The 112495-nt window shown below is 65.5% G+C and overlaps 5 protein-coding genes across 5 annotated transcripts; 2 read left to right on the top strand and 3 right to left on the bottom strand.

The window, feature by feature from the left end:
• Window positions 1-56682: 56682 nt before the first annotated feature.
• DIRAS1 (DIRAS family GTPase 1) lies at window positions 56683-57327 on the bottom strand. The gene has a single exon (XM_009903096.2). The coding sequence runs from the start codon at window positions 57322-57324 to the stop codon at window positions 56728-56730; it is 597 nt and encodes a 198-aa protein (XP_009901398.2). The 5' UTR covers window positions 57325-57327; the 3' UTR covers window positions 56683-56727.
• Window positions 57328-67753: 10426 nt separating this feature from the next.
• On the bottom strand, window positions 67754-70308 carry SLC39A3 (solute carrier family 39 member 3). Its single transcript, XM_054175453.1, is given in 3 exon segments — window positions 67754-67886; window positions 67888-68453; window positions 70054-70308. Coding segments are annotated over 3 exon segments (906 nt in total). The 5' UTR covers window positions 70261-70308.
• Window positions 70309-76569: 6261 nt separating this feature from the next.
• Window positions 76570-85801, bottom strand: SGTA (small glutamine rich tetratricopeptide repeat co-chaperone alpha). The gene is made up of 11 exons (XM_009899207.2): window positions 85632-85801; window positions 84410-84513; window positions 83725-83809; window positions 82657-82756; window positions 81581-81685; window positions 80745-80883; window positions 79865-79927; window positions 79488-79525; window positions 78902-78991; window positions 77889-78012; window positions 76570-76760 (listed from the first exon to the last, which is right to left on the bottom strand). The coding sequence occupies exons 1-10, from the start codon at window positions 85729-85731 to the stop codon at window positions 77898-77900; spliced, it is 939 nt and encodes a 312-aa protein (XP_009897509.2). The 5' UTR covers window positions 85732-85801; the 3' UTR covers window positions 76570-76760; window positions 77889-77897.
• Window positions 85802-87463: 1662 nt separating this feature from the next.
• Window positions 87464-100891, top strand: THOP1 (thimet oligopeptidase 1). The gene is made up of 13 exons (XM_054175332.1): window positions 87464-87614; window positions 88240-88443; window positions 91428-91576; window positions 92462-92569; window positions 93241-93343; window positions 93508-93668; window positions 93807-93942; window positions 94035-94401; window positions 95522-95723; window positions 95828-96014; window positions 97041-97169; window positions 98932-99068; window positions 100252-100891. Exons 1-13 carry the CDS (start codon window positions 87518-87520, stop codon window positions 100408-100410), a joined length of 2139 nt encoding a protein of 712 aa, XP_054031307.1. The 5' UTR covers window positions 87464-87517; the 3' UTR covers window positions 100411-100891.
• A 5946-nt stretch (window positions 100892-106837) lies between these two features.
• ADAMTSL5 (ADAMTS like 5) lies at window positions 106838-112185 on the top strand. The gene is made up of 11 exons (XM_054175452.1): window positions 106838-106984; window positions 108331-108476; window positions 108830-108890; window positions 109082-109190; window positions 109301-109428; window positions 109508-109631; window positions 110212-110295; window positions 110934-111097; window positions 111177-111420; window positions 111705-111776; window positions 111864-112185. Exons 1-11 carry the CDS (start codon window positions 106838-106840, stop codon window positions 112169-112171), a joined length of 1587 nt encoding a protein of 528 aa, XP_054031427.1. The 3' UTR covers window positions 112172-112185.
• Window positions 112186-112495: the final 310 nt, after the last annotated feature.

Below are 112495 nucleotides of genomic sequence, written 5' to 3'. Positions count from 1 at the left end.
CGCTGGCACCAGGCAAGAGAAGGCAGAAGAAGGCAGGAGGAGGCAGGAACAGGTAGGAGCAGGTAGGAGGCAGAATCAGGCAGGAACAGGCAGGAGGAGGCAGGAGGAGGCAGGAGGAGGCAGGAGGAGGCAGGAGGCAGGAGCAGGCAGGAGGAGGCAGGAGGCAGGAGCAGGCAGGAGCAGGCAGGAGCAGGCAGGAGGCAGGAGCAGGCAGGAGGAGGCAGGAGGCAGGAGCAGGCAGGAGGCAGGAGCAGGCAGGAGCAGGCAGGAGCAGGCAGGACTCCTTCCTGGAACCCTCAGGACTTGGCCATGACCTCCTCCCAGCCCTGCCCACAGCCAGCTCCCGGCCAGCGCTGCCTTCTCCTTCCCTGCTCTCTCCTGGTGACTCAGCAGGAGGCCTTTTGCTGAGTCACTGCCACGGAGGTCATCACTCAGCACAGGTCTGCTCCCACCCAGCTCTGCCACAGCAGCTCCTGCCCTGCTGCTGCAGCCCTGCCTGCTCCTGCCTGCCACAGGTCCTGCCTGCTCCTGCCCTGCTGCTGCAGCCCTGCCTGCTCCTGCGCTGCTGCTGCAGCCCTGCCTGCTCCTGCCCTGCTGCTGCAGCCCTGCCTGCTCCTGCAGCCCTGCCTGCTCCTGTGCTGCTGCAGCCCTGCCTGCTCCTGCCCTGCTGCTGCAGCCCTGCCTGCTCCTGCCCTGCCGCTGCAGCCCTGCCTGCTCCTGCCCTGCTGCTGCAGCCCTGCCTGCTCCTGCGCTGCTGCTGCAGCCCTGCCTGCTCCTGCCCTGCTGCTGCAGCCCTGCCTGCTCCTGCCCTGCCTGCTCCTGCTCCTGCCCTGCTGCTGCAGCCCTGCCTGCTCCTGCCCTGCCTGCTCCTGCTCCTGCCCTGCCGCTGCAGCCCTGCCTGCTCCTGCCCTGTCTGCTCCTGCTCCTGCGCTGCTGCTGCAGCCCTGCCTGCTCCTGCCCTGCTGCTGCAGCCCTGCCTGCTCCTGCCCTGCTGCTGCAGCCCTGCCTGCTCCTGCCCTGCTGCTGCAGCCCTGCCTGCTCCTGCCCTGCTGCTGCAGCCCTGCCTGCTGCTGCCTGCCACAGGTCCTGCCTGCAGAGGACAGAGTGGGGTTGGGGTTGGAAGGGACCCCAAGGCTCAGCCAGCTCCAAGCCCCCTGCCATGGGCAGGGAGCCCTCCCCCCAGCCCAGGCTGCTCAGGGCCTCATCCAGCCTGGCCCTGAGCACCCCCAGGGAGGAGGCAGCCACAGCCTGTGCCAGGCTCTCCTGCTCCTGGCCCTGCCCTGGCCAGGGACACCTCTCACCAGCTGAGGTTGCCCAGGGCCACATCCAGCCTGGCCTTAAAACCCTGCAGGGGATGGCTCCCGTGGCTGTAGCTCCCCATGGGTGCTTTGAAGCTGTGCTGGAAGTGATTCCAGCAGGGTTGAAGCTCCTGAGCTCAGGGAGGTAGTGGAGGACTCATCCCTGGACACCTACCCTTGAAGCACTGATCAGATCCCACCCCTCAGGCTGCTCTCCAGGCTGAAAAGCCTCAATTCCCTCAGCCTGTCCCCACCAGAGATGCTCCAGGCCCCCTCAGCAGCTTTGCTGTCTCCTCTCCAGCCAGTCCCTGGCCTGCCCTCAGTGCCCCCCAGGGCCAGCACAAGGGGCAGGGGGCACAGAGTGGCAGCCAGGAGGTTGGAGCTGAGCAGGAGGAGAAAGTTGTTTGGTGTGAGGCTGCTGGAGGCCTGGAGCAGGCTGCCCAGAGAGGTTGTGGAGCCTCCTGGGGTGGAGAGCTTCCAACCCCCCCTGGGCACTGTGCCCCTGGGCAGGCTGCTGTGGGAGCCCTGCTGGGGCAGGGGGCTTGGGCTGGGTGAGCTGCAGGGGTCCCTTCCAGCCCCCCCTGGGCACTGTGCCCCTGGGCAGGCTGCTGTGGGAGCCCTGCTGGGGCAGGGGGCTTGGGCTGGGTGAGCTGCAGGGGTCCCTTCCAGCCCCCCCTGGGCACTGTGCCGCTGGGCAGGCTGCTGTGGGAGCCCTGCTGGGGCAGGGGGCTTGGGCTGGGTGAGCTGCAGGGGTCCCTTCCAGCCCCCCCTGGGCACTGTGCCCCTGGGCAAGGTGCTGTGGGTGCCCTGCTGGGGCAGGGGGCTTGGGCTGGGTGAGCTGCAGGGGTCCCTTCCAGCCCCCCCTGGGCACTGTGCCCCTGGGCAAGGTGCTGTGGGAGCCCTGCTGGGGCAGGGGGCTTGGAGTGGATGAGCTCCAGAGGTCCCTTCCAGCCCCCCCTGGGCACTGTGCCCCTGGGCAAGGTGCTGTGGGTGCCCTGCTGGGGCAGGGGGGGTTGGAGTGGATGAGCTCCAGAGGTCCCTTCCCACCCCAACCATTCTGTGTGATGCCTGATCCAGGGAGCCCAGAGCTGGCCAGGCACCCAGGATGGTGCTCAGCACCCTTCCTGCCTCCCAGAGCGGAGCAGCCTTGGTGCCTCCCCCCCGGGCACTGCCGCCCTGGATCACGAGGCTGAAACTGGGCAGCAGAAGGTGCTGAGAGCCTGGGCTCGCCCTGGCACGTCCCTCACCTGCCCCCAGCCAGGGGGGAGGAGGCTGTGCTGCCAAGGCTGGCACCCAAGGGAAGTGTTAATCGCTGCCTGGGCACGGGGCAGCCCCTGCTGCCAGCCCTGCAGCGTGGGAAGGGCTCGGGGCAGGGAGGGAGAAGGCAGCCTGGGAATTCCTCTCATGCCTCTCATAGCTGGGAGCTGCCACTCCCAGCTGCTGCAACACCACACACAGCAGCTGAGGAGCTGCCCAGCAGCCTGCTGCTGCAGGCCTGCAGGAGGCTCAGGGAATGGTTTGGCTGGGGAAAGCCTCCTGAGATCACCCAGGGCCAAGCAGCACCTCCGGCACCTTGCCCCCGAGGGCCCTGGCCACAGCCAGGCTGCACAGCAGGGCAGCAAAACCTCACCCAAGAAGCTCCCAAGGGGCTGTGCAGGGCCCAGCAGCACAAAACCCAGCTGGGGAGGAAAAAGCCTTCTGAGAGCATCCAGCAGCAGCAGCCCAGCCCCAGCATGGGCACCAAGCCAGGGCCCCAAGGGCCACAGGGGGCTGGGACCCCTCCAGCCCTGGGGACTCCAGCACCCCCCTGGGCAGCCTGTGCCAAGCCCTGGCCAGGATTTCATCTCCATGCTGGTGCTGGCTCAAGGGCTGGGCCTGAGCTTGGAGGTCTTTCCCTGACCACTCTGGCAGCACAGAAATTGTTCCTCAGCTCCAGCCTCAGCCTCCCCTGGCACAGGTTCAGGCCAGTTCCTCTCCTTCTATCACCTGAGCCTAGGAGCAGAGCCCAATCCCAGCTGGCTGCAGCCTCCCCTCAGGGAGCTGCAGAGAGCCAGGAGGTCTCCCTCAGCCTCCTCTCCTCCACACTGCCCACCCCCAGCTCCCTCAGCTGCTCCTCCTCAGACCCTTCCCCACCTTTGTTGCCCTTCCCTGGACCCTCTCCAGCCTCTCAATGTCCTTCTTGGAGTGAGGGACCCAAACCTGCCCCCAGGACCTGAGCTGCAGCCTCCCCAGAGCCCAGCCCAGGGGCACCAGCCCTGCCTCAAGGCTCTGAGCAGCTCCCCCCCAGCTGAAGCTGGCAAGCCCTTGGCCAAGGCCCCAGAGGTAGTGACAGGACCAGGGGCAATGGTTTGGAACTGGAGCAGGGCAGGGTTAGGTTGGAGCTCAGGAGGAAGCTCTGCACAGGGAGGGTTGGGAGAGCCTGGCACAGGGAGGTGGTTGGGGCTCCATCCCTGGAGCCTTTCAGGCCCAGCCTGGCTGTGTCCCTGTGCAGCCTGCCCTGGCTGGAGCTGTCCCTGCTGCCTGCTTGGCCAAGGATTCCAGGGTGGGAAAATAAAGAGCTGGATGCATCCCTTGGACTGGATGAGCTCTGGAGCTCCCTTCCAACCCAGGATGAGCTTAAGAGCTCCCTGCCAACCCAGGATGAGCTTAGGAGGTGCCTTCCAACCCAGGATGAGCTCTGGAGCTCCCTTCCAACCCAGGATGAGCTCTGGAGCTCCCTTCCAACCCAGGATGAGCTCTGGAGGTTCTTTCCAACCCAGGATGACCTTCAGGGGTCCCTTCCAACCCAGGCTGAGTTTTGGAGCTCCCTTCCCCCCCAGCACGACCTCCGGAGGCTCCCTCCCAACCTGCTGCCCTCTGGCTGCCTGCAGCAACCTCCCAGGCTCAGGAACACCTCCCTGGAGCCATCCAGCTCCAAGCTGGGAGCCAGGCTGGTGCCAGGAAAGGGAGGGGGGGCCACAAAGAGGGTGGAGGGTGGGTCTGGGGTGGGGGAAAGCCGGAGCCAGGTCAGGCTGTGCAGACCCAAGAGCTCTGGGAGGTGAGCTCATGCTGCTGGGGGAACAGAGGGAGGCTGTGAGGGCCAGGGCATTGCCTCCCTGTCTGGGCAGAACAAAGGAGGCTCCAAGGCTCTTTTACACTTCCTGCAGCAGGAGCTCAGCAGCTCAAAGAGCCATTGAATGGCTTTCCCCTGACTGCAGCACATTTTCCCTTCTTTGATTTACTCTTCCCCCCCCCCCCACCCCTGGGTTTCTTCTCCCTCCTCCTCCCCACCTATTTCTTTCTCTTTCCCTCCTCCTTTAAGCCCCTTCCAGGTGCTGCACTTTGGCCACACCACGCAGTCCCTCTGCTGGGGGCCTTGAGGCTGTTTGGAGGGGAAGCAGAGAACCATTCTGCTTGGAGGAGGCCTCTGAGATCCCCCAGGCCAGGCAGCAGCCCAGCCCCAGCATGGGCACCAAGCCAGGGCCCCAAGGGCCACAGGGGGCTGGGACCCCTCCAGCCATGGGGACTCCAGCACCCCCCTGGGCAGCCTGTGCCAGGCCCTGGCCAGGATTTCATCTCCATGCTGGTGCTGGCTCAAGGGCTGGGCCTGAGCTTGGAGGTCTTTCCCAACCCTTCCTGCCTGAGTGGCTCTCTGATGCCACTTGCCCTCCAGCCCCCTGCCCAGCCAAGCCTTGGGAGCTCCACAGAGCCCTTTGAAGCTCCAAGCTGCTGCCCCTGGATGAAATCAGCCTGAGGCAGCTCAGCTCCCTGCTGGGACAGAAGTCTCTCCACAGGCAGCTCCTGGGTGCCAGCTTCAGGGCCTGGCCACGGTGTAGTGGCCATGGTGGTGGTGGGTTGATGGCTTGGGCTTGATGAGCTCAGGACCTGACTGATCCCAGGGTCCAAGGAGAAGCAGGAGGCACCAAACCGTGGGCTCAGGCTGCAGCTCCTGGCTCAGCCCTCCCTGGGGTTTGCCCTTGTGGCTGGGAAGGCTCCAGAGCAGCTCCACACTCCACAGGAGAAGCTAAAGACTAAGCAGGAAGCTGAGCTGTGTCCTGGCACAGGGAGAAGCAAGTCAGAGAAGGAGATAAAAGAAGGGGAAGTTTAGCTTGGACATCCCCAAAGCTTCCTGAAGAGTTTCCCACAGCTGCCAGGAGCTGAGCTGGGAACCGCCGCAGGCAGCAGGGCCCAGGGCAGGCCACGGGGCAGGGGCAGCCCTGCCATGGCCCCAGGGGCTGGCTCCTGCCCCTGCCCAGCACACAGAAGCTCTCCCAGCTCCACCAGCAGCTCATGTGGGGCTGGCAGCTGGAGGGGTCTGGAGCACAGCCCTGGGAGGAGAGGCTGAGGGAGCTGGGGTTGCTTAGCCTGGAGGAGGCTCAGGGGAGACCTCATTGCTGTCTGCAACTCCCTGCAGGGAGGTTGGAGCCAGGTGGGGGTTGGGCTCTTCTGCCAGGCACCAGAACAAGAGGACACAGTCTCCAGCTGTGCCAGGGGAGGTTCAGGCTGGATGGTGAGGAGGAAATTCTTCCCAGCAAGAGAGGTTGGCCCTGGGAATGTGCTGCCCAGGGAGGTGGTGGAGTCCCCATCCCTGGAGGCGTTGAGGAAGGGCCTGGCTGAGGCCCTTGGTGCCATGGTTTGGTTGGTCAGATGGTGCTGGGGGAGAGCTTGGATCTGATGATCCCTGAGGTCTCTTCCAACCTGGTTCCTTCTGTTCTGTTCAGCCCCCCCCAGGTCCTTTTCCCCCAGGTCCCTTCCAGCCAAGCCTGGAGCCTTCCTGGGGTGGGTGTGAGCCAAGTGAAGCCCCAACCCCTGGGGCCATACCCCTGACCTCCTCTTTAGGCTCTCAAGAGGCTGAAGGCTCTTTCCTGAGGCTCCACTGCTCCCCCCCCAGCAGTGGGATGAGCTCAGAGCCAGCACTCCACTGGCAGCAGAACCTCTTTTGTTTGGCTCTCATGATCTCAACTCCTTCTGCTTCTCTGTCCCCCAACCCAGGACCTCCAATGCAGCAGCAGCAGCAAAGTGACCCAGGAGGAATTTCAGCCCCAAAGCCAACCCTAAAATAAGCCTTGGGGGCAGAGGCTTTGTTTAGGAGCATTGTGCCCATTATAGCCTCCTGCCCACCCCCAGCAGCCAGCAGGCCACTGGCAAGGGCCTGGGGAGCCCCCAGCCTCCCCCAGAGCTCTGCAAGGGAAAGGGCAAGGAGCTGGCTTCCAAGGAGCTGCAAGGGGAAGGAGGCTTTGGTGGCAAATGAGATCAGCAGCAGCACCAAGCCACAATGTCCCCATTGTGGGGACTGGGCTTGGCTTGCCCAACTCCTCTGCAGGAGCTGGGCAGGGAGGAGACCACTGAGGGCCATGCAGCTGGGGCCAACCCTCCCAGCACAGCAGAGAGCCCTTCCAGATCCTCTGGGCTGCAACTCCAACACCAGAGGCAGTCTGGGGGCTCCTCGCTCCAAGGAGGACACTGAGGGGTTTGGGGCAGGTCCAGGGAAGGGTCTGGAGAGGAGGGCTGGGGAGGAGCAGCTGAGGGAGCTGGGGGTGGGCAGTGTGCAGGAGAGGAGGCTGAGGGAGACCTCATTGCTCTCTGCAGCTCCCTGAGAGGCCGCAGGGAGGTTGGGGTTGGGCTCTGCTGCCTAGGGACAAGCAACAGGCCAAGAGGAAATGGCCTCAGGTTGCCCCAGGGGAGGCTCAGCTTGGCCAGGAGGAACAATTTCTGCCCCTTGAGGCTGGCCCAGGCCTGGCCCAGGCTGCCCAGAGGGCAGTGGTGGAGTCCCCAGCCCTGGAGGGGTTTCCAAGCTGTGGTGCTGAGGGCCGTGGGGTGGTGGTGCCTTGGGGCAGTGCTGCTTCAGGGCTGGACTCCACGACCTGAAAGGCCTCTTCCAGCCAAAGCCATTCCATCATTCAGCTCCTGGAAGGTTGCTCTAAGAGCAGGCTGGCCAGGGCCACATCCAGCCTGATCCTGACTGTCTCCAGGGATGGAGCCTCAGCCACAGCCTCCCTGGGCAGCCTGTGCCAGGCTCTCCCCAGCCTCACTCTCAGCAATCTCTTCCTCATCTCCACTCTCAATCTCCTCTCTCCCAGCTCAAAGCCGTTGTTGCTCATCCTGTCACTCCCAGCCCTTGTCCAGAGTCCCTCCCCAGCTCTCCTGCAGCCCCTTCAGGTCCTGGAAGGCTGCTCTGAGGTCTCCCTGGAGGAGGCTGCACAGCCCCAGCTCTCCCAGCCTGGCCCCAGAGGGGAGGCTCTGCAGCCCTCTGCTCACCCCTGTGGCCTCCTCTGGACCTGCTGCTGCAAACCCACAAAGCCTGAGGTTCTGCCCAGCCCAAAGCCAGCAACCAAGCAAACCCTGCCTGCAAAATGACCTCCCCTGTGCTCAGGGAGGGGAGGAGGAATCCTCCTCACAGGGCTCTCCTCTGAAGCCTCCCCACACCAGGAAGGAGCTTTCAAGCTGCTGCTGAGCACCCAGGAAAAGTGCTGAGTGGCTCCTGGAGGGGCACTTGGTGCAGCACCAAGCCATGAAGAAACCTCCTGCAGGGGAGAGAAGCCAAAGGCAGCTCAGCTCCTGTGGTGGGAGGGAAGAAGCTGAAGCAGGGCTGGCTCCAGCACACCTCAGCCAGCTTCCCAAGCCAGCAGATCACTCCTGGCTCTGGCTCCAGGGCTGTCAAGAGCACTGCTCTGGGGATCCACAAAGGCCTTCTGGAGCCTCCTCCCTCCCCACCAAAGCCCTTCCCCAGGCCTGGCTCCTGCTGAGTTGCCTTTGGCCCCGTGGCAGTGGCCAAGGGCTTGGTCCTGAGGGCCCAGGTGGGGTTTGCCCCAAGCCTGTGCCCAGCTGGTTTGGCTCCAGGCTGCCCCATTTCCAACCACCAGGATAACCAGGGCAGGCCTTCAGGCTGGAGAAGACCTCTCAGATCACCCAGCACTGCCAGGGCACCACCAACCCATGGCCCTCAGCACCACAGCTCCAGGGCTTTCAGACCCCTCCAGGGCTGGGACCTCCATCACTGCCCTGGGTCAAGCCTTTGGGGGCAGAAATTGTTGCTCATGGCCAAGCTGAGCCTCCCCTGGGGCAACCTGAGGCTGTTCCCTCTTGTCCTGCTGCTTGGTCCTGGGGAGCTCAACCCCAACCTCCCTGCAGCCTCCTCTCAGGGAGCTGCAGAGGGCAATGAGGTCTCCCTCAGCCTCCTCTCCTCCACACTGCCCACCCCCAGCTCCCAGCCCTGTGAGCCACAACCTTCACCTTCAGTGGTCCTGCTGCTGCTGGGGCCAGGAGCCACCAGCCCTGGCTGTGCATAGCAAGGGGAGGCTCAGCTGCAGCCCAGCACAGCTCTGAGCTGAATTCCTTGGCTGCTCTATCATCACAGCACCTCCCAGCACCCAGACAAACAACCCCTGGAGGCCCTCAAAGGCCTCAGCAGAACATTTGAGGCCATCTCAAGGAGCAGAGCTTGAATCCTTGCCTGGCTTCTTGTTTTCCACCAAGTCAGCAGCAGAGAAGAGCAGAGCAAAGCAGAGCAGAACACAGCAGAACAGAGAGAGCAGAGCAGGGCAGAGCTGAGCAGGGCAGGGCAGGGCAGAGAGAGCAGAGCAGGGCAAAGCAGAGCAAAGCAGAGTAAAGCAGAGCAGGGCAAAGCAGAACAGAGAAAGCAGGGCAGAGCAGAGCTGAGCAGAGCAGAGCAGAGCAAAGCAGTGCAGAGCAGGGCAGAGCTGAGCAAAGGAGAGCAGAGCAGGGCTGAGCTGAGCAAAGCAGAGCAGAGCAGGGCAAAGCAGAGCAGAGCAAAGCAGAGCTGACAGAGCAGGGCAGAGCAGAGCTGAGCAGAGCAGAACAGAGCTGAGCAGGGCAGAGCAAAGCAGAGCAGGGCAGGGCAGAGCTAAGCAGAGCAGAGCTGAGCAGAGCAGGGCAGAGCAGAGCAGAGCAGAGCTGAGCAGGGCAGAGCAGAGCTGACAGAGCAGGGCAGAGCAAAGCAGAGCAGGGCAGGGCAGAGCTAAGCAGAGCAGAGCAAAGCAGAGCAGGGCAGAGCTGAGCAGAGCAGGGCAAAGCAGAGCAGAGCTGAGCAGGGCAGAGCAGAGCGGAGCAGGGCAGAGCAAAGCAGAGCAGGGCAGAGCTGAGCAGAGCAGGGCAAAGCAGAGCAGAGCTGAGCAGGGCAGAGCAGAGCTGAGCAGGGCAGAGCAGAGCAGAGCAGAGCTGAGCAGGTTGCCCAGGTTCAGAGCTGAGCTCCTCAGGAGGATGTCTGAAACCTTTAATTACTGCTGAGGACCAGCCACAGGCAAACCTCTGCTCAGGCTCTGGCCACACATCTGGGTCACAGCTGCTTTGCTTTCCCCACCAGGAGCCAAAAGCTTTCTCCTCCTGAACCTTCCAAAGCCAGGGGCTGGAGGCTCCTCGCTGCTCCAACCCTCTGCAGGGTGAGGAAGCCAGCAGCAAACCAAAGCCAAGCAGAGAGCCTTGAGAAGCTCCAGTGGGGCCTGCAGGCAGCTGCAGCTGGGTGGGCAGGGAGAGCCTTGCAAGGTCCTTCCAGTGCCCGTGGAGGCCAAGCCTGAGCCACTCCTCCCTGCTTTTCCCAGGGAGTTGCAAGCCCAAGGTTGTAAACAGAGCTGGAGGGGAGCAAGGGAGAGGCTGAGGAGCCCCAGACAGCTCTCCAGACAGAATGGAGCCATCAGGGAACCAAGGCCAAGCCTTGCCCTGGGCCACACAGCAGCCAGGGCAGGGCTGCTGCTGCTGCTGCTGCTGCTGCAGAGGGCTCCAGGGTGGTGTTCCAGACCAGGCTGGCTGTGAGCAACCTGCTGTGGTGTCCCTGCCCATGGCAGGGCTTGGGACTGGCTGAGCCTCGAGCTCCCTTCCATCCCAAACCCATCCTGGGATCCCTGCCACAGGAACCCAACCCCAGCTGCAGCACAGCCTCCCTGCCTGCACTCAGCCACAACCTCCCTGCCTGCACTCAGCCACAGCCTCCCTGCCTGCAGCCAGCCACAGCCTCCCTGCCTGCAGCCAGCCACAGCCTCCCTGCCTGCAGCTGCAGCCAGCCACAGCCTCCCTGCCTGCAGCTGCAGCCAGCCACAACCTCCCTGCCTGCAGCTGCAGCCAGCCACAGCCTCCCTGCCTGCAGCTGCAGCCAGCCACAGCCTCCCTGCCTGCAGCCAGCCACAACCTCCCTGCCTGCAGCTGCAGCCAGCCACAGCCTCCCTGCCTGCATCCAGCCACAGCCTCCCTGCCTGCAACCAGCCACAGCCTCCCTGCCTGCAGCCAGCCACAGCCTCCCTGCCTGCAGCTGCAGCCAGCCACAGCCTCCCTGCCTGCAGCCAGCCACAGCCTGAGCTCTGAGCAGCCTGTCTGCTGTGAGGTGTCCCTGCCCATGGGTTGTGTTTGGAACTGGCTGAGCCTTGAGCTCCCTGCCAAGCCTGGCAGTGCTCTGAGGCTGTGCTGCACTTGTCTCAACCTTTAGCTTCCCTGCCCTGGGAGCCCAGCCTGGGGCCTGGCCCTCCCCTGGGCCTGCTGCTGTGTTCCTGCCCAGCCAGCTCCTGATGACTCCAGCATCATGTGAGGCTTTGCAAGCAGGCTGCAACTCCTACTCTGCCTGCCTGGAAGCTGCTGGGCAGCCAGGGAGAGGAAGCTGAAGGTCGTTTTGCTTTTGTCTGCCTTCCAGGAAGAGGAGTCACGTTGGGCTTGGCAGCCCTTCAGCTTCTGAGCTCAGGGCTTGGGGGGGGGGGATAGGGGAGGGGAGGGGGTGGGGGGCAGGCAGGGGTTGGGAAGGAGGCAAAAGGGAGGCTAAGAAAAGGCACAGCTTCAGGGGAAGGCTTTGGGCCAGCAGCAGGCAGTGAGGGAGCTGCCCCAGGGGGGGCAGGGGCAGCCTTGGGCATGCAGGATAGGAACAGCCCAGCAGAGACTGGGGGAGGGGGGAAGGGAGCTCAGAGCTCAGCCAGCTTCAACCCCCCCTGCCATGGGCAGGGAGCCCTCCCCCCAGCCCAGGCTGCTCAAGGCCTCATCCAGCCTGGCCCTGAGCACCTCCACAGCCTCCCTGGGCAACGTCTTCCAGGGTCTCCCCAACCCTCAGTGCACAGAATTTCCCCCAGTCCAAGCCCCTGCAGCCCCCCAGGGACATCCCCAACCAGAGCAGGTTGCTCACAGCCTCAAACAACCTGAGCTGGGGTGGTGCCAGGCAGGGGGCAGCTGCCAGCTCTCTGGGCAGCCTGGGGGTCTGTGGGAGCAGGAGGAGGGTTGGCACAGGCTGCCCAGGGAGGCTGTGGCTGTCCCAAGCCTGGAGGTGCTCAGGGCCAGGCTGGATGAGGCCCTGAGCAGCCTGGGCTGGGGGGGAAGGGTCCCTGCCCATGGCAGGGGGTTGGACCTGGCTGGGCTTTGAGGTCCTTTCCACCCCAACCCCTTCCATGACTCTCTCAATGTGTAACTGTGGAGCATCTGCAGCAGGCTCCAGAAGCTGCTGGAGGAGGAGGAGGAGGAGCAGAAGGAGAAGAAGGAGGAGGATGTGAAGCTGCTGGAGAGGCTCCAGAGGAGGCCACAGAGAGGCTGAGAGGCTGCAGAACCTCTGCTGTGGGGGCAGGCTGGGAGCTGGGGCTGTGCAGCCTGGGGGACCTCAGAGCAGCCTGCCAGGAGCTGAAGGGCTGCAGGAGGGCTGGGCAGGGACTGGGGACAAGGGCTGGGAGGGACAAAGGCTTGGAGCTGGGAGAGGGGAGAGAGAGAGTGGAGAGGAGGAAGAGATTCTTCTCAGTGAGGGTTGGGAGAGCCTGGCACAGGCTGCCCAGGGAGGCTGTGGCTGTCCCCTGCCTGGAGGTGCTCAGGACCAGGATGGATGAGGCCCTGAGCAGGCTGTGCTGGGGGAGGGCTCCCTGCCCAGGGCAGGGGCTTGGAGCTGGCTGAGCTTTGAGCTCCCTTCCCACCCAGGCCCTTCAGTGCCTCTCTGAGCCCCAGCGTGGGCCAGCTGCAGCCTGTGCAGTGCCACCCCCAAGGCCTGCCCTGCCCCCAGCCCTGCCTGCAGGCCACATCTGACTCAGCTCTGTCCTCTCCCTGCAGCGCCCAGAGCCCTCCCTGGGCTTTCTCATCTCCCTCCCCCTCCTCTCCTCCCCCTCCCCTGGCAGCCTGGGGAGCAGGAGGTGGCTGTGGGGGGTGGGATGGTGCTGGGGGAGGGGGCCCCAGGCTGCTGTGATGCTCTCCCCTCCTCCTGCAGCCCTCCCTGGGCTGCTTGGTGGCCAGGCCCCGGGGGCAGCCTGCTGGGGGGGCTGCTGCCTGCCCTGGGTGCCCCTGCTGGGGCTGGGGGTAGGTCTGGATGACCTCCAGAGGTCCCTTCCAACCCCCCCCCTTCTGTGACTGTGCTGCACAGCACCTCTGGGGGGGGAGGCCCTGGGGGTGCTGGTGGCCAAGGGGCTGAGCAGGAGCCAGCAAGGAGCCCTCCTGGCCAAGAAGGCCAAAGCTGGGGGCTCAGGACAAGGCACTTCTGTCTCCAGCCTGCTCCCAACTGCCTCTTGGTGCTTTCCTTCCCCCCCTTTCCCCCTTTCTTGGCTCTCTCAGCAGCAGAGCAGGAGGTCCTGCAAGGGACACTGCAGCAGCAGACTCCTTGCTGGGGAGCAGAAGGTCAGCACTGGGCTGCTGCTGCCTCTGCTCCTTCCCCTCCTGCCCTGCTCCCTGCCAGCTCCTCTGCTGGGGGCCTTGAGGCTGCTTGGAGGGGAAGCAGAGAACCATTCTGCTTGGAGGAGGCCTCTGAGATCCCCCAGGCCAGGCAGCAGCCCAGCCCCAGCATGGGCACCAAGCCAGGGCCACAGGGGGCTGGGACCCCTCCAGCCCTGGGGACTCCAGCACCCCCCTGGGCAGCCTGTGCCAGGCCCTGGCCAGGATTTCATCTCCATGCTGGTGCTGGCTCAAGGGCTGGGCCTGAGCTTGGAGGTCTTTCCCTGACCACCCTGGCAGCACAGACATTGTTCCTCCTCTCCAGCCTAAGCCTCCCCTGGTGCAGCTTGAGGCCAGTCCCTCTCTATCAGCTGAGCCTAGGGGCAGAGCCCAATCCCAGCTGGCTGCAGCCTCCTCTCAGGGAGCTGCAGAGAGCCAGGAGGTCTCCCTCAGCCTCCTCTCCTGCACACTGCCCACCCCCAGCTCCCTCAGCTGCTCCTCCCCAGCCCAAGCACCAACCCAGCCCCAGCATGGGCACCAAGCCAGGGCCCCAAGGGCCACAGGGGGCTGGGACCCCTCTAGCCCTGGGGACTCCAGCACCCCCCTGGGCAGCCTGTGCCAGGCCCTGGCCAGGATTTCATCTCCATGCTGGTGCTGGCTCAAGGGCTGGGCCTGAGCTTGGAGGTCTTTCCCAACCCTTCCTGCCTGAGTGGCTCTCTGATGCCACTTGCCCTCCAGCCCCCTGCCCAGCCAAGCCTTGGGAGCTCCACAGAGCCCTTTGAAGCTCCAAGCTGCTGCCCCTGGATGAAATCAGCCTGAGGCAGCTCAGCTCCCTGCTGGGACAGAAGTCTCTCCACAGGCAGCTCCTGGGTGCCAGCCTCAGGGCCTGGCTGCAGGTTCTGCTCACGTGGCTGCAAGGCAGCTTGGTTAAAATACCACAGGGCTGCATTTAGATCCCTGAGCAGCTGCAGTGTGGGGGAGAGGCAGCAGGCAGCCAGAGCCTTCCCCTCACTGCCTCCAGGGCAGCAGCCTCTGCAAAGCCTTCCCTGGGAGGGTGGGGAGAGGCTGGAGCAGGGTACCCAGGCCAGCACCTGAAGGGGCTGCAGGAGAGCTGGGCAGGGACTGGGGACAAGGGCTGGGAGGGACAGGATGGGGCACAATGGCTTGGAGCTGGGAGAGGGGAGAGGGAGAGTGGAGAGGAGGAGGAAATTGGTGAGGGTGAGGGAGGGGAGAGCCTGGCACAGGCTGCCCAGGGAGGTTTGTGGCTGCCTCCTGCCTGGAGGTGCTGAGGGCCAGGCTGGATGAGGCCCTGAGCAGCCTGGGCTGGGGGGAGGTGTCCCTGCCCATGGCTGGGGGGTTGGAGCTGGAAGATCTTTGAGGTCCCTTCCAAGCCAGCCCTTGGTTGTGTGATCCCAGAGCAGCTCCCAGCACTCTCAGGGGAAGGTTCCTCTGCCAGGCTCACCCTGGGGGCAGCTCTCCAGCAGCAGGATGGGCAGGGGGCTGCTCACACCCTGAGGGATGGCCACAGGGACAGAGTGGCTCAGGATGGAAGGGACCTCACAGCTCATCTGCTCCAAGCCCCCTGCCATGGGCAGGGACACCTCCCCCCCTCCAGCCCAGGGCCTCATCCAGCCTGGCCTTGAGCACCCCCAGGCAGGAGGCAGCCACAGCCTCCCTGGGCAGCCTGTGCCAGGCTCTCCCCAGCCTGGCACTGCAGAGCTTCTCCCTCAGCTCCAGCCTAAGCCTCCTCTCCCTCAGCTTCAAGCCACTGCCCCTTGGAAGCCTCCTCCTTGCACTGCCCACCCCCTGCAGGGGTTCCAAGGCTGCAGAGCTGTGGTGCTGAGGGCTTGGCACCAGCCTGGGCAGGGGTGGTTGGGGCTGGAAGCTCTGCAAGGCCTTTCCCTCCCCCTCCCCCAAAGCCATTCTGTGGCTCCAGGAGTTGGGAGGGGAAGCCAGAAGTGCTCAGCAGAGCCCTGTGCTGCCTCTCCTGGAGTAAACAAGCCCCAGTCAGCAGATCCCTGGCAGCTGAGGAAGCAGCTTTGGAGTCAACACCAGCCCAAAGTTCAAAGCAATAAACAGCTGCAGCTCCCTGGGAAGCCTCCTGGCTCCCACCGAGCTAAAGGCCCTGGGTTCACCCCACACAGCTCCACTCTGGGAGGGGAGGCAGAGCTTGGCAGCCCCACAGCCTCCTGCTGGGCCTTGGCTGGCTGCTGGCTCACTGCAGGCCATGAAAGCCAGCAGAGCATCCTGCTGAGGCAGCCCCAGCACCCAGCACCCAGCTCCAGCACCCAGCCCCAGCCCCCAGCAGCCAGCCCCAGCACCCAGCAGCCAGCCCCAGCCCCCAGCAGCCAGCCCCAGCCCCCAGCAGCCAGCTCCAGCACCCAGCCCCCAGCCCCCAGCAGCCAGCTCCAGCCCCCAGCAGCCAGCCCCAGCCCCCAGCAGCCAGCCCCAGCCCCCAGCAGCCAGCCCCAGCCCCCAGCAGCCAGCTCCAGCACCCAGCCCCCAGCCCCCAGCAGCCAGCCCCAGCCCCCAGCAGCCAGCTCCAGCACCCAGCCCCCAGCCCCCAGCAGCCAGCTCCAGCACCCAGCAGCCAGCCCCAGCCCCCAGCAGCCAGCCCCAGCACCCAGCACCCAGCCCCAGCCCCCAGCAGCCAGCCCCAGCACCCAGCAGCCAGCCCCAGCCCCCAGCAGCCAGCCCCAGCCCCCAGCAGCCAGCCCCAGCCCCCAGCAGCCAGCTCCAGCCCCCAGCAGCCAGCTCCAGCCCCCAGCAGCCAGCCCCAGCCCCCAGCAGCCAGCCCCAGCCCCCAGCAGCCAGCCCCAGCCCCCAGCAGCCAGCTCCAGCACCCAGCACCCAGCCCCAGCACCCAGCAGCCAGCCCCAGCACCCAGCAGCCAGCCCCAGACCCCAGCCCCAGCACTGCCTCCAGCTCTGGGCCCCCAGCACAGGAAGGACCTGGAGCTGCTGGAGAGGCTCCAGAGGAGGCCACAGAGAGGCTCAGAGGCTGCAGAACCTCTGCTGTGGGGGCAGGCTGGGAGCTGGGGCTGTGCAGCCTGGGAGAGCTCAGAGCAGCCTGCCAGGAGCTGAAGGGCTGCAGGAGAGCTGGGGAGGGACTGGGGACAAGGGCTGGGAGGGACAATGGCTTGGAGCTGGGAGAGGGGAGAGAGAGAGTGGAGAGGAGGAAGAAATTGTTGAGAGTGAGGGAGGGGAGAGCCTGGCACAGCCTCCCTGCCTGCAGCCAGCCACAGCCTCCCTGCCTGCAGCCAGCCACAGCCTCCCTGCCTGCAGCCAGCCACAACCTCCCTGCCTGCAGCTGCAGCCAGCCACAGCCTCCCTGCCTGCAGCCAGCCACAGCCTCCCTGCCTGCAGCTGCAGCCAGCCACAGCCTCCCTGCCTGCAGCCAGCCACAACCTCCCTGCCTGCAGCCAGCCACAGCCTCCCTGCCTGCAGCCAGCCACAGCCTCCCTGCCTGCAGCTGCAGCCAGCCACAACCTCCCTGCCTGCAGCTGCAGCCAGCCACAGCCTCCCTGCCTGCAGCCAGCCACAGCCTCCCTGCCTGCAGCTGCAGCCAGCCACAGCCTCCCTGCCTGCAGCCAGCCACAGCCTCCCTGCCTGCAGCCAGGGGGAGAGCTCTGGGAGCACTTCCTCCACCCTGAGCCCCTCCTCCCCTCTGCTCCCCAGGCCCCCCCTGGCCGCAGGAGCTGCAGGAGCTGCCAGGCAGCCGATCAAAGCCCAGCTGCTGGTTCCTCCCTTCCCCTCCTCCAGCCCCTGCTGCTGGCTCCGGGGATCCCAGCACTAATCCCAGCTCCTCTCCCAAGCTTTTAAGCCCTCGGGGGCTGGGGGGGGATCAAAGCTGTGGCCTCTCTTGAAGCCTGCTGCAATCTCTTGGTGGTTTCTGCTCGGGGGGGATTCTGTTTTGCAGGAGGGAAATGAAGGGCAAATGAGTTGAGGAGGAGGAGGAGGAAGATCAAAGTGCAGCCCAGGCAGCTGCAGCTCCAGGCCAGCTCCTCCCCCAGCAGATGCCTGCAGGCAAACCCCTTGCAACAGGCAGCCAGGAGTAGGACTGCACTTGCTTCACACCCCCCCCCCCCCAGTCAAAAGGCCTCTTTGAAGGCCACCTCCTCTCCTTCCCCACCCACAGAGAGCCTCCAGCTTCAACATCCCAGCACCTGGCCTGCACCTGCCCCTGGCTTCCTGCTCTGAAGCATCCTCTGGGTGCCAGGGGCTGCACTTTAGAACAGAACAGAAGAGAATAGAACAGAAGAGAACAAGATAGAACAGAACAGAACAGAAGAGAACAGAACAGAAGAGAACAGAAGAGGATAGAATAGAACAGAACAGGATAGAATAGAATAGGATAGAATAGAATAGAATAGAATAGGAGAGAAGAGAAGAGAAGAGAAGAGAAGAGAAGAGAAGAGAAGAGAAGAGAAGAGAAGAGAAGAGAAGAGAAGAGAACAGAAGAGAAGAGAAGAGAAGAGAAGAGAAGAGAAGAGACCAGACCAGACCAGACCAGGCTGGAAGAGACTTCCAAGATCATTGTGTCCAACCTATCAACCAATCCAGCACCCTCTGATCAACTAACCCATGGCACCAAGCACCCCATCCAGTCTCCTCCTGAGCCCCTCCAGGCATGGGGACTCCACTACCTCCCTGGGCAGCACATCCCCAGGGCCAATCTCTCTGGCTGGGAAGAATTTCCTCCTCACCATCCAGCCTGAACCTCCCCTGGCACAGCTGGAGACTGTGTCCTCTTGTTCTGGCGCCTGGCAGAAGAGCCCAACCCCCACCTGGCTCCAACCTCCCTGCAGGGAGTTGCAGAGAGCAAGAAGCTCTCCCTGGAGCCTTCTCCTCTGCAGGCTGCCCAAGGCCAACTCTGCCAGCCTGGAGCCTCCCAGCAGAGGGCTTCCAGTCCTGCCAGCACTGCTGTGGCCTCCTGCATCATCCCTTCTGCCCCATTTGCCAGGGATGCCCCTTGCCAGCTGCCCCTTCCCTGCTGCCCCTTTCCCAGCTACCCCTTCCCTGCTGCCCCTTCCCTGCTGCCCCTTTCCCTCCTGCCCCTTTCCCAGCTGCCCCTTTCCCTCCTGCCCCTTTCCCTGCTGCCCCTTTCCCTGCTGCCCCTTTCCCTCCCCTTTCTCTGCTGCCCCTTTCCCTCCCCTTCCCCTGCTGCCCTTCCCCTGCTGCCCCTTCCCTGCTGCTGCACAGCCCCAGCTCTCCCAGAGGTCCCTTCCAGTCCCCAGCACCCTGCTGGGGTTGTGTGAGGCCAGGGGAAGGTTGGAGGGGCAGCAGCAGCTCCATCTGGGCCATTAGCAGCCCCTCAGCACCCCCAGCTGCTGCCTCAGCCCAGGGCCCTGCTGCTGAGTCATGGGAAATGGAGAAGGCAGAAGTGGTGCAAGGCTTCAGGCTCAGCATCCAGGGCAGGATGTGGGCTGCCTGCCCTCAGCCCCCATGGTGAGCTCGAAGGAGTGCAGAGTGTGGCTGTGATCAGCACCCAAAATCTGCTGTGCCTCAGCTTGAGGCTCCAGGGAGACCTCAGAGCAGCCTCCCAGCCCCTGAGGGGCTCCAGGAGGGCTGGGGAGGGCCTGGTGACAAGGGCTGGGAGGGACAGGCTGAGGGACAATGGCTTTGAGCTGGGAGAGGAGAGACTCAGAGTGGAGATGAGGAAGAAATTGTTGGCAGTGAGGCTGGGCAGAGCCTGGCCCAGGCTGCCCAGGGAGGCTGTGGCTGCCTCCTCCCTCCTGGAGGTGCTCAGGGCCAGGCTGGATGAGGCCCTGGGCAGCCTGGGCTGGGGGGGGGAGGGGGTCCCTGCCCAGGGCAGGGGCTTGCAGCTGGCTGCTCTTGAAGCTCCCTCCCAAGCCAAAGCCTCCTGTGGCTGTGGCTGAGCTCTGCAGCTCCTTCCAGCCCCCAGCCAGGCCATGGCTCTGTCCCAGCCCAGGTGCTCTGCAGGAGCTGCTGCTGAGGAGTGCTGCAGGGGCAAAGAGGATCCCTGAGCCCTGTGCTGCTGCTGCTGCTCTGTGCTGCCCTTGGCCAGCAGGATGAAATCAGCCTGGCCCTGAGTGTCCTCAGCTCTGGGGGGGTCAGGAACAGGTCCTGCTGCTGGGGGGCAGCTGCTGGGGGGCAGCTGCAGAGCTGGGCTGAGCTCTGCCTGGGGGAGAGCTTTGAGGCTGCCTGCCCAGGCAGGCCAGGCTGGGAGCCTCTGCTGGCTGCCTCAGCTGCCAGGCAGTGCCTGAGGAGCTGCTGCTGAGCCTGCTGTCATTAAGGGCTGCTGGAGCAGCATCTCACAAAGGCTCTCAGCACATCCTGAGCTCCAATTGAGAGCTGCAGAACTGCAAGTCCTGTCCTCTGCCAGCTGCCCTTCCCCTCCAGGCAGCTCCTGAGGCAGGCACAAGTGGTTCCTGTGTGCCAGCTCCCTGCCAGCAGGGCACAAACAGCCCCAGGGCACCAAGCCTGGGAGGGAACAGGGCAGCCTGGTCCTGCCCCAAGCTTCCCCCAGCAGGATCCTGTTCCCCAGGGCACCTCCTGAGCAAAGGTTGCTCTGACTCCTGCCTTGGAGCAGCACAGCCACCCCCAGGGCCTGAGCAGAGTCACCTCCTGGTCCTGAGCACAGCCACCTCCAGGGCCTGAACACAGCCACCCCCAGGGCCTGAGCAGAGTCACCTCCTGGTCCTGAGCACAGCCACCCCCTGGTCCTGAGCACAGCCACCCCCTGGTCCTGAGCACAGCCACCCCCTGGTCCTGAGCACAGCCACCTCCTGGTCCTGAGCACAGCCACCTCCTGGTCCTGAGCACAGCCACCCCCAGGGCCTGAGCACAGTCACCTCCTGGTCCTGAGCACAGCCACCCCCTGGTCCTGAGCACAGCCACCCCCTGGTCCTGAGCAGAGTCACCTCCTGGTCCTGAGCACAGCCACCCCCTGGTCCTGAGCAGAGTCACCTCCTGGTCCTGAGCACAGCCACCCCCTGGTCCTGAGCACAGCCACCCCCTGGTCCTGAGCAGAGTCACCTCCAGGTCCTGAGCACAGCCACCCCCTGGTCCTGAGCACAGCCACCTCCTGGTCCTGAGCAGAGTCACCTCCAGCCCTGGGGCAGAGTCACCTCCAGCCCTGGGGCAGTCACCTCCAGCCCTGGGGCAGAGTCACCTCCAGCCCTGACCCCAGGGGGAAGAAGCATCAGTGGCAGCTGCCCTCAGCCTGCTGTGGAGCTGCCCAGGGAGCAGCACTCCCTGCCTGCAGTGAGGATGGAGACCCTGGGAGGTGGATCCTGGAAGTGGTTGGGTTGGGAAAGGCCTCTGAGGTGATCCAGGCCAAGCAGCAGCCCAGCCCCAGCAGGGCCCCAGGGGCCATGGGCACAGGGGGCTGGGACCCCCCCAGGCATGGGGACTCCAGCACCCCCCTGGGCAGCCTGTGCCAAGCCCTGCAGCACACAAAGTGTTGCTCAGCTCCAACCTCAGCCTCCCCTGGCACAGGTTCAGGCCAGTTCCTCTCCTTCTGAGCCCAGGAGCAGAGCCCAAGCCCCAGCTGGCTGCAGCCTCCCCTCAGGGAGCTGCAGAGAGCCAGGAGGTCTCCCTCAGCCTCCTCTGCTCCACACTGCCCACCCCCAGCTCCCTCAGCCTGCTCCTCCCCAGCCCTCTTCTCCAGCCCCTTCCCCACTGGGCACTCTCCACCCCCTCAATGTCCTTCTTGGAGCAGGGGCCCCCCAGCTGCCCCCAGAGTGGCCAGGGCTTGGCAGGGGCTGCCCAGGGGGGTGCTGGGGTCCCCATGCCTGGGGGGGGGGGTCCCAGCCCCCTGTGGCCATGGCCCTTGGGGCCCTGGGTTGGTGCCCATGCTGGGGTTGGGTTGCTGGTTGGGACTGGATGATCTCAAGAGAGCTTTTCCAGCCAGAACAACTCTCTGCTGCTATTCATCAGCTGCCCAGGGAGGTGGTGGAGTCCCCATGCCTTGCTGGGAGGCCTTTCCCAACCTGCACAAAGCCAACCCTGTGCCTGGCAGCTCCCTTGGCTGGGTTGGCTTTGGAAGGGACCTTCCCTTCCCTCCAGGTCCAACCCTAAGCCCAGCAGGGCAGGGGGGCAGGGGGGAGGGTTGGGGTAGATGACCTCTGAGGTCCCTTCCAACCCAACCCAGTCTCTGGTTCCATGCTAAAGACAAAGGCTGGAGGCTGAAGAAGCAATTTGGCCTTTCAGCTGCCACCCCCCAAGCCCCCCCCAGGACTTCATCTGCTTGCAGTCACTCTCCTTGAAGAGGACAAGGCAGCCCAGCAGGGCAGGGGCAAAGCCTCCCCTCCAGCAGCCTGGAGGACTCCTGGGGGAGGGGGAAGGTTTCAGCCCCCTGAGGAACCCTCCTGCACCCTCCTGCTCCCAGGGGCTGCTTGCAAGAGGCTGCAAAGTGGCAGCCAAGGAGCCCTGCAGTGCCCTGCCCCTGCCCCTGCCCTCCCCAGCTGCACAGAGGGCAGCAGGGCAGCTCCTCAGCCCCACAGGAGGGGCTGGGACCCTGCCAGGCCTTGAGGCTTTCCCTGCAAGAGGGAAAGGAAGAGCAGAGGAATTGCTGGCAGCTGGATCCACTCCCCCTGGCAGGGCTCTGCCTTCCCAGCAAGGCTTTAGAAGGAAATCTCTGGCTTGAAGCTTTGCTTCCTCCTCCTCCTCCTCCTCCTTCTCCTCCTCCTCCTCCAGCAGCTTCTGGAGCCTGCTGCAGATGCTCCACAGTTACACATTGAGAGAGTCATGGAAAGGGTTGGGGTGGAAAGGACCTCAAAGCCCAGCCAGGTCCAACCCCCTGCCATGGGCAGGGACCCTTCCCCCCAGCCCAGGCTGCTCAGGGCCTCATCCAGCCTGGCCCTGAGCACCTCCAGGCAGGGGACAGCCACAGCCTCCCTGGGCAGCCTGTGCCAGGCTCTCCCCACCCTCATTCCTAAGAATTTCTTCCTCCTCTCCACTCTCTCTCTCCCCTTTCCCAGCTCCAAGCCTTTGTTCCTCAGCCTGTCCCTCCCAGCCCTTGTCCCCAGTCCCTCCCCAGCCCTCCTGCAGCCCTTCAGCTCCTGGCAGGCTGCTCTGAGGTCCCCCAGGCTGCACAGCCCCAGCTCCCAGCCTGCCCCCACAGCAGAGGTTCTGCAGCCTCTCAGCCTCTCTGTGGCCTCCTCTGGAGCCTCTCCAGCAGCTCCAGGTCCTTCCTGTGCTGGGGGCCCCAGAGCTGGAGGCAGAGCTGCAGGTGGGTGCTGAGCAGGGCAGGGCAGAGGGAGATTGAATGCCCTGAGTGCCCTCTGAACACCTCCCAGCAGCTTTCCACCTCCACACTCAACCTTTGGAGCTCAGCCAGCTCCAAGCCCCTGCCCTGGGCAAGGACCCTTCCCCCCCAGCCCAGGCTGCTCAGGGACCCTTCCCCCCCAGCCCAGGCTGCTCAGGGCCTCCTCCTTGGGCACCTCCAGGCAGGGCACATCAAGGACCAGCTCCAGTGCCTCTCCCCCCTCACTGGGGAGCCCTCTGGCCAGGACCCTTTCCAAGCCTCTTCCTTCCTCTGATCCTCCTGAGGGGCAGAGAACCTGAAGGCCAAGGCAAGAAGAGCTCCTGGAGGAGCTTCTGTGTGCAGGGAGGAGGAAGCCAGAGCAGAAAGGATTCCTCCAGCCCAAGCTGCCATCAAGACTTGGGGGGGGGGAACACAAACCCAAACCACCAAGAAACTATTTGAGCTCCTCCTGAGCCAGCTGCAGCTGCCTTGACTCAGGCCAAAGGCATCTGGGGATTCCAGTTGGATTCCAGTTGGATTCCAGGGAACTCCTGCAACCAAAACCTGGCCCAGGAGCTGCTGGATCCCAGTGAGGAGGCAGAAGGCTGCCAGGGCCAGGGGGTGCCCAGACACGGGAGGCAGGGCTGGCTGGTGGCTGGGAGGGGGTCTGGAGAAGGTGCTGGGGGCTCCAAGCCCCCAGGCAAAGGAGCTGAGGGGCAGGAGGAGCTGAGGAGTGCTGCTGGCCTCGGGGCTGAGCACTGCAAAGCTCCTGCAGGCAGCAGCTGGGCTGGGAAGGAAGGCAGCTGGGGAGGTGTGGGGCTGGGGCTGCCTGGCAGCAGAGCTGCACTCAGCACAGCCAGCAGGGGATGTGCTTGGAAGGGAGCCCAGGGAGCAGCCAGCTCCAAGCCCCTGCCCTGGCCAGGGACCCTTCCCCCCAGCCCAGGCTGCTCAGGGCCTCATCCAGCCTGGCCCTGAGCACCTCCAGGCAGGGGACAGCCACAGCCTCCCTGGGCAGCCTGTGCCAGGCTCTCCCAACCCTCACTGAGAAGAATCTCTTCCTCCTCTCCACTCTCTCTCTCCCCTCTCCCAGCTCCCAGCCCTTGTCCCCAGTCCCTCCCCAGCCCTCCTGCAGCCCTTCAGCTCCTGGCAGGCTGCTCTGAGGTCCCCCAGGCTGCACAGCCCCAGCTCCCAGCCTGCCTCCACAGCAGAGGTTCTGCAGCCTCTCAGCCTCTCTGTGGCCTCCTCTGGAGCCTCTCCAGCAGCTCCAGGTCCTTCCTGTGCTGGGGGCCCCAGAGCTGGAGGCAGAGCTGCAGGTGGGCTCTGAGCAGGGCAGGGCAGAGGGAGAGTCAATGCCCTGAGTGCCCTCTGAACACCTCCCAGCAGCTTTCCACCTCCACACTCAACCTTTGGAGCTCAGCCAGCTCCAAGCCCCTGCCCTGGACAGGGACCCTTCCCCCCCCCAGCCCAGGCTGCTCAGGGACCCTTCCCCCCCCCCGCCCAGGCTGCTCAGGGACCCTTCCCCCCCCCAGCCCAGGCTGCTCAGGGACCCTTCACCCCCAGCCCAGGCTGCTCAGGGACCCTTCCCCCCCAGCCCAGGCTGCTCAGGGCCTCCTCCAGCCTGGCCTGGGACACCTCCAGGGAGGGGACAGCCACAGCCTCCCTGTTCCAGGGTCAGGTTTGGGCTGCTCTGTGGCACCCCAGGGTGCTGCTGACCTCCCTGCAGCTGGGCTGTGCCAAGCCAGGTTCCTCTGGCTGCTGAGGAGCCTCTTTGGAAGCCCAGAGCTGTCCAAGCACTGCTCTCCCCATGCCCAGAAATGCTTCCTGGGATTGGCTTTGCCCAGCTCAGCCTTCCCTGGTGGCCTTGGAAAGCTGAGGGCTGACTGGAAAGAGAGCACTTCCAGTCCTGTGGCAACTTGCAGAGCAAGGTGGGGAAATGCTCAGCTCCTGCTGTGCCCTTTGCAAGGCAAATGGCCCCAGGGAGGGCTGGAGTGGAGAATCCAGCTGTGGAGTGCCTCTGGAACTGCTTCCTGACCTGCTGCTGCTGGCAGGCTGCCTCTCCCCTCCTGCCTCCCCTTGGATGTGCCCTCTCAAGCTGCAGAGCAGACCTGCAGAGGCATTAAACAGCTTTGCAGCTGCTTGATCTCTCTCCCTGGAGGTGCTGAGGGGCAGGCTGGATGAGGCCCTGAGCAGGCTGGGCTGGTGGGAGGTGTCCCTGCCCAGGGCAGGGGGGTTGGAGCTGGCTGAGCTTGAAGGTCCCTTCCCACCCAACCCACTCTCTGCCTCCCCCCTTGCTCAGCAGTGCTGGCTCCTGGCCCCAGCAGCCCCTCAGCAGCAGCAGCTTTGCTTTGTCACCTGTGACTAACACAGCTCCTGGGCCAGCAGATGAGAGGAGAGAGCCCCTGCCAGGCTGCAGGCAGAGCTCTCCCCCAGGCAGAGCTCAGCCCAGCTCTGCAGCTGCCCCCCAGCAGCTGCCCCCCAGCAGCAGGACCTGTTCCTGACCCCCCCAGAGCTGAGGACACTCAGGGCCAGGCTGATTTCATCCTGCTGGCCAAGGGCAGCACAGAGCAGCAGCAGCAGCACAGGGCTCAGGGATGCTCTTTGCCCCTGCAGCACTCCTCAGCAGCAGCTCCTGCAGAGCACCTGGGCTGGGACAGAGCCATGGCCTGGCTGGGGGCTGGAAGGAGCTGCAGAGCTCAGCCACAGCCACAGGAGGCTTTGGCTTGGGAGGGAGCTTCAAGAGCAGCCAGCTGCAAGCCCCTGCCCTGGGCAGGGACCCCCTCCCCCCCCCAGCCCAGGCTGCCCAGGGCCTCATCCAGCCTGGCCCTGAGCACCTCCAGGAGGGAGGAGGCAGCCACAGCCTCCCTGGGCAGCCTGGGCCAGGCTCTGCCCAGCCTCACTGCACAGAATTTCATCCAGCCCAAGCCCCTGCAGCCCCCAGGGCCATCCCCAGCCAGAGCCCCAACCAGCCTGACCTGGGCTGGTGCCAGGCATGGGGCAGCTCCAACCCCCCTGGCAGCCTGGGCCAGGCTCTGCCCAGCCTCAGGGCCAAACATTTCTCCTTCTCTCCACTCTCAGTCTGCCTCTTGCAGCCCCAAACCATCCCCCCTTGGCCTGGCCCAGCAGGGCCTGCTCCAGAGTCTGGCCCCAGCTTCCTGCTCAGCCCTTGAAGCTCTGCAAGGCCACCAGGAGCTCTCCCTGGAGCCTTCTCCTCTGCAGGCTGCCCAAGGCCAACTCTGCCAGCCTGGAGCCTCCCAGCAGAGGGCTTCCAGCCCTGCCAGCACTGCTGTGGCCTCCTGCATCATCCCTTCTGCCCCATTTGCCAGGGATGCCCCTTGCCAGCTGCCCCTTCCCCTGCTGCCCCTTCCCAGCTGCCCTTTCCCTCCCTGCTGCCCCTTCCCTGCTGCCCCTTCCCAGCTGCCCCTTCCCTCCCTGCTGCCCCTTCCCTGTTGCCCCTTCCCCTGCTGCCCCTTCCCAGCTGCCCCTTCCCCTGCTGCCCCTTCCCTGCTGCCCCTTCCCTGCTGCCCCTTCCCAGCTGCCCCTTCCCCTGCTGCCCCTTCCCCTGCTGCCCCTTCCCTGGTGCTGGGCTGGGGCTGTCCTGGATGCCCTCAGTGCTGGGCTGGGGCTGTCCTGGATGCCCTCAGTGCTGGGCTGGGGCTGTCCTGGATGCTCTCAGTGCTGGGCTGGGGCTGTCCTGGATGCTCTCAGTGCTGGGCTGGGGCTGTCCTGGATGCTCTCAGAAGGCTTCCCCCAGGCAAAGCCTTCAGTGACTCCTGCTCCACATCTACTCAGGAGGAGAAGCAGCCAAGAAAGGCAGCCCAGAGGCAGCAGCCTCCTGTCTGGAAGAGCAGAGAGGTCCCCAGCAGCCTTGCTGTGGCTGTTTGGCACGAAGCAGCCTCTGCTTCAGCCAGCTCCAGAGGGGACACCCTGGCTGCAGCTCTGCAGGCTGGCTGCCTGCATCTTGCTTACCTAACAGGGGAGGAATCCTGTCTGTCTGTCTGCCTGCCTGCCTGTCTGTCTGTCAGTCTAGACTGTGGTGGTGAATCCCAGGCCCCAGGAATCTCCCTCCCAGCCAGAATCAACAAGCAGCACAGGGCTGGCTGCTGCCATCTGCTGCCAGCCAGCATGGCCTGGGCTGAGCAGGGGGCACAGGCCAGGGGCTGCCTTGGGCTGGGGAGGGCCAGCTGCAGGGCAGCTCCTGGAGGGCAGACTGAGGCTGGAGAGGAGGAAGAGATTCTTGGCAGGGAGGGTTGGGGAGGCTCTGGCACAGCTTGCCCAGGGAGGCTGGGGCTGTTGCCTTCCCTGGAGGTGCTCCAGGCCAGGCTGGAGGAGGCCCTGAGCAGCCTGGGCTGGGGGGGGAAGGGTCCCTGCCCATGGCAGGGGCTTGGAGCTGGCTGAGCTTGCAGGTCCCTTCCAGCCCAACCCCTTCAGTGGCTCTCCAGCTAGGCTCAGCTTGCTCTGAGCCCATTCCAGCTTCAGTGTGGAAGTCTCCAGGGATGGAGCTTCCATCCCCTCCCCTGGACAGCCCCTTCCAGTGCTCCACCAGCCTCAAAGGGAAGAACTTCTGCCTGATGGCCAACCTAAACCTCCCCTGCTCCAGCCTGGCCACCTCTGCTTGGGGTCAGCATGGCAGAGCTGGGCAGGACAATCCTTCCTCCTCCTCCTCCCCAGGCTTAAGCTGGCTCCTGCAGGGACAGCTGCAAGGGCTCCTGTCCCCAGCAGCCCAGGCTGGAGGTGCCCTGAAAGCCCTGGCAGGCTGCCAGGGCCTGGCTGCAGCAGCTGAGTTGCTCTGGGAAGGCAGAGGGGCAGAGCAGCAGCTTCCCAACCTCGCCGAGCCCTGCCGAGCCCTGCCCGGGCCCCGGCGGTGGCTGAACGGAGACCTCTGCGGTTCGGAGCCGCTCACTGCAGGCAGCTCCCAGCTGGGCTCTCAGCTGCCTGGGCAGACACCCAGCAGGCACAAAGCCCTGGGGCTCACCACCTCTGCTCCCCCCCCAGCCCCCTGGCACCACAGAACCACTGCCTCTGGGCTGGAGTGCTCAGCACCTGCCCCAGCTCAGCCTCCAGCCCCTGGGCCCCAGCCTCTGCTCCTTCTCTCCCTGTCCCACCTCTGCTCCTTCCTTCCCTGTCCCACCTCTGCTCCTTCTCTCCCTGTTCCACCTCTGCTCCTTCTCTCCCTGTCCCACCTCTGCTCCTTCTCTCCCTGTTCCACCTCTGCTCCTTCCCTCCCTGTCCCACCTCTGCTCCTTCTCTCCCTGTCCCACCTCTGCTCCTTCCCTCCCTGTCCCACCTCTGCTCCTTCTCTCCCTGTCCCACCTCTGCTCCTTCCTTCCCTGCCCCACCTCTGCTCCTTCCTTCCCTGCCCCACCTCTGCTCCTTCCTTCCCTGCCCCACCTCTGCTCCTTCCTTCCCTGTCCCACCTCTGCTCCTTCCTTCCCTGTCCCACCTCTGCTCCCCTCTCCCTGTCCCACCTCTGCTCCCCTCTCCCACCTCTGCTCCTTCTCTCCCTGTCCCACCTCTCCTCCACCATCCTCTGTCTCAATCTCCTCCTCCATCCTCTGTCCCTTCCCCACAGGGGAGGTTCTGCAGCCTCTGATCCTCTCTGTGGCCTCCTCTGGAGCCTCTCCAGCAGCTCCAGGTCCTTCCTGTGCTGGGGGCCCCAGAGCTGCAGGTGGGCTCTGAGCAGAGCAGAGGGGCAGAATCCCCTCCCTGTGCTGCTGCTCTCCCTGCCCTGGCTGCAGCTCAGCACTCAGCTGCCTGCTGGGCTGTCAGGGACCAGTGCTGGCTCCTGGGCAGTTTGTCACCACCTGACACCCCCCCAAGGCCTTCTCCTCCTCAGGGCAGCCTGGGTTTGTGCTGCCCAAGCTGGGAGTGGAGTTGGCTCTCTCCAGCTCCCTGGCAGGGGGAGCAGAGCCAGTCCTCCCTCTCCCCTCCCTGCAGCTGGCCAAGGGCTCCCCAGCCTGGGAGCTCAGAGAAGCTCCCTGGGAGGTTCAGCTCCAGCTTCCAAGCTCAGGCTCCCTTGCAGCTGGCATCTGGGGGTGGGGAGGGCCCAGAGGGGCAAACAGCAACCAGAGGCACAAGCTGGGCCTCAAGCTTGGAGAGCAGAAGCTGCTGAGGAGGAGTCCTGGGCTCTGAGCTTGAGCCCTGGGGGACTTGCCAGCAGCACCACTGATGCTGGGGAGCAGAGTCAGGAGGCTGTGATCACCAAGCTGCTTCATCAACTGCAGCTTACTAATGAGGGCATTGCCTTAGTCAGAGCTCCCAGGCTGTGCCTGAGTGCTGACTCTCCACCCAGGGCAGGTTGGGAGCCATGAGATCATGGCTGGGAGATGACTTGCAAGAGCAGAAGGGCCAAAAGCAGTGTGGTTGACTCAGGCTACCAGAAACCTGCAGCTTCAGAGGGACCAGAGCCTGAAAGGGGCCTTCAAGGGAGCCAGGAAGGGACTTGTGACAAGGGTTGGGAGGGACAGGCTGAGGAGCAATGGCTTGGAGCTGGGAGAGGAGAGAGGGCCCAGAGGAGGCCACAGAGATGAGCAGAGGCTGCAGAACCTCCCCTGTGGGGACAGGCTGAGAGTTGGGGCTGTGCAGCCTGGAGAAGGCTCCAGGGAGACCTCAGAGCAGCCTTCCAGGACCTGAAGGGGCTCCAGGAGAGCTGGGGAGGGACTGGTGACAAGGGCTGGGAGGGACAAGCTGAGGGACAATGGCTTTTAGCTGGGAGAGGAGAGGAGAGAGAGTCCAGAGGAAGCCACAGAGATGAGCAGAGGCTGCAGAACCTCCCCTGTGGGGACAGGCTGAGAGTTGGGGCTGTGCAGCCAGGGAGACCTCAGGGCAACCTTCCAGCACCTGAAAGGGCTCCAGGAGAGCTGGGGAGGGACTGGTGACAAGGGCTGGGAGGGACAGGATGGGGGACAATGGCTTGGAGCTGGGAGAGGAGAGAGTGAGAGTGGAGATGAGGAGGAAATTGTTGCCAGTGAGGGTTGGGGAGAGCCTGGCACAGGGAGGCTGTGGCTGGCACAGGGAGGCTGTGGCTGGCACAGGGAGGCTGTGGCTGCCTCCTCCCTGGAGGTGTTCAGGGCCAGGCTGGATGAGGCCCTGAGCAGCCTGGGCTGGGGGGAGGTGTCCCTGCCCGTGGCAGGGGCTTGGAGCTGGCTGAGCTTGCAGGTCCCTTCCAACCTCAGCCCATTGTGTGACTCTGTGACCCACAGGAAGCCAAAGAGAAGACAGCAGAGGGCTCCCCAGGGCCTTGCTGCTCACCTGCCTGCCGCGGCGCAGCGCTGCGGGGGGCACCGGCCCGGCCCGGGGGGGGCCCAGCTGGGAGTCCCTCTGCAAAGGCAAGGACAAAGAGAGAGAGAAATGAGGAGAGCTGGTCAAGAGGCCACAGGGGTCCCCACCTCTCCCCACAGGTTGGGAGAGACTGGCACAGGGAGGCTGTGGCTGTGCCCTCCCTGGAGGTGCCCCAGGCCAGGCTGGAGGAGGCCCTGAGCAGCCTGGGCTTGGGGGGGGAAGGGTCCCTGCCCATGGGTTGGAGCTGGCTGAGCTTTGAGCTCCCTTCCAAACCCTGTATGAGCCAAGTGGCCACTGGCAGTGATAGTGTCTGGGAGGCTGTGGCTGCCCCCCAGAGCTGGGCAGGGACTGGTGACAAGGCTGAGGGACAATGGCTTTGGGAGAGGGGAGATGGAGAGGGGAGAGGAGGAAGAGACTGTGGAGGGTGAGGGAGGGGAGAGCCTGGCCCAGGCTGCCCAGGGAGGTGGCTGAGGCTCCAGCCCTGCAGCCATCCAGGCCCAGCCTGGCTGTGTCCCTGTGCAGCCTGCAGCTGGAGCTCTCCCTGCTGCCTGCTTGCCCAAGGTTGACCTCTGCTGCCCTCTTCCCCCCTGCTGCCCTCTGTGGCCAATGTGAAACCCCAGCCCTGAGGGGGCCCAAGCCCTGCTCAGCTCCCTGCCTGCCTCCTGCCCCCCAGCAGGGCTCCTGCAGGGCCTCCTCCTTCCTGCTTACCAGGAAGCTGTTGCTCAACCCTGCCCTGCTCCCAGGCCTGCAGCAGGCTGCAGTCACAGCCAGGACTCAGTGCCAGGAGCCCCTGGGAGCTGCCTCCCAGCCCTGCCTGCTTGCTGCCTGACCACAAACCAGCTGAGGAGGCTGGGGCTGGGCTGGGGCTGGGCTCTGTTTCGTGTGCAAGGAGTCAAACCAACGTCATCCTCCCTCCACTGGGCTCTGGGCCATGCCTTGCCTTGCCCCTTTCACCTTCATCTTCCTCAGCTGTCAGCTGAGTGCAGGGCTGAGGGAGCAGCCCTGCTGCCAAGGCAAACAGCTGCACAGCAATGCTGCCCTTCATTGCTCTCTGCTCTGGGGGTGGGTTGTGGGGGGAGAGGTGGAGAGCAGAAGTTCTCAGCCATCCCCAACTCCACACACAGGGCAGAGGGGAAAAGCAAAACCTTGCTGGGAAAGAGAAGAGCTCCCAGGCTCAGGGCAGGAGAGCAACCAAGGGGAGTGGAGGCCAAGTGGAGATGCTGCAGAGGCAGAGCAGAAGGCACCAGGGTGGCAGCTGGCCTCTGAACCAGCTCCTGGGCACAGAACCCCCAGCATGGTGCTGGAGGTTGGGAAGGGACCCCTGGAGCTCACCCAGCCCAAGCCCTGCCCCAGCAGGTCACTCAGGAACACATCCAGGTGGGGTCTGAATGCCTCCAGGGATGGAGACTCCACCACCCCTCTGGGCAGCCTGCTCCAGGCCTCCAGCAGCCTTCACTTCCAGCTGCAGCTCTCTGCTGGGCAAGTTTGTGCCCACTGCCCCTTGCCCTGGCACTGGGCACCACTGAGAAGGGTCCCTGGCTGAGGCTGGCTGTGCCCACAGGCAGTGGCAGCAGCAGTGAGCAGATCCCTGCAGGGGGGGGAGGAGCAGGAGGGGAATTCCTTTGGCAGCTAACTGGAAGCAGCAACAGTTGGGAATGCAAAGCATCCCCTGGGGCAGGAAGGGCTGAGGGAGGAAGGGGAACCTGGCCAGGGGCAGGAAGGGCTGAGGGAGGAAGGGGAACCTGGCCAGGGGCAGGAAGGGCTGAGGGAGGCAAAGGAACCTGGCCAGGGGCAGGAAGGGCTGAGGGAGGAAGGGGAACCTGGCCAGGGGCAGGAAGGGCTGAGGGAGGCAAAGGAACCTGGCCAGGGGTAGGAAGGGCTGAGGGAGGCAAAGGAACCTGGCCAGGGGCAGGAAGGGCTGAGGGAGGAAGGGGAACCTGGCCAGGGGCAGGAAGGGCTGAGGGAGGAAGGGGAACCTGGCCAGGGGCAGGAAGGGCTGAGGGAGGAAGGGGAACCTGGCCAGGGGCAGGAAGGGCTGAGGGAGGCAGAGGAACCTGGCCAGGGGTAGGAAGGGCAGTGGGAGGCAGAGGAACCTGGCCAGGGGCAGGAAGGGCAGTGGGAGGCAGAGGAACCTGGCCAGGAGCAGCCCCTGGAGGGGGATCTCCTGCAGCCCCCCCGGTGGCTCCCCGGGCAGGCAGCTGCCGGAGCCTGGCTGCAGCTCTGCCTGGCCTCAGAGGCTCCAGCAGGGGATTGCAGAGCTGAGGAGCAGCAGATGCCAAACCTCATCCTTCCCCTAGAGGGTGGCTGCTGGCTGTGTCACTCAGCCTCAGCACAAAGCCCTTCACAGAGGGCAGCAGGCTGGGAGGGAGCTCCCCCAGGTCACCTTGGCCACCCGGCTGCGGGCAGCAGGGGCAGCTCCAGGCTGCCCAGGGCTCAGCCTGGCAGGCTCCAGGGCTGAGGCCCTCAGCCCAGCAGGAGCCAGGGAGGTCCCTTTGGGGATGGTCTCTCCCCTCCAAGCCTTTCCCTTTTGAGGGCTTCAGTCACAGCCCAGAGCAAACCCCCAAGGAGCTTCCCCCAGGCACTGCCCTGCAGCTGGGGGCAGCTGGGGGCTCAGCACAGCCCCTGGGCTGTGTGCTGGGAAGGGGCTGGGGGCAGCTGGGGGCTCAGCACAGCCCCTGGGCTGTGTGCTGGGAAGGGGCTGGGGGCAGCTGGGGGCAGCTGGGGGCAGCTGGGGGGCAGCTGGGGGCAGCTGGGGGCAGCTGGGGGCAGCTGGGGGCAGCTGGGGGGCAGCCGGGGGCAGCTGGGGGCAGCTGGGGGCAGCTGGGGGCAGCTGGGGGCTCAGCACAGCCCCTGGGCTGTGTGCTGGGAAGGGGATGGGGGCAGCTGGGGGCTGGCTGGGGGCTGGCTGGGGGCAGCTGGGAGCTCAGCACAGCTCCTGGGCTGTGTGCTGGGAAGGGGCTGGGGGCAGCTGGGGGCTGGCTGGGGGCTGGCTGGGGGCAGCTGGGAGCTCAGCACAGCTCCTGGGCTGTGTGCTGGGAAGGGGCTGGGGGCAGCTGGGGGCTGGCTGGGGGCAGCTGGGGGCAGCTGGGGGCTCAGCACAGCCCCTGGGCTGTGTGCTGGGAAGGGGCTGGGGGCAGCTGGGGGCTGGCTGGGGGCAGCTGGGGGCAGCTGGGGGCTCAGCACAGCTCCTGGGCTGTGTGCTGGGAAGGGGCTGGGGGCAGCTGGGGGGCAGCTGGGGGGCAGCTGGGGGCAGCTGGGGGCAGCTGGGGGCAGCTGGGGGCTCAGCACAGCTCCTGGGCTGTGTGCTGGGAAGGGGCTGGGGGCAGCTGGGGGCTCAGCACAGCCCCTGGGCTGTGTGCTGGGAAGGGGCAGCAGTGGTGTGCACAAGCAGGGGCTGCAGGGGGTGGGTGGAAAGCTGCTGCTCAGCCCTTGCAGGGATGCAGGGAGGGGGAAGGAAGCTTTGCAGGCTCTTCCCCAGGGAGATTCCCACAGGCTGGGCTGGCTTTGGAAGGGCCCTCCCAGATCATCCACTTCCAACCCCCCTGCCAGGGGGCAGGGACACCTCCCAGCTAGGCTCAGGGCCTCATCCAGCCTGGTGCTGAACACCCCCAGGCAGGAGGCAGCCACAGCCTCCCTGTGCCAGAGCCTCACCTCCCTCACACTGCAGAACTTCTTCCTCAGCTCCACTCCAACCCTGCTCTGCCTCAGCTCCAAACCCTTCCCCCCTGGCCTGGCTCAGACCCCCTCAGGAGAATCCCTCTGCAGCCTCCCTGCAGGATGCCTTCAGCTCCTGGCAGCAGCTCTGAGGTGCCCCTGGAGCCTTCTCCTCCCCAGGCTGCCCAGCCCCAGCTCCCAGCAGGGCTCCTCCAGCCCTTGGCTCATCCCTGTGGCCTCCTCTGGCCTCAGCCCAGCAGCTCTGTGTCCTCCTCCTGCTGGGGACAGCAGAGCTGGAGGCAGGACTGGAGGTGAGGTCTGAGCAGAGCAGAGCCCAGGGGCAGAATCCCTTCTCCTGCCCTGCTGCAGTCCCAAAGGAAGCCCCAAGGCCAAGGCAAGGCCAAGGCAAGGCCAAGGCAAGGCCACCCTGAGTGCCTGCAGCAGCTCCAGGAGGCTGCTGAGAGCCAACCCACAAAAGGCTTCTCCTGAAGCAAGAAAACCCCCAGAAAGAGATCCTCCAGCAGCAGGCTGAGATCAAAGCAAGGCCACAGCAGCAGCAGGATGCTTTGCTCCCACCCCCCCAAAGGAGCTTCAGCAGCTCAGAGCAAGCAAGGCAGGAAGCTCTTTGATGTCCCTCTGCTGACAGCCTCCTCAAGGAAGTGGCTAAAGAGATATCCAGAGAGAGAGAGAAAGAGAGAGGAGGAACTGGAGACAGCCTGCAGCAGCTTCCCCCCCAGCAGCTGCTGCAGGCAGGAAGAGGAGGTGAAAGAACTGAGCCTGGCAGGAGGCTGCCTGGGGCTGGGAATGCCAGAGGGCAAAGGCAGAGGGGCTGGGAGGCTTCTCAAGTGCCAGCAGGGCAGGGCTGGGGCAGCAAGGTCCTGCAGCCAGGCTGGGGCAATCCTCACTCTCAGTCCAGGCTGGGAGGGATGAGAGCAGCCCTGCAGGGAAGGCCTTGGGGGTGCTGGTGGGGGAGCAGCTGGGCAGGAGCCAGCACTGGGCACTGGCAGCACAGGAGGCCAAGGGCAGCCTGGGCTGCATCCAAAGCAGTGTGGCCAGAGATGGAGAGAGGATCCTGCCCCTCTGCTCTGCTCTGGGGAGACCTCACCTGCAGGGCTGGGGCCAGTCTGGGACCTCCAGCACCACAGAGACCTGGAGCTGATGGAGCAGGTCCAGAGAAGGCCACAGAGATGAGCAGAGGGCTGCAGAACCTCTGCTGTGGGCACAGGCTGGGAGGGTTGGGGCTGTGCAGCCTGGGGAAGGCTCCAGGGAGACCTCAGAGCTGCATTTCAGTGTCTGCTGGGGAGGGACTGCTCAGGAGGGGCTGTGGGGATAGGACCAAGGGCAATGGTTTGGAACTGGAGCAGGGCAGGGTTAGGTTGGAGCTCAGGAGGAAGCTCTGCACAGGGAGAGCCTGGCACAGGCTGCCTCCATCCCTGGAGCCACTCAGGCCCAGCCTGGCTGTGTCCCTGTGCAGCCTGCTCTGGCTGGAGCTGTCCCTGCTGCCTGCAGGGCCTTGGCCAAGCTGCCCTTGGAGGCTCCCTGCCAGCCTGCTGCACTCTGTGAGAGCTTCCTGGCTTGCAGAGCCAAGGATGTGAGCAGGATTGCTGCTCTGGGGGGGCCCTGGGGTGCCCTTACCTTGCTCAGAGTGTCCCCAGCACCTTCTCCAGAGCAGCAGCTGAGCTCTCTTGGCACAGGGGCAGCTCTCCTGGAAGAGACAAATGTTCAGCAGCCCAAACCTCCCTGCAGGGCAATTTCCTCCTGTGAACACCAGCCCTGGAGCCAGGCAGCTGCAGCACCTCACTCCTTCCTTTCCCCCCTGCCTTTTCTCCACCTCCTGAAGGCAGCCACAGCCCCCAGGTGGCTGCTGAGATCCCTTCCCACCAGCAGCCACAGGCACAGCTCCCTCCCTGCTGGCAACCTCTCCAGACCTGCCTGGCACACAGCTGCCCCCATGCAGGGCTGAGGGCCACCCCACAGGGATGCCACCACCAGCAGCTCCAGCCCCAAGCACAGGCTGGGAGAGCTGGGGCTGGAGAGGAGAAGGCTCCAGGGAGAGCTCAGAGCAGCCTGGAGGGGCTCCAGGAGAGCTGGGGAGGGACTGGGGACAGGGGCTGGGAGGGACAATGGCTTGGAGCTGGGAGAGGGGAGACAGAGAGTGGAGAGCAGGAAGAGATTCTTGGCAGTGAGGGTTGGGAGAGCCTGGCCCAGGCTGCCCAGGGAGGCTGTGGAGGTGCTCAGGGCCAGGCTGGATGAGGCCCTGAGCAGCCTGGGCTGGGGGGAGGGCTCCCTGCCCAGGGCAGGGCTTGGATGAAGGTCTCTCCCAAGCCCTTCTAGGATCCTCTAACCCAACTGAGGAGGTCTCCTGGCAGCCCTCTGCCCAGCCCTGCTGCCTGCTGCTGCCAGCTGCTCAGCCCAGAGCCTTCCCTTCCTGCTCTGAGCAGAGAGCAGTGCTGGGAGCTGCTGGGGCTCAGCTGCCTGCCCCTGCCTCCTCCTGCCTGCCCCTGCCTCCTCCTGCTGCCCCTGCCTCCTCCTGCCTGTCCCTACCTGCCCCTGCTGCCCCTGCCTCCTCCTGCCTGCCCCTGGGCTGGCCAGGAGCCATGGCAGGGAAGGCAGAGCTGGCTGCTGAGGTTCTGCTGCCCTTTGCTTGGCCTTCTGACCCTCTCCTGGAGCCCTCAGCTTGGCTGGAAGCTGCCCCTGAACCCTTGGTGTGCCTCAGCAGCCTGGCCTGGGCAGGGGCTGCTGCAGCCCCCATGCCTGGAGCTGGCCCTGGGCCCCAAGCTGGGGCTGGCCTGGCTGACCCCAGAGGCCTGCTCCAAGCCCAGCAGCTCTGTGCTGCCAGCATGTGCTGGGGTCAGGCCTGAGCCCCTCACCACTCCAGGAAGGACTCTGAGAGGCTGCAGCAGGCCCAGGGAAGGGCTTTGGCAGGGGCTGAAGGGACAAAGGGGAAGGGCTGGGGAGGGTGATGGAGGTGGCCCTTGGCCAGGCTCAGCCAGGGGGGCTGCAGCTCTCTGGCAGCCAAGGGCAGTGCTCTGGAGCAGCTGCAGCCCAGCAGCCTCAGCTCTGCCTTGGGTCAGCTCCTGCCTCCTCAGGCTGCTGCTGCAGCACCCTCCCAGCTCCAGCCTGGGGGAGGTCATGGCAGGGGGGCTCAAGGGGGGCCACAGCTCCTCACCTGAGGGCTCTGGGAGCCCCTCTGCCTCCCCAGCAGCCTGGGGCTTGGCTGTCTGTGGCTGCCTTGGGCTTGGAGCCCGAGGGGAGGCTGAGCAGGCAGCACTGGGGAGGCTGCACCCCCAAGCCCCAGGAAGCTTTGGGGCCCTCCCTCCCAGAAAGCCCTTGAGAGGCTGGAGAGGGCCCAGGGAAGGGCAATGAAGCTGGGGAAGGGGAGAACAGGGCTGGGGGGGGGAGGCCCTCAGCTGGGGCCAGGGCCTGGGGGGAGGCTGGGCTGGACCTGGCTGATCTTGAAGCTCCTCTCCAAGCCCCAGCAGCTCCTGAATCTCTCTCTGGCCCTGCTCCCCCTGCAGTTCAGCCTGCAGGCTGAAGGGGGCGCCAGCAGCACGGGAGATGTGCCCAGCCCCTCCTGCCGCCCCCTGCGAGGGAGAGAGAGGGAGGGGGAGAGGGGCAGGAGGGGGAGAGGGGCAGCAGGAGGGGGAGAGGGGCAGCAGGAGGGGGAGAGGGGCAGCAGCAGGGGGAGAGGGGCAGGAGGAGGAGAGGGGCAGGAGGAGGAGAGGGGCAGCAGCAGGGGGAGAGGGGCAGCAGCAGGGGGAGAGGGGCAGCAGCAGGGGGAGAGGGGCAGCAGCAGGGGGAGAGGGGCAGCAGCAGGGGGAGGGCAGGCAGGGACATCTCCCCCCAGCCCAGGCTGCTCAGGGCCTCATCCAGCCTGGCCCTGAGCACCTCCAGGCTTGCAGCCTGTCCCAGGGCCTCCCTCCCCTCCTGCTGGAGAACTCTGCTCTGAGCACAGCCTGAGGGAGCTGGGGCTGTGCAGGCTGGAGGGGAGAAGGCTCCAGGGAGACCTCCTGGTGGCCTTCCAGGGGCTGCAGGGGGCTGCAGGAGAGCTGGGGAGGGACTCCTGAGGGTGTCAGGGAGGGACAGGACTGGGGGGGGATGGAGCAGAACTGGAATGGGGGAGACCCAGACTGGATGTGAGGAAGAAGTTGTTGCCCAGGAGGGTGGTGAGAGCCTGGCCCAGGGCTGCCCAGGGGGGCTGGGGCTGTGCCCCTCCCTGGGGGGGCTCAGCTCAGCCTCTGGAGGCCAAGGAAGAGCTCTGAGCCAGGGGCTGGGAGTGGGAACACCCTGGGGGGGGGCAGAGCCTGGGAGCTGCTGAGGGCCTGCCTGGGATGGGGGCTGCAGGAGGGGGAGCACAGGGCAGGGGGGGACACAGCTGGGGGGGACACAGCAGCTGGAGGGGGCACAGCAGCTGGGGGGGGCTGAGGCAGGACAGGGGGGGCACACAGCAGCTGGGGGGCACACAGCAGCTGGGGGGCACACAGCAGCTGGGGGGGGCTGAGGCAGGGCAGGGGGGCACACAGCAGCTGGGGGGGCACACAGCAGCTGGGGGGCACACAGCAGCTGGGGGGGGCTGAGGCAGGGCAGGGGGGCACACAGCAGCTGGGGGGGCACACAGCAGCTGGGGGGGGCTGAGGCAGGGCAGGGGGGCACACAGCAGCTGGGGGGCACACAGCAGCTGGGGGGGGCTGAGGCAGGGCAGGGGGGGCACACAGCAGCTGGGGGGCACACAGCAGCTGGGGGGCACACAGCAGCTGGGGGGGGCTGAGGCAGGGCAGGGGGGGCACACAGCAGCTGGGGGGCACACAGCAGCTGGGGGGCACACAGCAGCTGGGGGGGGCTGAGGCAGGGCAGGGGGGGCACACAGCAGCGGGGGGGGCACACAGCAGCTGGGGGGCACACAGCAGCTGGGGGGGGGCTGAGGCAGGGCAGGGGGGCACACAGCAGCTGGGGGGGCACACAGCAGCTGGGGGGGGCTGAGGCAGGGCAGGGGGGGCACAGTAGCTGGGGGGGCACACAGCAGCTGGGGGGCACACAGCAGCTGGGGGGGCTGAGGCAGGGCAGGGGGGGCACACAGCAACTGGGGGGGCACACAGCAGCTGGGGGGCACACAGCAGCTGGGGGGGCACACAGCAGCTGGGGGGGCTGAGGCAGGGCAGGGGGGGCACACAGCAGCTGGGGGGCACACAGCAGCTGGGGGGGGCTGAGGCAGGGCAGGGGGGGCACACAGCAGCTGGGGGGGCACACAGCAGCTGGGGGGCACACAGCAGCTGGGGGGGGGGCTGAGGCAGGGCAGGGGGGCACACAGCAGCTGGGGGGGCACACAGCAGCTGGGGGGGGCTGAGGCAGGGCAGGGGGGGCACAGTAGCTGGGGGGGCACACAGCAGCTGGGGGGCACACAGCAGCTGGGGGGGGCTGAGGCAGGGCAGGGGGGGCACACAGCAACTGGGGGGGCACACAGCAGCTGGGGGGCACACAGCAGCTGGGGGGGCACACAGCAGCTGGGGGGGCTGAGGCAGGGCAGGGGGGGCACACAGCAACTGGGGGGGCACACAGCAGCTGGGGGGGGGCTGAGGCAGGGCAGGGGGGCACACAGCAGCTGGGGGGGCACACAGCAGCTGGGGGGGCACACAGCAGCTGGGGGGGGCTGAGGCAGGGCAGGGGGGGCACACAGCAGCTGGGGGGCACACAGCAGCTGGGGGGGCTGAGGCAGGGCAGGCCTTCAGGGCAGGGCTTGGCTTGCAGAAGGGATCTTGAAGCTCAGCCAGTTCCAAAGCCCTGCCAGGGGCAGGGAGCCCTCCCCCCAGCCCAGCCTGCTCAGGGCCTCATCCAGCCTGGCCCTGAGCCCCTCCCCAGCCTCCCTGGGCCAGTGCCTGCCAACCCTCCCTGGCAAGGATTCCTTCCTCATCCCCACTCTGCCTCTCCTCTCCCAGCTCCAAGCCATTGTCCCTCAGCCTGTCCCTCCCAGCCCCTGTCCCCAGTCCCTCCCCAGCTCTCCTGCAGCCTTCTCTGAGCTCTCCCTGGAGCCTTCCCCAGGCTGCACAGCCCCAGCTCCCAGCCTGGCCCCACAGCAGAGGTTCTGCAGCCTCTCAGCCTCTCTGTGGCCTCCTCTGGAGCCTCTCCAGCAGCTGCAGGTCCTGCCTGTGCTGGGGGCCCCAGAGCTGGAGGCAGAGCTGCAGGTGGGGGCAGGGCAGGGGGGCAGAATGCCCTCCCTGTGCTGCTGCCCTCCCTGCCCAGCCCAGGGCTGCTGAGCTGCTGCAGCCCCTGGTGGCTGCAGGGCCCCCAGGGAGCTGTGCTGGGCAGCCCCTCAGCCTGGGCAGAGGAGGGAAGCTGAGCTCAGAGCTGCTGGGAGGTGCTTGGGCTGAGTCCTTGCCCCTGCAGAGCCCCTGCCTGGGGCAGGGAGAGGCTCCCTGAGAGGGGGAGCCTGGGCTGGGTGGCCCAGGAGCAGCTGGGGCTGGGCTCAGGAGGGAGCTGCTGCTGCCTCTGCTGCCTCCCAGCAGCTGCCTGAGGGCCTGGGCTGCCTCCTCCCCACCCTCGGCAGGGCCCTGAGTGCTCCAAGCCCTTGCAGGCTCCCTCCCGACCTGCTGCAGTCCCTGGCTCCTGCCAGGGAGGCAGAAGATCCTCCCAGGGGAGAGCCTGGCCCAGGCTGCCCAGGGAGGCTGTGGAGGGGCTCAGGGCCAGGCTGGATGAGGCCCTGAGCAGCCTGGTGCTGGGGGGAGGGCTCCCTGCCCAGGGCAGGGGGCTTGGAGCTGGCTGAGCTTTGAGCTCCCTTCCAACCCAACCCCTTCCATGCTTCCAGCTGAGCTCTGAAGCTCCTTCCAAGCCAAACCACTCCGGGCCTCAATGGAGCAGACCTTGGCCTTGCCCCTGGGGGCCTCCCCCTGTTTGCTGGGGGGCAAATTGCCTCAGGGGGCTTCATGTGCAAGGAGAAGTGGCAGGGATGCTGCCCTGGGAGCAGCTCTCAGCCCTGGGGCTGCCCCTGGGAGCAGCTCTCGGCCCCGGGGCTGCCCCTGGGAGCAGCTCTCAGGCCTGGGAGCAGCTCTCGGCCCCGGGGCTGCCCCTGGGAGCAGCTCTCGGCCCCGGGGCTGCCCCTGGGAGCAGCTCAGCAGGGCTGGGAGGCAGCAGGGAGCTGCCAAGAGCAGCAGCTGGCAGGGAGCAGGGCTGGAGCAGAGCAGAGCTGAGCTGAGCTGTCAGTCAGGGGAGCACAACTCCAACTCCACCTGCAGATGAGCAGGCCCAGAATAGCAGGCAGGCTTCTCAGGCACCAGAGCAGAGGCATTGTGTGCAGCTCCTTGGCTTCCCTGCTCCCTCCAGGCTGCTTCTGAGGAGAAAGGGGGGAGGGGGAAACAACCAACCCAGCCCAGCCCCCAGCTAAACACTGCAGAGGTTGCTGTGGCTCAGCTGGAGCTGGGGAGGGGAGCAGCAAGGAACAGCTGGGGGAGGTGGCTTGGCCACAGGCTGGGGGGGACTGGGCAGGAGAGAGAGGAGGGGGCTGCAGAAGGCCTGCCCCTGACCTTGCCTGGCCTCTATCCCTGCCCCCAGCCCTTGCTTTGCCCTTGGCCCTGCCCCTGCCCCCAGCCCTGCTGCTCCCTCACTTGCCAAGGGCTCTTCTGCAGGACAGAACCTTCCCAGGAGAGTCCAACAAAGGGCTCCAAGGGCCTGGAGCAGCTCTGTGAGGAGCAAAGGCTGAAAGCCCTGGGGCTGAGAGCCTGGAGCAGAGCAGCCCCAGAGGGGAGCTGAGCAATGCTCAGCAAGAGCTGAAGGAGCTGTGGGGGGCAAGAGGCTGGGGCCAGGCTCTGCTGAGTGGTGCCCAGGGCCAGCACAAGGGGCAAGGGGCACAGAGTGGCAGCCAGGAGGTTGGAGCTGAGCAGGAGGAGAAAGTTGTTTGGTGTGAGGCTGCTGGAGGCCTGGGGCAGGCTGCCCAGAGAGGTTGTGGAGTCTCCTGGGGTGGAGAGCTGCCAACCCCCCCTGGGCACTGTGCCCCTGGGCAGGCTGCTGTGGGAGCCCTGCTGGGGCAGGGGGCTTGGGCTGGGTGAGCTGCAGGGGTCCCTTCCATGCTGGGGTCCTGCTGGCCAGGAGGAGCTGGCTGCAGGGGGTGAGGAGCAGCTGGGGCTGGGCTGGAGGAGGGGCAGGAGCTGCTGTGTGTGGCTGAGCAGGGCCCAGGGGGTGCTGGGGGAAGTTGGTTCACACCCAGGGCTGAGGGAGGAGGCCCCGGGGCTGCCAGAGGCTTCCTGAGCTGGCAGCCCTGAGCAGGTCCTGCTGAGAGCTCCTGAGGCACTGTGGGCTCAGAGCCCTCTGCCTTCTGCAGGAGGCTTTCCTGGAGGGGAGGCACCAAAGGGCCCCTGGAGGAGCTGCTGGCAGCCTTCACTTCCCTGCCTTGAACCTTTCTGCCCCTGGCTCCAGGGAAGGGCTTGGAAGGGAGCTCAAAGCTGAGCAACCCTGGGGCTGAGAGCTGCGCCCAGGGCCAGCCCCAGGCCTGAGAGCTGCTCCCAGGGCCAGCCCCAGGGCTGAGAGCTGCTCCCAGGGGCAGCATCCCTGCCACTTCTCCTTGCACATGAAGCCCCCTGAGGCAATTTGCCCCCCAGCAAACAGGGGGAGGCCCCAGGGGCAAGGCCAAGGTCTGCTCCATTGAGTCCAGCCCTGGGGACTCCAGCACCCCCCTGGGCAGCCTGTGCCAGGCCCTGGCCAGGATTTCATCTCCATGCTGGTGCTGGCTCAAGGGCTGGGCCTGAGCTTGGAGGTCTTTCCCTGACCACTCTGGCAGCACAGACATTGTTCCTCCTCCCCAGCCTAAGCCTCCCCTGGTGCAGCCTGAGGCCAGCTCCTCTCCTCCTATCCCCTGAGCCCAGGCAGCAGACACCTCCCAGGACCTTCCCTGCCCTGATCCTTCCTCCTCTCCCTCTCTGTGTTTGCAGCTCCTCTGGAGGGGTTTATTTCCCTTCACCTCATTTCAATGTGTGGGCTTCTTAATGCCAGCCTCCAGAGGAGGAACGAAGCCAGCTGGAGCCTCTGCAGATGTTCTTCCCTCTGCCCTTTTCTGCACTCCAAGCCTTGGCTGGGTGGGGTTTTTTTCAGCCCTTCCAGGATCTGGGAGGCTTTTATGGGTTGGGTTTGGTCCTCCCTCCCCTCCCCAGAGCTGGTTTCCCTCTCCCCTTCTCTTTTAGAGTCATAGAACAGTCAGGGGCTGGAAGGGAGCTCAAGGCTCAGCCGGCTCCAACCCCCCTGCCACGGGCAGGGACAGCTCACCCCAGGGCAGGCTGCTCACAGCCACCTCCAGCCTGGCTGCAGACACCTCCAGGGCTGAGGAGGAGGCTTCCACCACCCCCCTGGGCAGCCCTGGGCCAGGCTCTCACCACCCTCCTGGGCAACAACTTCTTCCTCACATCCAGTCTGGGTCTTCCCCATTCCAGTTCTGCTCCATCCCCCCCGAGTCCTGTCCCTCCCTGACACCCTCAGGAGTCCCTCCCCAGCTCTCCTGCAGCCCCCTGCAGCCCCTGGAAGGCCACCAGGAGGTCTCCCTGGAGCCTTCTCCCCTCCAGCCTGCACAGCCCCAGCTCCCTCAGGCTGTGCTCAGAGCAGAGTTCTCCAGCAGGAGGGGAGTGAGGCCCTGGGACAGGCTGCAAGCCTGGAGGTGCTCAGGGCCAGGCTGGATGAGGCCCTGAGCAGCCTGGGCTGGGGGGAGGGCTCCCTGCCCAGGGCAGGGCTTGGATGATCTTGGAGGTCTCTCCCAAGCCCTTCTAGGATCCTGTAACCCAACTGAGGAGGTCTCCTGGCAGCCTTCTGCCCAGCCCTGCTGCTGCCAGCTGCTCAGCCCAGAGCCTTCCCTTCCTGCTCTGAGCAGGGAGCAGTGCTGGGAGCTGCTGGGGCTCAGCCCTCTCCCTGTGCCCCTGGCCAGCCCCCCAGGGCCTGCCTGGCTGCAGGGCTGTGCTGGGCTCTGCCCTCTGCCTGTGCCCCTGGCCTGCCTGGCTGCAGGGCTGTGCCCTCTGCCTGTGCCCCTGGCCTGCCTGGCTGCAGGGCTCTGCCCTCTGCCTGTGCCCCTGGCCTGCCTGGCTGCAGGGCTGAGCCCTCTGCCTGTGCCCCTGGCCTGCCTGGCTGCAGGGCTCTGCCCTCTGCCTGTGCCCAGGGCCTGCCTGGCTGCAGGGCTCTGCCCTCTCCCTGTGCCCAGGGCCTGCCTGGCTGCAGGGCTGTGCTGGGCTCTGCCCTCTGCCTGTGCCCAGGGCCTGCCTGGCTGCAGGGCTGTGCTGGGCTGAGAGCTGGGCCCAGGGCCTGCCCATGGCAGGGGGCTTGGAGCTGCCTGAGCCCTGAGCTCCCTTCCAGCCCAAGCCCTTCTGTGCTGCCTCTCAGGGGGCCCAGGGAGCTCAGCCTCTCCTCCCCAGGAGGAACAATCCACAGGATGGGAGGAACTGGCCTGGAGCTGGGCCAGGGCAGGCCTGGGGCTGGAGGGGAGGAACAGCTTCTGTGCTGCCAGCAGCCCAGGGCTTGGCACAGGCTGCCCAGGGAGGGGCTGGAGCTGCTCCACAGCCCTGTGGCCATGCTGGTGCAGGGCTGAGAGCTGGACTCAGACCCTCAGAGATCTCTTTTTCCCCCTCACCCCACCCCCCCTGAGCGATTCCAGGCCATCAGGCAGCACTCATTATCTCCAGCGGGAGCAGCTAATTACTACGTGCAGGGGGAGGAGAGAGGGAGGGAGGGGAAGAGAGAGAGAGAGGGAGAAGCAAACCCTGGTGGGTACAGGGGGCTGTGCCTCTGGTGTCAATCACTCCAACCCACACCGAGGCTGCCAGCCACACAAAAGAGCCTTCCCCATGTGCTCCACAGCCCTCCAGATGGCACAGGAGAAAGGGACACCCCCCTTCCCCCCCCCAAACCAGCTAACCCCCCCCAAACCATCCAACCCCTACCCCAAACCACCCAACCCCCCCCCAACCATCCAACCCCTACCCCAAACCACCCAACCCCCCCCAAACCATCCAACCCCTACCCCAAACCACCCAACCCCCCCAAACCATCCAACCCCTACCCCAAACCATCCAACCCCCCCCCCAACCATCCAACCCCCCCCAAACCAACCAACCCCTAACCCAAACTATCCAACCCCCCCCCAACCATCCAACCCCTAACCCAAACTATCCAACCCCCCCCCCAACCATCCAACCCCTAACCCAAAACCATCCAACCCCTACCCAAACCATCCAAACCCCCACCAAGACCTGCAGGGTTGGTTCCTTATGGACTGGGAGCACTGGGAGGGGGCTGCAGGGAGGGCTCCCCCTGCACTGGGAGGCTCCCAGCTCATTACTCCAGGCCCTAATTAACACTCAGGAGCTGCTTGTTTAAGGCCTGGCCCCGGGGGAGGCTGCAGGAGCTGTGCCAGGAGCCTCCAGCCCCATCCTGCATCTCTGCCCAGCTACAGGGCCTGGGGTCTCCAGGTGTCCCCAGTGCTCCACAAAGAGGAGGAGGAGGAGGAGGAGGAGGCAGCTCTGCCTTCAGCACTGCTTGAGCCAGCCCCAGACAGAGCCTTCTGAGCAGCAGCTCCTGGAGGTAGCCAAGCAGGGACCCCCAGAGCCCCCTCAGAGCAGCCCAGGGGCAGCCAAGCTCCCAAGCCCCTGGGGCTCCCCAGCAGCCAGGCTCTGCCCCTGGGAGCAGCCAACCCCAGCTGCAGGCCTGGGGCCTGGCCTCAGCTCCAGCAGGAGCCCCCAGCCCCAGCCCTGCCCCCCAGCCCCAGCCCAGCCCTCTGAGGGCAGCTCAGCAACACCCACAAGGGAGGAACCACAGCCCTGGCCCCTCACAATGCTGCCCTCCCCCAGCCCTGAGCCCCCCAAGCCCTGCCCCAGGGCCCAGCAGGCAGCCTGAGAGGGCAGCTGGGGACCAGGAAGGCTTGGAGCCAAGGCCACACCTGGGGGTGCTGGAGAGACCCCTGGGGGGACCCCCTTGGAGAGACCCCCCCTGGGCTGCTGGAGAGACCTCCCCTGGGCTGCTCCACTGCCACCTTCCACCCCCTGCTCATCTCCACAAGCTCCTAAGGGCCACACCTGAGGGTTGGGAGAGGGGAGACCCCACCCCTGGGCTGCTGGAGAGGGGAGAGACCCCCCCCCCCGGGCTGCTGGAGAGGGGAGAGACCCCCCCCGGGCTGCTGGAGAGGGGAGAGACCCCCCCCGGGCTGCTTCCAGTGCCAACCTTCCACCCCCTGCTCACCTCCCCAAGGCCACCCTGCCAGCAGGCAGCTTGGGAGTTGGTTAGGAAGGGGGAGAAGGAGCAGGGGGGGCAGAGAGAGAGGGAGAGAAGGAGCAGGGGGGCAGAGAGAGAGGGAGAGAAGGAGCAGGGGGGCAGAGAGAGAGGGAGAGAAGGAGCAGGGGGGCAGAGAGAGAGGGAGAGAAGGAGCAGGGGGGCAGAGAGAGAGGGAGAGAAGGAGCAGGGGGGCAGAGAGAGAGGGAGAGAAGGAGCAGGGGGGCAGAGAGAGAGGGAGAGAAGGAGCAGGGGGGCAGAGAGAGAGGGAGAGAAGGAGCAGGGGGGCAGAGAGAGAGGGAGAGAAGGAGCAGGGGGGCAGAGAGAGAGGGAGAGAAGGAGCAGGGGGGCAGAGAGAGAGGGAGAGAAGGAGCAGGGGGGCAGAGAGAGAGGGAGAGAAGGAGCAGGGGGGCAGAGAGAGGGAGAGAAGGAGCAGGGGGGCAGAGAGAGAGGGAGAGAAGGAGCAGGGGGGCAGAGAGAGAGGGAGAGAAGGAGCAGGGGGGCAGAGAGAGAGGGAGAGAAGGAGCAGGGGGGCAGAGAGAGAGGGAGAGAAGGAGCAGGGGGGCAGAGAGAGAGGGAGAGAAGGAGCAGGGGGGCAGAGAGAGAGGGAGAGAAGGAGCAGGGGGGCAGAGAGAGAGGGAGAGAAGGAGCAGGGGGGCAGAGGGAGAGAAGGAGCAGGGGGGCAGAGGGAGAGAAGGAGCAGGGGGGGCAGAGAGAGGGAGAGAAGGAGCAGGGGGGCAGAGAGAGGGAGAGAAGGAGCAGGGGGGCAGAGAGAGAGGGAGAGAAGGAGCAGGGGGGCAGAGGGAGCAGCCAGCTCTCTCTCTGTCTGTGGGCAGCAGCCACTTACCTCCTGCACCCTGCTCCACCTCACCCAGGCACAGGACCCAGCTGCTGCTGCTGCTGCCCTGCTCCACACCACCTCTGCTCCCCAGGTCCCTGCTGCCTGCCAGAGCCCTGCCCAGCCCGGGCTGGCCACCAGCAAGCTCCACCAGCAGCCAGCCCCAGCTCCTCCAGCTGCTTCCTCCTCCTCCCTGACCTCTCCCACCCCAGGTCACCACCAACCACACACAGCAGAAGCCAGCCCTGAGGAGCTGCTGTGACCTGAGGCCTCCTGAGGGCCTCCCCAGACCTCCTTTTGGACCCCTCCCCCCCCCCCCCCCCCCCCAAACTGGGGCTCCAGACCCCTTCCCCACTGCAGGCACCCAGGGCAGCTGGCAGCCTCCTGCCCCTGCCTCCTCCCCTCCTCACCCAGCCCAAAGCCTGAGCTGCCCCCTGCCCACCCAGCTTCAGGCCCACACAGCACTGCCCCCCCCCTCCATCTCAGCAGCCCCTTCCCCCCAGCACCCTCCCCAAAGGCCCTGGGGACCCCCAGCACAGCTCAGCTCAGCCCAGCCCCTCTCTGTGCCCGGCCCCAGATCCCCTCCTGATGCTCTGAGGCTCCCCCTGGGACCCCCCCTGCCTCCAGCCCCCCCCAGCTGCTCAGCTCTGCCCCTCACCCCCCTGCCCAAAGGCCCAGCCCCCCCCGGGCCCCCCAGCCCAGCCCCCTGCCTGCCCACACCCTGCCCAGGGCTTCCCCTTCTCCCAGCTGCACCCCAGGACCCCCAGCCCCCTCCTCACTCTGTGCCCCCAGCTCAATTCCTCCCTCCTGTCCCATGGGATTCCCAGCCCCCCCCGGAGCTCCCAGCCCAGCACCTCCCAACCTCTGCATCTCCAGCCCCAGCACCTCCTAACCCCTTCAGCCTCAACCCCAACAGCCTCAAGACCTCCAGCCCCAGGAGCTCCCAACCTCCCCCACCCCCAGCACCTCCCAACCCCTCCATCCTCACCTCCAGCACCCCCAGCACCTCCCAACCCCTCCAGCAGCTCCCAACCCCTCTATCCTCACCTCCAGCACCCCCAGCACCTCCCAACCCCTCCATCCTCACCTCCAGCACCCCCAGCACCTCCTAATCCCTCCAGCCTCACCTCCAGCACCCCCAGCACCTCCCAACCCCTCCATCCTCACCTCCAGCACCCCCAGCACCTCCTAATCCCTCCAGCCTCACCTCCAGCACCCCCAGCACCTCCCAACCCCTCCAGCAGCTCCCAACCCCTCTATCCTCTGCTCCAGTACCTCCCAACCCTTCTATCCTCACCTGCAGCACCTCCCAACCCCTCTATCCTTTGCTCCAGCAGCTCCCAACCTTTCTGTCCTCACTTCCACCATCCCTAGCAGCTCCCAACCCCTCTACCCTCACCTCCAGCATCCTCAGCACCTCCCAACCCTTCCACCTCCAACCCCAAGAGCTCCTAACCTCCCCACCTCCAGCGTCAGCACCTCCCAACACCTCCATCCTCAGCTCCAGCACCCCCAGCACTTCCCAACCCCTCCAGGAGCTCCCAACCCCTCTATCTTCTGCTCCAGCACCTCCCAACCCTTCTATCCTCACCTCCAGCACCCCCAGCACCTCCCAACCCCTCTATCCTCTGCTCCAGCAGCTCCCAACCCTTCTAACCTCAGCTCCAGCACCCCCAGCACCTCCCAACCCCTCTATCCTCACCCCCAGCACCTCCCAACCCCTCTATCCTCACCTCCAGCACCTCCCAACCCCTCCATCCTCAGCTCCAGCAGCCCCAGCAGCTCCCAACCCCTCCAGCACCTCCCAATGCCTCTATCCTCAGCTCCAGCAGCTCCCAACCCTTCCACCTGCAGCCCCAGCCCCCCCTCCCCCCCCGGACGCCCCCATCACCACCCCCAGCCCCCTGCGGGCCGCAGCTCCTTTCTGCCCCCTGCCCCGGGGGCCTCCCTCCCCCCCGCTCCTCCACCTGCAGCTCCAAGACCTCAGGGGGGCTCTCGCCCCCATCCCCACCGTCCCCTCTCCCCCTGCGGGGGTCCCTCAGGACCCTTCCCGGCCTGCCCTGGCCCAGCCCCGCCGCAGCCCGCGGGCCCCGGCCAGGGCGAGCGGGGCCGGCGCGGGGGGCTCCGGCAGGCCGCGGACCTGCTCCCGACCGCCGACCACCCGCTAGCCCGCACCGGCCTCGCCCCCCCGGACCCCCCCCCCGGCGCGGGCGGCTGCTCACCGGGGTCGGCGGGGCCGGGGCCGGGCCGCGGGGGGGCAGGAGCGGAGCCGCCGCCTCAGCCAGCAGCGCCGCGGCGCAACGCAGCCTGCTGCCAGCCCCGGCCGGGCGCGGGCACTGCCGGGCCCCGCCCCGCCGCCCCGATTGGCAGCGCCGGCAGCCAATGGGCTTTGGGGCCTGGGAGAGAAGGGGGGGGTGGTCGCACGGGGGGGCGGGGCTCCGAGCCGCCACCAGGTTCGGTTGCGGCGGCGGCGGCGCAGGGCGGGGGGGGAAGGGCTGGGCCGGCCGGGGGGCAGCGGGGTTAGCAGCCAATCAGAGAGCGGGGCGGGGAAAAGGGGCGGTGGTATGCAGATCTGTCGTTAATATTAATGAGGGGGCGTGGACAGCGGGAGACTCGTGGCGCTCAGGGCGCGAAGCGCTGCGACCCGCCGCAGCCCCGGGGCACCGGGATGGGATCCTCTGGACCCCCCCGGGCCCCCCCTGGGACCCTCTGTATCTGCCCAGATCTCCCTGGACCGCTTGGGACCCTCCAGGGCCCCACAGACCTCTCCACATCCTCTCAGATTCCCCCCGGACCCCTTGGGACCCTCCAAGACCCTCCAGACCCCTTCAGATTCCCCCAGATCCTCTCAGATCCCTCTGGACCCCTTTGGACTCCCTGGGACCCCTCTGGACCATCCAGGGCTTCCCTTGAACCCCTCCAGATTTCCCAGGACCCCCCAGATCCCCCTGGACCACTCCGGATTCCCTTGGATCTCTCTTGGGACCTCTTGGATGCTCCTGAATTATCCTGAGTGCCTCTGGGCTTCCTGGGATGCCTTGGGACCCTGCAGGACACTTCAGATCTGCCCGCTTTCCCCTCTAGATCCCTGGGAACAGATTCCCCTAGACCACTCTGGACCCCCTCGGCGTTTGTGGGACCCCCGGTGTGCTCCACCCCGCCTTGGGGCTCTCAGCGCCGGCCAGCTGTGTCCCCGTGAGACCTTGGGACACCCCAAAACCCTCGAGGCGCTGCGCCCCCTGCTGTCCTCACTGCGCCCCTGCTGCTGTCCCCGCTGCGCCCCTGCTGCTGTCCCCCTTGCCGTCCCTGCTGTGCCCCTTGTTCTCTCCACTGCGCCCCCTGCTGTCCTCACTGCGCCCCTGCTGCTGTGCCCCTTGCCGTCCCAGCTGTCCCCCTTGCTGTTCCCACTGCGCCCCCTGCTGTCCCCCTTGCCGTCCCTGCTGTCCCCCTTGCTGTCCCCCCTGCGCCCCCTGCTGTCCCCTCTGTGCCCCTTGCTGGGGGTGTGGGGAGTGGGACACACTCCTGCCGTGGGGATGATGCTCCGTGGGCACCCCCGGGGCTCAGTGTGACCCCCAGCTCCCTGGGGGGGGGGGGCTGTGACAGGGGACACATCACCCTGGGCTGACCTCACACCTCCTGTCACCCCCCCAGAGTCCCCCGAGACCACCTCCCCCGCCCCAGTGACTGTGTTGCCTCTGGTCCCTAGCCAGCCTTGCTGGGAGGGGGGTGTGTGTCAGAGCCCCCAGACCCCCCCGGGGGTCTTTGTCACCTCTTGTCTCTTAAATGTCCCTTTCCAGACGGGGTGGGGGCAGAGCCTGCACCCCCTCACCCCCTCCCATGACCCTGCTGGTGGCACTTGGGGTACCCCAGACCCCCCTTTGCCAGCCCTGGTCCTCTTGGGACCCCTGCTGCAGCCCATGGGGTGGGGGCAGGGAGTGGCAGAGCCCCCACCCCACTGTCCCCCCCACTCCTGGGGGTCCCCCCCAGTACTCCAGCTCTGGGTGCAGTTTATACTGGGGGGGGGAGGGGGCACAGCCCTGCTGTCCCCCCACTCTGGGTGTGGAGTGAGGGGAAAATGGGGGGGGGGGTTGGAGGGGGAGCTATGGGGGTGCTGGGGGGGGTGGGGTGAGGGGGGAGCAGATCAGGATCCCTGAATCAAGGCTCTGATTCCCCAGCTGCCACCAGTTGGCTCCCAGTGGGGCAAGGATGGCTCCCACCATAGCCTGGGGGGAGGAAGAGGGGGAGGAGAGGGGACAAAGAGGGGGTGCAGCCACTGCCCCCCCCAGCAGCACATCCCAGTGCTGTGCTGGCCCCAGGCAGCACCACCCCAGTGCGAAGCAGCCTGAAGCAAGCTGGAGAGATGCCAGGTTTGGGCTGTGCCCACTGCTGGGGGGGTGGGGTGGCAGAAATGGCCCCAGTGCCAGGCAGCCAGCAGCTGGGAACCCAAATAATCCCCAGGGAGCCCCAAATAATCCCCTGGGAACCCCCAGGATAATCTCCTTACTGGGACAAAGGCTGAGGGCTGCCCTAAGCCACTTTGCTCCCATATGGCCTCCCCTGGCGGGGGGGGGAGAAACCAATTGGGCTGCAGACTGGGAGCACTGGGCAGGGACTGGGGCACTGGGGCACTGCACTTGGCCTCTCCTGCACTGGGAGGGGGCAGACTGGACTGCACTGGGTACAGACTGGGGCACTGGGGCACAGCGTTTGGCCTCCTCCTGCACTGGGAGCACTGGGAGGGGGCTGCAGGGAGGGCTCCTCCTGCACTGGGAGGGGGCTGCAGGGTTGGTTCCCCCTGCACTGGCAGCACTGGGAGGGGGCTGCAGAGAGGGCTCCCCCTGCACTGGGAGGCTCCCAGCTCATTACTCCAGGCCCTAATTAACGCTCAGGAGCTGCTTGTTTAAGGCCTGGCCCCGGGGGAGGCTGCAGGAGCTGTGCCAGAAGCCTCCAACCCCATCCTGCATCTCTGCCCAGCTGCAGGGCCTGGGGTCTCCAGGTGTCCCCAGCACGGGGGGGGGGGGGCTGATGGCTGAGGGGTGACAGCCTTGGCCATGGGGTCTTTAGTGGCCAAAGCCACCCTGGGAGCAAGTGGCTGTGGTTGAGAGCTGGAGCATCCTGCTGGACATCTCAAGGGAAGTCTCAAGGGACATCCTGATGGCCATCCCAAGGGACAGCCCAAGGGATACCCTGATGGACATCCCCAAGGACAGCCTGCTGGACAGCCCAAGGGACAGCCCAAGGGATACCCTGAAGGACATCCCCAAGGACAGCCTGCTGGACAGCCCAAGGGACAGCCCAAGGGATACCCTGAAGGACATCCCCAAGGACAGCCTGCTGGACAGCCCAAGGGACAGCCCAAGGGATACCCTGAAGGACATCCCCAAGGACAGCCTGCTGGACAGCCCAAGGGACAGCCCAAGGGATACCCTGATGGACATCCCCAAGGACAGCCTGCTGGCCATCCCAAGGGACAGCCCAAGGGATACCCTGAAGGACATCCCCAAGGACATCCTGCTGGACATCCCCAGTTGCACCCTGAGGGATACCCCAAGCAGCACCTCGAGGGAGAGCCCTTGAAGCATCCCAAGGGAGACTTCACGCTGCAGCAGCAGGAGGGACCATGGGCCCCCAGGAGAGAGCTTCTCCTGCTCTGGGGTGACTCAGTGGGGTCCCATCAGCACCAGCCAGGCTGGGGGACAGAGGCTGGGGGACAGAAGCCAGGGGACAGGGGCTGGGGGACAGTGGGGGACAGGGGCTGGGGGACAGAGAGGGAGGACCTGAGAATGGAGGGGCAGAGGTTTTCTGTCCCCAGGCTGAAGATGTTGTAGAGCTGTTCTCAGTCCTGGGGCTGTCTCAGTGCTGGGACAGCATCCTGGGGGCCACCTCTGCACCCAAAGCATCCATGTGCCCCCCACCCCCCCCAGGCTGTGCCCATCTCACTCTCCTGCCCCGATGCCAAGAGGGCCAAGGGCATCCTGGCCTGCAGCAGTGTGGCCAGCAGCAGCAGGGAGCTCATCCTGCCCTGTGCTCAGCACTGCTGAGGCCACAGCTGGAGTCCTGTGTCCAGCTCTGGGCTCCTCAGGTCAGGAAAGAGGTTGAGCTGCTGAAGGTGTCCAGAGAAGGGCAACAAAGCTGGGGAGGGGTCTGGGGCACAGACCTGGGAGGAGAGGCTGAGGGAGCTGGGGTTGCTCAGCCTGCAGAAGAGGAGGCTCAGGGGAGACCTTCTTGCTCTCTGCAACTCCCTGCAGGGAGGCTGGAGCCAGGTGGGGGTTGGGCTCTGCTCCCAGGCACCAGAACAAGAGGACACAGTCTCCAGCTGTGCCAGGGGAGGTTGAGGCTGGAGGTGAGGAAGAAGTTCTTCCCAGCAAGAGAGGCTGGCCCTGGGAATGTGCTGCCCAGGGAGGTGGTGGAGTCCCCATGCCTGGAGGGGCTCAGGCAGAGCCTGGCTGAGGCCCTTGGTGCCATGGTTTGGTTGGTCAGATGGTGCTGGGGGAGAGCTTGGACTCGATGCTCTCTGAGGCCTCTTCCAGCCTGGTTCATTCAATTCTCTTCTGTTCTCTTCTCCTGGTGCCAGGTGCCCCCAGCCCAGGGCAGGGACAGGGGGACAGGAGTGGTTCCTGCAGCCTGGGACAGGGAGCTGTGACTTTCCTCCTCGGCTGGGATGTCCTCCCTGAGCCATGGCTGTCCCCACGCAGCTGTGACCCTCCCCACGGAGCTGTGACCCTCCCCACGCAGCTGTGACCCTCCCCATGGAGCCATGACCATCCCCACGGATCCCTGCTGTCCCCACGGAGCCCTGCTGCCCCCACGGAGCCCTTCTGTCCCCACGGGGCTCTGCTGTCCCCACGGATCCCTGCTGTCCCCACGGAGCCCTGCTGCCCCCACGGAGCCCTTCTGTCCCCACGGGGCTCTGCTGTCCCCACGGAGCCCTTCTGTCCCCACGGAGCCCTGCTGTCCCCACGGAGCCCTGCTGTCCCCACGGAGCCCTTCTGTCCCCATGGAGCCCTGCTGTCCCCACGGGGCTCTGCTGTCCCCACGGAGCCCTGCTGTCCCCACGGAGCTCTGCTGTCCCCACAGAGCCCTGCTGTCCCCACGGAGCTCTGCTGTCCCCACGGAGCCCTTCTGCCCCACGGAGCTCTGCTGTCCCCACGGAGCCCTTCTGTCCCCACGGAGCCCTGCTGTCCCCATGGAGCTCTGCTGTCCCCACGGAGCCCTGCTGTCCCCACGGAGCCCTTCTGTCCCCACGGAGCTCTGCTGTCCCCACGGAGCCCTTCTGTCCCCACGGAGCTCTGCTGTCCCCACGGAGCCCTGCTGTCCCCATGGAGCCCTGCTGTCCCCACGGAGCCCTGCTGTCCCCACGGAGCTCTGCTGTCCCCACGGAGCCCTTCTGTCCCCACGGAGCCCTTCTGTCCCCACGGAGCCCTTCTGCCCCACGGAGCCCTGCCCTTGCCAGGGCCCTTGCAGGCTGCAGCAGCCCTGTTCCCCGCTTCTCTCCAGCTCCATCTCAAGCCCCCCCCCCCCCCCCCCCCCGCCCCCCTCCCCTCCCGTGTGCCCACGCAGCTCCCGCGCCCGGGGAGCAGATGGTTGCCATGGCAACCGGCGAGCTGACGCAGGCAGCCTGCTGCCACCCCCTCCCCACGGCGACACAGCGCTCCCCACACCAGCCAGGGGCTGGGGGGCACCCACGGACACGGGGGGGGAGCAGGGGGGAAGGGGGGCAGGGCCACGTGTGACACGTGGCGGCCATGGCACCCCCGGGGCAGCTGGCACGGCCCCGGGCAGCTGGGAGCATCCCATGGAGCTGGGCTGGAGCCATGGAGCTGGGCTGGAGCTGGGCTGGAGCTGGGAGCATCCCATGGAGCTGGGCTGGAGCTGGGCTGGAGCTGGGAGCATCCCATGGAGCTGGGCTGGAGCCATGGAGCTGGGCTGGAGCCATGGAGCTGGGCTGGAGCTGGGATGGAGCCATGGAGCTGGGGTGGAGCTGAGATGGAGCTGGGAGCATCCCCATGGAGCTGGGCTGGAGCCATGGAGCTATGACATCCCCATGGAGCTGGGATGGAGCTGGGATGTCCCCATGGAGCTGTAGTGTCCCCATGGTGCTGGGACCATCCCCATGGAGCTGGGATGGAGCTGGGAGCATCCCCATGGAGCTGGGATGGAGCTGGGACCATCCCCATGGAGCTGGGATGGAGCTGGGACCATCCCCATGGAGCTGGGATGTCCCCATGGAGCCATGGCAGCCTCCCAGAGCTGTGACCATCCTCATGGTGGCATCACTGTCCCCATGGAGCCAGGGTGATCCCCATGGAGCTGTGACATCCTCTCTGAGCCAGGACTGTCCCCATGGAGCTGGGATGTCCCCAACAGAGCCAGGACTGTCCCCATGGGCTTGGTCTCACCACACACAGCAGGGCCAGGTCGGGACACAGGGGGACACAGTGGGATACAGGGGGACACAGGGGGACACAGTGGGATACAGGGGGACACAGGGGGTCACAGGGGGACACAGGGGGTCACAGGGGGACAGAGGGGGCCGTGGCCTCCTCGTGGGGCTGTGTTTCTCATCTCTTTATTGAAGGAAGACTATTTCTAGAGTAAAGGCTACAGCATCACCTCCCCCTGCCCCCTGCCCCCTGCCCCCTTGGCCTCCTGCCCCCTGGGTGCTCCAGGTCGGGCAGGAAAAAGCCAGGGTGGGTGTGGGGAGCTGGGCACAGCGAGGGGGGGCCCAGTCTGCCTGGGGACAGCCCCCTGGGGTGTCCCACCTTGGAGACACCACCCTGGGGACAACCCTTTGGAGATACCACCTTGGGGACTCCACCCTGGGGACACTCCCTTGGTGACAACCCTCTGGGGCCCCACCTTGGTGCCATCACCTTGGGGACATCCTCTTGGGGACATTCCCTTGGGGGACAACCCCTCTGGGGCCCCCACCTTGGTGCCACCACCTTGGGTACCACCCCCCTGGGGACCCCACACTGGGGACTCCACCTTGGGGACAATCCCTTGGTGACAACCCCCTGGGGACCCCACCTTGGGTACCACCCCTCAGTGACAACCCCTTAGGAACACCCCCTTGGGGACACCCCTTGGGGACACCCCCTTGGGGACACCCCTTAGGAACACCCCCTTGGGGACACCCCCTTGGGGACAACCCTCTGGGGCCCCCACCTTGGTGACACCACTTTGGATGCCACCACCCTGGGTACCACCCCTCGGTGACAACCCCTCAGGGGCAACCCCTCTGGGTGACTCCACCTTGGGGACACCCTCTTGGGGACACCCCTCTGGGGGCCCCATCTCGGTGTCCCCACCCCTTGGGGACACCCCCGGGGTCCCTGGCAGAGAGAGGGAGGGGACAAACCCCACGGGGACAAGGGGCTGGTGACAACGTCGCGGGGGGGGAGACCCCACTCTGGCCACAGGGAGGGGAACAAGCAGGGCTGCACCAGAGCTGGGGGGGGGTCTCAGGGGGTCCCCAGGCTGTGGGGCCAGGTCACCCCACAGCGGGGACTCTGGGGGGCGTTGGGCAGGGGACAGCTTGGCCACGGGGGGGGCCTGGGGCAGGCGCCCCTCACCGTGGCACGGGGGCCGGAGCGGGGGCTGGGGTCTTGCAGGGCTCATCCTGAGGGATCGGGGAGGGGGTCCGGGGGGGGGGGGTCGGGGGTCTCCCCCCCGGAGCTCACCAGGATTGTGCTGGGTCAGGACCTCCCTGGGACCCGAGGCTTTGTGCTTGGGCTGGCGGCTCCGGGCTGCGGCACCGGGGTCGGGCTGGGGGCCGCGGGGACAGGGCTGGGGCTGGGGGGGCCGCGGGGCCAAGGCTCGGGGCTGGGGGCTTCGGGGGGCACCATGCGAGGGCTGCTCCTGCCCCGTGTCTCTGCCCGCGGGAGCAGAGGGTTATGGCGTGGGGGCAGGGGCACGAGTGGGGATTGGCACCGTCCCCGAGGGTGGCATCGGCGTCCCCGAGGGTGGCATCGGCACCCCCGAGGGTGGCATCGGCACCCCCGCCGCGCGGCAGCGTCCTTCCCACCCACGAGGGCCGTCGTGGGGACCCCCCCCGAGGAGGGGACGGGGACGGGGTGGGGGGGTGTCCCTGGTTGTGCTGCAGAGTGTGGGGAGGGGGCACCTAGGGGAGGGGGCGATGTGCACCCAGGTGCCCCCTGGCAGAGCCCGGCCGCGCGTCCCCAGTCCCATGGGCGGCGGCTGCGGGGGGCGGGCGAGCGCCCCCGGGCTGCTTGGGACACCCCCGGGTGGGCTACCCCCGGGTGGGCTACCCCCGGGTGGGCCATCCCCTCCTTGAGCCCTCCCCACCGCCCCTCCCCGCCACGACACAGCCCAGGCCGCCGGGCTGGCCCCGCACAGTCACAGTGATGGCAGAGGGGGGGACCAGGGGACCGTGGTCCAACCTCGGGGGGGGGTGTGGGGGGGACTTGGGGAGTGGGGACGAGGCCCGGGGCGGGGGGCGGGAGGGAGGAGAGGGAGAAGGGCTGACCGGAAGTGGGGTGCGGGCCAGTCCCGGCGGCGCCGGCGGCGGCGGGGGGGATGGAGGGGACGGTGGCGGCGGTGGTCGGGGGCGGGGGGGCGGGGGTCGTGTGTGGTGTTGGGGGAGGGGAGAGGGACGGGACGAGGAGGAGACTTCTACATGATGCTGCACTTCCCCTTGATTTTGTCTGTCCTCTTCTGCTTGCTGGAGCGCTTGCCGTCGATGGTGAGGCTGACGTTCCTCCTCTTCTCCAGGTTGAGCAGCTCCTGGAAGAGCTCCTTGACGTTGTAGTTCATCTTGGCCGAGGTCTCCATGAAGGCGCACTTCCACTCCTTGGCCAGCGCCTCCCCTTCCCGGCTCTCCACCTCCCGCTGCGTCTCGTCGCACTTGTTGCCCACCAGCATGATGGGGATGCTCTCCACGCTGCCCTTCAGCTGCACGATCTGCTGGTAGATCGGCCGCAGCTCCTCCAGCGACTGCTTGCTGGTCACCGAGAAGACCAGGATGAAAGCGTGGCCCTTGGAGATGGAGAGGCGCTGCATGGCCGGGAACTGGTGGCTGCCGGTGGTGTCGGTGATCTGCAAGGTGCAGACGCTCTTGTCGCAGCTGATCACCTGCCGGTAGGTGTCCTCGATGGTGGGGATGTAGGTGTCCCGGAAGGTCCCCTTGACGAAGCGCAGCACCAGCGAGCTCTTGCCCACGCCGCCCGCCCCGAACACCACCACCCGGTAGTCGTTGCTCTGCTCTGGCATCGTTGCCCCGCGGCGCTCGCCGCTGGCTGCCGGCTCCTCGCCGCTGGCTGCCGGCTCCTCGCCGCTGGCTGCCGGCTCCTCGCCGCTGGCTGCCGGCTCCTCGCCGCTCGCTGCCGGCTCCTCGCCGCTGGCTGCCGGCTCCTCGCCGCTCGCTGCCGGCTCCTCGCCGCTGGCTGCCGGCTCCTCGCCGCTCGCTGCCGGCTCCTCGCCGCTCGCTGCCGGCTCCTCGCCGCTGGCTGCCGGCTCCTCGCCGCTGGCTGCCGGCTCCTCGCCGCTCGCTGCCGGCTCCTCGCTGCTTGCTTGCTGCTGGCTGCTCGCTGCTTGCTTGCTCGCTGCTTGCTGCTGCCGCTGAGGCCACTGCGGGGGACAGGGGCACAGCGCGGGGAGGGGAGGGGGAGAGGAGGGAGGTCAGGACACCGAGTCAGGGGAGTTGGCATGGGGAAGGGTTTGGGGGGTGGAGAAGGGTTTGGGATGGGGAAGGGTTTGGGATGGGGAAGGATTGGGATGGGGAAAGGGTTGGGATGGGGAAGGGTTTGGGATGGAGAAAGGGTTGGGATGGGGAAAGGGTTGGGATGGGGAAAGGGTTGGGATGGGGAAAGGGTTGGGATGGGGAAGGGTTTGGGATGGGGAAGGGTTTGGGATGGAGAAAGGGTTGGGATGGGGAAGGGTTTTTGGGGGGAGAAGGGTTTGGGATCAAACAGGTTTGGGAGCCAAAGAGACTTTGGGATCAAACTGGTTTGGGGATCAGAGTGGTTTGGGGATCAAGCAGGGTTGGGGATCAAGCAGGGCTGGCATCAAGCAGGGCTGGCATCAAGCAGACTTTGTGAGGTGACACCAGGAGCAAGGGCTTTGGGGTGGACCAAGCTTTGGGTTGGAGCAGGCTTTGGGGTGTCACACCAGGAGCAGCAGCTTTGGGCTGGGCCAGGCTTTGGGCTGGGTCAGGCTTTGGGCTGGGCCAGGCTTTGGGATCAAGCAGGCTTTGGGCTGGGTCAGGCTTTGGGATCAAGCAGGCTTTGGGCTGGGGCAGGCTTTGGGATCAAGCAGGCTTTGGGCTGGGGCAGGCTTTGGGATCAAGCAGGCTTTGGGCTGGGGCAGGCTTTGGGATCAAGCAGGCTTTGGGCTGGGGCAGGCTTTGGGATCAAGCAGGCTTTGGGCTGGGGCAGGCTTTGGGATCAAGCAGGCTTTGGGCTGGGGCAGGCTTTGGGCTGGGTCAGGCTTTGGGCTGGGTCAGGCTTTGGGATCAAGCAGGCTTTGGGCTGGGGCAGGCTTTGGGCTGGGGCAGGCTTTGGGCTGGGCCAGGCTTTGGGATCAAGCAGGCTTTGGGCTGGGGCAGGCTTTGGGCTGGGTCAGGCTTTGGGATCAAGCAGGCTTTGGGCTGGGGCAGGCTTTGGGATCAAGCAGGCTTTGGGCTGGGGCAGGCTTTGGGCAGGGCCAGCGGAGAGCAGGGCACCTCCTCCCGGCCCCCCAGCCCCGCTCCTGCCTCACAACCCTCTTGGGAACGCAGCCCCCCCACGCTCCAACCAACCCAACCCCCCCCGGGGGGTGCTGCCAACCCCCTCCTGCCCTTGAGGTGCCCTTGCCCCGGGCCCGGGCCCTGGTGGCACCGCTGCCCTCGCTGCCCGCCCGGGGCCGGCGCCTGCCGCTGCTTGTGCCAGCTGCCCGCCGTGCCCATATGGCCCAGCCACAGCCACCAGCAGGGCAGCCGCAGCCCAGGCTGCCCTGCTGGGGTGGGGGCACAGTGGGCACCCCAGAGCACCCCCCCCGGGGCACCAGGAGCAGCCCTGTGGGGCAGCTGCCAGCCCAGCGAGGAGCTGGTGGCACCCAGAGCTGCTGGGGACAGAGAGTCTGCTTCACACACAGCCCTTGGCACCTGCCAGGCTGCCCTGCTGCTCTGTGCCACCCCTGCACCGTGCTCTGCCGCTCTGTGCCACCCCTGCACCGTGCCCTGCCACTCTCTGCCACCCTGCTCTGTGCTCTGTCACCCTGGGCCACCACCAGAGCCCTCATGCTGTGCCCTGCCACCCTGCACCGTGCCCTGCCACCCTGTGCCACCCTGCACTATGCCCTGCCACTCTGTGCCACCCCTGCACCGTGCCCTGCCACCTTGTGCCACCCCCTGTCACCCTGTGCTTTACCTTACCACCCTGTGCCACTCCCTGTCACCACCCTGCCCTCCCCCACCTCACCCTGTGCCATGCCACCCCCTGCCACCCCCCTTCTCCACTCCTACCCCAAGGATGCAGTGGGCACTGGAGGGACTTGGGCACGGGGGGGGGCAGGTGGCACGGCCGTGGGCCACCCTCAGGCTGCCAAACCTCAGTGCCCACCGGGCAGGGTCCCTGCTTGTGCCCCCTGCTGAGTGATGCAGCCCCCAGGGGGTGAACTGAAGGGGCACAAAGTTGCTGAGCCCTGAGCTGGGCACTGCCTCCATTTCCCTGCCACAGGACTGGCACTGCCAGCTCTGCCCCATCCAGCGGCCCTGGCATAAGTAGGGGCATCAGAGGGGCATGGGACACGGAACCCACCATGGGTCTGGGTTTCTGAGGGTGCAAAGGGCACCCTGGGCACAACAAAGGGCACCCTGGGCACAGCAAAGGCTACCCTGGGCACAGCAAAGGGCATCCTGGGCACAACAAAGGCTACCCTGGGCACAGCAAAGGCTACCCTGGGCACAGCAAAGGGCATCCTGGGCACAACAAAGGCCACCCTGAGCACAGCAACTCCCCCATAGCTGGGCACCTCCAGGGGCACCAGCCTCTTCCCCTGGCTTTTGTGTCCCCTCCCTGTGACACAGGGGGGGGCTGGGTCCCCCCAGGCAGCCCCCAGGCCCTGGCATGGCCCCAGACAGCAGGGCAGGGGCTGGTGCCTGGAGAGCCAAGGGGCTGGCAGCTGGGGATGGAGCCCAACCAGCAGGGCCTTGGGCACCCTCAGGGCTGGTGCCACCCTGGGGTCCCCTGGCACAAGGGCAGGAAAATGTCCCTTGCCCACCCCCAGGCTGGAAGTGCCACCCAGGGAGGGGAGATGGAGCAGAGGCTGTGGCTGAGGACCTCAGAGCTCAGCTGGGGCTGGTGGTGCCCCTGCCTGTGCCCCCTGGTGGGCATGGTGGGGGGCACTGGGCCGGATGGAGCCTTCGTGGCACCCCCTGGCCTGTGCCCAGCAGCCCTCCCAAGCCCACACAGTGGCTGTGGATCCTGACCACGACCTGCCCTCGGCTCCTGGGGATGGTGCCAGCTGGGGGGGGGGGGCACAGGCTGGCAGGGATCTGCACCACCACCCCCCCCCCCAGCATCCTCCCACTTGGAACCCAGCGCTGGGGGAGACAAACAAGTCCCTGGGGAGGGGTCTGGGGGGGATGGAGGGCAGGGGGAGGGCAGGGGCAGGGTGGAGGTGCTGGGGCAGGAGGCAAGGCAGGGGGGCAGGATGGGGGTGGAGAAGCAGAAGGGGCAGGAAGGAGATGATGGAAGTGCTGGAGCAGGATGGAGGTGAGGGGCAGGAGAAGAGGCAGGATGGAGATGGAGGGCAGGAGAAGGAGCAGGAGGGAGGTGAGGGGCAGGAGAAGGGGCAGGATGGAGGCGAGGGGCAGGAGAAGGGGCAGGATGGAGGTGAGGGGCAGGAGAAGGAGCAGGATGGAGGTGAGGGGCAGGATGGAGGTGGAGGGCAGCAGAAGGAGCAAGCGAAGGCAGCAGATGGAGATGAAGGAGGCATGGAGAGGAGGGAGATGGAGGAGCAGGGTGGAAGGATGGAGGGGAAGGGCAGGATGGAGGAGCAGGGTGGAAGGATGGAGGCGGAGGATGGAGGGATGGAGAAGCAGGATGGAGATGGAGGAGCAGGGGCAGGATGGGTGGCAGAAGGAGCAGGGGGGCGGCAGAGGGGGCAGGGGGGGCGGCAGAGGGGGCAGGGGGGGGCGGCAGAGGGGGCAGGATGACGAACAGGGGCAGGGGCCAGGCTCCCATTGCCCCGGGCCGGGGTCCCGGCCCCGTTCCTCGGCCGTGCCCTGTCCTTTTCCTCCCTCCTCCCGTCCCCGGTTCCTCCCCTCGCCCCTCCGGTGGTGGCCGCCCGGTGCCCGCCGTCCCCGGCCCCCCGGCGCGCCGGTCGCATTGCGGTGCTCGCCGCCTCACCGTGTCCTGCCCGGGATCCGCCCTTGGCTGCGGGCTGCGCGGCGGCCTCAGCGCATGGCCCGGCCCGGGGCGGTCCCGGTGCGGCGGCTCCGGTGCGGCGGGGCTCGGCTAGGCGCGGTGGGACCGGCGCTGCTCGATACGACTCGGTAGGGTTCGGTAAGGCTCGGTAGAGCTCGGCTCGGCTCGGCTCGGCACGGCTCGGTGCGGTGCGGCCGCCGCAGAGCCGATCCCGCCCCGCCGCCGGCCCCGCCCGCCGCGCCCGCCCCGCCCGGGGCCACCGGACCCAGCCCCGAACGGCTCCGGCACCGGGAGAAGCGGCGGGGACCGGCGGGACGGGGACAGACGGACTGGGGATGCAGGGACAGACGGACAGGGATATTAACGGACAGGGGAGGGGACAAGCGGACAAGGAGGGGGACAGGGACAGACGGACAGGGACGGGGACAGACGGACAGGGATAAACGGAGAGGGGCAGACAGGGTGAGGACAGATGGACCAGGGATAGGGACAGGGCCAGACAGACGGACAGGGATGGGGACAGAAGGCCGGGAACACGCTGGGGATGTGGAAGCCCAGCCAGGGACACACGGACAGGGATGGGGACAGACGGACATGGGGGTAGGGACACAGAGGTGGATCCAGAGGCACAGGGCTGGGGACAGGGACACAGGGACACAAGGGCAGGACAGAGGGATGCCGACCCCCCCCTCCCCGAGCTGGCAGTGCCAGGGTGGCCCTGTGGCAGCTGGGGGTGACCTGGGCAGCAGGGGTGGGCCTGGGGACACAGCTGGTGGCACTGCCACCACGGCACCGGCACAGCGCTGGGGGCTCCTGCCTGGTGCCACCGCGGGGTTTGGGTCACTCACTGCTGTGTCCCTGTGGCAGAGTGGGGTCAGGAGCCCCCCAGGTCCCCCTGGCTGGGGGCAGAGTTTCTCCTGGCAGGGTCACAACCCCTCTGTGCCACTTGGGTGGCACCTGGGGGGTGGCCACGGGGCCCCCAGCCCGTGTGACCGGTGCCAGCTGAGCAGGACCGGGAGCTGAGCAGCTTCCTGGGCTGGGCTCAAGGTCTGACCGTCCTCGGTGCATCCAGCTCCTGCTCGGGGTGGGGGGAGGTCCTCCAGCCCCCCCAGGAACCATGGGGCTGGGGCAAGGCCAACTCTGTGACCCACTGAGGGGCCTCAGGTGGCACTTGGGGGGTGACCATGGGATCCCCAACCCACTTTCCGTTTGGGGGGATCCCAACAGGACTGGGGCTGGAGCAGCTTCATGGCCTGGGGTCGAGCTCTGCCCACCCCCAGGGGAGCCAGTTCCTGCTCCAGGGGTCCTCCAGCCCCCCAAGGACTGGGGCAGGAGCAGCTTCATGGCCTGGGCTCAAGCTCTGCCCACCCCCAGGGGAGCCAGTTCTTGCCTGGGGGGGGGTCCTCCAGGCCTTGCAAGAGCAATGCTCTGTGTCCCACCACCACCATGAGGAGGGGGCTGGAGCCTGAGGTGACCACAGAGCTGAGGTTGGGGGTGGGGGGTTGGAAGGTCCCTCCCAAGACTTGGGGGGGGGGGGGGGCGCTGGTGCCGGGGCCAGCGAGCAGGAGCTGCCTCTGCCTCTTCCTCCCCAGCAGCAGCAATTAAAACCTGCAGCCTCTATTAATAGCCAGGGGCAGAGGGCAGGGTGGCACCCACGCGGCTGTCACCACGTCCCCAGGAGCAGGGCAGGGAGGAGGAGGAGGAGGGAGGAGGAGGAGGGAGGGGGAGACGTCGCTGACCCCACCGAGGGGAACCAACAGCTTCGGCGTCAGGAGCCGTGGGGAGACCTTTCCTCCCCGGGGCTTGGGGCGAGGCACCGGGCAGCAGCGGCTGCCAGCCAAACCCCGGTGCCAGGCAGGGCTCCCACGGCGCCAGGCAGGGCTCCCACGGTGCCAGGCACCCCCAAATCCCCGCAGCCCACCCCCCCGAGGAGCGATCTGCTAGGAGAGGCAGGGGGACGACGCCGAGGCACTGGGCAGCAGCAGGAGCAGCTCTCATCCAGGCAGCCAAACCCTAGTGCCAGGCAGGGCTCCCACGGTGCCAGGCAGGGCTCCCACGGTGCCAAGCAGGGGTCCCACGGTGCCGGGCACCCCCGAATCCCCTCAACCCACCCCCACCCCACACCGTGGAGTGATCTGCTGGACGAGGGGAGACCTTTCCTCCCCAAAGCTTGGGGCGAGGCACTGGGCAGCAGCAGCTGACAGCCAACCCCCGGTGCCAGGCAGGGCTCCCACGGTGCCGGGCAGGGGTCCCACGGTGCCGGGCACCCCCAGATGGCCGCAGCCCGCCCTCCCCCTTCGTGGAGCGATCTGCTGGGGGGGTTACTACGGGGCGGAGGGTGATGAATGGGAGCCGCTCAGCGCCTGCCGCCGCAGCTCCTCCTCCCTCCCATTCAGCGCCCAGCTCCCCGCCGAGCCTTACGCAACGGGGAGGCTGCACACGCAGGGCTGAATCACGCCGCGGCCGGGGGGGAGGACACAGGGGGGGGGGAAGTGTGAGGGGGACACACGCACACGCGTGACAGGGAGGAGACTCCCTCCCCTCCCCCTCCCTCCCCCCCCCCCCCCCCCCCATGATCCGTGGGCATCCTGCTGGTGGTCCCACGCTGTTCCCCCCCCCCCCCCCCCCCCGCCAATCCCGGGCCCCTTGGGTGGGGGTTGGGTCCTTTTGGGAGGCTTTGATCCGTTTTGGGGGGGCCGAGGGGGGTTGGACCATTTTGGAGGGGGTTGGACCCTTTTAGGGGGGGGTTGGCCTATTTAGGAGGGTTTGACCCAGTTTGGGGGGGATTTGGCTCATTTGGGGGGGGATTGCCCCATTTTGGGGGGAATTTGGCCCATTTAGGAGGGTTTGACCCATTTGGGGGGTTGGCCCATTTTTGGGGGGGGGATTTGGCCCTTTTAGGAGGGTTTGACCCAGTTGGGGGCGGGATTTGGCCCCCCCGGGTGTTGTCTCACTGCCCCCAGCCGCTGGGGGTGGGGGGAGAGAGTCCTGATCCTTGCCCCACAGTGGATCCCTGCTTGTGAGTGGATCCCAAGCGATCCTTTGCATCAGGAGTTGCTCTTGGCTTCAGAACAGAGGCCCCTGGAGATGGGGTCAGGGAGGAGGGAGGAAAGGAAGCAAAGGAGGGAGGGAGGGGGAAAGGAAAGGAAGCAAAGGAGGGAGGGAGGGAGAAAGGAAAGGAAGCAAAGGAGGGAGGGAGGGAGAAAGGAAAGGAAGCAAAGGAAGGAGGGAGAAAGGAAAGGAAGCAAAGGAGGGAGGGAGAAAGGAAAGGAAGCAAAGGAGGGAGGGAGGGGGAAAGGAAAGGAAGCAAAGGAGGGAGGGAGGGGGAAAGGAAAGGAAGCAAAGGAGGGAGGGAGGGGGAAAGGAAAGGAAGCAAAGGAGGGAGGGAAGCAAGGGAGGGATGGGGAGGGGGAAAGGAAAGGAAGCAAGGGAGGGAGGGAGGAAGGAAAAGAAGGACAGGAGGGAGGGAGCAAAGGAAGCAAGGGGGGAAGGCAGCAAAGGAAGCAAGGGGGGAAGGCAGCAAAGGAAGCAAGGGGGGAAGGCAGCAAAGGAAGCAAGGGGGGAAGGCAGGAGGACGAAGAGCCACACCATGACCTCAGGGCTGTTCCTTCAGCACCACTCGGGCAGCTCAGCCATGAGCTGCAACCCGCCCAGGGCAGAGCGTTAGGTGCAGAAAGCAGGAGGCAGGGGAAGGCTGTGCCCAAGGAGAGGGTCGCTGGGCCCCGTGCCCCTTTCCCCCCAGCCGGCAGGCGCAGAGGAGCCCCGGCCGGGAGCGGCGGCGGCCGGCAGGAGCTGCCTGCCGGCAGCGCAATCACAGCCCCAGGTTCACCGCGGGCGAGGCGAATTAGCCTCTCATCAGGCCCTGCTTTCATCTGTGTCATCAGAGGCCCAAAATAACCCTCCCCCCCCTCGGCCCCCCCTCCCCTCTCCTTCCACTCCAGGTCTTTCAAAGCAAGATTAATTGACTCGGGGAGGTTGCAGCAATTAAAACCGGCAGCGCCGGGAGCTGGCAGCTGAGCCTCAGCAGCCTCCATATGCTGCAGCTGGGCCAACCACTGCCTCCAAGATGCTGCTTCCCAGCCCCACCAGCCTCTCCCTGCTCCCAGCTCACGCTGCTGGAGGACTGCAGCATGGCCCCTGCCTGCTGCACAGCTTCAGGAGGCTCAGCAGCACCTCACCCCCCCGCCAGGCTCTGCCCCTGCTTCTTCCACAGGGAAGAGATCACAGAATAGGGCTGGGGTGGAAGGGACCTCAAAGCTCAGCCAGTTCCAACCCTCCCCTGCCACAGGCAGGGACACCTCCCACCAGCCCTGGTGCCTCAAGGCCTCATCCAGCCTGGCTTTGAGCACTTCCAGGCAGGAGGCAGCCACAGCCTCCCTGGGCAGCCTGTGCCAGGCTCTCCCCAACCCTCACTCTGGAGAATCTCTTCCTCATCTCCAGTCTCAGTCTCTCCTCTCCCAGCTCAAATCCATTCTCCCTCATCCTGGCACTCCCAGCCCTTGTCACCAGTCGCTCCCCAGCTCTCCTGGAGCCCCTTCAGGTACTGGAAAGTTGCTCTGAGGTCTCCCTGGAGCCTTCTCCAGGCTGAGCAGCCCCAACTCTGGCCCCCCAGGGGAGGTTCTGCAGCCCTCTGATCATCTCTGGGGCCTCCTCTCCAGCAGCTCCAGGTCCTTCTTGCACTGGGGGCCCCCAGAACTGGAGGCAGTGCTGCAGCTGGGGTCTCACCAGAGCAGAGCAGAGGGGCAGGATCCCCTCCCTTGCCCTGCTGGTCACAGCAGGATGAAGCTGTGGCTGATTAACTGCATCCCTCCCTCCCTCCTCGGGGCTGCAGGGTTCCAGCTCCAGCCTCTGATCCCAGCTGCCTGCCTCGGAGGGTGAATCCAAAGGGATCTGCAGCAGGCTGAGCTGCCCTGGGGGGGAGCTGTGCTCTGCAGACGTGGAGAGCTCCGCTTGTGCTCAGCGGGGAGCCTCTGATCAGCCCTTCCACAACATCAGCAACAGCCCCCAGGAGGAGATTTCTCCTTTGGAAGCCTCGACGGAGCTCCAGGACAAGCTGTGCAAGCCCTGGGAGAGCTGCAGGAGGAGCTCCCAAGCCCCCCCAGGGGAGAGGGAGAGCTCAACTCATTTCCCTGCAGAGCAGCTGGAAAGAGCTTTCAGCCCTCAAAATCATTGCTTGGGGTTGGCAGGGACCTTAAAACCCATCCAATTCCAACCCATTCCCCCCCTGCCAAGGGCAAGGACACCTTCCCCCAGCCCAGGCTGCTCAAGGGCCCAGCCAGCCTGGCCTGCAGAGGATCACTCAGCCCTAAAATCCTTGGCTTGGGGCTTGGAAGGGACCTGCAAACTCATCTGGCTTCAACCTCCCCCTTTCCCCAGTCAAATATTCCTGCTGGGAGCTGCTTCTGCCTGTCCCTCACCCCAAAAAGAGAGCATCAAGAAGGGCTTGGAGAGGGCTGGGGAAGAGCCTTCACTCAGGGAGAGGATTTTCCAGCCACACACTGAGGCTCTCTTCAGGGAGCAACTCCACACATGGCTGAGAGGCAGAGAAGGAAGCTTGGCCTGGCCTCATTTTTCCCTTTAATCACTGAGAAACAAAAGCTCTGGGAGCTGCTGGTGGCTTGAAGGTGGAAGCTGTGCTGGGGAGGGAGCTGTGGCACCAGAGCAGCCCCAGAAGGGGGGGAGGGGAGGGGGGAGGTTATTTTTGGCAGCTCTTGCAGGCAGGTTTTGCTCCAGCCTAAGCTGGCAAAAGCAGCTTAGAGCAGCTGGCCCAGGCCCTGTGAGCCCACCTGCTTCTGGCTTGGAGTCTTCCCCCTGCTTCTCACCTCCTGGCAGCTCCCCCAGCAGCAGCCAGGGGTGCAGGCAGCAGAGCTGAGGCTCAGCTCCTGCAGTGAAGGGGTGAAAGGGAGGGGGGAGGTGGCTCTGTGGATTCAGAGGAGGCCAAATGCCTGAGGAGCTCCTCGAAGGCAGCTTGAGCAGCAGACTCTGCAGTCACCTCCACCACAAGCTGCTGCAGGGCAGGGGACACCAGCTGGGGGTGGGGGTGGGGGCACAGCTCCAGTGGGCCAGGCCTCATCTCTGTCTCCCCCCTGAGCACCCCAGGAGGAAACTCTTCTCCTCCTTTCAGGTCACTCTGGAAACATTCACCCCCAGCACCAGGGTCCAGCTTGGGCTGTGGAGCTGCAGCAGCCCCCCTGGCTGATGAGGAGGCTCAGCTCTGGTGCTGTGGTGAAGGGGAGGAGGTGAGGGGAGGTTTGGTGAGGGGAGGTGAGGCCTGCTTCCCATCACTGCCATCCTCAGCACCTGAAGAAGACCGAGCCAGCCAGAGCCGTGTAGCCCAGCACCAGGAAGAGAACCTTCAGGAGCCGGTCGGTCTTCTCCTCCAGCTCCTTCACCAGGATCTCAAAGAAGGTGATGAACAGGAAAGTGCAGGAGCAGGGAGATGATGCTGCTGGCTGCACTCTGGGTGCTCTCAGTGCCCATGCCAATGCTGGTGCCCAGGGGCACCATCAGGCTCACCGTCGCCGCCAGCTTCGCCGCGTCCCGCAGGGGCAGCGAGCTCTTGGCCATGCTGATGCCCAAGGCCACTGCCACCAGGGTCTCGTGAATGGCAACCCCCAGGAACGAGCTCAGCACCTGGGCACCTTCCTCCTGCAGGCCCAGGGCCAGGCCCTCGAAGATGGAGTGGGTGGAGAGAGCAAAGACCAAGCCCAGGAGGCGCAAGGGGCCGGAGCGGGAGAGCCGCCGGAGGCCGCGGGGGTGGCCGTGCAGGGGGGGGGCCCGGGGGGAGGGGATGAAGGGGCTCTCATGCTCAGAGTCACTGCCCACATCTGAGCCAGCATTGAAGGTCTCCAAGTCAATGAAGGAAGGCTTCTCCTTCTGGAAGGTCAGGATGAGCTGCTCCACGAAGACTGTGACGAAGAAGCCGACCGCCAGGACGGTCTCAGCCGCTGGGTAGCCCACGGTGACGTTGCCCTGCCTGAGAACTTCATCCAGCTGCAAGGGAGCAAAGAGAGCCACAGGGCATCAGCTCCCTGAAGGGCAACGTGCCTGCTGTGGCCCCAGGGCTCTGAATGGACCCCAAGCTGGCCCAGGGAGCTCTGATCCCCTTCCCCTCCAGGCCTCGGGTAGGAGGGGAGCGATGGGACCAAGGAGCAGCGCTGGGAAGCCAGGGCAGAGGAGGTTCAGGTTGGACAGCAGGAAGGAGTTCTGTGCTCTGAGGGTGGGGAGGCACTGGAAGAGGCTGCCCAGAGAAGCTGGGGAGCAGAGCAGCCCTGGAGGTTGGCCAGGCCAGGCTGGATGAGGCCTTGAGCAAGCTGGGCTGGTGGGAGGTGTCCCTGCCCATGGCAGGGGGGTTGGAACTGGCTGAGCTTGAAGGCCCCTTCCAACTGGAGCCATCCTGTGTGCCAGGGAACTCCTTCCCCTTCCCACTGGAGCCATCCTGTGTGCCAGGGAACTCCTTCCCCTTCCCACTGGAGCCATCCTGTGTGACAGGGAACTCCTTCCCCTTCCCACTGGAGCCATCCTGTGTGACAGGGAACTCCTTCCCCTTCCCACTGGAGCCATCCTGTGTGCCAGGGAACTCCTTCCCCTTCCCACTGGAGCCATCCTGTGTGCCAGGGAACTCCTTCCCCTTCCCACTGGAGCCATCCTGTGTGACAGGGAACTCCTTCCCCTTCCCACTGGAGCCATCCTGTGTGACAGGGAACTCCTTCCCCTTCCCACTGGAGCCATCCTGTGTGCCAGGGAACTCCTTCCCCTTCCCACTGGAGCCATCCTGTGTGCCAGGGAACTCCTTCCCCTTCCCACTGGAGCCATCCTGTGTGCCAGGGAACTCCTTCCCCTTCCCACTGGAGCCATCCTGTGTGACAGGGAACTCCTTCCCCTTCCCACTGGAGCCATCCTGTGTGCCAGGGAACTCCTTCCCCTGCCAGCAGAAGGCTTGTGGCTCTCTGAAAGTGTTTTATGGTTTGAGGGCAGCAGCTTCTGAGCCTCCCAGCTCCCCAGGCATCACAAACACCCCCAGTGAGTGCTCTGGAGGTGGCCCCAAAGGGAGCAGGGCAGGATCTGAAACCCCAGGCACAGCTCAGCTGTTTCTGAGGAGGCTTCAAGGCACAGCCTGGAGCTATCCCCTCCATTTCCACAGGGCCAGGAGGCTGGGGGCCAGGGCTCCTGCAGGGCAGGAGGGTGGTTCTTAGCATCACTGAATGGGTTGGAAGGGACCCTCAAGATCAGCCAGGTCCAACCCCCCTGCCACGGGCAGGGACACCTCCCACCAGCACAGCTTGCTCAGGGCCTCATCCAGCCTGGCCTTGAGCACCTCCAGGGAGGGCACAGCCACAGCCTCCCTGGGCAGCCTGTGCCAGGCTCTCCCCACCCTCACTCTCAATTTCTTCCTCCTCTCCACTCTCACTCTCCCCTCTCCCAGCTCACAGCCATTTGCCCTCATCCTGTCACCCCCAGCCCTTGTCACCAGTCCCTCCACAGCTGCTGCAGTGCCTCCCCACTTTTACTCACCCCTCAGGGGCAGTGCCAAAGCCCTCCCTGGGCAGGGGGCAGTGCCAAAGCCCTCCCTGGGCAGGGGGCAGCTCCTCACCCTCTCCCTGACTGCCGGCAGCAGGGCGTTGAAGCAGGTGGCCAGGAAGACTCCAGCCCCGCAGGAGCTGCAGAGGGCCAGGAGCCTCCCGGAGCGCTGAGCCGTCTCGGAATCAGCCTCGATCAGCCTGACAGGCAGCAGCGAGCCAGCCAGCATCAGGACGCAGACGCCCAGCAGGCACAGCACCTTGGCCAGCACCACCTTCATCCTGCTCCCCGCCGCAGCCTCCCTGCCGAGGGCCCCTCCGGCAGGGAGCTGAAGGGCGAGAGCCGCCGGGGGGGGAGGCTCAGAGCCTGCCGAGGGGGAGTGGAACAGAGAGAGACCCTCAAGAGAAGAGCTCCGCGGATGCCAGCCCCACGCAGCACCTCCGCAGGCATCACCTTCCCCCCCCCCAGGAGGCAGCGTGGAGGGGGCAGGGGCTGCACCTCACACCCAACAAGGCAGAGACCTCCAACCACAGCGACCTGAGACCCTTCCCCTCAGCTGCAGCCTTGCCTCCTCCCCAGGGTTGGATCCCCCTGGATGAAGCTGGGGCTGGAGAACAGAGCTGGGGAGGAGCAGCTGAGGGAGCTGGGGGTGGTCAGAGGGGAGGAGGCTGAGGGGAGACCTTCTGGCACACTACAGCTCCCTGAGCAGGCTGCAGCCAGCTGGGGGCTGGGCTCCTCTCCCAGGTGACAGGACAAGAGGAACTGGCCTCAAGCTGCACCAGGGGAGGCTTAGGTTGGGGATGAGGAACAATTTCTGTGCTGCCAGAGTGGTCAGGGGCTTGGCACAGGCTGCCCAGGGAGGTGGTGGAGTCCCCATGCCTGGAGGGGTTCCAAACTACCTGCAGGCAGAGCACTGAGCCAGGCCAGGCTGCTGGAGGCCTTCTTGGCCACCTGGGCACCGCTGCCTCATCTTCAGCTGCTGGCACCCAGCACCCCCAGCACCCTGCTGGGCACTTTCCACCCCCTCTGCCCCCAGCCTGGAGCCTGCATGGACCCAAGAGCAGCAGCAAGCCCTTGGCTTTGTTAAACCTCCTGGAGGTGACCCCAGCCCATGGCTCAGGCCTGGCCAGAGCCCCCTGCAGCCCCTTCCTGCCCCTCCAGCAGATCCCCCACTGCCACCCAGCTTGGTGCCAGCAGCAAACTGCCTGAGGGTGCCCTCAACCTCCTCATCCAGGAAGTCCATCTGATGCCAGCTTGAGAAGGTTCCTTTGCAGGTCACCTTGGTGAGGCCTCCCAGACAGCCCTGAGGAGCTGCTGTGGGCTGGGGAGCTGCAGCCTAAGGGCTTCAAGCCACCCTGACACCCCCCCAGCAGTGAGGGACAAGGGGAAGAACTGGAGACCTGCTTCTTGGAGCAGGAAATTAGTTCTCCTGCAGAAGGTGGCTGAGGCTCAAGGGTCCCTCGAGGGCTGCCAGCTTTAATCACCATCAGCATGGCAGCAAGCATGGGGCTGGCAGGGGGAGGGGGAGGCTGAAGGATCCTGTGCTGGGGAAGGGGGGGGGGGGTGAAAAGCTTTTGTCTTCTGAGCTCTCCCTTCAAGCAGGAGTGAGCAGAGAGCTCACAGTGCTCAGCACCCCCCTGCAGCAGCACCTAGGGGTCCAAGCTCTCCACCCCAGGAGGCTCCACAACCTCTCTGGGCAGCCTGCTCCAGGCCTCCAGCAGCCTCACACCAAACAACTTTCTCCTCCTGCTCAGCTCCAACCTCCTGGCTGCCACTTTGTGCCCCTTGCCCCTTGTGCTGGCCCTGGGCACCACTCAGCAGAGCCTGGCCCCAGCCTCTTGCCCCCCACAGCTCCTTCAGCTCTTGCTGAGCATTGCTCAGCTCCCCTCTGGGGCTGCTCTGCTCCAGGCTCTCAGCCTTTGCTCCTCACAGGGCTGCTCCAGGCCCCTCAGCAGCTCTGCAGCCTCCCCTGGCCTCTCTCCAGTCACTCCCAGCCTCTCTCAAACTGGGAAGGCCAGAACTGGTCCCAGCCCTCCCTGCTCTGATGACACTGATTCAGTCCCTGGGCTGAGCCCAGTGGGTGAGCCAGGTCCAAACGAGCCCCAGAGCCTGCAGCCTCACCAGAGGCTCCTTTGTGAGGACCTCCCCAGCAGGCAGCCTGTGGCTGGGGAGCTGCTTTCCTGCCCAGGAAAGAGGGGGAGGCCAACAAACTAAACAGGGGGGAGGGGGAAGGAGGCCAACAAACTAAACAGGGGGGAGGGGGAGGGAGGCCAACAAACTAAACAGGGGGGAAAGACAAAATGAAATAGGGGGGAGGCCAAAGAAAAATCAGGGGGTGAGGCAAATAAAGAGGGATCTGAGAGTGGGGGACCCCTGGCAGGCACCCAGCTTGAGCACCCCAAAAGGGCTTGGGGATGGCAGGGGGAGGTCTGGGGGGGGGAACGACTACGAGGGTCAGTGCGAGGAGGGGGCTCAGCAGCTGGGCTGGAGAGCAGGGGGTGCCTCCCAGACGAGGAGGAGGTCATTCCCGGGGGTGTCCCTCCCAGAAGGGGGAATGAGGGGAGGGGGCAAGGAGTCCCTCACAGCCAGGGGAAGCTGGGGGGGGGGGGGGGGGGGTTATACAGCGAGGAGCAAGGAAACCCCCCCAGAGCGAGGGGTCCCTCTCACGGGGGGACTCTCACAGTGAGGGGGGGTCCCTTACAGCTGGGGGGGGGTGTTTCCTCTTCTAGCAGGGAGCGAGGTTCACCTCGGGGAGGTCCCAGCCAGACCCCCCCCCACTTCCACGGGACCGCAGACTCCATCACCCCTCCCCTCCAGCCACGGTGCTCCCCCCGTGACGCCTCCCGGCCCTCCTCCCCCAGCCCCGCCATTACCTCACGAAGCCGCCCCCGGCCCTCCCTTTACCCTCCCTCCGCCCCCGGTTACCGCGGCAACAGCCCCCTCCCCTCGCCCCCCCCCCGACTCACGCTGCCATCGCCGCCCGCCGAGGCAGCGTCCCGCCACAGCGCCCGCCCACGACGGCCTCCCATTGGCCGCGGCGGCAAAGCCCGGCTGCCTATTGGTGGCGAGGCACGCCAGTCAAATCGAACGGCCTTCGTGCGCTCCCACCGCCCGTCCGGGGAGCCGCTGAATAGAGGTCCCCCCGGAGACCGGGACCGCGGCTGCGGGTTCCGCTGCACCGCCGGCCCCGTAGAGCTGTCCGGCGTGGCCGGTGCTGAGCGGGAAAACGGCGGGGCCGGGGGCACGCAGGAGGTGACAAACCGGCGGAGGAGACCCCGCAGGCAGGGAAAAGCCTCTACCCCGCTCCACCCCCAAGCCCGGCTCTGCTCTTAGCTAGAGAGAGAAGGGAATTCGGTTACAAGAGCCCCAGCGGAGCCGCGGGGAACTCAAACCAGCCTCCTGTTTGCCGTCAGGATGTGGCCCAGAGGTGCCTGGAAGGAAACTCGCTCTGCTGCAGGCAGGCTGCCAGCTCCCTGCTTCAGAATCCGGCTGCAGGCAGAGTGAGGCAGGTGCCAGAGGCAAGGACTCGCCAACCTCCAGCTGAATGGCCACCAGAACCCAGGGGAGCAGCCCCCAAACCCCAGCCGAGTGGCCACCAAACTCACCTTCTGAGCACCCAACCAAGCCCCACCTTCTGGGAGGACACAAATCCACCTGGCTGGCCACCAAAACAGCTGTGATCAGTGGCCACCAAACCCCTGCAGCTCGGTGGCCACCAAACCCCTGCAGCTCGGTGGCCACCAACCCCCCGGCAGCGATCAGTCACCGAATTGCAGCTGAGCAGCAGCCACCAAACTGCAGCCGGCCCAGGGTGGGGAGGCCTGGGGGGGAGGAGGGGACAGAGGAGGGAAAGCTCCCCCGGCCGGCCCCGGGACGGGCAGGGGACAGGCAGGGAGGAGAAGCTCCCAGGCGGCCCCGGGGGGCGGGAGGGGAAGCTCCCAGGCGGCCCCGGCAGCCCAGAGCTGAGCTCCACAGCCCAAGGCACAGCCAAGCCCTGGCTTCAGGTCAGCTGGGGCCAGCGAGCTACCAAGGAAAGAAAGTGTCCAAAGAGTCTTTATTCTTCACAAAGTTACATCAACCACAGAGTACTTTATGGAGCATTTACAAACCCTTCCCCTCTCGAGGATCCATCTCCAAGCACAGCTTTTCCCCCACCCCCCTCCCCTCCCCTCCCACCACCACACCTCTCCTGCCAGCCTTTTGTCCCCCACTCCCTCGGACCAGACCCTTTGTTTGTTTCCTTTACCCTGTAGCGAGTTTCTCCTTCCCCACTGACATCCAAACCAACCAACCCCCCCAAACTACTTTAAAACCAACTCTGAGGTCCACAGGAAACATTCTGACCCCAACCAGCTGACTTCTGGGGGGAGGGAGGGAGGGAAAGGAGGGGGACAACACACCCTGGCCAGAGCCTTTCTGTTCAGCCCTAAAGGCAGGGGGTGGGTGAGTAGAGGTGGGGTGGAAAGCTGTGGGTGGCTTGAGCTGGCTCTGGGAGCTCTTCCAGATGCTCCTCAGGGCCTTCCCTCCCCTCTCATCAGCTGGATTTGGGACTTGATTTCTCATTTCTTGCCTCCCTCAGGCAGCATTTTGAAGGCTTTCTGCTCTCTGCCAATTCCTAGCAGCAGCACACTCAGCCAGGAGGGTTAATTCCATGCACAACAGACAGATCAAGGGGATAAAACCAAGCAGGAACCTCCCAACCCCTTCTCTGAAACACCAAACCCATCCTCACCTCTCCACCTGCCTGCTCACTCCACCTCCTGAAGCACTAAACACTACAGACACAACTGGCCCAGGCCTGGGGCAGGACTCCCCCTCAGCAGCAGGTGAAGACCACTCCTGAAGGAGCTCTCACAGCTTGGAAGGCTCCTCCTGGCCTGTCCCCAACCAGCCCTACCCTAACAACCAACCCCCAAAACCTTGAGACCAACCTTGGTGGGCTGAGCACCAAGCTCCTGTGCCTCAAGCACCACCCCTGGGGCCTGTGCCTCAACACCACCCCTGGGGCCTGTGCCTCAACACCACCCCTGGGGCCTGTGCCTCAAGCACCACCCCTGGGGTGCTGCTCCAGACCTGATGGAGGGAAACACAACCAACCAGAGGCAAAAAAGCCACTCCTGGAGGCCAGGAGATGTTTGATCTCCCATGAAGAGAGCCTGGCAGATGACTCAGGGCAGGGAAAAGGGAGGCTTGGAGAGGGATTGAAGGCTTCTCTGAAACACCAAACCCATCCTCACCTCTCCACCTGCCTGCTCACTCCACCTCCTGAAGCACTAAACACTACAGACACAACTGGCCCAGGCCTGGGGCAGGACTCCCCCTCAGCAGCAGGTGAAGACCACTCCTGAAGGAGCTCTCACAGCTTGGAAGGCTCCTCCTGGCCTGTCCCCAACCAGCCCTATCCTAACAACCAACCCCCAAAACCTTGAGACCAACCTTGGTGGGCTGAGCACCAAGCTCCTGTGCCTCAAGCACCACCCCTGGGGCCTGTGCCTCAAGCACCACCCCTGGGGCCTGTGCCTCAAGCACCACCCCTGGGGTGCTGCTCCAGACCTGATGGAGGGAAACACAACCAACCAGAGGCAAAAAACCATTCCTGGAGGCCAGGAGATGTTTGATCTCCCATGAAGAGAGCCTGGCAGATGACTCAGGGCAGGGAAAAGGGAGGCTTGGAGAGGGGTTGAAGGCTTCTCTGAAACACCAAACCCATCCTCACCTCTCCACCTGCCTGATCACTCCACCTCTACCTCCACAAGCACTAAACACTACAGACAACTGGCCCAGGCCTGGGGCAGGACTCCCCCCCAGCAGCAGGTGAAGACCACTCCTGAAGGAGCTCTCACAGCTTGGAAGGCTCCTCCTGGCCTGTCCCCAACCAGCCCTACCCTAAAAACAACCAACCCCCAAACCTTGAGGCCAACCTTGGTGGCTTGAGCACCAAGCTCCTGTGCCTCAAAAGCACCACCCCTGGGGCCTGTGCCTCAAAAGCACCACCCCTGGGGCCTGTGCCTCAAAAGCACCACCCCTGGGGTGCTGCTCCAGACCTGATGGAGGGAAACACAACCAACCAGAGGCAAAAAAGCCACTCCTGGAGGCCAGGAGATGTTTGATCTCCCATGAAGAGAGCCTGGCAGATGACTCAGGGCAGGGAAAAGGGAGGTTTGAAGGCTTCTTTTGGGGTGAGGGGGTGGGGGGGAAGTGCAGATGAGGTCCTGGAGAGCTGAGTGCAGTTTCCTCCTCAGGAAAACAAAACACCACACCAAAAAGGGTTACAAAAAGTCTCTTCTGTAGCAAAGGAAACCTTCCCCCCCCCCCCTAAAAACAATGTAACAGTGGCAGGAGCTATCCCCAGCTGCTTTGGAGAGGTTGGTGCTGGCTGGTGGGCAGCTGGGTGGCTCATCCAGGTGAACAACCAACCCCCTCCCCCCCCCCCCCCCCCCCCTTAAACCACCCCCCTCTAATCCAAAAGGCTGAGGGAGAAGAGCAGGGATGAAGATGAAGGGGAAGACAAGCAGGAGTCTGTCTCTACCATGCAGGTTGGATCAAAGTCTTTTGCTTGGTGGTGGCTTGGGGGAGGGGGAGGGGGGGGTTGGGTTGGGTTTGATTTTGTTTTCCATTGTTTGCTGGTTTTTGAGGGGGGAGGGGGAAGGGATTCAGTTTCTCCCTCCCCTTCCTCTCTTGGACACTTCCACCTCCAGAAATGGCAACACCACTCACATGGCTTCCAGTTTGTTGTTGTGGTTTAAAGCAAAGAACAGAGTTCACACTCAGGGGTTGGTGCTGCAGAGACAGGAAGACAACAACAAGGAGGAGGAGGAGGAGGAGGAGAACAACAACAAAGGTGCAGGTTTAATCTTCAGGAGCAGGTCTGACCCCTCAATGAGTAATTCAGTCTCCCTTCAAGCTCTCCTGGGGCCAAGCAGCAAAGAATGAAGCTTTGGCATGGGGAGAGAGAGAAGCTCCTGGGGGCACAGCGCTGGCCAGCAGCAGCCAAAAGGGCTGAAGCGTGGAATGGGTTGGAAGGGACCTGAAAGAGCAGCTGGCTCCAGCTCCCCCCTGCCTCCCCATCCCCTCCACCCTCCTTGTGGCTCCCTCCCTCTCTCCTGGCAGCAGCCTGGCTCAAGGCTTGGAGCTGGATGGCTCCAAGGGAGGTGTTCCTGAGCCTGGGCTCTGCTGCAGGCAGCCAGAGGGCAGCAGGGTGGGAGGGAGCCTCCAAGGTCCCCTTGGCCAAGCCCCTTGGCCAGCACAGGCTGAGAGCTGGGGTTGCTGGGGCTCCAGGAAGGGCCTGAGGAGCAGCTTGGGACTCTCTGACAGCCCTAAGGCAGAGTTCAGGCTGTGCTGTGTCCCCTGCAGCTGACCCTCCCAGGCTCCCCTCTGGGAGCTGTCCTGGCAGCAGGAGGAGGCAGTCAGCACCTGAGCTGCACAGCCTGAGCCTGGAGCTCTGCCTGCCCAGAGGGCAGCAGGCTGGCAGGGAGCCTCCAAGGGCAGCTGGGCCAAGGCCCTGCAGGCAGCAGGGACAGCTCCAGCCAGAGCAGGCTGCACAGGGACACAGCCAGGCTGAGCCTGAATGGCTCCAGGGATGGAGCCTCAGCCACCTCCCTGGGCAGCCTGTGCCAGGCTCTCCCCTCCCTCACTCACAACAATTTCTTCCTCATCTCCACTCTCCCTCTCTCCTCTCCCAGCTCAAAGCCATTGTTCCTCATCCTGTCCCTCCCAGCCCTTGTCCAAAGTCCCTCCCCAGCTCTCCTGGAGCCCCTTCAGGCAGTGGAAGGTTGCTCTAAGGCCTGCCTGGAGCCTTCACTTCTCTCAGCCTGCAAATGAAGGCAGCAGCCTGCTATGGGAGCCCACCACAGCACCTCCCCCCCTCAGGTGGCTGCAGTGCAGCAGCTCTCCCAGCCACAGCCTCACCTGGAGGGCTCATTCCTGCTGGTCCTCGTTGCTGGCACTGGGAGTTCGACTCCTGATCTGGCTCCTGAGCTGCTCTATTAGTTCAGGGTTCTGCTGCTGCATCTGCTGGGCAAACTGCTGGCCCCTGAGAACAAGCAATGCACCTCTCAGAGCTCCCCCCCACAAGGCCTGCTGCTAGGAAATGCCTTACAGTGTCACAAGTCAGACTCCCAGCATGAGGGGGGCTGGAAGGGACCCCTGCAGCTCACCCAGCCCAAGCCCCCTGCCCCAGCAGGGCTTCCACAGCAGCCTGCCCAGGGGCACAGTGCCCAGGGGGGGTTGGCAGCTCTCCACCCCAGGAGACTCCACAGCCTCTCTGGGCAGCCTGCCCCAGGCCTCCAGCAGCCTCACACCAAACAACTTTCTCCTCCTGCTCAGCTCCAACCTCCTGCCTGCCACTCTGTGCCCCTTGTGCTGGCCCTGGGCACCACTCAGCAGGGTCTGGCCCCAGCCTCTTGCCCCCCACAGCTCCTTCAGCTCTTGCTGAGCATTGCTCAGCTCCCCTCTGGGGCTGCTCTGCTCCAGGCTCTCAGCCCCAGGGCTCTCAGCCTTTGCTCCTCACAGAGCTGCTCCAGGCCCCTCAGCAGCTTTGGAGCCCAGACCTGGCCTCAGCACTCCAGCTGTGGCCTCAGCAGGGCAGAGCAGAGGTGAAGGAGAACATCAAGCTGCTGGCCACCCTCTTCTTCACACCCCAGAGCAGACCATTTGCCTTCCTGGCCATGAGGGCATCTTGCTGGCTCACAATTTGTCCACTTCCAGCTCCTTCCCCCCAGAGCCTCCTCCCAGCAGCTCAAGCCCTGAGCTGTCCTGCTGCAGGAGGTTGCTCCTCCCTTGGGGCAGGACTCTCCACTTGCCCCTGGGCAACTTCCTGAGCTTCCTCTCCACTCTAACCAGCAAGAGGCTGAGCCCAAAGCCATCTGAGTGCCCCCAGGCAGCCCCCAGGGGCCCCAGGCAGCCCCCAGGCCTCTACTCACGCCTGGATGAGGGTGGCAAGGTCGTTGGTGGAGGGGCTGGTGCCTGCTGCTCCCATGGTGCTGTGCCCACCAGAAATCATCCCAGACATGCTGGGGGAAGAGAAGGCCTTGCTCAGAGCAGGGAGAGAGAGCCAGAGACCCCCCCAGACCCCCTGCACCCACCCAGCACCACCAGCTCCCAGCCAGCACCCCCTGCACCCACCCAGCCCCACCAGCACTCACCCAGCCCCACCAGCTCAGACCCCCTGCACCCACCCAGCACCACCAGCTCCCACCCAGCACCACCAGCTCAGACCCCCTGCACCCACCCAGCACCACCAGCTCCCACCCAGCACCCCCTGCACCCACCCAGCCCCACCAGCTCAGACCCCCTGCACCCACCCAGCACCACCAGCTCCCAGCCAGCCCCCACGAGCTCAGACCCCCTGCATTCACTCAGCCCCACCAGCACTCACCCAGCCCCCACCAGCACCCACCCAGCCCCACCACCTCAGACCCCCAGCCCCCACCCAGCCCCCACCAGCTCCCACCCAAAGAGCCTCAAGTGAATGACTCCAAGAGGAGACAGGAGAGGGGATGAACTTACAGCTGCTGTACTTGAGGGTTGTTCATGAGGTTGGAGGCCTGGTGAAAGGGAGGAGACAAAACCATGAGCCTTGGGGGAGGGGAGAGATGCCCAAGGTGGGCCTGTAGCTGTTGTGCTCTCCAGCCACAGGGCAGAAGTGCTTTGAAGCAGAGGCAGCCCAGGGAGGAGAAGTCCAGCACCAGGCTGGGCCCTGCAGAACTTCCCTCCAGCCAGGACAGCCCAGGGAGGAGCCACACAGCACCACTGGGAAGCCAGCCCTGCCATGCCAACAAAGCTGCCCAAGGAGCTCCCCACACCACCCCTGGGCCATGCTCCACCCCCAGAGCAAGCCAAGGCAGAGCCCCAGAGCCTGGCCTGGGCCCTGGGTCAGGCTTTACCATGCTCATGAAGCCAGGGTTGTTCAGCAAGCCAGCCAGGTCGAATCCTCCTGGGCCACCAGTCTGCAGGGACACAGAGAGCTCAGGCTGCTGGCAGCCTCCCACCCCCTGCTGCACACAGCCACAGGATGGGCTGCAAGGCAGCTCCAGAGGCCACCCAGCCAGTCCCAACCCCCCCTGCCACGGGCAGGGAGCCCTCTCCCCAGCCCAGGCTGCTCAGGGCCTCATCCAGCCTGGCCCTGAGCACCTCCAGGGATGCTCTGCTCCACAGCTCCTCTGGCAGCCTGTCCCAGGGTCTCCCAACCCTCCCAGTGAAGAGCTTCTTCCTCATGTCCAACCTAAATCCACCCTGCTCCAGCTCCACAGAAGGGGCTGGGTGGGAAGGGAGCTCAAAGCTCAGTCAGCTCCAAGCCCCTGCCCTGGGCAGGGAGCCCTCCCCCCAGCCCAGGCTGCTCAGGGCCTCATCCAGCCTGGCCTTCAGCACCTCCAGGGAGGAGGCAGCCACAGTCTCCCTGGGCAGCCTGGGCCAGGCTCTCCCCACCCTCCACTCTCAGTCTCTTCCTCCCCTCCACTCTCAGTCTCTCCTCTCCCAGCTCAAAGCCATTGTTCCTCATCCTGGCACTGCCAGCCCCTGGCTAAAGTCCTTCCCCAGCTCTCCTGGAGCCAACCACCCTCCCCACCAACCACCTCCCTCCAGCCAACCTCCTCCCCTCCCCAACCACCCTCCCCTCCACCACCTTTTAACCCATCTCCCCCCTGCCTCCACAAGACTTTTGCATCCTAAGCCCAGCTCAGGCTCAAGGCTTTGCCAGACTCAGCTCTCCAGAGTGAGGACTCCTCCTCCTTTCTCTCACCCAGAGAATTCATCCCAGGGACTTACAGGACTTGGGGTCTCCTTCATCTTCTGCTCAGCTATTTTCAGGTTGGATTTGTAGGTGTCATTGTCTGGATCCAGCTCCAGGGCTTTCTTGTAGTACACCACAGCCTCTGGGTGCTTGTTCAAACTGGAAAGGGCCAAGCTGGTGAAGCAGGAAGGGGAGGAAGCAGCACAGAGAGTGAGCTCAGCACCTGCAGGCTTCCCCCACCCCCACTCAGGATCATTCCAAGGAAGGACAGCAGCACCCAGCCAGCCCCCACCAGCACCCAGCCAGCCCCCACCAGCACCCAGCCAGCCCCCACCAGCTCAGATCACCAGCTCCCAGCCAGCCACCACCTGCACCCACCCAGCCCCCACCAGCTCAGACCCCCTGCACCCACCCAGCACCCCCTGCTCAGACCCCCTGCACCCACCAGCACTCACCAGCACCTACCCAGCCCCCACCAGCTCAGATCACCAGCTCCCAGCCAGCCACCACCTGCACCCACCCCAGACCACCAGCTCAGACCCCCAGCACCCACCCAACCCCCACCAGCTCAGACCACCAGGTCTCACTCAGCCCCACCAGCTCAGACCTCCTGCCCCCAGCCAGCCCCCACCTGCCCCCAGCCAGCCCCCACCAGCTCAGACCCCCTGCACCCACCCAGCACCCCCTGCTCAGACCCCCTGCACCCACCAGCACTCACCAGCACCTACCCAGCCCCCACCAGCTCAGATCACCAGCTCCCACCCAGCCCCCCCAGCACCCACCCAGCCCCTCCCTGCTCAGACCCCCTGCACCCACCCAGCATCCCCCTGCTCAGCCCCCCCACCCCCAGCCCCCCAGGAGCTGCTCTTACCCCATCCTGCCATAGGCTTTGCTGTAGTTGGGGTCAATGCCTATGGCCCTCTCACAGTCCCTCACAGCTCCAGCATAATTCCCCAGCTTGCTGTAGGCAGCAGCTCTGCAGGGGAGGGAGAAGAGCACAGAGGGAAGCTACAGGCTTGGAAGTGCTGAGGAAGTTCAGCCCTGCTCCCTCTCTGGGGCCTTCTGGAGCAGGAAGCAAAGCAGGGACTCATGGATTTGTGGAATGGCTTGGAAGGGATCTTAAAGCTCAGCCAGGGCCAACCCCCTGCCATGGGCAGGGACCCCTCCCCCCAGCACAGGCTGCTCAGGACCTCATCCAGCCTGGTCCTGAGCACCTCCAGGGGGGAGGCAGCCACAGCCTCCCTGGGCAGCCTGTGCCAGGCTCTCCCCAGCCTCACTCTCAACCATTTCTTCCTCAGTTCCACTCTCAATCTCTCCTCTCCCAGCTCAAAGCCTGCAGTGCTGTGTCCAGCTGTGGGACCCCCAACGCAAGGAGGACATGGAGCTGAGGAAGCTGCTCCAGAGGAGGCCCCAGAGATGAGCAGAGGGCTGCAGAACCTCCCCTGTGGGGCCAGGCTGGGAGAGTTGGGGCTGTTCAGCTTGGAAAAGGCTCCAGGGAGACCTCAGAACAACCTTCCAGGACCTGAAGGGGCTCCAGGAGAGCTGGGGAGGGACTGGTGACAAGGGCTGGGAGTGCCAGGATGGGGGACAATGGCTTTGAGCTGGGAGAGGAGAGATTGAGAGTGGAGATGAGGAAGAAATTGTTGAGAGTGAGGGAGGGGAGAGCCTGGCACAGGCTGCCCAGGGAGGTGGCTGAGGCTCCAGCCCTGGAGCCATTCAGGCCCAGCCTGGCTGTGTCCCTGTGCAGCCTGCTCTGGCTGGAGCTGTCCCTGCTGCCTGCAGGGGTTTGGACAGGATGAGCTTTGAGAGTCCCTTAAACCAGACACAATCTGGGACTCTGTGAAGGTGGACAGCAACCAGAGAGGGGAGGGGAGGAGAGGGGGGCAAGGCCAGCAGCCAGGGGAGGGGAGGAGGGGAGAGGGGTCAAGGCCAGCAGCCTGCCAGTACCTGTTGCAGAAGTAGACTGCATTGGATGGATTCAGCTCAATTGCTTTGCCATAGAAGGACACAGCAGCTTCAAAGTTTTCTGCCTTCATTTGTTCATTTCCTAGGGGTTGGGGGGGAAGGAAAAACCAAACCCAAAGCTGAGTGAAAACCAGGGAGAAACAAAGGCAAGGGGAAGAGCAGCTCTCAGAAGAGTTCAGACTCTTCAATGGGAAGATCCTGCCCTGTCAGGACATGCTGGTGGCACTCAAGCTGCAGTGCTGTGGGGCCCCCAGCACAAGGACAGGGACCTGAGAGAACAGGTCCAGAGAAGGTCATGAAGATGAGCAGAGAGCTGGAGAGTCTCTGCTGTGGGGACAGGCTGGGAGGGTTGGGGCTGCTCAGCCTGGAGAAGGCTCCAGGGAGACCTTGGAGCTGCATTTGAATGTCTGCAGGAGACCTGCAGGCTGGCTGGGGAGGGACTGTGGGGATAGGACCAAGGGCTGTGGGGTGGAACTGGAGCAGGGCAGGGTTAGGTTGGACATGAGGAGGAAGCCCTGCACAGGGAGGGTTGAGGAGACACTGGCACAGGTTGCCCAGGGAGGTGGTGGAGGCTCCATCCCTGGAGCCATTCAGGCTCAGCCTGGCTGTGTCCCTCTGCAGCCTGCTCTGGCTGGAGCTGTCCCTGCTGCCTGCAGGGGGCTTGGCCAAGGTGACCCTGCTGGAATGGTTTGGGTTGGACAAACACCTTTCAGATCATCAAGGCCCCTCAGTCCCAGCACTGCTAGGCCACCACCAAACCCTGTCCCTCAGCACCACAGCTCCACAGCTTTGGAACCCCTCCAGGGATGGAGAACTCCAGCAGTGCCCTGAGCAGCCTGGGCCAGGCCTTGAGTACCCACTGGGGGCAGAAATTGTTCCTCATGTCCAACCCAAACCTCCCCTGGTGCAACTTGAGGCTGCTTGGGGGAAGAGGAAGTGGAATGCTTCATCCCATCTGGTTTCTGCCCTGCTCCAAGCGCTCCCCTGGGGCAGACTGAAGCCTCCCTGCCCAGCACCACCTCCTCATCCACCAGCTCCAGGGGAGGTTACCTTCAGTCTTGAGCCTTTCAGCTTCAGCCATGTCATCTTCAGAGGGGGTGACAGGCTCTGAATTCGTCCTGATGTGCTCAGGCTCCTTCCAAGGGGAGGGAGAAGGCTGTGAGGAGGACTCTGCCCCAGCTCCCCCTTCCGCGGCGAGCCCAAAGCCCCTCCGTCCCACGCGGCCCCCAGGGGCAGAGCCAGCCCTGCCAGCACAGCTCCTGCCTCTGCCTGCTGCCAAGCCAGCTCAGGGGCAGCACAGGCCTGGAGCACCCCTCCTGGGAGCACAGCCTGAGGGAGCTGGGGCTCTGCAGTCTGGAGGGGAGAAGGCTCCCAGGAGACCTCACTGTGGCCTTCCTGAAGGGGGCTGCAGGAGAGCTGGGGAGGGACTTGTGAGGGTGTCAGGGAGGGATAGGACTGGGGGGGATGGAGCAGAACTGGAAGTGAGATTCAGATTGGGTGTTAGGAAGAAGTTCTTCCCCAGGAGGGTGGTGAGAGCCTGGCACAGGCTGCCCAGGGAGGTGGTGGAAGCCTCAGCCCTGGAGGTGTCTGCAGCCAGGCTGGAGGTGGCTGTGAGCAACCTGTGTGAGGTGTCCCTGCCCATGGCAGGGGGGCTGCAACTGGCTGAGCCTTGAGCTCCCTTCCAGCCCTGACAACTCTCTGACCCTGTGACTGGATTTCAGGGCACCCAACTCACCTTTCCTACAGCAGCTTCAAATATTGCAGGCAGAGTCTGGGCCACAGCCAGGCCCTGGTCTTCCATCGAGACCCCAAAGGCTGTCTCCAGGCACTGGATGGCCACTGGGGGAGGAGAAGAGTTTGGCCATTAGCTAACCCCCACCCCCACACTGGGCTTAATTAATTGGTCTCCTCCTCTAGCATTTCAGCTGCTTACTCTTGAGCATAACAGGGCAAAGGAAAAAGGCCCTCAGACCAAACAGCTCCACCAGACCTGATGCCTGGGCCATACCCTCTCCCACTCTGCCCAAACCTCAGAGCTGGACAAGCCTGGAGATCCAAGCCCTGGATGGAGTCAGTGACAATCCCCAATCCCCCAGGTGACCCCAGAGCAGGTGCTAAGAGCAGCAGCTAAGCAAACTGAGGCCCTGCTGGGCCTTACTGGCCTGCCCCTCAGCAGAGAGCAGGGAGAGAGCTGCAGGTTTCCTTCACTGGAGGGCAGCTGTGGCCAGGCAGAGGGGCCAGGACACCACTCACTCACCTCCTCCTCCTCCTCCATCAGGCAGGGGGTTGTGAAGCTGCTCCCAGCACAGAGCTGGCTTATGCAGAGCCACACTTCAGAGTCCCAAAAGCAGCAGGAACAAACCCCCTGCCATCCACCCACCACCTTCCTCCTGCTCTCTCTCCCCATTCCTGCCTCAGCCAGGGCTGCACCCTCTGCCTGCTGCATGTCTGGCAGTGGAGAAGCCAAAGACTGCAGCATAAGCTGCTTAAGTAGATCTTTTAAGATCCCTGTGCTCTCATTATCTCTGGGAAAGAAAGCAAATACCTGGATAAGGACTCCCAGAACATGCTGGGGGAGAGCACTTTGCCAGCAGGATGGGACAAGCACTCTGGCAGCACAAAAGCCTTCCCAACAAGGGCACTGCTCTCACTTCACACCACACTTACAAGCCTCTCAGCTCCCCCCTCACTGAAGAGAAACCTTTTAAGCCTCAAAGCCAGGATCAGGGAGGGTTTGGGTGGTTTTCTTGATCCCAGGGATATCCCTTCCTCAAGCTGATCTGCTTTTGAAAGAGCTAACAAGAAAGCAGGGAAGCCACCAGCACCCCTGAGGCCCTGGATACCTCCCCCAGCTTCCCTGCCAGGCTTGAGTGAGGGTTGATGGCAGGAACAGCCCAGCAGAAGGAGAGGCAGGAGAGGGGTGTTGGGCTAAGAGACCTGTGGGTAGAGGCACCAACCTTCCAGGCTCTCCTGAGCATCTGGAGAGAGGCCTCCATTCTGCAGCTGGTCGTGGAGGAACTGGATGATGGAGTAGGCAAGGCGCTTCTGGTCTGCCATCCTGGGGGGCTGAGAGCTGCCTGCTTCCCCTTCTTTAGCTCTACAAATTCTGGACAGAGAGAGAGAGAGGAAGAGAGAGAAGTTAGGTGACTTGATGGCCAAGGAACCAAAGATTCTTTCTGCTCTTCTTCCCCACTATGAGTGGGGAGGACGTGGGAGCTGTTCAGGGCCTTCAGTACCTTTGCTGAACAACCTGTTGGAACCAAACCCCCTCCCCTCCCTTCTCCAGGCCTCAGTTCATGAGCAGTCCTCCCCCACAGGGCTCCTGCCAAGGGGAATGCACTCAAGGTGCTGCAGGCACTTCAGACACCAACAAGTAGGTCCCTGACTAACCAGGACTAGAAACACTGAGGGCTGGGAGAGTTCACCACCACAGCCTCCTGTTCCCCAGAGCCCACTTTGATCCTGAAACAAAACCAAAGGCTGAAGCAATTTGCTGCTGTTGAGCAGAGCTGGGGTTCAGGGCTGCCAGTCCTCAGCCAGCCCAGCCTCCTTGCCAGGAGGGCAACTGGAAAGGAGAGCAAGGACCCAAAGCAACCCCAGCAAGCACCCCCCAAGGCTGGGTCTGCTCAAAGACCCCAAGGCAGGTCCCTGCAAGCATGCCAGACACTGCTCCTTGCATGGCACTGCTGGAGTGCTCTGCCTCTGCACAGTGTCCACAGCACAGAACAGCAGTCAGGGTGGTTCAAGAGAGCAATGAACTCGTTTCAAGGCAAACTCCGTGAAAAAGGAGCCCAGCAGAGCCCCAAGCCCCTGACAGACACAGGAGCACAGGTCCCAGGCAGCCCGGGGTGCAAGCTGTGCTGGGCTCCCAGTCCCAGTGACCACCGTGCCCACAGGGAGCGGCAGAGAGGGGGTGGCCACCTCTGCCCACACCACCCCCGAGCCCCAGCCCCCAGCGGTGCAAGCGAAGAGGAGGCAGGACCGAGGGGAGCCCAGCGCCGCCCCCCGGCTCCCACACTGCTTCCCGAGGAAACGCCAACACCGGCAGGAGCCTCCCGTTCTCCCTCCCGCACGGGGGGACGCGCCCAAGGCCCGCTCAGGGCCCCGACCCCGCTTCCCCCCGGGCCCCACACCGGACCCCGGGCGAGAGAAGCAGCAGGCCCGGCTGCTCCGCTGCACAACTGGAGACACAGGGCTCGCAGGAGGTGCCCCGCCCACCCCCGCCCCGCCCCGTCCTGCCCAGCCCAGCCCGCCTGGATTCGATTCGGTTCGATTCGGCCGGGCTGGGAGCGGCTCCCCCTCCACCGGCGCGGCCCCGCCCCGCTCACCGGGCCCCGACACTCGCCTCAGCCGGGGCGGGCTCGGCACTGCGCATGCGCCGCGCCCATGGCGCCTGCGCGCTGCACCCCACGCCGGGACGCGGCTGCGCTCCCGCCAAACACCGCCCAGCCCCCGCCAGGCCCCGCCCATATTCCCTTATGTGGCAAATAAGGCGGTCATAGCGCCGCGGCGGGGAGCACCCTGCGCATGCGCGGCCCGCAGCCGCTCGGGGGCCCTGGCTCCGACCATAGAGAGAGATGGAGGCGTTGCCATGGGAACGGGCACGGAGGGACGGCCCCGGGCCGCGCTGATGTTCCGGGCGGGATCCACTCCCTGGTTCCTCTCGGAGCCACCGGGGGCTGAGGACCGGGACGGCGATGGGGGTGTACGCGTGCGGATGGACCGGCCGCTCGTCCCGGTTTGGGTGGGGTGAAGGGAAAAGGGAGCGCGGCCCTAGTCCTCCACGCTCCCAGAATGCCTCTGAGCGGCCGCTCTCTCCTCCCCGCCTCGCTGGTTGGGGCACATGCTCCGTGCGTGGGGCCGGCGCGGTCTCCTCCGCCTCGTCAGCAGCGCGGGGCCTCCCGGTCCCCCCGGCACCCCCAGCATGGCCCCCCCGACAGGTACCGAGCGGCCAGGGGAGGGGAGGGGAGCGGGGGGCGCCGAGGGGGCTGGGGCCAGGCTGGGGAGCACCGCGGAGGGAGCAGCGAGGGGGCTGGGGAGCACCGCGGAGGGGGCAGCGGGGGCGAGGAGAGGAAGGGCACGGGCGAGCAGCTGGCATGGCGTGCCCAGGGGGAGGTAGAGGAGGGAGAAATGAGGGAAGAGAGGGTGAGCTGAGGGAGGGCTGTGTGGGGACGTCTGCTGCAGCCGCCGCTGTCACTTCTGTGTCCCATAGCTCCCTCCCCGGACCGGGCACAACCTTTAACAACCCTCCCCCCGCCTCCCATGGGCCGAGGCACCTGCCGGGGGCATGGCGGGGAGGGAGTCGGGTTTCTGTGAAGGGTTTGTCACGGCTGAGAAGGGGAAAGAGCGCTCGGAAAATAATCTGGCTGCTGATTTGCTGCCAGCATCCTGCCTCCCGGGGAGCCCAGCGGTGTGGTTTGTTCGCTGGGGCCCTCCTCTGGGTGCTTTGAGCAAGCTTTGGCAGTGCAGCTGATTTTGTTTGTTGGGTTGGGGTTGGGGTTAGGGTTGGCTTTCCGCTCCCAGCTTGGTTGAGAGGGGAGCTGACAGAGAGTGCTTCCTCCCCAGGTAACCTTGTGGACAGCCAGGCCCCCAGGCTGGTGGCAAATCAGCTGAGATGGGACCTGACTGCAGAGCAGATCGAGAACATGGCTGCAGAGCTGACCGAGAGGACCAAGCTGGTGTATGACCGGGTGGGCTCCCAGGAGCAGGGTGAGGTGTCCTATGAAAACACCCTCAAGGCTCTGGCTGATGTGGAGGTGGAGTATACAGGTGAGGATGCTTGAGAGGGAGCCCTTGGCTGGCTGGGAAGCAACGTGGCCCAACCCCAGGCACAAATCCAGGCTGAGGGCAGAGGGGGTGGAGAGTAGCCCTGAAGACAGAAAGCCTTGGGGGTGTTGGGTGCCCCAGGAGGAGCCAGCAGTGCCCTCCTGCAGCCCAGCAGGCAGCTGTGTGCTGGGTTGCAGCCAGAGGAGTGTGGGCAGCAGGGCAGGAGAGGAGATTCTGCCCCTTGGCTCTGCTCTGCTCAGACCTCACCTCCAGTCCTGCCTCCGGTTCTGGTGTCCCCAGCAGAAGGAGGACACAGAGCTGCTGGAGAGAGGCCAGAGGAGGCCACAGGGGTGATCCAAGGGCTGGAGGATAGGCTGAGGCAGCTGGGGGTGTTCAGCCTGGAGAAGACTCCAGGGGGACCTTAGAGAGCTGCAGAGGAGCTTTTCCTGAGGGTGTCTGAGCCAGGCCAAGGGGGAATGGTTTGAAGCTAAGGTCAGACTGAAGCTGAGGAAGAAGTTCTGCAGTGTGAGGCTGGTGAGACTCTGGAACAGGCTGCCCAGGGAGATTGTGTTTGCCTCATTGCTGGGAGTGTTCAAAGCCAGGCTGGAGGAGGCCTTGAGCAAGCTGGGCTGGTGGGAGGTGTCCCTGCCCCTTGGCAGGGAGGTTGGAGTTGATGCTCTCCGAGGTCCCTTCCAACCTAAACCCCTTTCTGATTCTCTGCCATTATGAAGATGGTTTTGATGGTCCTTTGGGGTTTGTTTTCCCCCTCTGTGCTGTCATCTCCTTCCTTGCCTTGCTCCCCCAGCAGCATGGGCTTGTTCCCAGTCCATGTCTCTCCAGCCAGAGAGCAGAGCAGGTCGGGAACGGCAGAGCCAGGCAAACCCAGGGGCGGTGCTTTGGCAGCAGGAGGAGCTGCAGGAGGAGCTGCCAGGGCTTTTGCCAAGGTTGTCTCCTCCTTTCTCTGGGCCTAGGTGCATTAATTAGAGCAAGCCACATGGGCAGAAATGCTCTCAGGTGCTCTCAGAAAAGGCCTCTTCAGCTCTTTCCTAACCTTCTCCCCCCGCTGAGGCGGAGGCTCAGAGTCTCTCCCCCGCCCTGCTGTCGGCTTTGTTTCAGCACCTCTGTGGCTTGAGGGATTAGCTCTGAAGTGACAGGGCAGGATGGCACCACCCTGCCAAAGGCTGCAGGCTTCCATCTACCCCTGGGCTAATGGCTTACAGCAGCAAAACACCAAGGGCAGGCAATCCCCACCCCTGACTGCAGCCTCCCAGTGTCCGTTCGCCGCCGCGCCTCGGAAGGCAGCCTGCAGACCTCTGCTGCCTTCTCCCTGCTGGCTTCTCCCTGCTTGCTCCTGCCCAAATTAAGGAAGGAAAAAGCCTGACTAAGCAGGGGTCTGCTGTTCACTCCAGCAGAACTGGCAGTGCTTTGCCTGGGCAGCAGAGGGGAGCTGCCTGCTCACCTTCTGCTGCTTTGAGCCTCCTGCTGCCTCCCCCGCTGGGGCTGTGGTGCTCCGTGAGGTTTGGCAGAGGGTAGTGGCCATGGAAGGTTCCACCTGGGGTTGGTTCTAAAAGGGGAATGTGGCAGGAGAAGAGCACAGCTGGGGCTTTCTTGGGGTGTCTGCAGTGTGGCCCTTTCAGCCTGGTCCTCTGAGGAGAGGAGTTGTGCAGCGGTGCTGCCCTGGGGCCCTGTGGTGGGGAAGTGGTTGTGGCACTGGGGAGGTCACAGCTCAAGCCCTGGGGGCAGCTTCTGGTGCTTGCTGTTTGCTTGCTGCAGGAGTTCCCCACTGGGTGGTGCAGCCCCTGGAAAGGAAGAGTTTTGGCAGGGTTCAGCTGCTGGTCAGCAGCAGAGGGAGAAGGGTTTGGGCTGGAAAAGCCTTCTGAGAGCATCCAGCCCAAGCAGCAACCCAACCCCAGCATGGGCACCAAACCAGGGCCCCAAGGGCCATGGCCACAGGGTTCTTGAACCCCTCCAGGGATGGGGACTCCACCAACTCCCTGGGCAGCCTGTGCCAAGCCCTGACCACTCTGGGGTCAGGTTTGGGCCTCTCACTCCAAGAAGGACTTTGAGGGAATGGAGCAGGTCCAGAGAAGGGCAACAAAGCTGGGGAAGGGTCTGGAGAAGAGGGCTGGGGAGGAGCAGCTGAGGGAGCTGGGGGTGGGCACTGTGGAGAAGAGGAGGCTGAGGGAGACCTCCTTGCTCTCTGCAGCTCCCTGAGAGGAGGCTGCAGGGAGGTTGGGGTTTGGTCCTTCTGCCTAGGCTCAGGTGATAGAAGAGGAACTGGCCTCAAGCTGCACCAGGGGAGGGTTAGGTTGGAGATGAGGAACAATTTCTTTGCTGCCAGAGTGGTCAGGGCTTGGCACAGGCTGCCCAGGGGGGTGGTGGAGTCCCCATCCCTGGAGGGGTTCAGGAACCCTGTGGCCATGGCACTGGAGGCCATGGTTTGGTGGCCATGGTGGGGTTGGGCTGCTGCTTGGGCTGGGTGACCTCTGATCCTTGGAGCTGTTGATAGCAACTAGGGCTGGGGGAAAGGCTTTGGGACCCCACAGGCAGGGAAATGGTCTGAGTTTTGAGGGAAGGATGGATTTGGGCTGGGCTGGGGAAGGGAAGGACAGCTGGGGCTGGGGCTGGGGCTGGGGAAGGGGAGGACAGCTGGGGCTGGGGCTGGGGAAGGGAAGGGTGGATTGTGGCTGGGCTGGGGAAGGGCAGGCCAGCTGGGGCTGGGGAAGGGCAGGCCAGCTGTGCCCAGCAGCCAGGAAGGGGTGAATGTGTTTTGTGGGTGACTCCCCAAGGGGACAGCTCTGGGTCTGCAGCTTCCCTTCGCTCGTCCTTGGCGTGTGGGTGTGCAGGCCAGGCTCCAGGGCTGTCTGAGTGGCTCCCAGCTAACAGAGGCTCTTCTGTTTGTGCTCCCACTCAGGAGCAGCTGTGGGCCATGTTGCCTTCAGCCCTAATCCCTCTCCTGTGTCCCTCCCTCCCTCCCTCCCCTGCAGTGCGCCGGAACATGCTGGACTTCCCCCAGCACGTCTCCCCCTGCAAGGACATCCGGGCAGCCAGCACTGAGGCTGACAAGAAGCTCTCAGAGTTTGATGTGGAGATGAGCATGAGGCAGGATGTGTACCAGAGGATTGTCTGGCTCCAGGTGAGCTACTGGGAGGCTGCTCCCCTCCCCCCTGGCTCTGAGCAGGGCGCTGGAGCCTCCTGCAGCTACGATCAACTCTCTGCCCTTGGCCCAGGCAGAGGCTGGGGAGGGGTTGGGAGAGCAGAGCTTGAGAGGAGGTGCTGGATGAGGAACAGTGTGGCCAGCAGGAGCAGGGAGGTCATTCTGCCCCTGTGCTCAGCACTGCTGAGGCCACACCTGGAGTCCTGTGTCCAGCTCTGGGCTCCTCAGGTTAGGAAAGAGGTTGAGCTGCTGGAAGGTGTCCAGAGAAGGGCAACAAAGCTGGGGAGGGGTCTGGGGCACAGCCCTGGGAGGAGAGGCTGAGGGAGCTGGGGTTGCTTAGCCTGGAGGAGGCTCAGGGGAGACCTTCTTGCTCTCTGCAACTCCCTGCAGGGAGGTTGTAGCCAGGTGGGGGTTGGGCTCTTCTCCCAGGCACCCAGCACCAGAACAAGAGGACACAGTCTCAAGCTGTGCCAGGGGAGGTTTAGGCTGGATGTTAGGGAGAAATTCTTCATGGAAAGAGAGGTTGGCCCTGGGAATGTGCTGCCCAGGGGGGTGGTGGAGTCACCATCACTGGAGGTGTTCAAGAAGCAAGCAGGGGACGTGGTCCAGTGAGTGTGGAGGTGGTGGGTTGAAGGTTGGGCTCAGAGGGCTTAATGATTCTGTGAGTCTAAGTGATTGATACTGAGTCAGGCCTGCAGCTGGATGGCAGAGAGCTGACACACCAAAGCCTTCCTCTGGGGTGTTTCCACCTGTTTCTGGGTCACTGCTGTTCCACTAACCCCTTCTCCCCCCAGACCCTGTTCTGTGAGTGCCCTGCAACCCTTGATGCCACTCTTGGCTGAGCTGCTGGCTTTTGTTTTGCAGGAGAAGGCAGAGAGTGCTTCCCTGAAGCCTGAAGCAAAGAGGTACCTGGAGAGGTTGATCAAACTGGGGAAGAGAAATGGTCTCCACCTCCCTGAGGAGACACAGGAGGTGAGCTCACAATGCTCCAAGGGAGCACACATAGAGGAGGCCTTGCAGGGCACCAGGGCAGAGCAGGCTGAGGCTCAGCCCCCTGGGCTTCACCCCTGATTCCTGTGGCTCTGGGTGGCTCCATGCCCCTTTCTGTTTCTCCCTCTCCATGGAAGAAGTTGACCCTTACCAAGTAGGGTTGACACTGGCTCCCCAGTGAGAGCTGAGGGGCTCCTGAGAAGCTGGAATTGCAGATCTGGAAGCAGCACCCCACATTCAAAGGGGCAGTTGGAGAAGGTTCCCTCCCCCCCCACCGCCCTAGGGCTGGTTGGGGACCGAGCTGCTCAGGGCCCACACCACTGAAGGAGCTGGAAGAAGGAGGAGGGAAGGTGATGTGAAATCAGGCTAGAGGAGGTTCTTGCTTGAGCACCTGCAGCTCCTCAGCTGGCAGGAGGTGGCTGGGACCTTGCTGAGCTGGCTGCTTCCTCACCAGGTGTGATGAGAGGGAGCCTGGTCCAGGCTGGAGAGCTCAGCACCCGCTCTGCAACGAATTCTGCAGCCTGGCAGTTGAAATGCAGCCAAGGGCAGGCCTCTGGGCAGCTCAGCAGGCTGGGGATGGCCAAAGCTCTTTGTTGCCTTCTCCCTTTTGGGCTGACTTCTTGGTTTTTGGGGTTTTTTTTTCCTCTCTCAAGAAAATCAAAGCTATTAAGAAGAAGCTGAGTGTGCTTTGCATAGACTTCAACAAGAACCTCAACGAGGACACCACCTTCCTGCCCTTCTCCAAGGAGGAACTAGGTAGGCAGCTTGCTCTTTTTTTTTGGGGGGGGGCGGGGTGAGGGGGTTGTTAATTTTCTCCTATGGGGGCTCTGAGTGCCTGGATTCCCCTGGCCCCAGGAGCAGGACAGGAGCCCTGCTGCTGTGCAGCTCTCCCATCGGGTCCTGCCTGCTCCTTTTCCCAGGAGGGCTCCCCGAGGACTTCCTGAACTCCCTGGAGAAGACAGAGGATGGCAAGCTGAAGGTCACCTTGAAATACCCTCACTACTTCCCTCTGCTGAAGAAGTGCTACGTGCCTGAGACCAGGAGGAAGGTGGAGGAGATGTTCAACTCCAGGTGCAAAGAGGTAGGAGGAGCTCTGCTGCTTGGCCAGGCCAGGGCCGGGAGCCGCAGGGAGCCTGGCTGGGGCTCGGCGCTTCCTGCCCGCCCCGGGCCCCCTGCCTGCACCTCCCTTAACCCTCTTGGCCTGCCTCTCCTCTGGCAGGAGAACTGCTTGATCCTGAAGGAGCTGGTGGACTTGAGGGCTCAGAAAGCCAACCTGCTGGGCTTCAGCACCCACGCAGACTTCGTGCTGGAGATGAACATGGCCAAGAGCAGCCAGGCGGTGGCCACCTTCCTGGGTAGGGGGCAGAGCTGATCCCCTCCACCCCCTGCTGCTGGGCTGCTTCTGCTGCCCTCAGCACTCACCCTGCTCGCCTGGGGTCCTTTCTAGATGAGCTGGCCCAGAAGCTGAAGCCCCTTGGGGAGAAGGAGAGGGCTGTGATCCTGGACCTGAAGAAGAAGGAGTGTGAGAAGCGTGGGCTGGAGTTCGACGACCGCATCAACGCCTGGGACATGCGCTACTACATGAACCAGGTGGAGGAGACCAAGTACAGCGTGGACCAGAACCTGCTGAAGGAGTATTTCCCCATGCAGGTGGTCACCACAGGCCTGCTGGCCATCTACCAGGAGCTGCTGGGCCTCACATTCCACCTGGAGGAGAAGGCTCAGGTGTGGCACGAGGACGTGCAGCTCTACACCGTGAAGGACACCACCTCCGGGGAGGTCATCGGCAAGTTCTACCTGGACCTCTACCCACGGTGAGGGGAGGAGCAGGGGAGGAGGGCTGGGGGCAGCAGGAGGAGAACCTGGGGCAGAGGAGAGCTTGGCCTGCTCCTGAATGGTGTGAAGAGGGAGGGGGGTGACCCAGGAGTACAAAATGAGCCAGGTTGGGAAAGACCTCAGAGATCAACCTACCAGCCAGCACCATCTGATCGACCCAACCATGGCACCGAGTGCCACAGCCAGTCCCCTCTTGAACACCTCCAGGGGTGGTGACTCTGCCACCTCCTGGGCCATCCCAATGGCCAGTTCCTCTTTCTGGGAAGAACTTAGAATAGAATTGAATAGAATGAACCAGGTTGGGAAAGACCTCAGGGATCACCAAGTCCAACCTCTCACCCAGCACCATCTGATCAACTGAACCATGGCACCAAGGGCCTCATCCAGGCTCTTCTTAAACACTTCCAGTGCTGGTGACTCCACCACCTCCCTGGGCAGCACATCCCAATGGGCAGTCTCTCTTTCTGTGTCCCAGGAGCACAGCAAGTGTCCCTGGCATCACCAGGAGCTTCTGTTATGAGAGTTCAGCCTGGAGATGAAAAGCAGAGCAGCCTTCCAGTACCTGAAGGGCTCCAGGAGAGCTGGGGAGGGACTTGTGACAGGGGCTGGGAGGGACAGGATGAGAGACAATGGCTTTGAGCTGGGAGAGGGGAGATGGAGACTGGAGGTGAGGAAGAAATTGTTGAGAGTGAGGCTGGGGAGGGCCTGGCACAGGCTGCCCAGGGAGGTGGCTGAGGCTCCATCCCTGGAGATATTCAAGGGCAGACTGGATGTGGCCCTGTGCAGCCTGCTCTGGCTGGAGCTGTCCCTGCTGCCTGCAGGGAAGTTGGACCAGATGAGCTTTGAGAGCCTGGCACAGGCTGCCCAGGGAGGTTGTGGCTGCCTCCTGCCTGGAGGTGTTCAAGGCCAGGCTGGATGAGGCTGGAGGGAGGTGTCCCTGACCCTGGCATGGGGGGGTTGGACCTGGCTGATCTCTTAAGGCCCTTTCCAACCCAACCTATTCCATAAATCATGTGGCTCCTGGCTGGCTCAGGAGGAGATTTGGGGGGGGTGGGTGAGGGGGATGCTCCTTGTAACCCTCCCCTGTGCCCACCCTAGGGAAGGGAAGTATGGCCACGCTGCCTGCTTCGGCCTGCAGCCAGGCTGCCTCCTGCCAGACTCCAGCAGGCAGATCTCAGTGGCTGCCATGGTGGCCAATTTCACCAAGCCCACCCCAGATGCCCCTTCCCTGCTGCAGCATGATGAGGTGGAGACCTACTTCCACGAGTTTGGGCACGTCATGCACCAGCTCTGCTCTCAGGTGAGGCCTGGGTGGCAGGGGGGAAGGGTTTGCTCCTTCTCTCCCCTGGGCTTAAGGGGGGTGGGGTGGGCAGCCAGGCTGTGAGCTTCCCCCTGTCTTCCCAGGCTGAATTTGCCATGTTCAGTGGGACACATGTGGAGAGGGACTTTGTTGAGGCCCCCTCACAGATGCTGGAGAACTGGGTGTGGGAGAAGGAGCCTCTGCTGCGCATGTCCAGGCACTACAAAACTGGCAGCCCCATCCCTGATGAGCTGCTGGAGAAGCTCATTAAATCCAGGCAGGCAAACACAGGTGAGCCCCACCTGGAGGGCAGGGGGTTGGCACTGTGTCCCCTCTGGGTGGGGAGGGGGAAGGGAGACCCTCACTGACCTCTGCCACTCCTGGAGGGAGTTGGGGCTGTGCAGCCTGGAGAGGAGAAGGCTCCAGGGAGACCTCAGAGCAGCCTGCCAGGACCTGAGGCTCCAGGAGAGCTGGGGAGGGACTGGTGACAAGGGCTGGGAGGGACAGGATGGGGGACAATGGCTTGGAGCTGGGAGAGGGGAGAGTGAGAGTGGAGATGAGGAAGAAATGGTTGCCAGTGAGGGTGGGGAGAGCCTGGCACAGGCTGCCCAGGGAGGCTGTGGCTGCCTCCTGCCTGGAGGTGTTCAAGGCCAGGCTGGATGAGGCCCTGAGCAGCCTGTGCTGGGGGGAGGTGTCCCTGCCCATGGCAGGGGGTTGGAGCTGGCTGAGCTTTGAGGTCCTTTCCAACCCATCCTGGGATTCTGTGTCCTGGCCAGGTAGAGGAAAGGCTTTGTCTTGCTCCCTGTGCTGTGGGGACTGAGGGGATGGGGAGGAAGGGAGGGCAGGAACCCCATCTGCTTACTGGGAAGAGTGAGGTTGGTGTGGAAGGAGCAGCAGGCTGGGTGGTGGCACAGGGGCAGGAGGGGGCTGCAGCAGGCTGGGTGGTGGCACAGGGGCAGGAGGGGGCTGCAGCAGGCTGGGTGGTGGCACAGGGGCAGGAAGGGGCTGCAGCAGGCTGGGTGGTGGCACAGGGGCAGGAGGGGGCTGCAGCAGGCTGGGTGGTGGCACAGGGGCAGGAAGGGGCTGCAGCAGGCTGGGTGGTGGCACAGGGGCAGGAGGGGGCTGCAGCAGGCTGGGTGGTGGCACAGGAGGTGCTGGGGAAGGCAGAGATTATCTCTAGGCAGGAGGTTGCTGCCCTGGGCTGAGCTGGGGAAAGCAGAGCAGAAGCTGCTTGTGAGGACACCTGGGAGCTCCCCATCCCCTCCCCTGTGCTGAGCCATCCCTGCAGCCTTCCTCTCTCCTCCTTCCTGCTCCCAGGGCTCTTCAACCTGCGCCAGATCGTCCTGGCCAAGGTGGATCAGGCTCTGCACACCCAGACCAAGGCTGACCCCGTGGAGGTGTTTGCCCAGCTGTGTGAGGAGGTGCTGGGTGTCCCTGCCACCCCAGGTACCTGGGGCCTGGGGGGGGTGGGGGGCAGAGCTTCTCATTGGCTCTCCAGGCCTGGCCTGCAGGCTTGGCTCAGGAGGTTCTTCTCAAGGCTGGGCCTTCAGGCTGGGCCAGTGGGGACAATCTGAGCTGGCCCAGCTGGGCCAGAATGGGAGGGCCCAGTGGGGACAGCTTGAGGTGGTTCCCTGGGGACAGCTTGGGGTGGCCCAGTGAGGACAACCTGAACTGGCCCAGCTGGGCCAGCTCGGGGTGGTGCCAATGGGGCCAGCTCGGGGTGGTGCCAATGGGGTCAGTTTCTGCTGGCTCCAGGCCAAGCAGGGCCAAACCCACCTGGAAAATCCTTCCCTGTTTGCCCTGAGGCTGGGAAGGAGCCAGCCCGGTGCCTGCCTGGAGCCAGCCCGGTGCTTGGTGCCAGCCCAGTGCTGCACAGTGCCTGCCTGGTGCCTAGTGCCCACCCAGTGCCTGCCTGGAGCCAGCCCGGTGCTTGGTGCCAGCCCAGTGCTGCACAGTGCCTGCCTGGTGCCTAGTGCCCACCCGGTGCCTGCCTGGAGCCAGCCCAGTGCTTGGTGCCAGCCCAGTGCCCACCTGGTGCCCAGTGCCTGCCTGGTGCCCACCTGGAGCCAGCCCAGTGCTCGGTGCCTGCCCGGAGCCTACCTGGTGCCTGCCCAGAGCCAGCCTGGAGTCAGCCTGGTGCCCAGACCCTGCCTGGTGCCCGCCTGGAGCCAGCCCAGTGCTTGGTGCCTGCCCGGAGCCCATCCGGTGCCTGCCCGGAGCCAGCCTCGTGCCCAGTGCCCGCTCGGTGCCCAACCCGGAGCCAGCCTGGTGCTCGGTGCCCACCTGGTGCCCGCCCGGTGCCAGCCCAGTGCCAGCCCGGAGCCCACCAGTGCCAGCCTGGTGCTCGGTGCCCAGCGGTGCCAGCCCAGTGCCAGCCTGGAGCCCGCCGGTGCCAGCCTGGTGCTCAGTGCCCACCGGTGCCAGCCCAGTGCCAGCCCGGAGCCCGCCGGTGCCAGCCTGGTGCTCGGTGCCCACCGGTGCCAGCCCAGTGCCAGCCCGGAGCCCGCCGGTGCCAGCCTGGTGCTCGGTGCCTGCCGGTGCCAGCCCAGTGCCAGCCTGGAGCCCGCCGGTGCCAGCCTGGTGCTCGGTGCCCGCCGGTGCCAGCCCAGTGCCAGCCCGGAGCCCACCGGTGCCAGCCTGGTGCCCGGTGCCCGCCCAGTGCCCACCCGGAGCCTGCCTGGTGCCTGCCAGTGCCCGCAGGTGCCAGCCCAGCCAGACTGAGAGCGGCAGGGGCGGAGGGGAAGGGTTTGCAGGCTGAGTTGCTGCTGAGCGCTCCCCCCCCAGCCCGCCCTCCCCCCCAGCCCTCCCACCCTGAGCCCTCTCCCCCCCTGAGCCCTCTCCCCCCCTGAGCCCTCTCCCCCCCTGAGCCCGCTCCCCCCCCAGCCCACTCCCCCCCTGAGCCCGCTCCCCCCCCAGCCCACTCCCCCCCTGAGCCCTCCCCCCCTGAGCCCTCTCCCCCCCCAGCCCAATCCCCCCCAGCCCTCCCACCCTGAGCCCTCTCCCCCCCTGAGCCCTCTCCCCCCCTGAGCCCTCTCCCCCCCTGAGCCCTCTCCCCCCCTGAGCCCTCTCCCCCCCTGAGCACTCTCCCCCCCTGAGCACTCTCCCCCCCTGAGCCCTCTGCCCCTGAGCCCTCTCCCCCCGAGCCCTCTCCCCCCCAGCCCTCCCCCCCTGAGCCCTCCCCCCCTGAGCCCGCTCCCCCTGCCCCCAGGCACCAACATGCCGGCCACCTTCGGCCACCTGGCCGGCGGCTACGACGCGCAGTACTATGGCTACCTCTGGAGCGAGGTCTACTCCATGGACATGTTCCACACACGCTTCAAGCAGGAGGGCATCATGAACGGCAAGGTGAGCAGGGGAGGGGGCAGGGCTGGGGGGGAGCTCAGGGCTCAGCCACTTCCAACACCCCTGCCAGGGACACCTCCCCCCAGCCCAGGCTGCTCAGGGCCTCATCCAGCCTGGCCTGGAGCACCTCCAGGCAGGAGGCAGCCACAGCCTCCCTGGGCAGCCTGTGCCAGGCTCTCCCCACCCTCACTGGCAACCATTTCTTCTTCCTCTCCAGTCTCAATCTCTCCTCTCCCAGCTCAAAGCCATTGTCTCTCATCCTGTCCCTCCCAGCCCTTCTCACCAGTCCCTCCCCAGCTCTCCTGGAGCCCCTTCAGGTCCTGGCAGGCTGCTCTGAGGTCTCCCTGGAGCCTTCTCCTCTCCAGGCTGAGCAGCCCCAACTCTTACAACAGAAGCTCCTGGTGGTGCCAGAGAGTTGTCAGGGTTGGAAGGGACCTCAAGGCTCAGCCAGTTCCAACCCCCCTGCCATGGGCAGGGACACCTCACACCACAGCAGGCTGCTCACAGCCACCTCCAGCCTGGCTGCAAACACCTCCAGGGAGGAGGCAGCCACAGCCTCCCTGGGCAGCCTGTGCCAGGCTCTCACCACCCTCATGGGGAAGAGCTTCTTCCTAACATCCAATCTGCATCTCCCCACTTCCAGTTCCGCTCCATCCCCCCCAGTCCTATCCCTCCCTGACACCCTCCAAAGTCCCTCCCCAGCTTTCCTGCAGCCCCTTTAAGATCCTGCAAGGCCACAATGAGGTCTCCTTGGAGCCTTCTCTTCTCCAGCCTGCACAACCCCAACTCTCTCAGGCTGTCTCCATAGCAGAGCAGCTCCAGCCCTCTGCTCAGCCTGGTGGCCCTTCTCTGGCCACCTTCCAGCTCCTCCAGAGCCTTCTTGTAATAGAGGCTCCAGAACTGGGTGCAGAGCTCCAGCTGTGGTCTCAGCAGAGAGGTGCAGAGAGGCAGAATCCCCTCCCTGGCCCCTGCTGGCCACAGAGCTCCAGCTGTGGTCTCAGCAGAGAGGTGCAGAGAGGCAGAATCCCCTCCCTGGCCCCTGCTGGCCTCCCTCCTCCTGCTGCAGCCCAGAAGGAGGAGAAGGAGGTTGGCAGCCTGTGGCCTGCCCGGTCTGGCCAGGAGGTGCCAGTGTTGGCAGGGGGGTGGCAGTGCTGCCCCTGCAGCTCTGTGTTGTCTCCCCTGGCAGGTGGGGATGGATTACAGGAGCTGCATCCTGCACCCTGGTGGCTCCCTGGACGCCTCTGACATGCTGAGGAAGTTCCTGGGCCGTGATCCCAAGCAGGATGCCTTCCTGGCCAGCAAAGGACTGAAGGTGGAGAGCAACTCCCTGCCTTCAGCCTGCTGAGAAGCTGCTGCAGCCCCAGCTGAGTCCTGCCAGCTCCTGTGCCCACTCCCCAGTGCCCTCAGGCCGAGCCACCCTCCCCCAACCCCGGGGCCTGCTGTCACCAGACTGCATCCTGGGCCAGCCCTGCCCTCCAGGAGCCTGCTCTCAGCTCAAAGCCTGACCTTGAGCTGGGCTTCAGCTTAGCTCTGGTCCAGGGCTGCGTGGTGACAGCTCTCACTTGGCCTTGGCAGCCCTCCCGAGGTGGGAGGGGGCTGTGGCTGGCAGCCCCCAGCAGCTGCCTGAGCTCTGGAGCTGATCTCTGCCCCAGGGTGGAGTTTGCAGCTGGGGAGGAGGGGAGAGGAGTCCCCAGGCTTCAGCCCTTCTCTTCAATCCCTTCTTGGGAAGAAATGAGGCTGCCCCCTGGGCTGGGCCTGCTTTGTGCCCTGGGGCATGGAAACAAACAGCCTGAGGGAGCTGCTCCCCCCACCAGGCACCCCCCAGACCCTCCCCACCCTGAGGAGCTGCTCCCATGCCCAGAGACCCCCAGGGAGCTGTTCCCCCACCCTGAGGAGCTGCTCCCATGCCCAGAGACCCCCAGGGAGCTGTTCCCCCACCCTGAGGAGCTGCTCCCCCAGACCCTCCCCACCCTGAGGAGCTGCTCCCCCAGACCCTCCCCATCCTGAGGAGCTGCTCCCCCCCTCTTTGGGCAGCTGCTGGCTGAGGCATGAAGCTGGGGGGGTGTCCCAGGGCTTCACCCCCACTCCATTTCCTGTCCTGAGGCACTCAGATGTCCCTGGGAGGAGGAAGAGGAGGAAGGGGGCCCCAGAGCTGGCACTTGGCAGAATGAGGAGGGGGGCTTGGGAGGGTTCCCCCCCCCGTGCTGCCAGGCCCTCAGCACCCTGTGCCCAGGGCCAGCTGAGGGCAGGTGCTGGCTGGAGGGCAGGGGCTGGCACAGCAGAGGGGGAGGTGTTGGCACCTCTAAGCCAGGGGGGGAGGGCAGGGGGTGGGGGGGCTGTGGAAAATAAAAAGAGAGACAAAAGTGGCCAAGCTTCAAAGAGCAGAGAGGCCAGGGCTAAAAATACCCTGTGGGCACCGTGCCAGGCCTTGAGCTCTGCCTGGGAGGGGAGGGGGGTGGTGGCCAACCCTTTGCCCAGCCTTGGGAGCAGCCAGGGTGTGCCAGCTGCCCCCTCCCAGCTGTTCCCTCGCCCTTGAGGAGGCCTAAGAGTAGTGCTGGGCATGGTGTGCTGTGCCAGGGTGTGCCATGTCCTGGTGTGCCCTGCCCTGGCATAGTAGGCCCTGGTCTGCCATGCCAGGGTGTGCCTCCCTGTGCCCTCTGCTCCCCTCCCTGGTGCCCCAGGAGGGCAGCTCTGGTGGCACTGGGGGGGGCAGGGGCCCTGGTGGTTGGTTGTGCTGGGGAGGGCACAGGGGCAGGCAGGCTGCTGCCTTGGCACCGAGGGCAGCTCCTGCCAGTGCCAGGGGGTTGTGCTGAGGGCATTCTCTGGTGCCCCACACCTCCCCCTCTGCCCTGCTGTGGGTGGCAGGATCAGTCCCTGCAGCTCCTCAATGATCTGAGCACAGGGAGGGGGGCAGCAAGGGGCTGAGTGCCCACCCTGGCACCTCCCCACCCTGCCCAGGGCTGGGGGGGGAGCTGCTGTCCCTCCCCAGGCTCTCAGCCTGTGGTCCCCTCCCCACCTGGGCTCTTCCCTCCCTCCCTCCTGCCCTCTGGAGCTGCTCTCTTTTCCTTCCCCCCCCCCCCCAAAGTGCAGCTGAAGTCGTTGCTGTCACCTCCCTGCCCCCCTGGTGCCACAGGGCAGCTGGTGCCAGCCTCCCTCCCTGCTCCCCTCTAGCTCTGGCACCCAGCACAGGGCCAGGAGCAGCCAGGTGGCTTCCTTGGTGCTCTCTGGGGCCACCTTGGGCACCCTGGCTCTGGGGGAGGGGTGTTGGTGTCCCTCTGTTCCAGGGTGCCCCTGGTGCCAGGCACTGCCCAGGTGGCACTGGGAGGTGGTTCTGATGTCACTGAGCTCTCAGCCTTTGCCTTCCAGCTCTCTCCTCCTGGGGGGGGGAGAGGAGGAGAGAAGGGAAGCTGAGCAGGGACCCCAATGCCCTTTCCTCCCTCTCTCCCTCCCTCCCTTCCCGTTGCCAGCAGGCTGAGGAGGAGGGGGACCCCAATGCCACCTTCCTGGGCACCTTCACCCCCCAGCTTCTCCCCTTCTTTGTGGGGGGAGGGTAGAAAGGGAGGGAGAGGGCAGAGGGCTGAGTCCCTCTGCTGCCAGCACTGCCAACCCCTCCAGCAGCACCACAGAGCTCTGCACAGCAGGTCCTGGCCCCCCCAGATGGGCATCAAGTGCCAGGCAGGGGCTGGGAGCTTGGCTGGGGTGAAGCCCTGGGGCAGGACCACTTCTCCCTCCCTCTCTGCCTCCCTCCCTCCCCATTGCCAGCAGAGTGAGAGGAGGGACCCCAATATCCCCTCCAAGCCCTTCCCTGGGCACCTTTCCCCCCCCAGCCTCTCCCCAGCCCACTTTGGATCCAGAGGGACCCCAATGCCCCCTCCAAGCCTTTCCCTGGGCACCTTTCCCCCCACCCCCAGCCTCTCCCCAGCCCACTTTGGGTCCAGAGGGTTCCCTTTTGGGTTGGTTTTTGGGTCTTTATTTTGCTCCTCTTCACTGTTCCTGAGGCCAAAGTGCTCTGGGTGCCCCCTTTGGACTGGTCCCACCCCACCCCTCCCCTGCTGCTCCCCTCCATGGTTGGACTCGAGTCGGTTCCTAGCACTAATAAAAGGTTTTCCCCTCCGTGGATCTTGGCTCCTGCAAGCCAAGGAAGTTGCTGCTTCTTGGGGGGGTGAGAGGGAGGGAGGGAGGGAGAGGGCAGAGGGCTGAATCCTACTGCTGCCAGCACTGCCAACCCCCCCAGCAGCACCACAGAGCTCTGCACAGCAGGTCCTGCCCCCCAGATGGGCATCAAGTGCCAGGCAGGGGGTGGGAGCTTGGCTGGGTGAAGCCCTGGGGGAGGACCCCTCCTTCCCTCCTTCCCTCCTTCCCTCCTTCCCTCCTTCCCTCCTTCCCTCCTTCCCTCCTTCCCTCCTTCCCTCCTTCCCTCCTTCCCTCCTTCCCTCCTTCCCTCCTTCCCTCCTTCCCTCCTTCCCTCCTTCCCTCCTTCCCTCCTTCCCTCCTTCCCTCCTTCCCTCCTTCCCTCCTTCCCTCCTTCCCTCCTTCCCTCCTTCCCTCCTTCCCTCCTCCTTGCCAGCAGACTGAGGGGAGGGACCCCAATGCCCCCTCCAAGCTCTTCCCTGAGCACCTTTCCCCAGCTTCTCCCCTTCTTTGTGGGGTGGTAGTGGGAGGGAGGGAGAGGGCTGAGTCCCTCTGCTGCCAGCACTGCCAACCCCCTCAGCAGCACCACAGAGCTCTGCACAGCAGGTCCTGGCCCCCCAGGATGGGCACCGAGTGGCAGGCACGGGGTGGGAGCTTGGCTGGGGTGAAGCCCTGGGGGGAGGAGCAAGAGGCATTGACCATCCGTGTCCCCCCCACCCCCCGTGTCCCCCCCGTGTCCCCGGGGGTCCTGCTGGACACAAGTAGAAATGGGGGGGGGGCTCAGATTGGATGTCAGGAAGAAGCTCTTCCAGGGAGGTGCCCCGGGCCCGGCCGGGTGGCTCTGAGCCCCCCGGGCCGGTGGGAGGTGTCCCTGCCCACGGCAGGGGGGGGGTTGGCAGCGGCTGAGGTCCCTTCCACCCCGCTCCCTGTTCCCCACACCTGGGTGAAGAAGCTGTGCCCCAGGACGTGCTGCAGGCTGGGTCGCGCTGCGGGCTCAGGCTCCAGCATGTGGGCGAGGAGGGCCTGGGCAGGGGCGGAGAGGTGCGGGGCCGGGGGGTACCGCGCCCCCCGGATCTGCCGGTACAGCTCCTGCCTCCCGGCCGCCTCGAACGGGGGGGTGCCGGTCAGTGCCTCGTACCTTGGGGCAGGGGGGGGTCTGGCTGCTCAGAGGGGCCTGGAGCAGCCCTCCCCCCGCCCAGTGCCCTCCTTGCTACCCTCCAGCTCCCTGCTTACGTGGCACAGCCCAGAGCCCAGACATCCGAGGGCACCCCATGGCCCCTGCGGTCCAACACCTCCGGTGCCAAGTAGCAGGGGGTCCCACACAGCACCCTGGGGGGGGGGGGGGGACAAGCAGGGTGGCACCCAGCCTGGCAGCACGCCCCTGACAATCAGGGTGGCACCCAGCCTGGCAGCACCCTGGGGAGGGGGACACAAGCAGGGTGGCACCCAGCCTGGCAGCACCCTCCTGACAATCAGGGTGGCACCCAGCCTGGCAGTACCACCCCTGACAAGCAGGGTACCATGCAGCCTGGCAGCACTCGGGAGCGGGGGGATGACAACCAGCATGGCACCCAGCCTGGCAGCACCCTGGGAGACAAGCAGGGTGGCACCCAGCCTGGCAGCACCCTCCTGACAAGCAGGGTGGCACCCAGCCTGGCAGCACCCCCTCTGACAAGCACCACGCCCCCACTCACCCCCAGCGCCGGGCAGCCGGTGCCAGCCGTTGTGCCAGCCCCAGGTCCCCGATCTTCACCTGCATCTTCTCGGTCACCAAGAAGTTGCCTGCAGAGGGAGATGAGGAAAATGATCCCACGGTGGGGGAAGGGGAGGCTGGGGGAGGGGAGGGGAAGGGGCTTCACCACCCTCCCAAGCCCCCTACCCACCCCCCAGCCCTGCCCCACGCACTCAGCTTGAGGTCCCTGTGGACGAAGCCCTGCCCGTGGAGGTAGCTCAGCCCCGCGATGATCTGCTTCAGGTAGAACCTCACCTCCGGCTCCCGCAGCCTCCCCCGCGCCCGCAGGATGTCAGCCAGGGACTGGGGAGAGGAGCCGGGGGCCAGCCGAGGGTCTCGGTGAAGCCCTGGCGCGGGGAGGGGGTTGCTGGGTTGGGGGATGGGGAGGGGGGGGTGCTGGTTTTGCGCTCACCCCCCGGCTGCAGAGCTCCAGCAGCAGGTAGAAGTGGCTGCGGTCAGCGAAGTGGCCGTGGAGGTGGACGAGGTGGCGGTGGCACAGGTGGCACAGCAGCTCCCGTTCCCGTTCCACCTGCGGCACAGCCCGACAGCGCCCCCCCCCCCCCCCCCCCCCCGAGGACCCTCTGCATCCTAGGACCCTCCCCACCCGCCCCCCCCTCTGGGGGGGATGCCGGGATGGGCACCCACCAGGGGAGATGAGAAGGAGCAAAGGCAGAGAGCTCTGTGAGGTGCCCATGGGCATCACCCCCGACCCCCCCCCCTCCCTGGGGACTTTCTGTGTGCCCCCCCCAGGACTCACCCTCTCCCTGATGCCCACCGCAGCCAGCCGAGCTCTCGGGATGACCTTTGCTGCGTAGACCTTGCCGCTGGGCACCGCTGTCAGCTGGTAGCAGTACCCAAAGGCACCCTGCCAGGAGGAGCCTGCTGGAGAGGGCAGCCTGGCACCCCCGAGGTGGCAGAAGGGGGGGTTCTGGGTGCCCACGGTGCCGTTCCCAGGGGGACAAGGAGCTGAGGGGACACCCAGCTGGCTCCCAGCATCTCCCCACTGCCTCAGTTTCCCCTTGCCCAAGGGGGCACAGGGGTGGCTGCCCCTCAGAGCAGGACACCTCGGGAACCTCGGTGGGGGTCTGATGCTGCTGGGGTGCCCAGCGGGGACGGGGGACGAGGGTGGGGGTGGGCGCAAAGATGAAGCCAGGGTGGGGGGCGCTGAAGGATTTACCTCCCCCAGGAGCCGTCCTCGCTTGTAGAGCTTCCCAGTGCCCACGTCCTGGATGTACCACCCCGGGCGCTCATCCCCTCCGTGCCCGGGCGCCATCCTGCCCGCTCTGCTGTGCCCGGCGGTGCTGGGGGTGGTGCTGGGGGGCACCCCCCCCAGGTGACACCCCGCACCCCGACGGCTTAACCCTTTCCATTCCAGGCCGGAGCCCTGAGGGTGTTGGGTTTGAGTGATTAGTGGAGGGGGAGGGAACGGGGGCGACGACACCCCCCCCAGCACCGCGATCTGTGCCAAGCCCCTGGCACCCCGATACACCTCCCCTCCACCCCCCAACATCAGGGGGTCCCGGATCAGGATGAGACCAAGTGGTGGGGTTCTGTCTGCCCCTTTTCCTTAGGGGCTGGGGTCCTGGGGGGGGGGAGGGGGGGAGGGAGGGTGCCGGATGCTGGGCGGCGCCCAGCATCCGGCACCCTCCCTCCCCCCCTCCCCCCCCCTCCAGGACCCCCCCTCCAAGCCCCTTTGATCGCAGGCGCTCCGGACCCCAAAGGGTTAACGGGCGGCCGGGGAGGGCTGGGCGCACCTTTGGGGCTGGATATTAATAACGCGGCGGGGAGGGACGGGAGGAGTTGTTGTTGGGGGGGGGGGGGGGGGGGGAAGGAAAAAGCCGCGCCCGGTTTTTACCCCCACCCCCCCCCCCCAACGCCACCACCACCCTCCCCCGGAGCTGCGCGGGCGATGCCCTCTCGTCCCGGCCCCCCCCGCCCCGCCACCGGGACACCGAGCCGGGCCCGAGCCGCTGGGACACCCGGGACGAAAGCGCTGCATGGCCTCGGGGAGGGGTCCCGGAGGTCCCGTTCCCCACGGGGGACCCCAGGGTGCGAGGTAAGGTCTTGATTGCTGCTTAATTAACACCCCCCCCCCAACCCCCCCAGCCCCGTTCCTACTGGGAAACTGAGGCACGCGGTGCCCCAACACCCCCCTCCCCCCGCCCCGCCCCGGGCTGGCAGAGGGGTTCAGGGCATCACTCGACCCTTACCGGGCTCCGGACCCCCACCCCACGAAGCTCCGGGGGTGACGGTACCGAGATCGCTGTCCCCCAACACCGCCTGCGCTGCCCGGGGCCGGCGCGGGGGGCGGGGGGGGACCCGGAGGAGCTGAGCGGCGGGAGGAAACCGGCTGGACCGGGGGATTCCCCGACGTGGGGCTGGGACCCCTGCACCCTCCGGCGCTTTCCTGCACCCCTTTGCTTTCCTCCTGCATCCCCCTGCAGTTCCCCCCCCCCCTCCCCGGGCCCAACCGTATCCCCCACCGCGGTCTCTACAACCCCCCCCTTGCACCTCCTTGCACCCTTCCTGCACTCATTAGACCTCCCCGCACCCTCCTTTAGCACACCCCCCCAAATCCCCTTGCACCCCCCTCACCGCACCCCTTCTCTAGCCCCTTGCACCCTCCTTCAGCCCCCCAAATCCCCTTGCACCCCCCCGCGCCCCTTCTCTAGCCCCTTGCACCCCCCTGCAGTCCCTCCAAACCCCTTCACACCCCCCCTGCGCCCCCGGACTGGGTGGGTTGGGGTGCTCCAGGGTGTGGCACTTTGGACCCCGGGGGGGTGGCCCCCGCTGCCCCCCATCCTGCTCACCCCTCGGCGGGATCCTGTTCGTGTCCCGGCCCCCCGTCGCCCCCCCGCCCCCCGGCACAGGTCTGGTCCTGCCCCGGCAGGCAGCGAGCTGAGCCCAGCTCCCCGCCGCGGGCTGGGGGTGAGGTGGTGGCATCGCCGGTGCCCGCTGCTGCCTGGGCACGCGTGCGGGACCCAGCCTTGCCCACTCGCTGGTAGCCACCTGCCTGGCACTGCTGGCTCACCACGTGTGCCCAGCTGGTGCCACTGAGGGGGGCAGGGAACCTCCTGCTGTGTCCTCGCCTTGCCCCTCACCCATCTCACCTCCTTCCCCCTTCCCGGGGGGTCCCTGGGAGGGGTGAGAGGGGGTGGGCACGGTGGCACCATTGGCAGCATGTGGCACATGCCGCTGCCAGCCCCCAGCCTGCTCCCTGGGGACATCGAGCTCAGAGCTCTCTGCTCCCGCAGGTGCTGCTGGCCCTGGTGGCTTCTGCTCCTGGCCTGGCTCAGCCTGGGCTGCGGCGTCGGCATGGCACAGGTGAGGGCTGAGGGGTGCCCGGTGCCACCCTTGGCGGGGCTGGGTGCCCAGTGCCGACTGTCTCTTTCCTCCACCTAGAGCCCAGCCCTGGGGACGTCGGCGCTGGTCCCCGAGCCCCCAGCCCCTGCTCGCTCCCAGGGGCCCTGGGGGCCCTGGGGACCTTGGAGCTCCTGCTCCAGCTCCTGCGGGGACGGCGTGGCCCTGCGCGCCCGGAGGTGCCTGCGGTGAGTGGGGGGCAGGGCAGAATGGTTCCCCCCCGAGGTGTCCCCAGACCCTCTGCAGCACCCAAACCCCCTGTGGCACCCAGATCCCTTGGCACCCTGGCCAAATCCCAGCCTGGTTTGCTGGGATTGGGGAAGACAGGAGGAGCCAAACCCTGGTGGCTCCATCCCGGGGTGCAGCTCTGGCAGGATGTGGCACCCTCTGGGGCACGGTGGTGCCCGCTGGGAGGCATCAGTCCCAGCCCAGCCGTGGCTTGGTGGCTCGGTGGCGTCCTGGAGACAGGGAGAGAGCCTCATGGCGGGGTGACACAGGGAGACCCTGCCCCAGCCCCACCACGCTGCTGCTGTGGCTGCAGGTCTGCTGAGGAGGAGCAGTGCCCTGGGGACCCCCGGCAGTACCGCCTCTGCCAGCTCCAGGTAAGCCTGAGGGCCATGGCATGGCACAGCCAGCCTCAGGCCTGGCCCTGCAGGGCTCCATCCTGCCCACCCCATGGAGCTCCATCCTGCCCACCCCATGGAGCTCCATCCTGCCCATGCCCTGGGGTTCTATCCCTATCCCCTGGAGCTCCACCTCCATCCCACGGAGCTGCCCCCTGCCCCTCCTGCAGGACTGTCCCAGCGGCTCGGTGCCCTTCCGTGCCATGCAGTGCTCCCTCTACGACAACAAACCCGTCCTGGGCACACCAGCCCGGTACCACTGGGTGCCCTTCCACGGAGGTGAGTCCCTGGGTGGCAGGTGGCATCACCAGGCTGACTGGGGGTGGGGTGGGAGGGTCATGGCTGCCACTAGCATCACCTTCTCCTCCCTTTCCCCTCGGCTCCCTCAGCCCCCAACGTCTGCGACCTGAACTGCTTGGCCGCGGGGCACAACTTCTACTACACCTTCGGGCGGGTGCTGGACGGGACCCGCTGCAGCCCGGGCTCCCCTGACCTCTGCGTCGGTGGGCGCTGCCTGGTGGGTGCCCAGTCCCCCAGCCCCTGAGCTCCCCGCTTCCCCTCACCCCCGCCCTGAGGCCGGCTCTCGGTCCCCGCAGAGCGCCGGCTGCGACGGGATCCTGGGCTCGGGCTCCCGGCCCGACGCCTGCGGGCGGTGCGGCGGCGGCCACCGCGAGTGCCACTTCGTGCATCGGCTCTTCCAGGGCGCGGAGCCCCCCTCCGGTGAATGAACCATTGCCCCGGCCCCCTCCATGGGTGAATGCTTTGGCTCTTGGCTCCCCTGTCCTCCCGTGTCCCACCCCTCCGCCCCGCCCTGTGTCCCCAAGGCATTGCCTCCGTTCCCCCTGGCCCCTCCGTCGCCGCTGGGCTGTCGACCCTGATTCCTCCCTGTCCCCAGCACGCAGGGACAGGGGCAGTGGGCTCGGAGGAGACTCCTCGCTGGGGTTGTTTTGTTTCCTTGCAGAGGGCATCGCTCCTCTGGGGGTCGGGTTGGGAGGGGGAGGCATGTCTGGGGCATATCTGTGGTCCCCGGGGTCCCCAGGGGTGTTTGGGGGGCCCTGGGTGGCACCCGAGGTCTGTGTGTGTCCTTACCCAGTGTCCATGGGGTCCCAAGGCAGGCTGCAGGGACAGGGATGCCAGTGAGGGTGAACAGTCCCAGATGGCACTTCAGGACCACCCCCACACCAGGGGGGCAGCACAGGGCTGCCCCATACCTAGAGCTGCTTGGTCCCCTCCCACCCCATCTCTCCTGCCCCCCAGGCTGAGCCCAAGCTCTGCCCTGACTCTGCCCCACCTCTGCCAGGTTATTTTGGGTACATGAACGTGACCAAGATCCCGGCCGGGGCCACCCACATCAAGGTGACAGACAAGAGCCGCAACTACCTCGGTAGGATTTGTCCTGTCTGGGTCCCACTCGATCCCAGTCAGCCCCGGATGGTGCCACCCATGGGTGCGGGCAGGGCAGGGCCGGGCCGGGCAGGGAAGGGCAGGGAGCGGCTATGCCGTGCCGTGCCGTGCCGTGCCGTGCCGTGCCGTGCCGTGCCGAGCCGTGCCGAGCCGGTCGCCTCCTCAGACGCCGTTTCGAGCACCGTGGGGTCAATGAACTCGGCGGCGCTGGGGGGGCAGTTTTCCAGAGGTCACAGCTGTGGATGTTGGGAAGAGCTGAGCTGGAGCGGGGCCATCCGCCCCCCCAGCCCAGGACCCCCAGGCCCTCGCCCTGTCCCCTTCCCAATGCATTCAGGCTCCTGTTCCCCACCGGGACCACGACCTGGGGGCTTTGTTCGGGGGCGGCTGCACACCAGGGTTTGGCTCCAGCTTGGGACCAAATCCAAGATCTTCCAAGGAAGCAGCTTTCTCCCGAGCCCTGACCGCAGCTCTCCCAGCCCACGCTGCCCTCCCCGCTCCGGGAGAGGCCTCCGGTGGGGACCCAGGCGTCAGGGCTGCCCCCAAGCCTCCAGCCCAGCCCAGTGCGGGGGTCCTGGGGGCTGTGTGGTGCTCGGTCCCCGGACGTGCTCCCTCCCGCAGCCCTGATGAGGAGCGATGGGCGCTACGTGCTCAACGGAGGCTGGTCCATAGCCTGGCCGGGGCCGTACGAGGTGGCTGGCACCCAGCTGCTTTACACCCGCACCCCCGACGGCACCGAGACCCTGGAGGTGCCCGGACCCACCGATGAGGATCTGCACGTGATGGTGAGGGTGGCGTGGGGCTGGGGGGCACTGCCCCCTCGGTCCCCATCGCTCCCCCTTAGCTCTGCCCCTGCCTGCGCAGGTTCTGCTGCAGGAACCCAACCCCGGCATCGAGTACCAGTTCTGGCTGCCCCACGGGCACACCCAGCTCGGCCGTGCCAACTCCAGCCCCCTGCGGCAGCCCCAGCCCCGGGGGGCTGGCAGCCCCCCACCCCCGCAGCCCCCGGTGACCCCAGCCCCGCTGCCACCACGTCAGTCCGGGGGCTTCGCCACGGAGCCGCCGCCGAGAAGCCCTCCCGGCCAGGATGAGACCAGGGCTGCCACAGGTGTCTGCTCCCCACCTGAGGGGTCCCCACATCCCCCCCACTCCCCTCCTGCTGTGGGGAGGGTCCCGAAGAGCCCCAGGGGTTCCCCATGGGATAGGGACTCTAAAAAAGCCCCCCCTGGCTTAACCTTCCCCAGGCCCCCCAGGCACCCAGCATGTTCCCTCACTCCTTATGGGGTAGAGACCCCCAATGCCCCCTCCCGCAGCTGCAGGAGGGGGGGTGGGGGTGCTGCGTGCCCTCTCGCCCCCCATCCCCCCCGCTAAACTGCCGCTTTGCCCTCGCAGGGCGATGCGGGAGGTGCCGCCCGGCCAAGGGACGCTCCCAGCGCGTTTGGCACTTCTGCCACAGCGATTTCGGTGGGTGCCAGGGCTGGGAAGGCGCTTGGAGGGATGCCAGGGGGATGGTGCCCAGCTCCGGGTGCCTCCCATCTCCGCCTCGCACAGTCTTCCAGGGCCGGATCCTGGCGCGGCGCTCGGTGGGGCGGGAGACGCGTTACGAGGTGGAGGTGAAGAGCCGGTACCGGCAGCGCTTCCCGCTGGTCTCCCGGGAATACCTGTGGGTGCCCAACGCCTGCGGCTGCCCCCCGCTGCGGGAGGGGGGCGAGTACCTGCTGATGGCCTGGCGGCACGTCAACCACGAGCAGACCCTCAACCGCATCCTGCTGCCGACCGAGGGCTACGCCCGGCCCTGGACTCCCCGTGAGGAGCGGCTGGTGCGGGGAGCAGCCCGCAGCTGCCCCCAGCCCCCCTGAGCATCCTCCTCCTCCTCCCCTGGCCTCCCTCGCCTGGAGGACTCTCCCCTCCCCCCCCAAGAAAGGGAGAATTTAAAGGGCTGGAAATGCTTCAGCCACGCACTGAGGATTTTGTCCCCCCCCCCCCCGCCGCATCCTGCCCCGCGTTGGGCATCTCGCCGTCCTTGGGGGGCACTTGGGGGGTAGGGGGGGGGGTTTGGGGGGCACTTGGGGGGGAAAGATGTTAATTTATTTTTGCTGCAGAAAATAAAGCTGTGTATCATCAAACCCCCCCCTCCCCTGTGCCCCTTCCCAGCTGGAACCCAACCCAGGGGGTCCCGCCCC

Source organism: Dryobates pubescens, chromosome 31 (assembly GCF_014839835.1).
Source record: "Dryobates pubescens isolate bDryPub1 chromosome 31, bDryPub1.pri, whole genome shotgun sequence".
In the NCBI taxonomy this organism is placed as follows: Eukaryota; Metazoa; Chordata; class Aves; order Piciformes; family Picidae; genus Dryobates; species Dryobates pubescens.
Note: the sequence above shows the minus strand (reverse complement) of the source record. Positions and strands in the feature narration are given on the sequence as shown.

Coding starts and splice junctions, on each gene's coding strand:
- DIRAS1 (XM_009903096.2), bottom strand. CDS start 57,324: ATGCCAGAGCAGAGCAACGACTACCGGGTGGTGGTGTTCGGGGCGGGC.
- SGTA (XM_009899207.2), bottom strand. CDS start 85,731: ATGGCAGACCAGAAGCGCCTTGCCTACTCCATCATCCAGTTCCTCCAC. Junction 81,686..82,656: donor GCAGTCTACTTCTGCAACAG/GTACTGGCAGGC, acceptor CCTCCCCTGCAG/AGCTGCTGCCTACAGCAAGC. Junction 78,013..78,901: donor CTTGCCACCCTCATCCAGGC/GTGAGTAGAGGC, acceptor GCTTGTTCTCAG/GGGCCAGCAGTTTGCCCAGC.
- THOP1 (XM_054175332.1), top strand. CDS start 87,518: ATGCTCCGTGCGTGGGGCCGGCGCGGTCTCCTCCGCCTCGTCAGCAGC. Junction 91,577..92,461: donor AGAGGATTGTCTGGCTCCAG/GTGAGCTACTGG, acceptor TTTGTTTTGCAG/GAGAAGGCAGAGAGTGCTTC. Junction 93,943..94,034: donor GGCGGTGGCCACCTTCCTGG/GTAGGGGGCAGA, acceptor GGTCCTTTCTAG/ATGAGCTGGCCCAGAAGCTG.
- ADAMTSL5 (XM_054175452.1), top strand. CDS start 106,838: ATGCCCTCTCGTCCCGGCCCCCCCCGCCCCGCCACCGGGACACCGAGC. Junction 109,429..109,507: donor GCGTCGGTGGGCGCTGCCTG/GTGGGTGCCCAG, acceptor CGGTCCCCGCAG/AGCGCCGGCTGCGACGGGAT. Junction 109,632..110,211: donor GGGCGCGGAGCCCCCCTCCG/GTGAATGAACCA, acceptor CACCTCTGCCAG/GTTATTTTGGGTACATGAAC.